The sequence below is a fragment of the Accipiter gentilis genome, chromosome 2 (genome assembly GCF_929443795.1).
Source record: "Accipiter gentilis chromosome 2, bAccGen1.1, whole genome shotgun sequence".
Lineage (NCBI taxonomy): Eukaryota > Metazoa > Chordata > Aves > Accipitriformes > Accipitridae > Astur > Astur gentilis.
The window spans coordinates 22,450,478-22,594,656 of NC_064881.1; the positions used below are offsets into that span (position 1 = coordinate 22,450,478).

A 144,179-nucleotide genomic window follows, 5' to 3' on the forward strand; every position below is an offset into this window, starting at 1 on the left:
CTTCACCTTGTCCCATTTAATGTTTTAAGTCCTGCAACGCTGAGTTATGGAGTGGAGTACTTTTCTTTAAGGGTTTCAGAAAGCCATTTGTAGTCATCTTTTACGTAGTCACATAGCAGATGGATGCAGCACAGCATAGCAAGCTATGAAGTCACATAGCAGATGGATGCCTATTAAGGCAACCACAGATCAGGACACAGCCTCTTCTTCTTTTTTAAGAAAAGCATTTTTCAAGGTTTTCAAGCATTTTGCTTGACTGTATTGCACTAAGAAAGAACACTTACAAAGCTTGTCCTGTAAGCCAGTGCTCTGCACCCAAAACAAACACGACTTACACTTCTGGGGACCTGAGTAGAAAGCAGAGGTAGCACTGCCGGTCAGGGAGAACGTCCTCGCTGGGCCGAGGCTCTCAGACACCAGAGCACTCCACAGTCACTGTGGCGGCACAGGCTTTACTGTTATCACTTTTGTAAAGTCTCATTCGGAAGAGGCTACTGCAGAGAGAAATCTGTTCTCCTCACACTTCCTGACCAAGTGACAGGCTAACAAATTTGGAAGGACTAACTAATGAAAAAGCTATAATAAATTATTACAGTTATGGTAATTGTACTTGGTGACACGCTTTTCAGCACCCTTTAGTGAGATTTTGACAGAGAATGATAAACCTTACTAAGTGATTAAGTCTTACTGGTTAATTAAGCAATGTAGAAACAGGAGAAGACTATGTAGCAATCCCTTCATGCATTACTGAAAAACTCTGGGAGTGAATGCCTTTGCTCTTTAACATAATACTATAACAGCTTGCATAAGAAGGAAAAGGAGTACTTTATCAGGGCCTGCCTAGAATTTTAGGAGGGTTGTTAGGTAAACAGCATTACTATTTTCGAAATGGCATTTGACAACATCACTGTGTTTCACTCTCTACTCCTACTTACAAGTTTCCTAACTGAGCTGAACCTTCACAACTTTAGGAATTCATCTTTGAATAAAGTATAGGGAAATTTTTGCACAACTCCTTCAGGCAAAATCCTCTTTGAAATGAAGGAGAGGTTTGCACAGTAACTATAAGAAGAAAGAATAATGCAAGAAACTGTAAGAATGTGAGGTCAGATCTCAGGCTGATGTTTTGGAAGCACATACTGAACACATGAAAGGATGAAAGAGAACTTTAGCATCTACTAATAACAAAGGGTCACATTTTTTCTACACCACTTATGTGGGTGTAACCTCCTTTAGTCAGAAAGCAAAGCACTGAGGTCAACACCTTTTAAAAACCAATACCACTCTTTCAGTTATTATTAAGTGAGGAAAAAAACCCCCACATCTTGCAAAATGAAAGGCAGAGCAAAATAAAAGATCAATATTGTCATTCAGCTCTTTAGAAAGTGAAATTAAAAAACCCCTCTAACAAATATATTTACCAAACCCCACAGCATTTCTGTATTAGTCACAATATGTATATAAACATATTTGGTTCTTTTGTACAGAGCTAACATAATGCCATTAAAAAAAAAGAGATGACAATTAAAAAACAGGTTTCTCAGTCTGCTTTTCTGCCCTATAGCATGTAAATGAATAGCCATAAACAGAATGATAAAAACATGTAAAACTGATATTTCTCACCTACTCTCCAAGCATGGAGAAAAATCTACACCCTCTCATTATTAATATTTCTGGAATTATGGAGTTGCTGTGAGAAAAAGGCAGAATAAGCTTGTTTGATTTTTCTGATACCCAATGACAGTGCATGCCCATATTGAGTCACCTAGTGTTGCTTCATGGTTGGACAGTACTTTTCATTCTGTAGCATCCAACTGGACGAGGAAGCGCTTCCATTCACAAAAATGCTTTCTAATGGTCATTTAAAAGAACTGTAGCTAAAAATGAGTACTGGAAAAGGAAGAATCTGTCTTTCTGAAAATGAAGCCAAAATAGTTTCCTTGCCAAGTCCTACAATCGGATCCTCTTGCATGGTTTCCTACACCTGTAGAAAGCCTTGTTTCCGTCAATATCAGTCCCCAAAGAATTACTGATAGCAGGATACATCAGTCATCTGTACCACAGCAGCATATAAATTCAGCCTCTCTGCTGTTTTCACGGTGTTTTAATGATCCATAGGAGTAATGGGGATGTTTCATAACTAAACAATGTTTTCTATTAAAATGGTGTTTCCTCAAACTGGGAACAGCCTGAGTTTTAGAGCTGCAAACACAAACCTCGCGATGGGACCTGGAAAGAAATCTGTTCTCTTAAGCAAACAAAAAAGGGGAGAACTTGCCTCGCAGGGTGTGCATATGTTATTTTGATAGCAAGTATAGGTGTCCGAATTCACAGTGCAAATAAGAACAATGCAGAGCTCCTGTAAATTACTGTATCAAGTAGAACACTGCATGCTGATCCATGTCTCCATAGATATGAAACAAGGACCTCAGCTGTTCTACTAGAACTGAGAAATCTGTTACATACAAAAATAACTACACAGTCATTGTACATCATTGGCAAGAAAAAACCAATTACCTCAAAGAATGTCAGTGGCAGCATTTACTTCTAATTTTTATTTCTGCTTATGGCAAAAATAATAATAATTTTGTTAGCAATTACCAGATGTTTATGCATCAAGCATATTAACTGAACTGGCATATACACAACTACAGGATAAAATACACAAAAGATGACTGATGAAGATAATGGATGATTAAACACATCAGCTGATGGAAAAGACATTTGAGATTTCTATGGAGGGCTTACAGGGAAGATCAGAACTGGGAAGAGCTAAAATGGTAGTTCAAATCTAAGGCCCAAGGTCCAAAAAGTTTGGGTCTGACTGTAGGGAAACTGAAAGACCTAAGAGAAACCTATTCATCCATAATCATTGTAGTTCTAACATGGAAATACTCGTGTGAGGCAACAATCAGACTCTGCCAGAAGCTGTGCTGAATTCGTACGTTTGGAACGAATTACAGAATCACAGAATGGTTGAGGTAGGAAGGGACCTCTGGGGGTCATCTGGTCCAACCCCCTGCTCAAGCAGGGACACCCAGAGCAGGCTGCCCAGGACCATGTCCAGATGGCTTTTGAGTATTTCCAACGACGGAGACTCCACAACGTCCCTGGGCAACCTGTGCCGGTGCTCGGTCACCCTCACAGTGAAAAGCGTTTCCTGATGTTCAGAGGGAACCTCCCGTGTTTCAGTGTGTGCCCATTGCCTCTGGTCCTGGCGCTGGGCACCACTGACAAGAGCCTGGCTCTGTCCTCTTTGCACTCTCCCTTCAGGTATTTATGGGCATTGATAAGACCCCCCTGAGTCGTCTCTTCTCCAGGCTGAACAGTCCCAGCTCTCTCAAGCCTTTCCTCATAGGAGAGGTGCTCCAGTCCCTTCATGCCCCAGTATGTCTTTCTTGTACTGGGCAGTCCAGAGCTGGACCCAGGACTCCAGGTGTAGCCTCCCTAGTGCTCAATAGAGCGACAGGATCCCCTCCCTTGACCTGCTGGCAATGCTTTGCCTAATGCAGCCCAGGACACCACTCGCCTTCTTTGCCACAAGGACAAACGCACCAATGTTGTAGGTCTGGTCAGTAGGGAGGGTACGTCTATGTTTAAATATGGGCTAAAGGGTAAATTTGGCAGGTAGGCAGAGTGCTGACTTGTAAGACACAAATGAGGCTTGCTTTACAGTGACTCAGCCACAATGCCCTAAGCAAAACTTTGCATTTGTCTGCATATGCTGCATTTAGTGACATATTTATCTGAAGTGCAAATAGCCCCAGCTCTCAAAGCCTGGCTGAACAGACTCCATCTATCCCAATTGCATGAGGTGATTTTATGTCTCACACTGGACAGATGCAAGAACTTAGGGTACTCTGAGGTGCCCAAGAATCTCCTTTTACAAGGTCAAATCACATTTATATGCAGCTTTAGCTTAAGTTAGTTTGCAGGAAAAAGTAGGTACAAGTAGTCAAGTCTCTACTGACTCTGGTCTCCCAAATTTTGTTTATGGTGTATAAATTGTGTACAAGGGCTAATACAGACATAGTCATCCAAGCCAGGTAAGAGATGCAAATGAGGAGCTGGCCTCATTTGGTTCTGCTTACAATACAGAAATCAGTGAGGGGAATAATAACCAGAGGGAAGCCATAACCCAGAACAGAAACTGAGGTGGCAGGAGGAATTCTTGTAAGCAAAGCTTTGGAGACAAAAGCTTGAAAATGTGGACAGAGGACACAGGAAAATGTGCACAATCTGAAAGATTCAGAGAAAGCCAATCCAGCACAAGAGACTGATTTTAAGGTATTCAAAGGAGTAATAGAATTCAGCGGGGTTTCTACCTGAACCGCCAGTTGCAAGACATTGCTAAGCAACGTCTTTCTGTTCTATTGCTAATGAACACAGGTTCACAAAAAGGAAGAATTACATTCTGGTGGAAAATGGATGAAGTGGTCCCTAGAATCAGAGGGAGGCAGCTGGCGCTGCAGGAAAGAGAATATTGTATTGTGAATATTGTGAACTTCTCAGGAGATGTAACAAGTCAGTATCCTAGAGCTGTACAAGATTTGTGCTACCTTAGTGACAGTTAGATGCACATAAAAATCATATTCAAAAATGCAAATTTGGCCTTGAAGCTCAGTTTGACTTCCTTGTTTCTCCTCCTCAGTTTTAACCAGACCTTTCAAAGAATCAGTTGTCCAAAAGTATTTACAGAAAAATCATAGGAAGAAATCAATAAGGAAGGGGAAAACCAGCAGTGTCTGCCAGCAAAACACCCATTTTTTTCTCTCATTAGTGCCTATCGTTGACCTCTGAGTAGCTCCTTTGCATTTTAATTGACAATACTTGGCACCATCTGATACATTTACTATCTAAATGGCCTTCCCAAATGGACATAAAAATCTACTGAACAGAGCTCTTAAAACATGTTCATGGGTTAAAGACTTAAGTGGAGGCACATAAGAGATGTGGATGTACACACATACAAAATAAAAAATACTTATTTGAGGAATTTTGCCCTGTCCATTTTATCTTAACCTTAGTTTATATACTATTTGTTGAGAAAATAAAATTGAATCCCATTTAAAATCAACAAATTCCTCAAGAATAACATGAAAGTGGTATAAGGAAAACAAAAAAAAAACCACCATACTGCAATCATAAAGATTGTTGTAATTGGTGTGGAATACTGTCTTCTCAAAATCTCCTTTGGTACCCACTATTAAATGAAAGCCAAACTCACATATTTAGTCTTTTATTTTGCAAGTATTTAGCTTTCTTCATGCAAAAGGATTGTAAGAGTCAGGGGACACAATTTCAACTCCTCATTCTGCAAGTGATTTTTTGTGCACTTCCCCTTTCCATGTCTTACGTTGCCAGTGTCAGAAAGTTCAAGATCAAAGGACCTCCTTAGTTGCTGGCCATTATTTTCAAACATAATAGCTTCTATATCCAAATAGGATTTTTTTAGACTAAATATCTTAGACCAAAGATCAGCTTAATTGAGGCTCTGAGTTCAAAGTCTGTCTCATACTATTGGATAAAAACAGAAACCTTCACTCAATTTCAGTTTTGAGACCAATGTATGTAAATCTTTCAGATCAATACGAAATTTCACAGTTAACCAAAGAAGAGATTGAAACATTAAGCTATGTCTAATCAAATACTCTCCAGTGAATAAAATAATCAAAGATTTTTGCACTTCTGAATGCTACAGTTTGATCAAATAACACAAGGTATTTACGAACATATTGTAAGAATTATTCTCAGCTAGCATGTGTCCCCTCTACTTCTGATTTCTATGATTAAAAATGCAAGTGTGTCACAGCCCAGTTGTTGACTTAGTTCAGTATGATGCCATCAGTAGGATGGGCCCACTGCTCAAAGTGAAAGCATTGGCTAATATTTCTGTGTTTCTTATTGGAGCCCATGTATACTTGGTGACTTTTTATAAAGATGTGGAAAAGAAAACTTCACGCCAGATGGTAAATTCAAATTAAAAAATAAAATCCAACATTTTATTAGTTCTTTATATTAGAACTTGCAGCAATTATAAAAGTCACTCATGAGCAACTATTCGTCACCATGAATAATGTTTTACAATCTAGTCTGTGCCAAATGTGTCAAGGCTCTTCCGCACTTATTCACACGAATCTGGAAGTATCAGTGGAGGTGTATCATATGGTGAAATTAATTTTTTATCCAAACATCTACCTACATAGCAAAGCCAACTTGTACAGAAAATGCCCTCTGAGAGTAGCTCAGACTGAGAGCCACCACACTTACCACAACAACTTTCAGTTTGTTGATAACTTTTAGTATACTGATCTATACCTAAAAGGCCGTTTGTTGCAATACCCTCTTGAGGCAGGTGTTAGAGAGGCTGAAGAGCCAATCTTCACCCCGCACCGTAAGTAGATGTAATCATTGATATTTCTTAATACTGGAAAACAAGATGGGACTTGCAGATATCTGGCATTTAGGGAAAAAAAATCACAAATCATTATGAGTCAGAGGGAATTCTCACCATGGCTGTGCACCAAATGTTACCGGTAAGAGGAGGTAGAGGGAGAAAGGGCAAAGACAAATATGGGGTAAGTTGTGGCTTCGGAAGTCAAAATACTAAGAGACAATCCCTGGGAGATCAGCTACAACTACAACAGGCCTGAAGGATTCGTTAATTGGGCTCTTTTTGTTTCACTTAGGGAAAGCACATGCAATTTCATGACACTTGGATTAGAAGAAACTAAATGTTCATCTAAAACTAGATGAAACTTCAATGTTTTCCTTCTTTGCCAAATTACTATGTAAAAATGCTTTGGTTTAAGGATTTTTGCCACCATATCCATGGCTACATATTCCCAAGGAGAAGAACTGCAAATGTGCAAATTTAGTCACATCTCACAAGGTGATAAGGGATGATATGCACTGCATAATCTGTCTAGGTTTTTGTCTAAGAATAGAAGGATCACAAGATCACATTCTGGGACAGAAAATGGCAAGAAGCTGAGTATGTTAAGTGGTAAATAAAAAAGGAAACCAATATATCAGAATATTTTATTCTGAAACAAAATCTAAGTTCAGTCAGTAAATTCTACTCTTACTATGATTTAATATGACCTTTTCCTCTGCACAGTGAAGAAAAACACTATAAAATTACAATATATATTAAATTGTAATGCCATTTTCATTTCTCATTAAAAAAAAAATCTCCTAAAAGGGTGAAACCACCTCATCCCATCCACAGGACCATGGTACATATGTATAATTTTAATTCTAACTGCCATACAAGGCATTTGAAGAATTCCAGAAGAGCAGAATATTTCACCAGCTGTGTGGTCAATTTTTTTATACAATATATAGATACAACCAATTTTTACAAGCCTACCCAGCAAAGTCCATCTTCTAAGCAAGCACTTAGAGAAGAGAAACACATACAGTGCTTTGTGGAACTCTCTCATATAAAATGGCTTTGCAAAATCAGCTTTGTAGCATTGCTTTGTTTCTCAGTAATCTCTCAGCTCTGGCTTGTGCTGCGTCTTAGAAAACAAGATCGTGCCATAAAACAACAAGCTGAAGAATGGAAGTGTGTTGGAAAAGAAACACAAACACTGCAGGAGATTTACTAGAAGTCAATCTGTTTGGTTTACATATTCTGTACTCTGATTTTCTCACTCATTTTTTAAGAACTAACCTGCTAGTAGAACTGTGAAAACTAACACCCAACATTTGAAGACTGTTACATAGGTTGCAAATGCCAATATATGGAAATAAGAAAACAGCAGAGGTACTACATGCAGTGAAACTTTAACTATGTCTCTAACCAGTACTTGGAAGTAGATTATATAGAAAAACTGTGTCTTGTGTAATTTGAAAGTTCAGCATAAAAATGCAGTCATAAAAGACCAGAATTTTATTCTTAATGCATAAATTTGAAATTACTGAATTTTTGAGTCCTGGATCATGCAAAGTAAATAAATCTCCTTCAGATAGAAAAGTAAAACTAGGGCAGCGAGGTAGTGCTACAAAAGCAATCCTGTTTTAAAAGAGAAAGTCTAAGCAAATATGTAAAATGTGAGGAATATGTAAGCAAAGAACTTCATAATCCTCCTGTTTCTTCAATCCTGAAACTTCAGCTTCTCAGTACCACAGCTCTACAGATACCACAAGCATTACCTTAGTTTGCAGAAGAAAGCTGTTACCCTAATTAGAGGAGACTGACACCATACCCTGAACAACAAGGATGTGGTCTCACTCTCTTCCAGAGCTCTGGTTTCTCCCCCCATGCTCTGGGCAGTATGGGGTACTTAGAGGAGTGGAAGAAGGCTGATGGGAGAACATGTCTGGCAGAAGCACAAACATTTTGGGAAACCTACTTCTCCAGAAGTTCCTACTGTTCTCGCAGTTTCGCATTTTCTACAGCTGCTGTTTTGGTGCAGCCTCTAAATATTCATCTGTCTGGGGGAGCAAAATGTCAGGATTTCACGAGAACAGAAGGAAGAAAGGGTAACATCCAACAGTTCATATTTCAGCCACATTTGAGAAGCAACAAACAGGAATGCCTGCTTTCCTCATTTTGTCCCTTATGTTTGTAAAATGGCTGCTACAAAACCATGAAAGGATTTGAACTTATTTAAATAATTTTAAAAAATTAGCTCCTGTGAGTCTTGTATAATGGACCCATTAGGATTTCAGATAACACCTTAGAGACAGCACAACCTAACCCTACACACAGGGTTGTATTCTAAGTGCTGGGGGTTTTGTGCTTCTGGATCAGAAAAAGCCTTAGCATTTTAATGGGCAAGGGGTTTTAATTTGAAAAACAGAATCAGAGATCAGGAAGGATATTTAACATCAGAGGTGGGAGATTAGAAACCTGCAGTCTTTTTGCAAATCCCCAGGCTTATTGTTGGAGAAAAATCTCCACATTTTGTCATCGTGTCCAACAGGCTGAGCTGAAGTGACTCCCGATTGTTCTGCTCTTTAAACCAACATTATCTACCAATGGAAGTGTCAGTTCTGTCTTGTCCAAAGACTTTTGCTACCCATTCTGGTTTTGATGCAGACACCCTTCCCTGTGCTGGCACAGTGGTTCACGTAGCCAGCAAGATGCGTAGATTAGATAGGAGGATGTTGGAGCTGGGTAAGTCCCCAAACCACCAGAGCACATGAACATCTGGGCCAGCACAAGGAGAAGGAGGTCAGAGTGAAGAGCTGAGAAACCACGGTCATTGGAGAAGGACAACCAGTTTCGGTGGCAGCAATGGCTTACTGATCATGAAGATATGTCATTACTCCAGCAGCAAGCGTCCAATGGAAAAAACAGTTTTTCTTTTGTTGTGTGCTATCCAACTGAAGAATTACAGCCTCGGATAAAGTCACAGTCCCCAGCCTCTTCCTATTACTGGCTACTTGGCTTAAGAAAATACATCTAACAGCATGGCATTCTAGAATTTAAACTATTCTTTTATTTGTGTTTCGGGCATTGCCGTATCTCATTTCCTCTAACACTTCCAGTTTACACTCAGCTTTATGAATTGAGCAATTCAGGTTTGGAGGGAGTGAAAACTGTTCACTCCAGCACTGCTCACCAATTTTCATTGTGGCCTCTGGTATTGTTCTAATTTGGGAGTCCCACAGCAAACAAAACTATAGAAGTGTACTGAAAAAAACCTGGGTTGCTAAGAAGATTTATAGCAAAACCACAGTACTCCAATCCTGAATATTAATTGGGACTATAACCCACAAAAGAACAAAAGGCACTCTTGTAGTAAGTCAATCGAGGACTTATTTTAGTAGGAGAGTAATCATTCTTGTCTGTAGTCCTCAATTAGTGTTAATTGTAAGAAAAAGCTTATTAGGAATATTTAAATTTTAAAGTCCCTCTGTGCAAGCATATCTGAATTCCTAGAAGGTAGTTACGGTGCAAAGTGTATTAATTAAAATGCCACTTTGGGAAATCCTTCTTTATCCAATGCTCATTATTAACATGAAAGATAGTGAACATGTTTTGATTTTCTATAAAAATTTTAGTCATCGTGACAGGGATACAAATGGTGAAGAAGAGCATGGGAAATGTTAATGAAATTCTGATCATTTTACAGGACTTAGTCCTTTTATGACACTTCTGCCCCAAAGGAAGGATTTGCACAGCTTTGCAAAGATCCAGGGCAATGTATTGTCAAACTCTAGATCCTGGAGTCAATTTCTAAAGTGACTAATGATTTGGAGTGCTTCAGTTTAGGTGTTTTTCTATATTGATATATACAGTAAGCCATATTTATTCCACAGCTCCCACTGGCCTGTCTAAACTGTTTTTAAGACTCGTAGCCCATTTTCCGCAGCAGACAACCTTACCTGGGGTGACTGTTGGCCATATGAGTGTTTCTAAATGCCAGAATCCTCTCCCCATTGCATTTTACTAAATATATCCTATAATCATTATCTGCCTTTCAAATGATAAAAATCCATGTTTCTCTATCACGAGGAGCTGCATGACAAACAGGGCTCACACGTAGGAGATGCTCGAGTTTGTTGTGTGACCAGTCATGCTCTGCCAGTCACAAGCATCACACCCAGGCAAAGAGACAACCTTACGTATCAGTAATACACTTGGGACCTTTGAGCACAGTCCTCCAGTTCTTCTGCAAGAAGCCTTGACAGATACTGGCAGTAAGATCTGCTATCACTGCTTCTCCACGTTTTGAAATTCAGGACCCTTTCAAACCTTAGACCAAGATTCCATGTCTCTAGGCACTTTTGAATATGTTGTCTTATGCAACCATAGATCCAGACTAAGCTGAAACTTTTATCTATGCCCACAAACAGTAGGGAAAATGGGTCTTTGTAATTTATCACAAACTCGTAACTTATCACTCACAATTTATCCCTGTGGGAAGACTTCTCTTTTTTGCCAACTAAAACTGAAAAACTGTCTCTTTACTGGCCAGCAGAAAGAGACCTGAGTCTTTTTGGAAACTATGTCTGAATCTTAAGTGGCATCTCTATACTCCTGCTTAATGTCTGAGCTTACTGCAGATTACCTTTTACCTCTCTTCTCTGGAATTCCTTCTGGAATTTGGTCACGGGTAGTCACGTCTATGTTAGTTTTGTATTTCAATTCTTTAAAACAAGTATGAGCAAGGAAGATGTGACTTCTGTGTTTAGGGCTATATTTACTTGGTCCTTCTCAGAGACACTGAAGGTTCTGAACAGAAAGTGTTCAGACTATATTACTCTTTAGAGGCAAAAATTCCTATCATCATTGCTGCCCCTGCAAAACAACTGATATGGAAAAGGAGCTAAATATATACACAGTGCCTACAAGCTTACCATAACATAGCAAATGTAACCTAAGATGCATTAGTAGAAATATCCCCCAAGGAGGCAGAGAAATCTAAGCAATGCAGTAAGATCACGTCTGAGGGACAGTTTAAGATGCTGATCATCTATGAAATATGAACTAACGTGGAATAGGTGTAAATAAAGGGTACCACGATGACTATGGAAATGGAAAGCAGAGTTTCTGAGGCCAGTTGAGAAAAGCTCTCTTTTGTTTAGGCTAACAAGCCAAATACTGAAATAGAATGTATGCTAATTGCCTGTAAATACGTCAAAGAGGTAAACAATAAGGAAAATATTTAAGCCAGTAATTAATGTTGGCACAAGCATACACGGTGCAAACTAGCAATTAATACATTTAGCATAGAATTTGGAAAAAAAATATCCTAAATGTTATAAGAATGTCATTGCAGAGACCTGCATTTGGTTAGTAGGTCTACAGCAGAATAACATAGGCTCGGGGTTTTTTTTCAGTATGGAGGAAAAATTACGAAGGCATTCATGTAGCACAGTGGCTATGATAATAGAGGACTAGTCCGCTGTTCTCCACACGGACACCACAATTAAAAGACAGCTACTTTTCAGCATCAGGAGTCTTTTAAGGTATGCTGTCCATATGCATAGTTACACAACTAATGTTCATACACCAGCCACAAGAGCCAGGAGAACCTTTTAGCTTTGCAGCAGAATGCCCACTTGCCTTTTGTTTTACAAGCCAGCTCTTATTTCTTTCATTTCTTAGATGTGTAATGGGATGACAAATTCAATCAATGGGACCCTTGCAGAGCAAAACTAAGCATTAAGTCTGTTTTCAGTAAAGGATTCAGCCTGAAGAAATCTAGAGTAGGATTTGACTACTCTAATGCGGGTGTGGACTGTTTAGTTGTCTCTTATCTTGAAACAGGTGTTACATTTGGCCAGGTGGATTGCACCCTCAATCACAGAATCATAAAATGGTTTGGGTTAGAAGGGACCTTAAAGATTATCTAGTTCCAACCCCCCTGCCATGGGCAGGGATGCCTTCCACTAGACCAGGTTGCTCAAAGCCCCATCCAACCTGGCCTGGAACACTTCCAGGGATGGGCCAGCCACAACCTCTCTGGGCAACCTGTTCCAGTGCCTCACCACCCTCACAGTGAAGAACTTCTTCCTTACATCTAATTCAAATCTACCCTCTTCAGTTTAAAGCCATTAGCCCTTGTCCTATCACTACATGCCCTTGTAAAAAGTCCTTCTCTGGCTTTCTTGTAGGCCCTCTTTAGGTACTGGAAGGCTGCTATAAGGTCTCCTTGGAGCCTTCTCTTCTCCAGGCTGAACAACCCCAACTCTCTCAGCCTGTCTTCATAGGGGAGGTGCTCCAGGGCTCTGATCATTCTGTAGACTATATAACTACAGAGACAAATCTCTATGGACTATATTGAGGAACTTGACAAGGTAGCTCAGATGTGAGCACCACATTGTAGACACTTAAAGACAGGTGAGCTGAAGTTATATCTTGCCCCAGTTTTTAACAAAAATAACCACAAATTAAAAGAGAAACAATCAACCAAACAAAACGCTCCTCTAATATGAAACCCTTCACTAAACTGAGAACACAAGATAAAAATTATGTTTATGGTTTTGTTATAAAGGATTTGCCTGCTGAGAGATAAAATTATCCTAGGCCTCTGTTTCTGAGTTTGCAGTCCAAGTCCAGAAATACCATACAAGGAAATGCACTTTTGATACGCTACCCTAATGGTTAGTTAAACAGCAAATGCTTGCTAGCTACAGGCTCGTTTAGGTTTTATGTCAAAGATTTAATGGATAATTTGCAAAGTTTAAGACTCTGCAACATGGTGGCAAACTAGTTTCCTCTGGCATGGCCTGCAATTTTATAAGCATAAGCTCTATAGACCAAAGGCAAATCTGAAATGTATTTTTAGTATGGTTCTAAACTACCTAGAAAAATTGCAGCTAGAATAACCATATATATTCAAGCTTTCGGTCTCAAAGAATGATTTTAATCATACATTAATCATGGTTTACATGCTGGCTGTTTGGCATGCAGCATCTGGATCTATTTGTCCTGTGCTAAGGGGATGCAGAGAAGACAACATGATCATAATCTGTGATTTAATTTAGGTTTTATGTATTTGCTTTGCTTTCTTTGAGTTGCATTCCCAGATGTACCACGATTAGGACAGTAACTGTGATTCTATGGACAAGCAAATCTGCATCAACCAACCTGTCTAGACTACGAAGAGAAATGATTTGCACGTGCCTGTAAAGACAGTAGTAATTCCTTTAAGATTTATTCTAGTTTTTCTAGAAGAACTTTATTAGCTGCTCATGGCATATTGCCACAAGAAAGACAAAAGATCTTAAGGATTAATTCTAAAATAATGGCTTGAAGAAAAAAAAATCTTTAAATGCTTTTGTTGCTAGAAGTGTGGGGAGCTCCTGTACAAGGAACCGAAGCATTTCAGTAAGTATCGAGACTAATTCATATTTATTAGTCAACAGCAACTTAGCAGTACTGTTTACCAAAAACATCCGTTACTCAAGAAGCGTTATCCTGTAGCAGGAGATACCCTCGGATATTAATTTTATACCAGCATCTCTTCCCATTAAGAAAGTAACAGGAGGAAAAAAGGGGGAGGAGGCCATTACCTGCGACTATTTCCAGGACGCGACCCTGAAAACCACTTTTTGAGCTGCTCCTGCCCGTGGCTGTCCCGCAAGCGAGGGAGCACCCGTTACACTGCGCTGCACCCCGGCCCCCTCCCGCGCGGCCCGCAGCCGCTGCGGGCGGCGGGGCCCTGCCGCCATCTCGGCTCCCGCCCGCCGGCGGACGGCTCCGCCGCTTTTTCAACAACAGCACGGGTATTTCTCCTTCCTTTACTTCGGTCTTGGCGTACAAGCGCGGCTCTTGGAAGAGACGGACCCTGACCGCAGCAGAACCTCAGCGTACGGGCTATACCACTCGTCGGACTGCGCCAGCCTTGGGCTAACGCCGGGGCTTGCGGGAAGGTGCTCAGACCGGCTGCCCCGCTCCCGTGGGGTGACCGACCCGCCGGGCCGCAGCCGAAGGGCGGGCGGCACCCCCTGGCCCGGGCGGGGCGGAGGGAGGGGGGCTTGGGACTCCCCGAGCCCCGGCTGGGCGGCGGCCGGGGGGCAGCGGGTTTGCGGGGCGGGGCGGGCTGGGGGCCGGAGCGCAGAGGCGGGGGGCGGGCAGGGAGGAAAGCTGCCAGAGAAGCGGGGCGGGGGCGGCGGCGGCGGCGGCAGCGGCAGGTCCGCCCGCCCCGGGGCTGCGGCCGTGAGGGGCCGCCCGGGCCCGCCCGCCCGCGCCGCCCGGCCAATGGGAGCGGCGGTTGTTAGCGGGCCGGGAGGTGGCGGCGTTGCCACAGCAGCGGCGGGGCTGGGGCTGCAGCCGGTGGTCGGGGTGCGCCATGGAGGGGCTGGAAGGTGAGAGGCAGCGGCGGGCCGTCCCCTCCCTCCGCCGGCGGTAGCCGGCGGGCGCCTCGGGCGGGCTGGGCCGGGCCGCGCCTTTGTGCTGTGGCGGGGCGTGCTTGGGCGGTGGCGGCGGTGGGAGCCGGGGCCCGGGCCCGGGCGCCGCCTTCCCCGCTCTCGGAGCCCCCTGAGGCGGCGCGGCGGCCTCGCCTCGCTCCGCGGCCGGGAGCGCTGGGGGCTGACGGAGCTGAGGCGGGGGAGCGCCAGTGCCGCAGAAGCGGGGGTGGAGTGCTTTTGGGGCGGCGAACAAAGGCGGGAAGCAGCGGGCCCCAGCACGGAGCCCGGCGGGTCGGGGGCCGCCGCCGGGCGCGGCGCGGAGCGGGAGGGGAGGCGCGGCGGGCAGGGCCGGCCTCGCTGCGCTTTGTCTGCGGAGCTGCGCGGCTCTCCAGCCGAGCTGCGGGGTGGTGGCCGTTCTCCGCCGGCCCCTTCCTGCCGCGGCCGGCCTCGGAACGCGGTGAGCCTGCTCGGTGATTCGCCGCTGGGGGCGAGTGCCCTGCCGGGGGGCGGGGGGCAGGGAGGGAGACGATGGGACGGCATCGGGTCGTGTGGGCATCCTTTTTTTGCAAACAGATGGCTAAGGATACGCTTATAGTGCTGTGGAAGCGTTCGGTGCGCTGAAGACTAGGTATGTATTTGCAGATAGAGTATTTGCAACTTTATCCTGTGCCAGTTGCGCTAATGAAGATATGGTGACTCTCCAGAGTGTGCATCGTAGCATAGATCCCAGCTTGGCATTTATGAAGTTACAGCTTGCTATCTGAGCATTTCGGTAGGCCTGCCATTACTGTGTTTTGCAAGCTGCTTTAACCATATTACTTAGGAAAAAATACAGACGTGTTCTGAGTAACTATCACACAACATTCGTGAAGTCTTCCATGCTCTGCTTCGCTAGAGGTAACTGAGTGCTTAAATAGGAGTAAGCACAAACTAGCCTTTGTTCTTTATCCCTTCTAGGACAGCTGGAGAACAGGAGTAATTCTCACCAAAAACCTGTCTTTTTTACAGTCATCAGACACTGGTCTTATGCCTAGTGACTTCATCAAGACTATAAATTTGGACATGATTTGGCATAAAATCCCAAGAGGTTCTCTTTCATTTGATTTACTCGTTATGCTTTGCTGACTTTTAATGCCTTTTAAATTTGAAAGGTGGTGCCCTGTGTTTGTCAAATAATGCTTTATCAGGTACTCTGATTGTCATGATAGTCCTGTGACAATCATATGTTGCCTGTCCAGAAGGGGAAAACTTGCTTTAATTTTGACTGAGCTATGTGTTTGACTGCAGTTGGGACTGCATGTCATCTGCAGCCCATCCATCAATTGATTTGATTGGCTATGAGCTAACTTACTGAGGCCAGCTATGCCAGCTGTGTTGTATAAGCTCCAGCACCTTCATTCACAACAGAGTGTGAGAAGAAAGTGGATGTACAGATAACAGCAGAAGCCTGAAAAAACATGTCATTTTTTGCAGTAGAATTTGTCCAGCTTCTGACTTTGGTGGAAATGGTTTACATTTTGTTTGTGTTTCAGTAGGTACTGGGGAGTGGTGGGAGAAAGAGCTGCTAAATCACAGGTGAAATCTCATGTTTACTCGGTGAACCTTTTCTTGAAAGTACTTTAAAAACCTAGAGCTTTTCGAAGCATTTTTCCGTGATGAGAAATGTTCCTTCTGAACACTCGAGGTTAATTTGAGACTAGCACAGGTAATTAGACGTTTCTAAAACTTGACATGTCCTTCCATTGCAAACACTCATATCTCACGCTGTTATCCAGCATCCTTGAATGCTAAAGTTCTTGAAACTGAAGAATGTAGTGTTTTGCATTTTTCTGGGTCACTTTGTGCTGGTTTTTTTATTCCTCCAAACAAATTGCCATGACATAAAATACTTCCCTTTTTGCTTCAAAACATTTGAAGCAAGTAGTTTTTCTTTTATTTACAGTTTTTCAGTTTAAGCTGTCTCTCTTGATGCACGTTAGGTTAGGCTCAGATGAAGTTTCTGTAAAAAGGTGGCTCTAAGACAGGAAAAATGTATGCAAAACCAATAATAAATTATTTCATTGGGTATTATGCTTTTTTCCAGTCACTACTCCACTGGCAACTCAGAAGAACGTTGCTGGTTGCCATTTTAGATTAAATTTGTGTTTAGAAGCACAGTTGCACAGTCATATCCATCCAACATGGAAGTATGGACTGCTTCTGAAATCTGTCTCGGCCTGCTCCTTCTCTATATTAGTGCATAGGAAAATCATTGCCCAGAGCTGATTTGTACAGCTGGTCCTGGCAGTTGTGTGTGTGAGGGACATGATTATGGTGGAGGGCAGGACTTTGCCTTTTGGCAGCAGTCTGCTGGTGTGTTTTTATGACTGTGGAAGACCCCCTCAGGCTCAGGATGTTTGGCCTGGACTTTCCGCCCTCAGAAGCTGGTGCTTTGCTTTTGTGAACCTCAGCATTATAGATGCAAGATCTGTTTTCTTTCTGTTTATTTAAGCATGTTATTAATAAGAAAGAACTCTACCCAGTTTAGAATGATTCTTTCCATAATGCAGAGAGTTGAATGTGTATTAGTTGGCTTGTGGAGCTGCATTAGTGATATTTAAAGAGCTAAATAATATTTCCAGTGTTGCAGTTGCATTTTCTCTCTCTGTGCAAGTTTAAATGTTCAGTGAAATGGGAAAGCAGGTTTCTGTGTGACGTAGTTTCTTCTAAAATTTTTTTTAAAGTCTGTTCCTTTATTATTTCATTTGTGGTGTTATATTACTAGATTGATACTGAGAGTCAAATTTATAACTTTTAAAGTTTTGTAAAAGGAATCAGTGCACACTTGTCATTACAAGTGACAAATTTGATGTTAAATCTAAAGTTATTAGCGTTTGTTACTTTGCAGCCTGTGTGCTGTTTTTCAATTTTCATTGAATTTACTGGTGAAAACACTTAAAGCAATAGACTGTCTGTGTCTGAAAATGTAGTGCTTTCTAAGCTGAGTAAGGTGAGTTCAAAAATCCATTCCTGAGTAGTCCACCATATGCTGAATCTCAGGACCATTTTTGATGGGTTGACGTGTGCTTGTTTCTTTCACTACTGCATGGTAAGAAAAAAGCTATCACATTGGCATGTTTGTTGCTCTCCGTTTTGCTTGAAGGAGATGGAGGAGGGGATCCAAGCACTGAATTCCTGACTTCATATAAGCCGGAGCAGTCCAATGGTGGCATTTGATTGGCTTCTCTCCAGTCTGTTGTTTTTTTCTGGGAGGATGCCGGCAACAGCTGCTTGAGCCTACTAAAGCGACTTCCCACACTTGTTTTCATAGCCCATCCCAGTGGGTCAGGACTGCTGCTGCCTAAGGAGTAAAGGGCAGAGAGGCAGCTGTGCCTGAGGGCAAATGTCCAGCTCTTTGTGGTAGGTAATGGCAGTGCTTACCCAGACCCAGTCTTCTCCTTCAGCCTGTGCTCTAGCAGCCGGGCAAGGCTGGTTGTGGTTGGAAGGGGATGAGTGGCTGCTTGGTCAGGAAATAGCCTGCAGTCTCAAACCCAGAGCTTTCCCTTGCAGATGCCAAGTACGGTCTACTGTGATTAAGCATTTAGACTCTGATAGTCTGGGTGTGCCCTCGAGGTTTCACAAGAATAAGGCTCACCATATAGGATCTTCTGCTGAGAGCTGAGATCTGTGCTGTAATAGCATTTGTCCCTGGACCCTTCACTGGCACTGATAATGTCTGAGACACCCCACTCCACCCCAAACAGTGCAAGTGTTCTAGTTTGGCATTTTATATAGTAACATGACTGTTGAAAGCAAGTCCTTATGCTTGCTTTGACAGAATTTCTGAGTAAGCTAATGCCCAGTCTTATTTTTTTTTTCCTAATGGTGTAGAAAATTATTTCAGTTTTGAAAACAAAAAATAACATTAATGTGAATCTTCCTTTCCCTTTAGTGTTCATCTTTGTCTTGCCTCACTGGATGTGTGCAGCAGCTTCCTTACTTTGGCAGACATTTTCTTAAGCTCCATTTGAGAGAGGCTTCTGCGTTTTTGGAACACTTCAGCTTTTTTGGGGGGTATCTTATCTGTCTAACAGAAGGAAGAATTAATTTTACAGGACTGTTCTTAAATCAGCAAGTTGGAAACTATTAAAGATTGAAATGCAAAACTAATATTAATGTATATTCTTTTAAGAAGTTGTTTGTCTCTGGTAGCCATTAAAACACAGTGATAAATATGACTTTGCATTGAACTGCTGTGTTTCACTAGGCATAGTTTTACCTCTGTTAAGCGATCTAATTTTAACATTTTAATACAGTGTGTAATTGTGGCCAAGGTATTTACTTTTTCAAAGGCAATTATGGTTTTTGGTTTTGATTAATGTTTATGTTTGGGGGAAGAAATTGAAATTAAATGTTTTACTTAAGGAAAAATTCTGAAACCTAAGTTTACGCTGATGTGATAGGCGAAGTGCACTATCAAAATCTACTTCCTTTAAAGGTGAAATACGTGTAGACAGGAGTTTGAGTGTTTCAGACTAGTTTCTTCAGCATCTTAGAAAAGGGTGTAAAATCTGTTAGTTCTATAGTTTTTGTAGAATTCTTCCATTTTTAACTTAAATTGCAGAAACTAGGTTGATCTAGTAAGTGAATTGGTTGAAATTGTGGGAAGATGAATGTATTTTGCCTGCACATGCATAGCTGATTTGGTTATTATCAAAAGAAGTTGTTGCGTTTCAGTAAAATCTAGTTCCAGGAATATGTTAAACAGTTGAGGGAGTGAGAAGTGGGCTTACTTTTAAAAGAAATTCTAGGGGCAGGGGGCAGAGTAGGAATCAATATATTATAAATGAAGTTTATTATCAAAATCGTTTTTATCACATTATTGTTAGCCAAGTAATATTCTGATAAGCAGATTTAGATTGGGATTGCTGTGTCCACTTACATTTGGGTAGTAGAGTATGTAAGTCTAGAATTGGTTTGGGGGTCACTGGTGCAAAGCAGTCTTGGTTTAAGGCTAGTGTGAGAAGGCTAGTCTTTGCTTGACTGCCTACTTACGGTCATCACGGTGCTTGTAGCCTGATGCAGGAGAATAGTGAGTTTATGACACCAGAGCAGAATTGTGTAACGTGTATACAGATTTTGCAGGTCACATGCTTTCTGGTGGCTTTAATTGATCTTAAAGCTCATTAACCAAAGACCAGATAATGTATCTGGAAGTCAGATCGATCAAATAGTGCTGCTTATTCGCCTTCAGTTTTGTTGTTTCCATCTGCATTACAGGGGAAGCTCTCATAGATTTTTCTGGATAATCATCACAACCGAGTGCCTCTTTAAAGTGCCTGTACATTAACGCTCACAGTATGGGAACAAATGGGAGGAATTGAGTGCCGCATGTAGTTGCAGGGCTAGGATCTTGTTGGGATCATGCGTAGGTGGTACGACAGCTCACAGGACAGCGGTGTTGTGGTGGATGAATACAGGCTCTACAGGAAGAACCAGCTGTACAGCAAGGGGGGAAGTTGCCCTTTATGTGGGAAAACAGCAAGAATGCAAAGCATAGAGCTTTGCTGTGGAGCCCCCTGGGAGCTTATGGATCAGGGTTAGCAGGCAGACCAGTGTGGGAAATACTGTTGTGGTTGTCTGCTATGAGCCACCTGATCAGGAAGAAGATGAGGCCTCCTTCAAATAATTGGAAGGAGCCTTGTATTCGCAGGCCCTGGTCCTCATGAGATACTTTAACTACCTGATGACCTGCTGGAGGGACAAATCAGCAAGGCACAAGCAATCTAGGAGGCTTCTGTTATGCACTGATGACAAATTCCTGACCCAGGTGATCAAGGAGCTGACAAGGGGGGGTGCTCCTGCTGGAATTCATACCTACAAACATGTGAGAGGTGAAGGTCAGAAGCAGCCTTAACTGCAGTGACCATGGAATGGTTGAATTCAGGATCCTGAGTGGAGGGAGCTGGGCAAATAAGCAGGATCTCAACCCTGGACTTAAGGAGAGCAGCCTTTGACTTGTTTAGGGATCTGCTTGGAAGAATCTTATGAGCTAATGCCCTAGGGGGAGTCCAGGAGAACTGGTTATTTTTAAGGACCTGTAGTGTGACGTTGGCATGTTTTAACATTAAAACTTACACTTCATATGAGGAAGGGAGGAAGGAAGGACAGTTCTAGAAAAGGGGAGTACACCATGATGTGAGTTGTATGTGTGCTGCTATTACAGCCATTCTTGACTGCACGCAATTAATTTCTCAGTCAGAAAAAAAAACTTCTTCACAGAATCCTCCTCCAGGTTCTCACTTTGAGGCAATGGGACTCTCCTTGTTGTGTTATTTTCAAGGAAGTAGTACCACACTTACCATCATCAGACTCGTGTTCAATGCAATAACAGTAATTTTGACAAATATAATGCGTTTGCATTGCCAGGCTGAAGAGCTGACTTAAAAACATGCAGAGGTACTATGAAAGTCATACTCAAGCTTTTCAGCTTGAAGGAATGGAAGTTATGCTGCTTTTTGTTATCTTTTTGGAAGCAGAAGTGACAGGTTTATGCAAGATTAGACTGCATTGTCAATACAGAAGTAGAAGAGAATTCATGAGGCTTTCCTCTAAAATTAGGGATAGATAGATAAAAGTAGATTGGTTTGCTATTTGTTTTACAATTGCGAATAACCTAATTGCATAAAAATTTCAAAGTATGTGAATGGTTGAATACTAAGAGACAGGGCTTACTATGATTTCCTCTTCCTTTTTCGAACCCTTTGGCAAACTGCTGAATAGCATAGGTGAGAAGGGATTTGCTTGGTGGGGTAAATCACACATGTCGTCAGTTATCAAGCAGACTTTACAAAGTATGGCAAGTACTCCCTGTTGGTAAGCAGTATGTTGTATTTGTCTGACTTTTGTTTGCCTTTCAGAATTCCTTTTGGCAAAATAATGAAAACTTGCAAAACTTACACCTTTACTGGTATACTTTTTTCTACTTTTGTACATTCAGCTTTTCACTGTTTTATTTAATGCTTTTTAAAATTGCTCTTTAAAAATTAACGCTTGAAATTGTATTTGACTGTTCAAATAAGTGTTCCCTACCTATGTCACTGCATCAGTATCATTTTTAGGTGACTCTTGTTTATAGTATTTGTCATTAGTCTTTTCAGACTATTATTAGTTAATGTGTTGATTAAAAAATATAACTCAGTCCTGATAGTGGACGTAACGTTGGAAACTGACAGTCCCCAAAGAACTAGATGCTGTGGGTTGATGATACAGATTCCAATTAATGTGGGGATGCTCTGCATTATTTTTTTTTTTTGTGCCTGAAGTATATGGAACTCTTAAGTGGAAAATACCTTGCTTTTGGAGAGAAGAGGGTAGTTACGTTAAAAGCAATAAATACAATTTTGCAGAGGAATTGGGCAAGCACTCTTCAAGTAATAACTTTAAACAGTTGTAGATTACTTGCTGATTTCAAATAGTTACCTAGTCTCAAGGCTGGAAATAGTACCAGTGTTTCTGCAAGTTTGAATTCAATGAGGTTTGATGGTTCTAATAATCACAGTTGTCTGGCCCAGATAAATAAAAGGTTTTGAAAGGCAGTCAGACATGACAAAATACTATTACTGAGGCAAAGAGCAGTCTTGTTTCTTTGAAGCATTCTGCACTTTACGTCTAGGTGCAGACATGTATTTGGGTATACAAAGCTCTCCAAAAGAGATAACAATAATAAAACTTCAGTTAATAGCTGTTCAGCAATACTGAAGACTTCTGCTCCCTCTAGGTGTGGAGTCTTATTTACACAACTGCTTAATTATTCCTTCAGTATTCACAGAACCATTTTGAACATATTTCTCTTTTCCCTAAGTGTGTTTAGATTAGATAAACAGAAATAATTATGTTTATACTTTTCCAAGTTAACTGTATTCATTCATGTTTAATACAAGTGTGTAAACCGCTGGTGAGTAGTGGTATTAAAGATGGTAAAAGGAAAATGAAGTGTAGCTGCTGGATCTTGGGTCTTCTGTGATATATAACCAAAATTATGGTAATGCCTGCATTGTTGCTAGACTTAAAAAAGACTGAAGAAAATTGCCATGACACCATCTTACTACCAGTTTCTATTCTCAGATTCATTTGCCAAGCAAATCCTTCCGTTTCTTTATTTGAGTGTTTCCTTTTTTTTTTTTTTTTAACCTCCTCCCCCCAAATACATCCTCGTTTAACAACCATTTGTGTTAAATTTTGTTCAGGAAAAAAATTCTGTCAGTCAATGACTGACTGCACTAGATATCATGCATGAATGCCTTTTTAAAAAAACAAAACAAAACCAAAACCAAACAAAAAAACCCAACAAACAAAACCCAACCAAAACCAACTCTTTTCCAACTTTCACAGTTTTATTCCCATGTTTTATTTTTAAATTACAAGATTCCATGTTGATGACATTGCTAACCCATCTGTAAGGGAAGGCTCATGAGCTCCTAGAAAGAAATGTTAAGGTTTTGTTTTGTTACGGTGGGTTTTTTTTTTTACGTTAAGGGTGAAAAAAATCATAGAGGACTGAAGAGATAAGTGTGCAAATCTAAAGGACTGTAGGCTTCCCATTTTCAACAAAACTTAAGGAACTTTAATTTTTTAAAGTAACTTCCTTTTGTGTTTTGGGTCAGTGATTTGTATTATGAGGGAGGAGCTGTTGGCAGGAGAAGGAGCTCTTGGCAAATGTGATTGAGTACCTTCCAGCAGCAGAGGAGGGTAGGAATGCTGTAACTGTAGCTGCAGTGAGTGCTAACTGGCATTCATTATGCATTGGTATGTTGTGTCTAAATACTTCTTGATAGTTGAGCATCTATCAAGTCTACTTGTTTTAATGGTGAATTTAAACACAAGCTTGAACTTCAGAGATCAGTAAATGGAAAATGGTGGAAAATGTAGCATTTCTTCTTTTACTAAGGCAGATATTTGAAAGAATTCTTCTTTTGGTCAAATCATTAATCTTATACTATACACCTGATTTCAAGATAACTAATTCTGATTTATTTCAGCTAATGTCTTAAAGACACAGTGTCACTTTGTGTTTCCATGAAATGCCTCTCTCACTTGTCTGCAAAGCTGAGGGTTGTATTAGATAAAAAAAAGATGAACTGTTTAGCAGAAGTGAGTTTGCAGTGATGTCTGTTAGCATTATTAAGAGTGCTGAGAACACTGAAGAATGAAGTAATGAAACAAACAAAATAAATCTGTGCATACCTTGTATTTTTGAGTGGGAGAATTGAGCAAAGCATACAACCATTGCTGCTTACCCCTGAGGAAAATAATGTGGGCAGGTTCCAGCCATCTAAGCTATGTATGACCAGTGTGCATGTTATTACTTTTGATTAATGTTTGTTGTGGTTTAACCCCAGCTGGCAACTAAACCCTGCACAGCTGCTCGCTCACTCCCCCACAGTGGGATGGGGAAGAGAATCAGAAGGGTAAAAGTGAGAAAACTCGTGGGTTGAGATAAAGGCAGTTTAATAGATAAGGCAAAAGCCATGCACAGAAGCAAAGCAAAACAAGGAATTGATTCACCACTTCCCATGGGCAGGCAGGTGTTCATCCATCTCCAGGAAAGCAGGGGTCCGTCACCCAGAACGGTGACTTGGGAAGACAAACGCCATCACTCTGAACATCCCCCCTTTCCTTTTTCTTCCCCCAGCTTTATATGCTGAGCATGACGCCCTATGGTCTGGCATATCCCTGTGGTCAGTTGGGGTCAGCTGTCCCAGCTGTGTCCCCCCCCCAACTCCTTGTGCCCCCCCAGCCTCCTCGCTGGTGGGGTGGGGTGAGGAGCAGAAAAGGCCTTGGCTCTGTGTAAGGGCTGCTCAGCAGTAATGAAAACACCCCTGTGTTATCAACACTGTTTTCAGCACAAATCCAAAACACAGCCCGATACCAGCTACTGTGAAGAAAATTAACTCTATCCCAGCCAAAACCAGCACAATGTTATGTTCAGGCTTGTGGATTTAAGAAAACAGACCTATGGAAAAGTTTTAAGACATGATTGTTTAAAATAGAGATTGAAAAAATACAGTTAACAATAAAAAATAAGTTCCTGGTAAATGTTGATAACATGCAAGTATAATTGACATGCAGGAATAGAAGAAAAACAAGATTTATCTGCATGTTTTCTATCTTTGCTACTTCTCCCTACTTGTATACATCTAAACACACATACATTTAGATGACACAAAAGGAAGCTTGATTATGACTTCAGTTGTGAGTCTTGGTTATTGTCAGTACACTCCTGCTATGCTGTGACAAGGCCCTATTCATGTTTATGTGGAAGAGGTATATAAATTAATTAAAGATATGAATATAAATATTTTAAAGTGCAGAACCCTTCATGTGATTTGTGTTTCTTAAAATGGATTGTGCTCTCTAGTATATTTATACAATTAATATATTATACGTAGTTACATACTGATGATGAAGTAATTCATTCAAGTAATTGAAAAAGGCAGAAATAGACCTAATAGTTACATATTGGAACTAGAAACCTCACTAAATTTTAATCTTTACATTTGAAAAAAAAGGTTTTCAGTGGGAACCATGGCTGCCTGAATAGACATTTGTTTGCCGTGAAGCATTTTGTTAAATTATCCATTTTCTTTAGGACTGGTCCTAAAGCTAATTGACAGGTATGTATGTTTAGATACTGGGGAAAAAAGCCTAATCAAATCATTGAACGTTGCTATCTTCATAGCTTCGTTAGTTTAAGGCACTAGTTTGCCTAAAATACAAGTCAAGTCAAAGTGTTTTTGTTTTAACTTTTGTCCTGATTTTGGCTGGGATAGAGTTAATTTTCTTTCTAGTAGCTGGTATAGTGTTATGCCTTGGATTTAGTATAAGAAGAATGTTGATAACACACTGATATTTTCAGTGGTTGCTAAGCAGTGTTTAGACTAAGTCAAGGATTTTTCAGCTTCTGATGCCCAGCCAGCAGGAAGGCTGGAGGGGCACAAGAAGTTGGGAGACAACACAGCCAGGGCAGCTGACGCAAACTGGCCAAAAGGGTATTCCATACCATGTGATGTCATGCCCAGTATATAAACTGGGGCAAGTTGGCTGTGGGGTGTGGATCACCGCTCGGGCACTAACTGGGCATCGGTAGGCATTGTGCATCACTTGTTTTGTATATTCTAATCCTTTTATTATTCTTGTCATTTTATTATTGTTATTAGTATTATTATTAGTTTCTTCCTTTCTGTTCTGTTAAACTGTTCTTATCTCAACCCAAGAGTTTTACCTTTTTCCTTCCGATTCTTTCCCCCACCCCACTGGGTGGGGGGAGTGAGTGAGCGGCTGCATGGTGCTTAGTTGCTGGCTGGGGTTAAACCATGACAACTTTGTATAAATAGAGGGAGCTTTATTGTCTGCAATAGTCAGACTGAGTATAGAGAAAGCAACTAGTAAGTCTCAAACTTAATCCAGACTTACTGCCTCTTTATTGATGTATATGTGATATGAAAAGATCCCTGTATCACTCTGTTACAGTACTAAATATAATAGATGCTTGTTATTGGAAAACCCTGTGGAGTTTCTCGTCTATGCCATGACTCCATTACATAATACATACTATATGAATATATTTGTTTCCATAGGCCTGGATACTTTAATACCATTTGCATTTTTGTTAACCAGTGCTTGAATAGCAACATCAGAAATGCTTTTGTAAACTGTCAGTAATAATCTGAACAAAATATATAGTAAAAATAGCATTAAAGATTTTTTCTTCTTTACAAGAGAAAGTGGAATAGTTTAACTTGGTAGAGAAAAATAAGTGGTGGACTGTGACTTAGATTTGATACTGTAACAGGTGATTCTTTTCCAAAGACACAGAAATACCCACTAAATATCATTATTCTTGGTGTGTGCTTGGGTTGTCATTGTGATTTGCAGGGAATCTGCCATTTGCATGTTGATATACAGGTGTCCTATTAAAGGTGCAGAGTTTCATATTGTAAGCTATCAGAATTTATGGTGATGTTACTGAGCCTGACTGCTTCCAAAATTATGTAAGGACTTGTGTATCATCTTTTCTTTTTTGATCTGCATAGTCTCATCACAGTTCAAAGAATGTATACTTCTACAGTAACAACCATTATTATTGCTAAGTATATGAGGTTAGCAATCCAGAATGAAATTTTTATCATTAATTCAAACAAATTTTCTTATAGAAGTTTTGTGGTTTTTTTTTAAGGTGAGGTTACAGTGCAAACTGGAGATCTGTTGCCATGTAGGATTTGTGGAAGGACTTTCTTTCCAGCAGCACTGGTAAGTGGTATGAGCGCTATTGGCTTTTAGATCTGAGGAGTTGATATGAGAGTTAAGCAATGGTCACTATAGCTAAATAAAGTAAATCTAGATGCTTGGGTTTTGTGGAAGTTTTGTGGGGTTTTTCCCCCAAATAATTATTGATTCCAGTTGTCTCGGTTTTGAAGCTCCTTAGAAGGAGGTTAGTTTTATTTCAGCATCCCATCACTTTCTGAAAATACATGCTTCTAAACGCATCTTCTCTAGGGTCACAGAATCATTCCTTGCCTCTGCAGATGTAAGGCCTAGCATTATGCAGTTTCAGCTAGTAAATGAAGTGTTTTGTTATCCATCTTCAAAATACTGTGTTCTGCAGTCTTAATAGCAATTGGTCTGTCCTTAAATATGAATATAGATTTCGGACACCTCTGACTTGTATTGCCACTCAATGCACATGCTGCCTGCCTACCATCATTTTTTTTATTTGCAAGGAGCAAATACAGATGTCTCCTATTTTTTTTTCTTCATTGCCCAAGTTTTTGTGACCGTGTATACGCATTCGTGAATTCCTGTATTTCCATTTTAAAAGTAATATTTGGCATAAAAGTTTGAATGAAAGCAGTCTGATCTTATTCATAAAAAGGGAAATAACATCTTAATAACTTGCATTTTCAAAACTAAGTTTTATATTCTCCTTTTGTTTTTCTTCTGCTTGTAGAAAAAGCATGGGCCCATTTGCCAAAAAACTTCTGCCAAGAAGAGGAAGACATTCGATTCCAGCCGACAGAGAGCAGAAGGAACTGACATTCCCACAGTAAAACCTCTTAAGCCACGGGTATGTTGTAATTTACTCCACATATGAACATTTTAGGCAAACTATGTATGCATTATAATAAGGCTTATTTCTGCTGGCAATTAGTGATAATTAGATCAACTAGGATCTGGAAGAAATCTAACTGTAATGTTGTATACTAAAATAAAGCACGTACTTAGCTTGAAGGAAGAGCTTCAAACATATAAAGCTCTTTCTTTTTTGGCTTCTTAGCCAGAACCACCCAAAAAACCTTCCAACTGGAGACGAAAGCACGAGGAATTTATAGCAACTATACGAGCAGCCAAAGGACTTAATCTTAAAGATGGTGGAAAACTCCCTCCGCCACCTCCGCCATCATATGACCCTGGTATGTAAAACAGTTGAGTTCTTTAAAGATTTTTTTTTTAACTTAATTTGTAAAAATTTGAGTTGGAAAGGAATTTGTTGGAATACAGTATTCACAATTTCTGGAAGGTGCCTATCTGATTATCCCTATGCAGACGCTGGTTTGTGAGCCTGGGCTTGTTCTTAATGTGTTGAAAGGTAGTTGTGACCAATTTGCAGCTTGCTGGTGTCTTACAAACCATAGGCTGGACGTATTGTTTCAACACCTTGTTTCTGTCCACAGCACTGGAACTGCTCAGAGCAGACTACCTTTTTAACTAGCTGCCAATGATGGACACCCACAACCTATTTACATTGTAGGAATGCATGTCAACTACATTCTCCAAATGTAGTCTCTCCCATTTCTTGCTGAATTCACATTTAGTTTTATATATGCAGCGTATGCTCTAGTGTGCACGTGATCCTTCCTTGTGTGGTGGGGGTATTTGCGTTTTGGATACGTGAGATATGTGGGATTTGTATTAATAAGGGAGTGACAGTCCTTGGGTGCTTTCAGAACTGAGGCTGGGTAAAGTGTTGAAGCAGTCTGATGTGAGAGAGAAGGAAATACACTTTCCAGTTAACTTCTGTGATGTGTTAGTAGGGTGGAGGATATATTTCTTCCTTTTGTCCTGAGAGTTAAACCATTTGATCAGCTCAATGGCTGTTTTCAGAAAGATTAGGAAACATGGAAAAAAGCATCTGTTTGCTTCTGCCTGCCTGTGGTCAAGTGAGGATGTGAGTGTTCCCTACCTTGTTTCTCTACAGGAAACGTGCTAGTCCAGTATTAGGATTATAATTGTGTGTTCATAGTAAGAAGTGAAGTTATATTATTCGGTGTTCAGTACACACTATCTTGAAATGCCATATGCATTTTAAAGTAAAGTAAAACCAATAGCTAATGCTGTGGATAAGAAACATAAGGCTCGATCATGGAAAGGATTGTTAATAATCTAGTTGTGTAGGTTCTGAATTAGAAGCAGAAGAGCCCAGAACTAAATCTAGCTTGGAAAAGCTACTAAAATGGTGCTCCCTTGGTTCCAGAGACCGCAATGAGTTTGAAGCGAAGGAAGTAACTCTATTCAGCCCACTTGAAAGCAGATAGGATGTAAAGGGAAGAGAAAGATACTGTGCCTCAGTTTTTCTTCATTCCGTTTTTTACTTTTTCCAAGCTGAGTCTTACTGTTTTTAGTCTCCTGGCTTCATCCTACTGCCAGACTGGTAAGACTTAGGAGGAAGGAACCAGGAATGAAGAGAAGATGAACCAATTGATCAGTGGATTCTCTTCTCACAAATAGAACAGAACAAAAATAGAGCAGGGGCAGCTACTGTTGCTTGTTTTCCACTTTATATGTAGGAGAGAGGGAGAATTATGCATGGTATCACGGAGTGTATCCATCCTCTCCTACTCAGCTCTGTCTTCAGCGTGCGTATTTCTAACTAGCTGCTAGTCTTTCTTCTTTAAAAGAAGAGAGTTCTGTATTAATATTTCCTACCTAATTGCATGCTTTGAGTTTGCAAACAAACAGTATTGCTCGTTCTTCGATCTCCTGTTCCACCTTTTCCTTAGAAGAAGTGCTGAATAGCCTCGTGGTATTAAGAAGGACCTTAAGTCACCTCACTTGCATTGAACTTGATTGTATATGTGTACTGCCCTCTTATTTTGATTAGTTTATATTTTATAAAGCTTATATTGAATCCTAATAGTTTTTCTGGACAGTACAGACTGTACTTCCAGATAGCCAGGTGGCTGAGTGGTGCTAAGCAATTTACAAAAGGATGAAGATACGATCCCTGAATCTTAAAAGAGTATATATTAATCCTCTACAGTCTGATCCATTTACTTTAGTGGGCTTTGAAAGTCTTCTGTGGGAACTGAGCTGTATGCCAGATAGAAATGTATTGTCTTATTTGCTAGGGACTTCCATGGCTGCTGATTATTCATCTATTTTGCTTTTTTTTATACTTTTCTTAACTTTGAGCCTGTCTTGATTTGACTACGTAGATACTATAGTTCTTCTGCTTTCAAGTTTCTTATCTCTCAATGTACAGTTTATGTTCAATGGAGTTTATGTAAAATAATTTAAAAATCGTTGTTATCACATGAGATTCCCATGCTGTCACTTCTCTGAAGGATTCCTGTGTTCTTCCTGTGTCCTTTGCTCACGCTTCTGGGGTCACAGTTCATGGTTTGGTGGCCACTACATCATTTGACTTACTCAAAGTTGTTAATTTAAAGGTATAGCTACTTAAGCCAGATCTGCTGCATTTGGAGTAGTAACATGTAATCCAAATCTTATTTTGGATTGTATAATACCTAACTAATCTTGGAGGGAGTGACTGTTGAATCTCTCCTCATTTTCTTTGATACATTTCTAAAGTAACCTAGGAACATACTAATTAAACCTGCTTTGTCAGTGTCCAGCTCTTCTGAAGCTGATGTTTGCATGGTTTTGAATACTGTAATCTGGGGAATTCAACATCCATGTCTCTAGACACTAAAATGTCTATTTGAAACTGCAGTAGAAATATCTTACTTTCCAAGAACAGTGTATTTTAAGGGGTATATTTCCAGCATATAAATGAGAGATCTTTTAGTATTTTAAACATTTACATAGACTTTCTGTTTTTTCCCCAATGTTAGTAATAATATTTTCTGCAAGTAATACTGTTTGTAATGTGACTAAATTAAGCTTGAAAAACAATAGAGCCACCAATTACCCTGTTTTGCATGTCTCTATAGATATCTCCTAATTTTGGCTGAATTTCCTCTGATTCTTTTTTTGTTTGTTTTGTTAAATTTCCAATTTTTTTAAATGATAATTTCCAGTATTACAGTTAGTATCTCTCAGTCCTTTCAAAACTGCCAGAGGAAACAGATTTTCTCATCCTTTGCTATTTGTATGGGTAAGGTTTTAATGCATTTTCATACCTTGAACAAACTGAACTGTGTTTGTAATTTTTTTGTTTAGGCTCTTCTCTTCTCCACTTCCTTCCAGCTGATATCCCTGCCATGTCCGTATATCTCTTTGGCCAGCTTCTCTGCTGAATAGCATCTCTCAAAGTGTTTCTGATTTTTCTTAGGTTATTTCTGATCCTCAACTGCTCTTCTCGTTCTTATCAATCAAACAAGAAACATCTTTTGTGTTACATGTGGACAATTCTTTTCCCCAGCAACCTGCATTTCATTTTGAGATTCAAGAGGCCTTAATCTTCTCTGGGGGTGGGGCTGGTCTTTAAAAAACTTTAAAACACTTTATTTTGTAAAACATGTTATTAATATTAGGTTTTTATGTTTTTAAGATTACATTCAGTGTCCTTATTGTCAGAGGAGATTTAATGAAAATGCAGCTGACAGACACATCAATTTCTGTAAGGAACAAGCAGCACGTATTACTAATAAGGGAAAATTGGCAGCTGATACCAAAGGGAAGCTTCCTACTCGAACACAGGTGAACTACAACATTTTTATTAACTCGTAGCTTGCATTTGACATCAAATCAAGCTGTAATTTTATTATTTGCGCTAGACTGAAATTAGACACTAAGTATGGAATTAGACACTAAGCATGGAAGAGGTTTTTGCTTTCTTAGAAGAGTTGCAGAGATCCATAAATCAGATGGCAGCAGTTGCAAAGCCAAAAACAGTCATAAATGTAATTCAGAGATTCATGAAAATGACAGGTAGGGGTAGCAGCAGAAAGTAGAGATGCAGTATTTGTAAAGAAAGTTGAGTTTCTATTGTAAAAGTTTTCTGAATCCAATTCAAGACTGTTCCTTAAGTGGACAAAGGTACATGACTACAGGATGACTGACAGCAGTATTTTGGCTAATTAGTGGCTTAGAGGAATTCAGTCATATTAAGGTAAGAGCTGCAGTAGTTAACTTATGATGGGCACAAACGAAGGATTAAAGTGTATGTGTGTGTTCATTTTTTGGAAGCTATGAAGAGTTAAAGAGACACAAGTAGTTATGTAGTGATTCTTGCACTGTATTCTGAATCAGTGCTGGGACTGGTCTAGAGCACATAGGGGAAAGTAAGATTTGAAGGACAAAAATGATCCTGCCCTTGAGTACTCTTCTTAAAATTAACTGGTAATGAGGTGATAATATTAATCTTGTGAGACAGCTATGGAAAAAGATGAGAGAGGCTGTAGAAGCGTGGAAAATAGAGACATATACAGTTAAATGAAAAAAAATGAAACCACTGAGTTAGATAATCTTTCCTACTAGTATCATCTGTATGTATAAGAAAGCAGACTAGCGGAAACCATTTGCATGATCCCATACCAGAAACAGTTGACCTAGTAGGTAATAGTTGACTGTTTTCCCGCAGTACCTGAGATAAGTACCTATTTTGTTATATAGACAGTTGGATTTAATTGCTTAAATTTCTAGGTCGTATTTTGTTACAGTACAAACCTGCTGCAGTTAAGAAGATGCCTTCTGTAGGATCAACACCGTCATCATCACGCTTACCACAGCCAAGTGGTGTTAGCAAAACTGTTGTAGGTATGAAATGCATGATATGAATTTTCTATTTACTTTCTAAATATTAGTTCTCAAACTACACAGTAATAGTAGTGTAATTTTAGTAGCTGGAAGGATTTCTGCAGCGTTGCCCAGTGATTTAAACCGTCAAAGTAAAAAAAATTCATAGTTCAATGTTATGTGAGTGGATGAGATGGTGTCTGTTTTTCATAATACAAATTTTTTTATCAATGTTTTTGTGATCTGATTTTTTTTTTTTACTTACATATATGATGGCTATATATATTATTGTTGAAATTGATATAGTGGATTGTAAAATTCCATTTAAAGTAAAGTTGGAAGGGGCACTGATTGGCATCTATCCAACAAGACTCTTGAGTCCATAGGATTCTCTTGTGTTTTATATATTGGGTCAAATTAATTTTTTTCTGAATTGAACCTGCAAAATCATTCTGTGTAGTAATGCATAATTGTATCAAATACTGATCTCGCACCAGAGATTCTTCTGTTGCTCAATTCTGTAACTAATTTGTATGCTGAGTATGATCATGAATTGGTGAAAATGTGTAGTCAAGCCATGTATATTATAATTATGCAAACACTGGTCTTAATCTGATTTCAGATATCATCAGATATTAAACGTATCCTGTTTGTACGTACTTGGACATTCTAGACTTCTTTCTTTTTTTTTCTTCCTGAAGAAAGTAATTGACATCCAGTGTTTTTTATTAGAATAGAACATTATGTCTAAATTGCATATTTTCTATAAATTTATGGAGACATACTTGCTTTTTCTAGTATCTTGACTTGTTCATATCTTAATATTTCTAAAACTCTTGTTTTGAATTTTACAATTAAAAAAATGAATTATATCATTCCAGCAGCAAAATTTTACATTTTATTGTATCTCCATGCTTGCTTTCAACTGTAAGGTGCCTCTTCAAGTAAAGCACTATCTTCATCTGGATCCGGTGGGAGCAAAATTCAAACATTATCACCAGCTCATAAAAATTCATTGGGAATGGTGAACCCACAAGCAGGGTAAGTTTCCATTTAATGTTATTTACGCTTTATTTCATATTTATGTTGTGCTAGTTCTAGAAGTCTCTGTGGTCTGTTTCATTTACGTTATTTTTTTTTCCCTGTGAGCTTCAGAAGTGTAGTGTTCTGAATTTATCCTTTATTTATAAACACAATTAATGTTTAAGGAACACTGAGGTAGGCAAAGATGCATTTTCTAATGTTTAGAATAACAGCAAAGGAGGTCCAGTGGTAAAAATAGATAGAAAGGAGATTAAAAAGTAACAGAATATGCAAACTGGTTGGAACTATAATTTTGTTTCTTTGTAAAAGTGAAGAGACTTAAAAAAGGAGAAAACATCAGGCATAATTTCATGCAAATAAAAGAAAGAGGCCTCTGCCACAGACCACAAGCCAATTGTGACAGGATCTTCCCTCTTAGCACAAAAGGGTGGATACTTTCCCTCTTCCCTTGCGTGTCTTAAAATACTCAAGAGACAACAAATGAATGGGCACAAATAAGGCAATGAAAACCAGCGCACTACAACAGCAACGAGAAGTGGTAGACAGATTATTAGAGTTCAGTGAAAGTGCTAGTGTGATCAAGGCAGTTACTGGTATTTTTCTGGGGGCGTGGTCAGTGCACACTATCTCAAAGAAAAAATGTATGGAACGGATTGAGGAAAAATAGTGCATAGAAGTTTGAGGAGCACCAAGGAGCACTGATAGAAAACATAAAAAATACAACAAAGTGACTGCAGTTGTAACATTGGTGATTGACTCCTACAAAAATGAGTATCAGATTGGTGAAGGCTGTATATGGTAGAGAAAAACAACAGTTTAAGTTTGTGAGGAAGAAAAAGGATTTTATGAAAGAGCTCATGGGTTGGATATCTTTAATTACACAAAACTAGTGATTTTTAGTTTATCACTCTTAAGTCTTACAAGTTACGCACAAGTATGAATTACAGCTCTGTCATACCTCCCTCCTAACACCATGTAGCGTGAGGATGCAGTTCTGTCCCTCCTTGCTCTGCCCATTCATACCAAGTCTTTCAGACACAGACTGGAGGCAGAGTCCATGAGGCTGTCAGAAATTCCAACCCCCCTCCCCCCCTGTGTCCTAGTAGTCTTCGGTCTACAGGTCAGCTTCACTGTTGTTTGTAGGCATCTATGCTTTGACTGTTAGAAAATCCTACCCTCTGTTATTCACTGACTGATTTTTTTTTTTTATATCGAATTTCTCTGTTTTCAGCAGCTGAATTAACACCTACTGATGAGTGGCAAACAAGTAGATCTGCAAACCACAGTAAAAACTCAGCTGAGATAATTTGAAGGCATGTTTCTGACCCCAGTGGTGAATCCCAGCTGTCTGGGAAAGGCTTTTTCCTGTTGACAGAATTTCTAATTGCAGTCTATTGGTTTGTGAGTGGCCACAAGTTTTGATCTTCACTTCTTAACAAGGAAATTCTATTTAATTTTACTAGTCAGTTGCTCACTGGACTTACTGCTTTGTATTCTGTAGTCTTCCGTTTCCTCTTCTGAAGCTTGGCGGAAGAATTGTGATGTGGCCAAGCCAAATAGCAGTTAATATATGGAGAGATGTTTGCACAGGTTCTCTCTGTTCACACATGCTGTTAACTGCAAATAGATGACTTCTGGTTGGCATAGCTCTTAAATAATGATCTCTGCTGAGAGGCAGTGAATGTTAGCTTGGTTTATAAACTCATTTAATTGCCTACACAATTTCCAGTTTTTAAGAGTGTGGATGTGGTGAGTGTGTTTCTGCTTGCGGTCCTTCTCATTTCTCTGCTCTAAAAAAATTGTGTTTTATTCTTGTCTTTGCCAGCCAGTCCTTGTAATTTCTTGCTGGTCGTACTAACCAGATCTTCTCACAGATGGCTGTTAAATGTGTCTCTTTCCTAAGTGTTATACCTGAGACCTAGCAATTCTTTCTTTTTCTTTTAGCTACTTCGCATTCGCTTCTGAGAACAAGTTTGTCAGAATTTATGTCGAAGTAAACAGGTGTAGGAGCAGTTACAATATGGAGGAGTTAGGTGCCTCAGATCAGTCACTAGTGACAATTTTGGCCTTAATCATCTCAGCGTTAGTACTGGGGTGTGAGGGGAAGATATGTAGGGTTCTGTTCAAATACCTACAAAATTTTATCAGAGTAGGGACTGAGACACTAACAGTCAACATCCTAAGTCAGAGAGTGAGAACAGTTAATACTGCAGTGACACAGATTTTAAACATTAAAAGCATCTTAAAATTTAGGCTATAGCTAATTGCAGCTATAATTATTTTATAAAATAAAAGTGCTTTTAAGATTTCGTAAAAATGACCTTTATTAGGGTGAAACAAGATGTATTTCTTTTGCTCTGTTTATGATTTAACCAGTAAAGTGACAAGCCGTAGCATGAGATCTGGGATTCTGTTGTACCCAAGTCAGGCAGAGCTCATGCTGCAAGATGTCATGCTCTTCCTTCTGAGTTGTTAGTTAACTGATTTACTGAGCAGTGTTGCACATGTATTGTTTTAAGGGCAATCTCTCAAATGGAATGTTAAGCAATCGTGTGATTTCCCCCCCCCCCCCTTGGCAAATATTTTAAGTCTACACACTATTTTGACCAGGTTAAATTCCAGGTTTTGCTGTGAGAAACCCAAAGGCAAACTGTAATTTTTTTTTGTTGTTTTTTACATATTAAGTGAAACCTTCCATTTTTGCCTAGATTGTTGTAATTCTGGATTTGGCAGAGGTAATAAGGCTTAATAGTAGAATTACAACTATATTGTGCAATATCAAGGATGAATTATACATATGTTGGTGGGGGCAATTTCATCAGGCACTGCCTCTTTCTGTAGAATCATGGTACCTGTTCTTTGTGATGGATGTGCAAAGGGGCAAGAAATGACTATCTGCTGACTAATGTGACAGCCAGCAGTCATTAAAATATACAGGCGTGCAGTTTTCCTCTTGCTCTTTAGGTGGCACTCTTGAACTGCTGCCTGAAGCTGTGACTGGCACATGAAGCTGTTCGTGCATTTCTGTGAAAGGTGAAGGCTAAAACGAACTGGGTCCCTAAGGTGTTTAGTTCTGTAAAGGAAAGATTCTTGAATTTCATTTCATGTAAAGTTCAACTTCAATATCACAGTAAAAAAATTTATTTTGTATGAGCAGAAATGCAACCAAATTTTATGAACTCCCTTATTTTAAGTAATTTTTGCTATACTATTTTTTAATTTGAATTCTCCTCTTCTGCTTCCCAAGTAAAGGACTACTGAGAGAGCGCACCACAGAATCATCAACATAAGCTAGATTAGCGTTAGTGAGTCTTCCTTTGTACACATAGATAAGGATGTGTCAGCTGAGCTCTGCTCTAAGAGTTTTCTTTTTCTGCCTGGACGGAGTAAGAGCACAGCCAGTTTTAAGTATTAATGGAAGTGTAGCATGAGGGCATAATTTCTGAGTCCTAGAGAAGCAAGTGAGAGTGCAAGAGTAGCATGTGAGACTCTACTGTAGTCAGTAGGAAAACTTTCATTCACTTGTGTGAAAATAGGATTTCATCTTTTTGATGTTGAAGAACTGGGAAAAGGAAAATTAATTCTGCATAAATTGTAGTTAGGCTTATATTTTGATAGTGAATCATGTTAAGATCCTAAGTTTGATATATGAGTTTTAAGAGTACAGAGTTTAGCACTGTCTTACATTTCTCGAGGGGTAGGGCAATTCTAGTAAGCTGTCAGGAATAATCGCATCTTCAGGAGAAAAAATTGGGTAGGTGGTTCTTCCTATCCTAAGGCTAAGCAAACAGGCAAACTCCACCCCCACGTGCAAACTGTTTTGCCTAGAAGAACTTGACGCCACAGTTTGTGGCCAGCCAGGGATCTTTTGCATGTACAGATTAATTGTCTATGCATGTTTCATTTATGAACAGTAATTTTTTATTTATCTTTTTTTACTGGGACTTGGAAAATTACATTGTTTTTCAATATGGCAGATGAATCCTTAGAAATTACTTTGTAATTTTGGTTTTATTTTGGTGATAAAACATGCTATTTAATGTTAAGCTGATCAAAGTTATGCCTTCTGGGAATCACGTCTGTTAGTGACACATCCAGTCCAGTCTTACAGCTGATATGCAATGTGAATGGCACACCTAACCAGTAGCAGTAAATTTTAAATTCCACTTATATACTTGCTATACAGCATGTGTAGCCTTTAAAAACATTATATTTTTAAAATAGCTTGTTGCTTTCATTAAGACTGCAACTTACACAGCTTTTTTCAATGAAATAAGGGTAAATAAGAAGTTGTCTTCGTGGTCTTTGCATTTCAGAAGATTCTTATGATTGTGCTTTTTTTCATTAGTACATGAAAGGGCTGTCCACTTTGGGTTTTTTGGTTTTTTTTTTTAAGTGTGGAAGAATACTGTAGTTCTTTATTTTGGCAATATCATGAGTGCTTCTAGGTTATTGTCTTTGGTATTCTATGCTGTAGGTGCCTGGAGTTCACAGATTATGTTGATAAATTGTTAAAGGTTCAGAAAAGAGCTAAGGAAATCTCGATAGATTGCAGTGTCAAAGACCTCAGTCTTAATTCTTAGTCCTTGGGAAATATGTAAAGAGTGTGTATTTGGTCAAACAGGAATTGATTAAGCATTTCCTGAGTTAATTAGTTTGAACTAGAACATCTGTTTGGGATAAGGAGTGGGAAGAGGAACTCAATGGGAACTTATCTTACAGCCTGCATTATTTGGGGCTAAATTGACAAGGCTAAAATCTCAGTGTTCCCTGCTGACTTTATAATGAATGAACATCATTTAGCATTGCTGAATTTTTGTTCCTTATGGGGAGATTTCTTTTGATGCGTTAGAGATGTAATGTGGATTGCAAGGCTCACACCAGAAGCTTCCCCAAAACCAAATTATGTTTCAAAGTTTATAGGTTCTGTGCCTTTTAATATGATGTTACTACAGATGGAGTATGAAAAGTAGCGTGATATGGGTGTTGGAGATACACAAGAGCCTTTGCTTTATATATATATATAGCTATATTGAAAATAATATGCTTCCTTGACAACAGTTAGCTGTTTAGTAATTTTCCTGGCCTTGTGGTTTATTAAGTTTGTATGACAAGAATCAGAAAACTGCACAGTAGTTTTAAGAAATTATTTCTCTCCGTGTGAATGTGTGTTCTGTTGCTCTTGGTTGGTTTTTTCTTTATGACTTCCATTTAGGGGTGGGAAGCTTAAGAAGAGTTAAGCTTCAGCTACCCAGACATTTCCATTGATCTTGATTGGTTTGTTTCTTTATAGTTCTTTAATTTCAGAAGGATCAATAAAAATACTCTTAAGTGTCATCACTTTCCAGTTAAGGCTTAAGTTACTAGGCTTTTTGTAAGAAGAAGAAACTTTGGTTACATTATTGAGGTAGAGGAGCAGGTTTTACTCTATGGTTTAAGATGATAAAAATGCAGAACTTCACGTGAAGACCTAGTTTTTCTAATATAATTTGTGATTTCTCAAAAGCTACAGTTCTCCTTATGATGATGTGTGGGAGGGATGGTGGTGTGTTTTATTTCAGGGTTTCTTATTATTTATTTAATGTTTTTAAAATTTGATTTTTGGTTTATTCTTTCTGGTTTGGTAATTTTATGCATAATAGTAAAAAAAAGTATTAAAGTATTGCCTTTGTGTACACTACCATCTATTGTGAGTGAATTTTTTGATATTAAAACAAAGTTGCTTTTCTTTCAGGCTTTCCTATGTTCTTTTCTCTTCTCCATAAAGGAAAAGAGAATGGAAGGCATATTATTCTCTCTGGGCACAATGTTCAGCCTTCACGAAAAAAAAAAGTGAAAAAGGAAGAATTTTCCTTCCTGCCAATTCTAAAGTTAAGGAGGCTTGTACTTGCATCTGTTATTTTCTAACATCTTAATACAGTTACTATGACTTGTAATGATGAGCCCCCTTTTCTAGATGTGATAAGTTTGACATTGAGACCTATTCTTAAGAGAAAAAAGGCCAAATGTGAGTGCATTGTGCAGATTGTGAGGATAACTGTCAGTAATTTTTTGTTTGGTTTAAAAAAGAATATAAAAAAAATATTCATTGGAAGCCTAATCCAAATATAAGTCTCTGAAATCCTGTCTTCAAAGGACAAAGAACCCTTTTGTTTGGTGGATTATTAAAGTTGGATTTGTACACTTTTTTAGTCAATGGGGATTCTTTGGGAATATAAATATTTAACTGTGAGTAATTTTTTTTTGCGATAACTTGAATAGCAATCTAGCAATCTCCTTATGAGTACCCCTTTATATATTTTAGTAGTAAGATGGACAAGTTAGGCCCACCACTGCGAACTGGAAGAGATGTGCAAAGGTATTATGACACTGATACAAAAACAGACAGTACCATCAAAAGACCAAATGAGTTGTTGCCTGTAAAGAAGTAAGTATTACAAATCAGTGTGGTTTATCTGTTTTGCAGAAATGTTCCTCCAAAGCATTGGAATAGTAAGTGTGACCTTGACTGACATCTTCTGCCCAGTATGTCTTCAATACAAATGCTGTGGGAGAAAAATATATAATGTAATTAGTATAAGTATCTGTTTCATGCTAGATAAACAGCCTCATAGTAGGACAGGAAGGATGAAGACTTTTCTCAGATTTTATTTCCTCTGTCACTGACTGATTATGGATTGAGTAATGAACTTCTACCTTTGTAAACCTGAGATAAAACTGAATTTGCATCATGTAAAGCTGAAGTAAGCATTTAAGCCTGATAGCTGTACAGGTATCTGCCTTACAGGCAAATGTTTTATGACAAAGTAGTTTTATTCTCTTAAAGTCAAATATTTATCTCTTTCCTACTGTAAGATAGCTCTTATGGTCCAAGAATGTAAGCCAGGCAGACTTTGTAATGAGAGGTAAAGTCTTTTATTTAAGTCCAACTTACATCATATAAAGACTTCTGAATATTCAGAAAATTTAAGATCTAAGTTTGGAAGAAAGGGTATTCCAATCTTTTAAAAAGGAAATAAATACTGTGTTGTAGATAACCCTTTGATATAATTTGGAAGATGCCAAATTCAAATAGGCTGATTCTTCATAAGCAATACCTTACAGTATATTGCAATAGAGAAATTAGTAATGAACTATGTGGCACATACATGGAATGTAATGCTTTAAATAGTAGAAATGTGTCTAAATCTCTTAGTGCTGTTTTAGTGTCATAACCAAAGCTGAAGTATCTTTGAGACAGGCCCAGAATATTTGAACTTGGGTTTCTACTTTAAGAAGCAAAAGGAATGAAAAGAGATGGAGCTCTTTTTAGACAAACAGAATTTTGTTGTTGTTGTTGTTCCTTTGCATGTTTGGTTAGAGCTATAAATCCTGTGAACCATCAAAAATTAGGTCAGTTTTTCATTTTATAATATATTACTAAGATGTTGAAAATTTGGCTGAGTGAATTACTAAATGTGCTTACAATAGCCCCTATGCATAGAGCAGTGATTTGATTTTTCTTGCTAAAAGAACTTCTTTAAGAGTATAGGTACTTATTCTGCTCTTCATAACATCACTGTTGTTCTTACTCAAATGTCCATTGAGTTTGTGAATTAAAAGTACCTTCTTTGCAGGAGGTTATTCGATATGTTGTGGGCCAACATCATTTGACAAATGAATAGCTACTAGCCATTGTTAAATTCAGTATAACAATGTGGATGGTTACAGTTCACAGCAAAGGTTTCTGGACTTTGGCTGTTAGTCATAAGGAACTTATGATTCTGCACAGAACTATGAGCTGTTGTGACAGTGATAGCTCTCAAGAATATCTGAAAACACCCTGTCTAGGAAGCAGGCTTGATATTTCAGCATTTTATGACAAAATCCAACCAAATTGTGAATTCATAAATAGGAAAAGACAAGATTCTTTTAGAAATTTTTTTCAGTTTTTCATTTTGCACGCAGTGGTAATTCAACTAGATGTACAACATGAGCTGCTTAAGGAAGCAGAGTCACCTTCAGTGTTACTTCTTTTGAAATTGAGAATGGATAATAAACATCTTTAAAGGTATGCCTGGATTTTAAGAGTTCAAGGTGGCATTGGTACACAACTTCATCTGCTGTCGGGCTCCATTAATATTTCACATGATACAACTTAGAACAAGGATTTATATAGCTTTGCAAAAACAAAGAAAGAAATCCAATCAAACAGAAAAAAACAACAGAACTGGACAAGTAGATAGAAGTGGCAGAGGTTGGACAGATTGGAGGAGACCAAGCTTTGGTGGCAAAAGTTCGGATAATCAAGAATGTCTGACTTTGTTGGAAGACATCTGTCTCTAGAGATCAGATTGCAACTTAAGGATGCAATTTCAAGATTTATCATCAAATCTACATGAAACCTGATGCTAATTATTTCTCTAGATCTGGGATGAATAAAGTTGTAGACAGTGGCAGCCTGCAACTTCTGTTGATTTACTCAAAAAATGGCAGAAATCATTGCAGTTAACTATAAGACTCATTAAAGTTTCTAGTCTGAAAATAGATTTGGTTTTTATCTGTGTTTTTAGAAAACTAATTGGGGAAAAAAAATCTTCAGAAATTTTGTAAAAGCTATTTTTAAACACTTCAGAATTAAGACATCCTGTTAAACCTTTAAGGAATGATGTTTTGTCTGTTCATGGGACTCTGCTTCCCTCAATAGACGGGTGGACAGTGTACTTTCAATGTGGCTTTTCAATATTCTGCACCCCCCCCCCCCCCAGGTTCAGTCAGTGGTCTGTGTGCTGTACTAGACGCCATACAAATCATGTTTTTAAGACATTGATTTCTGGGAAATTTCTCTAGTATACACCTAGTATTAAAGCATAAGGTGAATTTTCAAAGTATGAGGGTATATTATACATATTTTAGAGAATTGAACAGTTGAAATACAGGAAAGAATAGCGGACAATTTTTCATGTTGATTTCTTTCAAATATCTAGGACTCCTAGCATTGTGTTCAAAAACAATTGATTCAAAGTGCACCCTGAAAAAATTGCAGTTTAAGAAATTAATGCTGTTAGTTTTGAAAAAGTAGTGTGTTGGTCCAAAGTTGAAAATCCAGAGAAAACTGAGTCAGTAATACTTTTGAAAAAATTGTTTTAAATTACTTGGAGTTGTCTAAACAGAAATTGAGACACAATTCTGTTGTTTGCCTTATTGTCTGATCATCCCTGATCCATGATGATGCATACCTTTTCTGTGTCTACAGCTGAATTTTTCTTTATATGCTTTTCTAGTTTCCATAACAAGTAAACTAACAGTCCAATATGTTCTTTCCACTATTGAGCTCTAATGAATTTTACTCAATTATAAGCAAAGGTCTGTTTGTCCAGTTTAAAACGAGATGGGGGAAATAACACAAGAGAGAGTATTTAGCATTTGTACTGTTGTGCACACTTGTAACAGTGTAATTTAGGTTACATTTAGAACTTCTATCCTGAAATTCTGTAACTCCTGAAAGACTGACATAACTTTTGATAGGTTTTAATTCTGATACAACTTAGGTAGTGCTTTTCAGTCTGCACAGTATTTGTTTTATTTAAAACCATCTTTAGAATCTCCTTGCTAAATGGGAGGGCAGACGGGAAAACTAATGGAGAAGTTTGAACATTGGTGTTCTGCCCAGTGAGCTGGAATTTTTGATGGTTCCACTCTGCCTGTTGCATGTAGAAGCCATTCTTGATAAACTTGAATACTTTTAGTTAGATATAATTTCACTTGATTTAATCTTGAATTCAGTTCCGAATTTCCACTTTTGTGTTTAATCATTTGATCACTTTTCTACTGAAGTGTTACAGTGATGGAAGGATCTGAAAAGCCATCTTTAGCCTATGCTCATAACATGAAAGAAGTAGTATTTTATGCAACATGTCTAAAATTCAGGAGTTATTATGTTCCTCAGTTTTGTCAATGTTGCATTTGAAGTTACTGGACTTGAATGCTTTTCCTTATATATACTTTGAAAACCAAACCAAGACCAAGTTTATAATGCTGAAAGGAGCAGTTAGGTTCATCTGAAGGGAAGAAAAAAAGAAAAAAATAACTTTTGGGTTTTTGTTGCTGAATGGGCTCTTGGTGACTAATTTTTTAAATGAAGTCTTGTTTTAATTTTTTTTTTAATGTCCCATGACCCAGTCCCAACTTAAATTTCATTTATGCATCAGTGTTGAGGAATGAGGACACAAAAACTTGGTGCGTCATGCACAAGATGTCATAGTCACTGAAGTCTTGCCAAAGAAGAAGAAATCCCAGTGAATGGTAATTCTTTTGAGCAATGACAAAAAATTCTGTCCTTGGTCTCTGATGATAAAAGGATGTCCCTTCCTATCTCTTTTTCTTAGTGCTACTCGATTTTTTTTTTTTTTTTTTTTTTTCAGGGGGTTCTGATGTTTCTCATCAAAGCAAGCAGTGAGATGTTCTGTATGTTTAGGATGTGCTATTCGTTGCATACTGGCTTCTCATAAAACCCATGAGTCTTGAGGGAAGCAGCTTTCACAGCTATGTGGTTGTACTATTGAAGCCAACTTTAAGAACACTGACAGGCTAGAAAAAAAATTAGACCCTAATGCCCAGCTGGGTAGACTTTCTTTTCTCTCCTGCTTCTATATATATTTATAAATATAATACTTATGCTTTGAAGAAAGAGGATCTACAGCATTACCTGAGAAGTATGCATCCCAAATAAAGTCTGTGGCTATGAAGAAAAAGTCTTGTGACTCACTTCATACTGGTCACAAAGTATTGAGAATATGGTATCCTTTCTACATTTTTTTTAAACTTTTAAGACCTGCAGTCAGCTGCTCTCAATTTCTCTGAAAGCCCTGCTGCTCCTAAAAAGTGACTTGTAGTCTGTCAAGGTAGGCATTAGAACATACTAAGCAACAAGTAGTGCAGGATATACCTGTATTTTGGTGCGATAGGAAGTGAAACACATGCACAGGAAGGGATTTGCTGTTCTGTTAGCTTGACATTGTGAGATTCAAGTCATATTCAGCCCAAACCATGCAAATTCATGCCAAAGCTCTTCTGTCTTCTCTTGGTAGGAAATAAGTTACATTCTTCATACAATTAATTGATGTGTAGATTGTTGAACTCATTTTTTTATATCATTTTAAATGCATATTCTTGTATATATTTCTGTCTGTATATAAATCATCAGATATTTATTCTGTTTTAGAGGCGCAACAAAAACACGGACATCAACCCCTCCTAGTGTGGCAAGAACCATGAGTACGGGTGCTCTAACAAACAAAAGAAAATCTAGCAATTCAGACAGTTACTCAAGGTAGCTTTTAACTTTGTGGATTTTGTCAGCAATAGAACCTTCATTAAAGGGGAGTACTTACTACAAAAGAAGTTGGGGAAAATACTGTTCTCTGCAGTTAACAGACAACTCATTGTCCATATTATTTAGCCATATAGCCATATGTTTAATAGTCGATATATTTTGCATATTTATTGTCTAACAGAACACCTTTGTCATCAGCTCTCTCAGATATGCACAGAAGACAGTGTTAGAAATGTCAAAAAAACTCTTAAGAGCTGTTGAAAAAATAAGTGAATGGTCTTTCAAATGGGAAGTGAGTGGTGCAGTTGAAATTGAATGGAATTTGCATGCTATGCACACAAATTGTCTGCCCTCTGCCCTTTTAAAGGGTAGGATAAAAATTTCATTGTTGTTTTAGCCTTTCTTGTTTTGATGAACTAAGTTTTAAGTTTTCAAACACTCCAGTTATTCTAATCAGTGAATCAGATATTTGATCCTGCTCCTAAAATTTTGGCATTTTTTGTTTTCTTGCAGGTAAGGTGGATATCTGGAGATAAGTAGGGGTGTCTGGGTAGAGTTGTAAGTTATACCACTATAAATAAATGGGAAGTGTAAGCATGAAAGTTACAGTAACAATAGCAGTAATTCACTGCAAGGGTTAGAATAATTTTGCATCAAGTTGTACTGAACTGAGTTACAGAGAATATTCTTTATCTGCGGATTTTCAGGTCCGAAGGTAAAATTGGGTATGACAGTGGAGACTACACATCCTCAGTCAATGGAGGAAGTTCAAAAAACAGCGAAGGAAATTCACCTGTACAGTTATCAAAGTTCTGCCATGAATGTGGAACAAGGTATCCAGTGGAATGGGCAAAGTTTTGCTGTGAGTGTGGAATTCGAAGAATGGTTGTGTGAACACATTCTTAAAAGCAAAAAAGAAAATGAGAAATCGGAAGCATCGCTATGTACTGCTGCATGGAAAGCTAGAGCACTCCTTCCAGTTAGACTTCATGCTGCAAACATGTTGAAACATCATATTGTAATTTTCTGAGTGCAATCTTCTGGTTACATGGTTATTTATAAACAAATATATATACTGTATATTATAAAAATAGTAGGTACCTAAAACTGTGCCATTCAAGGAAATGCTCTTTAATCTCTGTTGGAAATATTTAAAATTAAGGTAAAAATGTGTTAAGTAACTTAGGTAGCAGAAGTGGTTCAATGTTATTCTTCTCATAAATCCTACTAGATAAAAGATTATTTACATCACTTATGTAGGATAATACCCATAGGGAACCAGCCATGAGGAACCTGGGCTTCAAAAGTTTCTCCATGGAGGCATTTCTTTCATATGTGACAGTAACTTAAATGCTATGTTCTAAGTCAAAACAACAGGAGCAACTCCTTGTAAATTCCTACTTCAAAGTGCAGAAAGTCTGGATCCCTTTAAACTCTTTAACATTAGTATTCTAATTGGACTTTCCAGTTACTTCCTAGAATTTTTTTAAAGAATCAAAGTGGAAAAACTACCTGAGAATTGTGTTCACATGTAAGAAGAAAAGCAAGATTTTTGTTTGTGGCTTTCCATGTTCTGTTTTCTAATAAGAACATGTTAATATTTTTATGTATTTATAAGGAAAAAATATGGTATCATCATTTTATTAAGTTCCTTTTGTTCAGAAATACTTGTCTTCCTCCTCCTGTGCTCCACCATGACTAGCACATTTTGTGCTTTTTGTCTTTAAAGGTTTCTGACGGTCCCGCTCCTTTTTTCTCTTCCCTCATTTCATGAAGGAGAGACAAAGTCTATGCTTATCCTACCTAAATGTTGAACTCTTATTTTGAAAACAGCCTTCCTGATGTATCCAATAAAAAAAAAAATCCATAAAAATGTATGCAATTAGAGCAGTAGGACTTGATTGTAGTGACTATTTTTTATTCTTGTTCCTGTGCAAATAGCACAGCTTACATATGACTGCATAATGGAGTAACTGTGCTCCATAGGTTTATGTGTTTAATATCTTACATGTTTCTTTGCAATTTTGTGTGTTCCTGGGCTCTGAACAGCAGGCTCTTGAAGTTAGTAACAGATTTCACATTAATTCGTTGGGAAGAAGGGTCAGGCCCTGGAAGTTGTTGTTGTCTTTTTTATAAATCACACAAGATATTAAAACTATTCACAAGCCGAATCACCTAACTTGTATCTGAGTGTAGTAATTTGTTTTGTGAACTTTTGCTTTGAAGTACTGGCACCATCTTAGTTATGCGTGAAAGAACAATCTGAAATAACTTAATTGTGCCTTTCCCACAATAAATACACTCTTTTTGTCAGAAATTGTTATTTCAGCTCACAAACACCGTTAGTATCAATTAATATAATTTCTTTGTAGCTTATGCAAAATATAATTTAGTGTTCCATGATAGTATTATGATCATTGTTTGCATTCTCAAAACTTGTGTTTACTATCAATGGGGCCAATTTTGAAGAAAGCATGATTGAGGAAAAGCATCTCCAAAAGCAGGTACCAGTCTTGGAGGATGAGAGATTTAAAGAGACTTGATGTAGTCATGTTGCAGACCACAAACTATTGATGTTTTAGAATTAGTTCAATGGTGTGGAATTGTCTTACACTTTTTATACAAAATTATTTTTAGACATTATCCTTCATTCATTGTAGTCTTGTTTTATTATAATTTGCATAAGCTGGCTACTGAGGATGGATGACTGGTAATGATAGTTAGAACTGACAAATCTTAGTCAAATTATGTTCTAGGTAGTTTAGGTTCTAGGATCAATATTTTTGGCACATTCATATCTGTACTTGGAAAAATTGGAATACTGCATCCTTTGCATACATAAGGCTGCTTTAGAAAATTTGCCATGGACTTGGGCCATGGAGCTCTGCAGACTGAATTATTGCAAGCTGAGTGTCCATCAGGAGACAGAAGTCCAGAATTGGTTTGATCAGTTAGTGAATCTACTGAGGAATGAATTCCTTTGACATGATGAATTTCCATTTTTTATTTCTGCTGGAAAAATGCATTTTACCATTTATTGAAAATGCGTTCTACAAAGGGAAAGTTTAGTAAGGAAATAAATACCTTCTAGGTTTTCCAGGATTGCTTTAACTGTAGAAAAAAACGTTGTTTCTCCTTTGAAATGTAGGTGGCAGGTTTTCTAGTTTCAGATCAATCCACATACAATTACTGTAATTTCTGCTTTTTGAGCTGTTTGTGTAACTCTTTGCTTCCAGTGCAGCATTTAGTAAATCACTGAAGTGATGCATCATTTACTTCATTTACACTTCTATGATTTATAGCAAAGACTAGACAGGGGATTAACCTGAACTGAAAGAATTTTTAAAAGATTTCCTGAACTTTGATTTGGCCTTACAAGATCTAGTGAAACATAAATGACTGTTGATAGTAACATTGGATAATGTGTATGTGTTTTGAATCTACAATAAATATAAACAGACAATGAAAATATAATTGACTATGCAGTTTACTACAGCATAGTGAGACTATCAGAGGCCTAGTATATTTCCACTTTATCAACTGGTTTTGTTACTGAATGACATGGGTTTCCAAAGTCTCTGATGTTATGGACCATAGACTGTATTACACAAATTATCCGCACAGATTGCTGTAATTCCATCTCAATGGAATGTTTGTTAGGAAATAAATTTGTTTTCATAATGGCCCTGCAGAACTGAATATTGGAAACAAATTTGTTATATTTAATGAAAAAAAAAAAAAAACCTGTTAAGGGAGATGGACTCTGGATTTTGAATCTTTAGGTATATTAGATGTGTCAGGAAGTTCCCAAATTTAATTTATTAATCACCTACATCTAAACCCACTTGCCCTAACCCCCCGCCCTGCCTTTATGCCTTGGTTTTCATGGGAGGAAAAAACATGGGTACGTATACTGAAAAGAGTGTTCCGAAATGTCTTAAGAATCAAAATATTGATAATTGTGAAGATAAACCCCCTAGATGAACTATGCACTGCTGATGTACTTCACTGATGAGTCTAAACTTAGCTAGTGTCATCCTCTGGATGCCTTGTTGACAGATATTTAACTTGAACTCTAAGGAATTTAGGCTTTTATATGTAAAATGAGGATGATATGGTTACTCTATTATGCATCTGTCTTTCCAGTTCTCTGTGTGTGTAAATATATATATGTATAGGGTTGTGCGTGTGAGCACACGTGTATTTTGTGAGAACTTGTAAGTTATACAAATGTAAAAAATGGTTTTGCAAAAGCAGAGTTGATACAAAACAGGACTGAATGCTACTGGAGGATTGTGAATCCTGAGACAGTAGACTATTGCAGTTTCTGTCCATCTAAAGTGAAATTTATCGATGTGATTGTTTTAATGATTTCTATACCAATGTCTGACAGTTTCATTTACTGTCTGCCACTAGATCTTCCTAATGTGATTACTGAGGTTCTTCCATTCAATTAGAAAAGGCAGCAAAAAAGTCAAAGGTAAAATTCCATATAAAGAAACAAGGAGAAGGCTGTTTTTGAGGTCTGTCCTGAGGGTGTTAGCATTCCCATTCTGCTTTTGTGAAAATCTGTTACACAAGGGATAACCTCTGCACCAGAAAGGAGTGTAAGATCATTGGAACTATACTGATAAAAGTGCAGTGGAGTTACGAAAAATACCAGCTTCAGTAGTAAAACCAACATAGCATAAGGCTTAATCTTTATATGATGTATCTTACACAAGTTTATATTTATGCATGATAGTCACACCCTAGGTAGGTTCAGAACCGGAATCTCTAAATATACAGCAAGTTAAGCATATGGTTGTGTGGATAATTATACCCTCAGTCTTACACACCACTCCAGAGAAGTGGGCATGGGGAGGTACTTCGCCACCATTTCAGCTTGTACCTATGAAGTGAACGTTTAGGCAGAAATTTTCAAATTTGCCAAAGACGCTCAAAGAGCCATTAAATTCCCCTGAGTGGATTTGAAAGGCTCAACCTTGGCTGGGAACCAGGCTGTGGCATGTGGGGAGCTCTCCATGGTGCTCTGGGCGCAGAATCTGTTCTTGCAGTGCTGCAGGCAGTGGCTGCTCAAGCTCTTCCACGACTGCTGCAGGTAGCGAGCTTCACAGGCTAGTAACTCCAAAATGTATTTTAAGACCTGACCCAGTCTTCAAGTGTCATGGAAGTTCTCTGTCATCTGAGAGCGACTAGCTCCTAATTCACCATTGCAACTGAGAGTTAGTGCCTGAAATGTAGTGTGCAAAGAGAACCGTTTTGTGATGCACCCTTATCAAATCAGTGGAAGGAGGTATGACTGCAGTAGTTTAAATGCTAATAAACAAGGCACGTAGCAGTGCACGCTGATGTAGGCTATGTAATTAGTCTGAGTATAAAAGGAATGGTATTGTCTACATATTGCAAAGTTGTGAAGAAGTGCTAGTTTCCATCACAAAGGCTTTGTATACATGTAAAGAACAAACTTGTTACAAGCTTTTTTTTTAATGTTGGCACTTTTTCAACTTTAATTCTTTTCAGTTTGACTAAGCTATGAATAATTATATGGGTTGTATGGCAGGGTAGAATTTTCATCTTTGGTGAAATTGGTTTTGGTGACTCTGAAAATAGTTTTATTGTCTTTCAAGTACAGTTCATTCCAACTTGTGATGGTTTTGTTGCTGGTTAGTTTGGTTTGGTTGGTTGGGTTTTTTTCAACCCACTGAGCAAGGTTTGAGTTAACCTAATTGTGGTAGTGGAAGAAATGTTAGGTAAAAGATTCTCTAGCCGTATTCAGCAGTTAACTTGGTTGATATTTTCTTTCCAGTATTCACAGTAGAAGAGATTGCTCTTGTGTACTAGTTTAGTGGGGGTTTGTTTTTGTTACATCATTCCAGAATACACATTTCTGAAGGATCCTCCATTCCATTTCATGTTGCGAGAAAAAAGCTTTTTCAGATTTTTTTCTTAATTAGTGTTTCTTCTCTACAAAAATAATCAATAGCGAAAACATATTTCTCCAATGTGAACATTAGCTTTTGAGTCAGCAAATCAAATATTCAGTTTAATATTGCTGAGTATTGAACTTAAGTTCTAAATAGTCGTGCATGGTTTACCATAGTTCTGTATTTGTATTCGGATTTCTGGCAGAAGCGTGAATGGATTTGGGTCCTATCTGTAAAGTGCTGAGTATTCTAGACTGTTACAATACCTACTTTATGCGATTGCTCCAACTCTTGGTGTTCATCCTTCATATGATACTTAGTATGTATCTTCATAAGTTTATTTATTAATTTTCCATGTTTTTAAATGAAGTGTTCATTCATGTGTTTGAGGTGATTAATTTTGTCAGCATTGCATTTATTATGTTTGCCTTGGCCCTCAGTACATTGAATATTTGTGTTTGTGACCATCCAGTGTTTTTTTTTCAGAATTCCTGGGTTTGTTTGCATCTTATTTGGTATATTATGTTTATTTTAAAGTGTCAGTTCTGTTTTAATTAATAAATGTAAATTGCCACCTAATGCTAATTTGCCACTTGTTAACAATAAAGCAAATATGCCAATAAAACTTCTTGTGATGCACACATTTTTGTAGCCAAATGTAAAATTGTCTTAAAATAGCATAGGGACAGGTAACATCATTTCAACCTTACAATATTGTGATGTCTTTGGTCTCAAGTACACCAGACATGATGTGAGGACCATCCACTGTCTTCTAGTGGTTGGGAGAGAACCACTTAGTTATTCTTTCCAAGGGATAGGGTTTTTTAATTGACTTCCAAGATGAGATTTGGTTTCCTCAGTCACCTTGAAAAACATGCTATACCGGGTATTTAAATCAGTGTAATCTGCTTATATAAAGTTAACTCTGTATCTCTCCTTTTTCGCAACTATATGGAGAGTTTAGTTTATGTAGAGCTTATCACTCTGATACTTGTAGTAAATCATTCTGATTTTTTTAAATAAGGCTATAAGGTATAATACTTAACCTGAGCTTGATCTGGGTTTGTTCTCCTTCATGAGATTAGAGCACTGTTTTGTTGATGAAATGATTAAGCAGGAAAAAAAGCAGAAGTTATATTTTTCCTGTAAAGTTCACTGGTGTGAGCAGAAATTGTAATAAGGGCTTGGGTTCCTGATTTTTTTTTTTTTGTTAAATACAGATGAGTAGTGACCAATTCCTCTTTTCTTTCCTCTTTTTAGGGGAAAGTTCCTCCTACTGGGCTCTTTTGTTTACTTCACCACACCCTCTTCAGAGGAAGGCAGATATTTTTCCCTTCATTCCGGATGAAATTAATGTGCCAAGAGTCTGCAAAATCTCTTGTCACCACTGAGATTCCATGATACTCCTCATGCTGGCTTCCTCTTTTTTTCTAGTTTACTGTGAACCATTCCAATCAGATAGCGGGAGGGAAAAAAAAAAAAAACCAAAAAAACCCACCACAACAAAATAAACCCCAGTGAAAACCTAAGTAGCTGCTGAATGAAACCTGTCATAAAGCCAACATCTCTTTTGCTCAGCACAAAGCTGGAGAGATAGAACTGGAAGGAAACATATAACCAGCCAGGAGAGGCTCACTGCTGCATCTTTAGCTAAAGAACTACAGCTGTACACACCTGTTTGATGGTGTCAAGTGAGATTTGAACATTGTCTTCCAGTGGCCTTCCTTGATCTGGCTTCCTAAACACCAGAAGTTCTTCCTTCTCATTATAAACCACAGAGCACCCAACTTATTCTTGCTGTTAGAAATGTGCAACGTTATCTTGCTCACAGGGGTTAGTCACCCCTTTCTGCTTTCTCATACTCCCTTGCAACAACAGTGCTAAAATTCTTTTTATGAATTTAAATACCCAAGTTGTTCTCCCTTGACACCTTCCCATAAATTCCATGTGTTTCTAAATCATGGTTTTGATCTACTCGTGTTCCTTGTTTGCTGTGGCCAAATAACTATATAAACAGAAGTGGCAAGGACTAGGCATGGTGGTGATACCCTGCAAGATTTTCATCCCTCTGCCCATTCCTGCAGAGCAGTTTATTGTTGTCACATTTGTGATTTCAGGAGAGACCAGAGAAGGTTCTCAAATGGAAGGAACAAATCAAAGAGCACAAGTCACTGAGTTTAGCAGTTAGTGCTTGCATGTAAGTGGTGACTCAAGAAATTTGGCAACAAGAATGAGGCAGGCAGGATATTAAGAGAAGCAATCAGAAACCCCCTGCAATTTCATAACAACTCAATTTGAATTTCTGCTCTGAATCTAACCTTGGCCTTTTCCTCAGGATAGGCCTGAAACCGCTTGATTTGTCCCAAGATTTAAGTTGTGGGCTGCTGCTTAAGTCATTTAAGTTGACTGAACTTCCAGTTTTGTAGTAGCTAATATTGCATCTGTGTGTTTTTCTTTTAATTCCCACTGACCTTTCTTTGCCAAGTGGTTATTAGGAAGTAAATCCTGGCTTTCAACTGTTCCTGAATTAAAAAAAAAAAAAAAAGAAAAAAAAGGCAACTGTTCTTCAGTCTCAGAAACAAAATTAATCCTTAGACTCCTGGGACTTCTTTCAGTAGAAGGGATTTCCAGGGAAGTCTTTACAATAGTGGTTACAGTCTCTTATCTGCAGTATGATATTGGGAAATCTGTTTCCCTTTCCTATTATGTAAGAGTTACGGGTTGGGTTTCGGTTTGGTTTTTTTCAGTGTTTGGAGTTCAGTTGCAATCTCTTGCATCAAGACCTAAAGAGAATATGTGCAAGTCTCAATCACAGTTTGACAAAGATACTACTCCTACCTCAAAAAGTCTCTTCACCACAGATGGTGGGGGGCTGGAGGGGTTGTATTCCAGGAAAGCATAACAGTATGTTTGCTTTGCTCTTAACCTCCTCCCTTACCATTAGCAGTAGGGTACACTGGGTTTCATGGATTCAGTACAGCGATCTTATTTCACTCAAAGGAGACCTATACAGTTCTTTGAAGCACATCCCACCAATTTTTCAGGTCTCTGTTCTGAATACCAAACATTTTTCATACTAGTTCCATGGAAAATTTCTTTTAGCACAAATAAAAGAATATCTTACCTTATTCTAAACCAAGAAACAACAGGCTGACTTAACTAAAGATTTCCCACAGTATTTAGTCCAAGACAGATACCTGGTATGGAAATGTTTACCTAAATTGGCCAGGTTACAAGCAACTAAGAAATAGGTAATTTATAATGTGAAGTCCCAAGCAGCTGGAGGTTACATTACCTGCTGTACTTTTAATGACTAGCTGTGAAAAAAAAGCTAAAAAAGCAGTAATGATACCCAAAAAGTCAACAGCCCAATTCCATAGACAAACATTTTATTACCAAAGGAGTTACAATATCAAAGTAAGAAACTGCAAAAGAGTTATAAACAACTATAAAAATACTTCTATTTATCCAAAATTAAATATGAACACTTTATTAGTTAAATGCCAATATATTATTCTCTGAAAATATTCACACATTTTAAGTCACGTTTGTCTAATGTGTTAAACACGTTATATAAAATCATTGCATATAAGAAATCACAATCTGAAGGTAAGAAATTCTAGCTCCTCCTGCAGCTAACTTTAGGATAACCAAATATATAAGGCTAGTGCTGTTTCCAGTCAGCTGAAAAAACTTACATTCAGGCATCTCCTTTTTCACCTTCCATAGTTCTCGCTGTCTCGCCTCTACTTCAGCTAGTAGAAGTGTGCTACATCTCTCAAAAATCAGTACCCTTCCTAAGTTTTTCGGAGTTAACCTTTTCCCTATTTTTCCAAACTCAAATCGGTTTGCAGACGTATTAGATACCCACACTGAAAACATTAATGCATCAGCAGAACAGCCACAAGATCAGCTGCTTGTTTGGTACATTGGTCCTGTCCGTCCTTGATGCATTTTGCATAGATACAAAGAAACCAGCTACTTTTCCATATTGCTTTCTTCACTTGCAGCTTCTAAGACGGTTTTATAAATTGCTGTAGACATTTAAGTAGATTGCTTTCATATGACGGTATTAAAAAGTGACTTGAAAGATCAGAAAATCCAGAGCACGAAGGTGGGACACAGCCTTCTGCAGAGTTCTTTGTTTCAAACGCTGGTCTTTTGTTTCCACTTCTTGGACTTCAGCAGCTTGGTTTAGCCGTTTCTGTTTATTCGATCTCCAGGAACAAGGTACAGTAGCTTTCCGTCATAATTCTGGCATAAAGTGTTCATATAAGCGAGGACAGTTACTTGAAGAATGCATACAAAATGCAAAGATACCAAGTAATGCCACTTTGAAAGAAGAGAGCGGGATTCACCTAGAATCACCTGGAAATTATTTTTTCAAATTTATTCCAGCAGGATCGAAGGCTAGATATATTTTCTTTCAGTTCACAAAATTCTTGGTTACATTTCTTTTTGGACTGTTCACTTGTTTCTGTGTCTTCTGTATTATGTGTATTTACCTGTGTGCAAACCTGAAAAAGAATAGTTTGCTATTGTTAGTTGAGAAGGGCTTATTCTTTTCCTATAGACATCTTTTAAAACACACTGATTCCCCTGACATCTCAATAAAAAATGGAGGTGCCTTACATGGTAATTAAGGCACGGAACATGCCGTGGCAGTACACAGTCTGCATCACTCTGACGTTCTCTCTCTGAGCACAGCCCTGCTGCCACCCCTGCCCCCTGGACTGAGAGAATGCAGCTTCAACACACAGCAGATACGAAACCAGCGTGTGCACCTGGGAACACGTACATCCTCTGTCACTGGTTTAAAATTTATTCTCCCATTATTTGAAGGACTGGAAAAATAAAGGCGATTAAATTGTGAGCCAAATTTCAAAAGATGTGGCTGCTTCTGTGGTACCTTGAGATGGGTGGAACAAGACGGACCTGTTCCCAGGGGTTGGTGCTGTGGCCTAGTATTCGGGATCTCACCCAGTGACAACATGACCATGGTTCTTGTCCGTATTCAATGACTGTTCATGATTTTTACCAACTGACTTTAATCGGTCTTTAAATAAAACCAGACATCCATGAGGTTAGGAGGGAGTTTCAAGAGTGACACTCTTTGACTTCTATGACTTAACTGGGATATCCTTTATGGTAAGACAAATGTTGGATTCACTACAGGTGGCTAAGCAAAATATAGACGCTAACATTACTCTGAAGAGCTGGTCCTAGATTATAAGAGTGTATCCATTTCAAGGAGAAAAAGAATGAGTTAAATGCAGCCTTCAATCCAACTATTTAAGCCAGTCATAAAGAATTATATCATTTGGTGCCTATGGGGAGGCTTTTTGATGTTGGTCAGTATTTTTGTGTTCAACAGTTAACTGTGAGCCACACTTAGAAGAACGCTCTTCCTTTGCTATGGTAGTCTGTAGATCATTGCGCTAGATTCGAGTGATGCATCAAAGAGCAGATTCTGCCAATGACTAAAAATTCAAATATTTTCATATCTAGCTGTTCTTGTTGAATTTGAGATATTGTGCTTAAAGATCAAAGGCATTACGGAAAGGAGAGAACTCCCACTAATCGCTTGTTGAAACAAACCAAATTAACCATTAATCTTAGAGTAGAACGCCAATGAGAAGTAACAACTATGATTTTATACACTAGAGAAGTTAAAGGCCTTCTTTGCACAAGTGTGGTCTTTGTCTTTTACTGAAGAATTAACTCAGGTATTTCAGTACTGAACCAGAATATGTATCATCACTATAGACTTCCAGTTCATTTGTCATAGTCTGTGCACTGGGCTTAATGTCTACTACAAGACATATGCTATACAGAGCAAAATTCGTCATGCATATAACATGTGCATGATAGTTGTACCTTTAAGAGGTAGATATGATAGTCTGTGTTGAAGAGCTCTACGGAATAAGTCACAATACTTCCAATAAACTGTAGACCATCACTACCACTCACCTTTTCTTTTTTATGTCTTTCACATTTGCACTGTAGAACCTGTAATGTCCCACATGAGACTAATGCTGCTTTCCATCTGAAGTCTTTGCTGATTTTTTGCTTATGAAAGAATCTGAGCATGTTGCATGCCATACTCTGTAGTGATTCTATCTCCTGTAAAGAGAGCAAGACAAATACGTCCTGAAAAGTCTGTGCGCCATTAGTTCTTTATAATGTTGGTTTGTCTTTAAAAAAAAAGCTCCATTAGTTACCATTAGTTTCTTTTGCTTTCATAATGCCAATCCTTTCCAATAAAACACATGGCTAATCTGACCTACCTGCCTCAAAATATTTAAAGTTATCAATTTGTAGTAGTAATAGTAACAGTGTAAGGATGTTAGGGAGAAATATTAGCCATAACGAAATCAGCTGATGCAGTTAGGAAAACAGTGAATGATTTTTTGGAGTCGGTTCTTCTATCAAGTCATGACAAAATTTGCAGCAACAGCTGACAATTGTGCCTTCTGTCATTTGAGATCTGCCCAAATTATTCAAGCTTTCCGATCTGAAGTGAAAAGCTTGGCTAATATGATTTTCTGTGGAGAAATGAAAACAGATGTTGGAAAATTTTTATGTTTACTTCCATTGGCAAAATAAAATAAGTTTTCTGTACTATTTTGGATTAAAAATATAAAAGAATCTTTATAGCAGAAAAAACAAAAGCATTTCTTGGATATGGAATTGCTTAATATTTTAATTTTTAAAATATCAATTTACTTGACAAATTGTGTGATTACAAATTCAAAAAAGGAACAACCCTGAATATCATGATTTGAGTATTAAAAGGTAGTATTACGTTCTATCACAATATGTTATTCAGGACTGGACTGCACAAAGAAGCCATTTGAGTTTGTATTCTCTAAAGTAAATTCTGAGAAGTTAAATTTTACCTGAGTATCATTGCAGAAAAACACTTTGCTATTTTCATGTTTTTTATTCTTGCAGCACCTGTCACGATACTCTGCAGACATATTTACCTGTAAAATATCATATATGTTTAAACATGGAAGCACTTTTAATCAAGTGAGCCAAGCTTCTCACTAACAGCTGGCGATGTCAACACTAAATTGTTCTGTAGCATCTCCTTACGTGTAGCAGGGTCAGCGTACAATTCCGAGCTTTTCTTTGGCAAGCAGGCAAAGAATACCCCAATCCAGCTACATTTTCTAAAGGTATTCACAGAATCACGTACTATCACAGGATGGTTGAGGTAGGAAGGGACCTCTGGAGGTCATCTGGTCCAACCCCCTGCTCAAGCAGGGACACCCAGAGCTGGTTGCCCAGGACCATGTCCAGACGGCTTTTGGATATCTCCAAGGACGGAGACTCCACAACCTCCCTGGGCAACCTGTGCCAGTGCTCGGTCACCCTCACAGTGAAAAAAGTGTTTCCTGATGTTCAGAGGGAACCTCCTGTCACTGGTCCTACCATGCGCACCGCTGACAAGAGCCTGGCTCTGTCTTCTTTGCACTCTCCCTTCAGGTACTTATAGGCATTGATAAGATCCCCCTGAGCCTTCTCCTCTCCAGGCTGAACAGTCCCAGCTCTCTCAGCCTTTCTTTATTGGACAGATGCTCCAGTCCCTTAAATCACCTTTGTGGCCCTTTGTTGGACTCTCTCCAGTAGCTCTGTATTTCTCTCATACTGGGGAGCACAGACCTGTACACAAAGCTATTCATTTTAAATGTCCATATTCTATTGAACTACTTGGTTCTTTGGCATTTTAAAACATACAAGAATATTTAAATCGTACACAGCCACCAAATACAATGTTTGTCAATGTTTGTTTCAATACATACACACCCCAGGCATCTAAACAGATTGTAGCACTCACTTTGCATATGCACTAACAGAAGTTGTCCTAAGCAATATCATTTGCTCCCTTTGCGTGATCGTAAGTTTTTATCAATGTGGGGGGGGTGTTCTTCTACTTTGACACTTGTCATTGACAACTGAACCCAACTCAACAAAATTCCTTCGCTTTCTTCTTCAGCCTGTATCCAGATAACCTAATACAACCAGAAGGGCTTTAAAAAAGGCAGCTCATGACAATATTGTGTTAGATCTCCTCACTTAGGCATGCATATGAACACACTAGACAACTTAATTCTTGAAGGTTTTCTGCAGATTTTTGTGTATCATTGCCTGTATTTCAGAAGTTCACCCGAGATGAATAGAACTTCATCCAGGAAGTGTTTTCAAAACCAAGAGTTTAGGGAGTCAAATATTCACTGACAAAACCCCCCCCCCCCCGACGTTTGGAAGATAATGCACATCTCTGCTTGTACCACAGCAGAATGAAGTTTTGCTGCAGTCCAGCAGCACCAAGATTTATAAATAAACAAATAAATAAATAATCACCCTAAACCCTATATATCTGTGGCTTCCTTCGCTAACTGCTAAGGGATTTATCTGTTCTCACTGACTTCCTCAGATCATCTTTAGTGTAACGTATAACATTTCTGAAGGCAGTTAATTGGCTGTGACTAAAGCAACCTAAGGGAAACCCTGGCCTCAAAAAAGGCATTCGTAAAGATCATATTAACTTACAGAGGTCTAGTACATAACCCACTGGTCATCTCCATAACTGCCTCCAAATGTCAGGCTGAGGGACTGAAAGTTACTGCCTTTGGCTCTGCAATCGAAGGGAAGTGCCTGGTGGGCAGCTGCTATTACCCAAATAGCACTGTCCATAATATCTGCTGTTAAGTTACAGTGATAAGACTATACACTGATTTTACATAGAAGACAAATGAATCTCTCTTAAACTGGGAAAAATAAAGACAGGAAAATGAAGAAACACACAGTAGTTTCTTGCGCATGTCTATTCTAGGAAGTGAAAGCTTCAGAGTTCAGTACATTCCCATTACATTTCATAAACATAATTTCATTAAGGTTTTATTTATTTATTTATTTATTTATTTGGATAACAGGTTTAGTTCTCCTACAGTCTCCTAAAAAAATCTATCTCCTAAAAAACTCTATAATATTTATTACAATTAAAAAGACAAAGACTTTCAAAATGTGTCTGGAAGAATGGCATTGCTCCATTCAAATCCTTGATGGCACCCTGGGGCACCAAGTCTATGAAATTGGGCATTGCCACCTCCAACCCGGGAGACCCCCCAGCTTCCCTGACCCTGCAGCTCCAGCAGAGCTGGGATGCACCTCATGGCTCTCCACCACAGGAAGACAGCAGGATCTGCTTCACGGAGGCTTTTAGTCCTGTCATCTTGTTTTCTCTTATAGGTCAGCTATCTTATAACTACTCAGCAAGATGGTTTATTTTTGTTCTCTAGGAAACACTTGTCTCTGTCAGAAATAAGGTGACAAACTAGAGGGGCTACTTATCCGTTCTAATATGGCTGTGATTATATTCTCCAGCTTTGGTGCCTTATTCAGGATAAGGTCATTTATCTACAGACAAGTACCCTTCTCTCTTCATAATCTCAACAAACGCAACACGATCAGAATGTTTTTGAAGATCAAATGATTGTTCCCTGACCCTAAAGGTATTTTGTTTCCAGATGAGGGCTGATGTGTCTTGGTAGAGAAAGGTTGGAAACCACTGGCATAATGCTCTGAAGGATGGTGATGGATTGTAAGTGTGAAGAAATACAATGGCTCCCGATTTCACCTTTGGAAAAGCACTGTATATCATTTGTATTTCATTCAAATAGATCTTGATTTAAGACTGCAACAGCACGGTGAGTTCTTGTTTAGTGACAAACTCAGAGAAATCCCATTTTCATAGAAATGCCTCTGCTAATCCAACTACGAAAAGTGCTTTCTCCCATGCAATTGTTCTTGACAGATTAATTTAATTGTTAATAATTCATGATGAAGAGTTGGAAGGTAGGTGTTGGGCATGGAATGGTAAACTGTTACGATACCGTTTTGCAAAGTTGTAATAAATCTGGCTGATAAAGCCATAACGGAGACAACTGAGAAAGTTAAGTTTTTCTCTGCTGCCATCTAGAAAAGTTGATTGTTGGCTAAACATTAATAGGTGAAATACAAATAAACTGTTATTTTTCTATGGATTTTGTGCCTCTGTGCATTTGTATTCAATGGACAACAAAACTCCAGTCAAGAAGTCTACAATTAGTAGAACAAAATACAGATTGTATAATGCTTTCTTCTCTTGATAAGAAGATATAAATAGAAGTAGTCATGAAATTACTTCAGAAAAGAGTACTTTTTAATGTACTATAGTATTTAGGGCCAAGTGGTACATGTGTCTAACTACATGGTGCACAGGCACAAATACCTGTATCACCGTATTTGTACATGCAAATAGGCAGCATCCACATATTTCACAGATCTTAAAGATACTGAATTGTCATACTGCCTCAGATAAAGCCACCACTCCAGGATAATGGTGATTTAAAATTGGTCTTTTATTGTATATTAACATTAGAGCTTTTTTAACTGTTATTTTGCTATCATCTAAAAATAATCCTTTTTTGAAAGCCCAAGAGGTATTACCTACCAGCTCATCAACGTCGTGGCTTAGTATATTCTCATACTTCACACGGATTTCAGTTTTATTTCCCATTGCACAACTAGATGAATTCACTGGAGACAGAACAAGGAGCAGTGGCAGAACCCGAAAGATAGATCTAAAAAGAGCTGGATTACAACAAGAGCAGTTAAGTACATATTAAATGCCATAGACTGTATGCTGCATTAACAAATACATTCTGTAACCTGTTAAAATAGTTTAAAAGGGATCTTTGTACAACCAAATGACTTGTACCTTGAGGGAAGGATTCAGCTCCAGATTAAGGTGCTATTTGGGTGTCTAAACTCCCTCAAACTCAAGGATGATTTAGCCAGAGTGGTTAAGGGCCTACAGCTACTGAGCTGGCCACCCACTTGGTGTCTACTTGGGCTGGATTCATCTGCAGGCTTCACTGCAAGCGTTGACGAGGTCTCTCCATTGACCGTAACTGGACTGTAACCACCTAGTACATATGTAGACAAGTTAAGTGTCTTAGTCGAATTGGTGTAGACATTCAAGTGTCTTATCTGCAGCTGAATCTCATCATAATTGTCCATTTTTCATGTGATAAATTCTTCAAATGCCCATGAACACATCTTTACGTCAAAAGTGTGTTTAGACACATTTTTGGGCTGACCAAATGTACAAATGCATACTAGAGGCCATAACATGAGACAAGGCAGCAACACAACACAACTTCTCTGCAAGACGTTTTGCCATTTTTGGAGCAAATCTCACTGCCCCTCACTTCGTTTCTCCCTTCAGTGGGCCATCACGCTTTGCTCAGAACCCTGGTCTTCTGTCCTTGCATGACATCCAGGAAAACATGAGTTCTGTGAGGATGGGCAGAGAGAAAAGACCAAAATATCAAAAGAGCCTGAAGGGACTGACAGGGTAACCAGAGGCTGCAGGTGACTGGCCTGATGCTGGGAATGAGGGAGACTGGGTACAGGACGACATCGGGATTAGGAAGGTCATAATTGGACTCTGGCTTACAGCTAGACTGGCTAGGATGATGCTTAAATGGAAGGTTTGGGAAAAAAAAACCCCACGGCTACAAATTTAGGTTGGAGGATTAGCAAAGATCACAGCAGGTTCCTGGACCAGTATGAGGCATTTCTACCCATCTCCGCTACTCAGTAACAACAGCATACGGAGTAATTGTGGGCTTGCAGCCAGGAAAGGCAGAAGGGGTGCCCTGACCCTAGCTGCTACTTTCCTTCCTCTCCGTCGAGGATGAGAGCACTGGGTACAGTCAGTCCAGCGCTCAGAGATGGGCGTCTCTGGATTTGGGTGTCACTAGTAAATCCCAGCCGCAGAAAGAAATCTTGAGTAACTAAGAAGAAAGCAATGAAATTTGACCACAATCTTTAGCGAGCCACCTAACCTCCATGATGCAAGAACCACAGCCACACCATGCGCTCATCTGCCATTCAGAGGAACACAGTCCCTCACAGCCCATCCCAGCTGACTCCCGCTACACACTGCTGCTTCAAAGCTGAACGCATTACCCCTTTTCCTGACTACCAAAGCCTTCTCTTCCGATAGATTACTTGAGAACATGCTGTGGTGTACACCTCTGTCCTAGAAACAGGACTGGAAATTTTTTACCTGTGCAAGCTGAATTCCAAAATTCCTCCTGTGCAAGCTGCCTGCCAAAATTTAATGGGAAATTTGCTGGCCTGCAAACCAAATTTTCCAACCTTCAACTGAGGTCTATTAATATCTCAGAAAATCTAGCCTGAAGAGCTAAATGGATCCTAAACGGATCCTACATGTAGTAAATATAAAAACTAGGTAAGGCGGATCTATTATGATCTTCGAGCTCCAAGTGGACACCCGACTTCCACAGGGCTTTACCTTTGTAAATCTCTGTGCTAACTGTACCTGTGCCAAGCGAATTATCAGTTTGTAGAACTGAGATTTAATATTTTAAAAGCAGTTGACAAAAAAATGCAAGAACTCAATTAGAGGACAACATTTTCCCAGTATAGCATTGCACCTCTTGATTCCAGTGCGAAAAAGAACTGCATTGTTTGTTTCCAAATAACAGTGACAGAAGCAACTCGGATATGCTGCTTCAAAAACATGCTTCAAAAGACACAAATAACAATCTTCTAAATTAAAATCAATCTAAGAGACTCCGCCACTTAAAACTCGGTTTGTCCAGCAACAGGTGGAGATAACAGGGGAAAACTGTAAAGTCACTTCTTTTATCCTTACTTTCTCCGTATTGTACGGATTGCGAATCTTTTTAAAATGAGGAAGTCGCAGAAAGCAAGCAGATAATTCTGAAAGAGATGTTGCACGCTCACGAGGTCCCTTGACCCATCGCAGGATCGCGATGAAACCTGCCTCAGACGTTCCTGAATGAGTCTTCTGGAACCCATTAGAGGAACGTCATAAAAAATTCCGCGAGCTTTGGACTGGGGAGCGAAAGGATTTTTCTTGAAGCTCGGTAGCTTCAGAAGAAGCGGCACCGAGAGCGCTCCACGCGAGCAGCGCTTCAGCAGAAAGGGAGCGTGTCTTGCTGGTAACAGCCCATCCTTTCAGCAAACTCCCCCCAACTCGTAAGTCGCCCCTGGAAAGCCCCAAGACATTCTCCCAGGAAAGCCGGGAAGAGTCGCTATTCCAGTATTTCCAAACACGAAAAAGCCCCTCTTGTTTCTCCCGCCGAAAACCCCCTCCCGCGCAGGCAGCCTGGAAGCGCGTTCCCGCCCGGCCCCGGCGGGCTCCCTGCGGCAGCCCGCCCCCCCCGCCCGCCGCCCCCCGCGGCCCCGGCCGCCCAGCCCGGCTCCGCAGCCCGCAGTCCCCGCGGGGAGCGGTTAACGAGCCCGCGCTTCCTCCCTCCGCCCCGCCGAACCCGGGCGGCGGCGCGGGCGGGAGCGCCGCGGGTCGCCGCTGCCGCCCGCCGGGCGAGGGGTCGGGGCCCCGCCGGCCCGAGGGCGAGGCGTCCCGGGCGCTGCGCGGCACCTGCCCCGGGCGCGGCCCGCGGGGCGGCAGGTGCCCGCGGAGCGGCGCGGAGCGACGCTGCCCCGCCGCCGCCCGCCGCCCCCCGCCCCGCGGCGTCCCGTCCCGCTGCCTCCGCCGCTCCCGCGCCCCGCTTCCCGGCAGCGGGCGGGATGGGGAGCGGGCGCTTTTACTTTCATTCTGAGGGGAAAAGGGGAAAAAAGAAAGCAGCAAACCTGGGAATTTCCCCGGCCGTCACCGCGGGTTTAAAAGGGCACCGGGCGGCACCGCGCCGCCACAGCAGGCGAGGCGGCGGCGGCGCCGGCGGGAGCGCGGAGGCAGCGGAGCCGGTGAGGAGCCAGCGCGGCCGCGGAGGGGCGCGGAGCGCCGCGGCGGAGCGCAGCGCGGCCCGGCCCGGGCGCAGGTGGAGCGGGGCGCCCCGCGCGGCTCTGCCCGCCCGCGGCGCGGAGCGGCTGCGGCGCGGCGCGGCTCGGCGGGGTGCGCGCTCCTTACCATGGAACATGGTCCGCGGGGGGGGGTGTCAGGGAGCTGCGCCGGCGGCTCCGCGGTCATGGTGGCGGCGCCGTCTCGCCCATGGTGCCCGCAGCCCGCGGAGCGCCGCGCAGGGTGGGGGGCGAGAGCAGCCGCGGCGGCCGGCCGGGGCTCAGCGGCCCCCCGCCGCCCGCCTGCCGGGGGGGGACGCGGCTGCGGGCCGGCCGGGCTTTGCTTTTCCCATGGGGCTTCCGCCGGCGGCAGGTACTTTCACTTTCTGCTCCGCCGGCGGCCGCGGTGCTCCCCGCCGCCGCCCCGGGCTCCGCGGCCTCAGCGCGGCGAGGCGGGCGCGGGCGGCTGGCCGGCCTCCAGGGGAGGAGGCATCCCCGCTCCGCCACCGGGGAGGTCGGCGAGGGTCCCGGGCCGGGCGGAGAGGACCGGCGGCGGGCGGGGACACGCCAGCGGGGCCGGGGCCGGGGGCGCGCCCGGAGGAGCGCGACAGCGGCGGGCGCCGTCGGGATCCCCGCGGAGCGGAGCGGCGCGGAGCGGGGCGGCGCGGCTGTGGCGGGGCCGTGCCGTGCCGGCGGGGGTTACATAGAGCCCCGGCTACACGCCCAGTGCCGTGTGCGCGGGCAGGGAGGGAAGGATGGACCTTGGCAGTGCGCGTGGAAAGAGCCGCTCATCCGCGGGGAGGAAACCCTTAAAAAAAAAAAAAAAAAAAAAAATTTTGGAAAAAAAAAAAAGCAAGCCCCAGCCGCGTTCTGGAGTCGCTCTTTGGGAGGAGAGGGACTTGGTTTCTGAGCTGCTCCGCAGTGCCCTGTCGTGGGTCGTGGGAGGCGGGACTGCCAAGAAGGCTCCGTCTCGGGTCCGGGGTTGCCTGAGGCTGCTGGCATCAGGTCAGAAGCGCAAGGTGGATGGTTTTCCAAAGACTTTGCCCCCCCCCCCCCCAGCTCATCTTGAGAAATCCGAGAGGATTAAGAAAGGACGGTGAATGGCTCAGGAAGGTGGTTTAGGGTAGAAGAAGCTCAAGTTCTAAAAGACAGAGCTGTAGCTAGATGTGGGTTTCTAGGTAAATTCAGAACGCGAACATTGATGCTTTGGTGCAGGTGAAAAGGCTTGGAATAAAATGGGGTATGAAATGTCTTCGTAGCATCCCCTTCACAGCTCCCACCCAACGTTCTGAGTTGTGAATTCCACACCTTTTGCTGCTCTGCATGAGAACAGAGACCTGATTCCATAACCACTCTCCCTTCTCATAAGGGTGCTTATCTAAGGGGGGATGGACACTGGGCTGTGAATATCAAGGAGCAAATATATGGAGCTGGCTAAGGTGTAGACTGCTCAGGGTGGTTTCCTCCTGTTCTCTCGTACTGGAATCGTGCCGCTTCATTCATGTACAAGGAGGTGCTTAGCCCTCTGTACTTGTCTGTGGACTACACTCCGCTTTGGATTGGGTATACGTTTCTCATGAGTTTTTCTTTGGAAAAAAAAAATTAATCAATCCTTCTTCAGGAGATTCCTGGCAGGATTCAAGAGTGAGGGGGTTTTCCACCCCTTTGGCTTTGAACGGGTTGACTTTAGTAATAATTCCGCATCACTACCGTACTGTTTGGGCAAGGGACGGAGATCAGTATCGACACAGCTCCACACAAAGAGCAAGCACCTCTCCTTGCTTGTTCCCTTAATGTGTGCCAGGCTGGATGTGATAGATGGCTCAGATCTTGAATTTGGACAAGGATTTTGCCTCACTAATAGCTACACAATCTAGTTCTTAGATGTGTCCTAAGTTGGCACTCTTTTTCTCATTTTTTTGTGTTCTTTTCCCTCTTCTGCCAAATACTGTCTGAAAACATCCCTCCATGCACATTTGAATTTGCTGGTGTGTGCAGGTGAGAGAATGCCACAGGACTCCTCTTTTTAGCGGGGAATAGTACCTGGTGTAATGCAAGCAAATCTGTGACTAGCTGTTTCTAGGGCCTGGTACATAGAGACTGGCACTTTCAAAACTCACAGGTTTTGAAAGAGCTGCACTATAAAGGTCCAGACATGCAAAACTGTATCCACAAGCTCTACTTTCCTTCTAGGCAAGTAGGTCTTCCAATTTGTTATGATAGTGCATGCATGCTCACAAAAATGAGGTATTTTATGCAGATGCTAGTAAATTGTCAGGGTGTAAAGTATAAAGGAAAATTTCTTCAACTGCCTTGGTTATGCTAGTTTTCTGGCTGAAACAACAGGAAGACTGATAATTGCTTCAATTTACATTTTTTAAAAAATAGCGTGATTGATGGAAAAGTCGGCATAGTAGCTTTATGCGTTAACAGGAACATGACTGAAAGGTGATGCTGGAGTGTTAATAGTAGTTTTGCTCTTTTCTTCCGTGGTGGCAGGGTCTTGACTGCTGGTTTTTAAGAAGATGAAGAGTCTGCCTTTTTTATGTATGTGGAACTTTTTCTTTAGTCAAAGTGACAAACAAAGTGTGATTTGTACTTTGGCCCTAATTATGTATTTAGATCCCGATCACTCCCTGTTATGTGACCTAACCCTGGACTGTGACATATACTTATGATATAGATGTTATTTGATGGATTTGTGTGTGGAGGGTGCTTAAATATTCAAGCTTTGACCGTAACTTTTATGTGCCTTTTAAAATATTTTTAATCATTATATGCACTTTGTTTTCCAAGTACTTCTTTTAGTGATTTAGCAATGATTTTTTTTTTCTGAAAAGACTGCCTGCAGAAAGATCAAATGTAACTCTTCAGAAGACCATCTTCAGCAGATGTTAATTGCCTGGTTTTTTAAGGAAAAAACCAGACACCAACCAGTTGAAATACTAAAAGAAAGAATTGAAGAGTGATTATATGAGTACCACCTTAACAGCCCATTTTAATCAAGAACTCATGAAAGGAGTCTTGAAGGTATAAAAGTTTATCCCATCTGAGACTTGCCTACCCTAAATGACTGATACCAGTTTGCCCATTTTACGACATGCAGTTGGTGCTGAGCTGTAAATAGAGAGCTCTCCCTCTGGAGTTGAATTAAGCTGCAGCTTGACTGTGGCTGTGGGTGAAACCTTCAGGGAGAGAATAAAACTGAAATATTTCTGTAGAATTTCCCAGGCGTTGAGCGTCACGCTTCTCCTTAATACCGTGACAATTTATAGGGCGGTCTGTTTTAGTAAGAGATATATTAGACATATTAGCTTTTCTATGTAAATAATTTGACTAAGTAAACTTACAAATAAGTGACTTCTGGAAAGATGTAGTCTAATGCAGGGCATTAGTGCAAAGGTGTGCCATTTTCTCTTTCACACTGCTTTCAAAAATAACTTTTCAAACTGTAAAAGAAGGTACTGCAAATTGCATAGCTAACAACTGAAAGGCACCAGTAATTTTATCTGTTCATGGATGAACATATTCTATGATTCTGTTCAGTACATTTTCCGGGGTTAGTTTCTCTAAAAAGTTTAAATTTAAAGATGCAATTGTCTCTTGACCTGGTCAGATTTATTCTTACAAAACCAGCTATTTTGGAATTACACATTAACCTCCACCAGAATACCAATATTCCTGGGTAGCTACGTGATTATAAAGCACATGATTTCTTGTTAAGAGTCAATCCTCAAAAGTCTAATTACTTCTGGGAATGTTGCTGTCTTTGTGCAGCTGTTGCTTGTCAGCTTGAAAAGATCTTTTGCTCGTGACTTTAGATTTGACTTTAGGCTGCTTGCAAACTTATAGTTAGTGAATGATTGTATTTTTGGATAAAAGTAGTTGAAAAGTTATATTTTTTTAAATTTTATTTTGGAGTAAAACGGATGTGCTGCAGTCATCACAAACTGGTGGAACTCAGGAAAGCATGGCCACTGTTACTGATGTTCTTATTTTTAAGAATAAATGTGTCTGGTACTTAAATTATTCTCATCTAACTCTGGGGGGCGGGGGAGAGGAAGAGACATATTCCTTCCTACCCCACGCTCCAAAAAAACCCAAAACCACAAGAGGATCTCTACTTAACTGGGATTCGGAGTTAAGTTTCTTGTGCACCCAGAACTCCCGTTGGTACTCGGGTCTGAGAAGTTCTAATCTTCTGTCACATTTAAGCAAGACCAAAGGACCTAATTTTGTCATTAAACCCAAACACCCGTTTTGTTGAATTATTGTTGCTACTTTTTCTGCACAAATGATTTGCCCTGTCTTTGGGGTGTGTGCTGAAAAAGACGTGAACTGACTGTTACACTGTTTTTTAATGCAGAATTATATCTTACATTCACTCAAATGTAATGCATATATCTCTTCTTTTAGGTGAGAATTCAAGGTAATTTTCCCAATGGAGGTTAGGAAATAAAAACAAATTTTCTGGAAAACTATTAAGATAAGAATTGTGGAAGTGTGGGAAGCTCACAGGAAGTTTTTGTTATCAAGCTCTGGAGAAGCTTATTTCTTCAACAGAATGAGGTAATTATTTCACCTTCCTGTCTCTTAGTACAGGAAGGTGCCAATAAAGATTTTTATCAAGACCAACATGCCACATAAAGGGATTTTGATAAACCACCACTGGGAAGGGGGAGGTTCCTAAGAGCAGCACTACCACCGGTGAGGAGATGGTGTGGCGTAAGGCAGCAGTAGTGGGAATCAAGCTCCTCGCTTCTGGCTGCCCGGGGCACTGCCCCTGTCCCCAGCCGTGAATCCATCCCCGAGCCCTGTATGTATGTCAGGCTTTGCCCGTGCTGGTCCGGCAGCATGAGGAGGCTTGTAGCCCTCCGGGCTTCCAGCCTGCGGGTCAGCACGCTCAACCCGAGGAGCAAGAAAGAGCCCTTGCCACCACCTTCTGGGGTCTCACTGCTCCTCCTTGGGGTTAGAGCTCTCCTACTTCTGTTGAATTATTGTAACTGAGGTTTGATTGCAGGTAGGAAGAGGGGTGCTAGGTCAGTTCACCGAGGAGAAGGCTCGGCTTTGGAAATGCACTCCCAAGCAGCTATCTTTAAATGAAGCAGAGCAGCCTCGACACTTTCTCCAAGAGCTCCGATCCCCGCTCACCCAGTGGTCGGACAGGCTGCACGCAAGGGCGGCAATCGCTGGGCACTGAGCGCAGACGCAGCCCTCCTCTTCCTCCTCCTCCTCCTCCTCCCGGCCGTGCTGCCCTGCCGGCAAGGCGTTCGGCAGGCACCTGGGCAGCATCCCTCGGGCACGAAAGCCGTTCCTGGTCTCCAAGCGTTGGTGCCCGGGGCGTGCCCGCAATCCAGCCCTTACTGTGCCCGTGGGTCACATCGGCCACTTACGTCAGCTCGGTGGCAGTGAGAGGCTTTAGTGGGGTTGTCCTCTTCACCGAGTAGAAGTTTGCGAGCCAGTTGTTGTCTGTTTTGGTGCCTCGGATGAGGCTCTCGAATGTGGGAGAAATTCATATTTCAGCCAGGACAAATTATGAAAATCCTGCTTCTGCTTTAGTGAGCCACAGAAGAAAGAAGGGGGTGTGTGTGGGGGTGTCCTGTCAATGCATTTTCTCTTGCTTTTCCTACTTCAAAAAGTGCAGTTTCAGGGAGGGGGGGGCAGGTTTGGTAGCAGCAGTGGTCTTTGCAGATATTCACCGGTATTGAAATGATGAAAATTTCATTGCATTTCAGGGTCTTTGAGGTTCATTTGGTTTTAGTGTTGTGCTTTTAAGAGTGTTTTTCCAAAATTAGTATCAATTATATATTATGATTTGTGTGAACTTACATGTCTTTCAGTGGTGGCCCTTTTTTACGATATTACATAGACAAGTACAAAAAAGCATTTATTGAACTTTTCTTTTTAATTTTCTCCTCTCCTCTCCTCTCCTTCATTGCCCGTTATTTATCTTGAGAAAATGTGGTTGGTGAGTAATACCCATGGCAAACTGTCCCTGCAATGTTACTCCATTTCTTTCTTTCTTCCTTTTTTCTTTTTTCTTTGTTTTTTCTTTTTCTTTTTTTTTTTTCTTTTTTCTTTTTCTATTTTTTTTTTCTACATAAGCTGGGAGTCTTCCCCCTGGTTTTAAAAGCAGGCATAGCGTCACCCTGGATAGTGACAGCAACTTCAGTGGAGCCACTGTGCCAAGGAGTAAAATTAAATATCTGCAATTTTGTAAAACCAGAGTCTACCCAAGGAATAAGTTTCAGGTCTTAAATCTTGGAAGTATATTGCAAGGTGCTAACAGTTATTTTCTCTTTGCTTTGGATGTATATTAATAAATGTGTGTGTCCCACTACAACCATTCTGACGAAGGGTTTAGGTGTGTTACTAAATTCATTGAAAGACTTTTTTTTTCATCTGAAAGATTTTTCTTTTTTTTTTTTTTTGTAAAATCCCTTCTCTGAATAAATGTTTATTTTAAGAGAGGATTTTCTGCATCTTTCGTACATAACAAAAAGCTGATTCATTTCTCCAAGTGTGAAAACAAACTTCAATGTGATGACTTCTGTGAACTTCAGGGCTTTTTTCTTTTGCTAACCATGCCTTCTCGGTCTTTACAACTTTTACTTGACTTGTTTGGTCCAGCAACATGTCTAAATCCTTGCACATAAAAAAATCTTATGAAATGCACTCTTTACCACCAAGGACCTGCATTTATTGCATGGTAGTAAACTATCTTGAAGAGGAAGTCTGTTCTTAAAATTGATTTTTTTAAAAAAAATCAATCGATACAAATTGTTTAAAACGGAGATCACTTACTCTAAATGTGGGCCTACTCCTGCAAGCATGTGCCTGCTTAGCCCTGATTTCAGCATGCCTAACTTACATGACTATTTTTAAGCAAAAGATTAGTTTGCAGTTTGAAGCTCAGCTGAAAATAGAGCATCTCCACTTTGAAGCTCTGACTTATTTCTGACACTTACTTTGCTGCTGTCTGGAGTTACTCTAAAATAATTCCAAACACATTTCTATCTTTGAAGACCCTCATTACAAATGTGCTTTTCTCCCTTGTTTGCAGTGTGTGTGAGATATGCACGTGGTTAGAGCCGCAGGGAGCAGTTAAGAAGGAAGAAAAATTACAATTAAAATATGGTGTGCTACTGCAACTTACCTGATAAACACCACTTGGGAAATCAAAACAGTTGGTGCGTGCTGAGACTTGAATTTCTTTTTTTTTCAGAGAAAGTACAATTAAGTATTACATGAAGACTTATCAAATGTATTTCATAAGAACAGTGTGCAGGTACTGTGGGTTTTGTTTTATTGTAAGCATTTTAAAGGGCTGACTTTGAAGCAGCGAATGGACATGTGTGTTCTTGTTCTGTGGTGTTTGAGCCTTTTGGTATCTTTGATTTATGTTCTGTCCTTTAGCAGAGGTAATAGCATTGGCTTCTCAAAGATGGCAAGTGACCTGAAATGAAAATGTGTAAAGAGCTATAAATTGTTCTAACCTACAAAAAAATGATCAAATAATGATGCAAACTCTGAAACTAAAAGGAATAAATGAGTGAAGGGTCAATGGTGGCTTTTTTATTGTTTTAAAAGACATTCAGAAATTGTTCTCAAAATATTCAAGTAACATTTTTCAAAATGATGGTGAAAGACCAAAGCTAAACATGGTTGCCCAGGCTCTCTTTGCCTCGCACCACAATTACTACTGTCTAATTAATCAGTCTTTGATAAGCTGTTGTGATTTCAGAAACATATGCTAGAATGGCCCGCTTTGCATTGAAGATTTGAGTCTCTTTCAAGGTAGCTTCCTATTAAAAAGGCACTTAATTTTGAAGGAACCACAGCAATAGCAGATGCAGCTAATGAAGGTTAGTAAATCAATAGTAAAGGTTTTCTGACTTCAGCAGTTTTTAGCCCCTTCCTCTCTAGAAGTATTGAAGAAATATACTGTACGCTCTTACTTCTTATCCCTGGCTTATTTGTTTGATTTCTGGGCCATACAGTTTTGGAATGAAAAATAACTTGCTAGTAAAATTCACAGGCCATTTCACAGGCAGAGTTCTGTTTTGGCACCTGTTCTATTTGATGTGTTTTTATATGGGTACTGAGAAGCTGTGGCATTTTCAGCGTGTGTCACACCCAATGTTGTCTGTTATCTTGTCTGACCCAGATGATACAGTGAAGTGCCTTTTTTCTGTGTATGGTTAAGATTAGGGCACAGCTGCGAGCAAGGCAGCTGAAGATGTGTCTAGGTAAGACTGTGTGACTGGGGCATTTAAGGAGATGAATTGGGGTAGCATTAGGGGGACATGGGCCTCTTTGGGATTGCTAGTCCATTACTGGCAACCTGGGGCCCTAAATAAGGAGTGGTTTTATAAGGTGGTAGAACAGCCACGTCTTCTTCCATGGAGGCAGAGTCTTGCAGACATCATGACATCATATACGGTGTCTTCCTTTGCTTCTGAGGAACACCCTAGAAAGAGATCCCCGTGCCATAGTGTTCTCACACTTCTGTTATGATGCCTTAAGGCATTTCTGGTACTGCTGGTACACCCCTACTTGGGGTACTCCTGGGCAAAATACCAGTCTCAAATCTGTGTGGCATCCTTCTTGCACTTATCCTGCCCCAACTCAGGATTCCTTGTCCCCTGCTCTGCTTATAAGGGTCTTATTTGAATGCAAACATTACCCAGTGGTGCATATAACACAGCTTGTGAACCTGGGTGAAAAGTCTTCCCCAGGTGCTTATTGGTGTATATACTGGCGGGTCAAAACTTCAAGCATTTGCTTCTGTGGGTTTGGAGTGAGGCATTCAGGAGCTGTATGGACAGCTTCCTCTAGCTGCAGATCCTGGTGCACAAACTAAAACTGCTGTGCCCTCCATTTCCCTGCCATGTAAACCTCTCTTCTTTAGTGGGAACAGCCTCTAGTCTATAATCAGAGCGCACTGTTACTCTTAGTTTGGTAAGCAGAAGACATGGGAACTGCCTGGGTTTGTGTGTTTCTAGGAAAAGAGGTTCTAGGGAAGTGAGTCTCTAGGAGACAAGACACAAAGGAAGTACCAAATGTTCTAATTCTGGTAAAAGAAAAAAAAAAAAAAATCTTTTCTGCGACACCTTGGCTCTTAGCACTCGGAGATGGTAAACAGTGAATGTACACATAGAAAGTAGGACTCGAGGTCTCAGTGTGGCATGGAGAACTCCACTGGCCCCACAGCAGCCAGTGACCATGAACCCCTTGGCAGCAGTGGCCTCTCCTGCTGCCTCACCATGGCTGAGTAAAATAGCAGAAACAAACCTGCACTATGTGAGCAGGTTGCAAAATTGTTAAAAAGCCAGTCTGTCTCACCAGCAGTATTTTAGCTGATACAGCAGTGCTTGTGTGACTGCAAAGCTAACGTTACAAAAAGAGTTTGGACTGAAATATCAGAAGTATTCTCCATTGAAACTGGATTATATAAAGAACAATATGAACTGTCATCACCACCAGTTAGACTCCGTCTCCCAAGGACTGATCTCTCATGGGCTAGGTTCTCAGGGTGCTTTGGCATGTGGATATTAGTGTGCATGTAGGTTGCTAACAGTTGTCTAGTGTATGGGAAGAGCTAGAAATTACCAGCTTTTCCACTTTTGCTCCTTGAAAGGTTATCAGCCTCTTCCTATTCTGTCCTTCCTGTTCACAATGGTTGGAGTCCATGTGTGGCACAAGGCTGTGTTCCCCATTGTAACAAGTGTCTTCTGTTCATCTAGACTGAGGAAGAATTCTGGAATAACCTTTGGGCTGCTGGAATCAGGCTTAAGCTGCTGGAAACCTGCCTCTCACTGACTCTCTCAAAAGATAACTTCTTAGCCATTGCCCTGCAAAGAAGCTGTCCATAGTTGGTAACTTTTGGTAGGCAAGTTACCTAGGAGCCCGCCAAGGAAACTTACTTCCTATAGTGACCTTTCAGGCTTGTCTAAAGCCGAGATGGACGTCTACCCAGGCAGTCGAGAAATTGCTGTGGTCAGACCAAGACAGGGCAGCCCCAACAGGGAGGGGGATCAGGAGGACATCCTTCTGCTCCCTGCCCAGGAGGTGTTTCCAACATGAGCTTCAGAAAGCGATCAAGGCGTTTTCCCCGAGGCACATCTGTGGAGAATCAAATGGGATGCTCAAATGGGATGCCTGCTTCCATCCCTTGGCTCTCTGAATTCAGTGGGATACCTACCTCCCAGGTCCTTCTGGTGCCAATTAAATCTATTCTTCCCCCTTTTCTACAAGGATTTCAGAAAGCTTCCAGGTCCGGAAAGTAGAAAGTGCTCAGGATTGTCTAAGGTTGCAGTCACTGCTACTAAGCCCTGGAGCACAGCTTGGATGAGTGCCTCACGAAGAAGCAGGGGGAGTATGCAAAGGCAGGACAGGGCCAGACCAGCTGGTAAACAAACTTACTCATTTTTCAGGGATTCCTTCCCTCCCTTTTCAGCCTCGCACCCAGGGTGTGCACCGGGAATGCAGCCTGAGAGTGCTGAGAAGGAACCGGCTCCATATGAATAGGGCGGCTGGTGTTCACAGGGAGCTGGGGTGTGACAACCTTCCCTTCCCAGGTTGTCTGCATGATCTATGGGCACAGGGGCGTAGAAGGCTACAGCATTTTTCTTTTCCCTCCAGAAACACTTTGTGAGAATACTTAACTTGCCCCACCACGGGCAGGAACTGAAGAGCATAAATATGTCAGATTGATATTTCTTTTAAAATAGCATTTAAAAAAAAATAGCAAGACGGTGAAGTGGGCATGACTTTGCCCGTGCAGCACTAATTCTGAAAGTGTTGGAGATCCTTTTTGAATAAACTCAAGGGCTAGCCTTTTTCTTTTTCCTTAGTCAGCTCTCCTAGCTGTCTCTAGGAAGCCTGCCAGAGCGAAATCAGCCTGGTGATAAACTGCTTCTGCAGAGGTAACCTGAGACACAGGTGGGAGCCTGGCTATCATGGCAGGAGATGGGCTGACAGCTGGGTGGGACAGAGGTGGGGTCAGTTCATGACTTGCCTGTGCTGACAACCCCGGGGGTAACAACAGCTGGCATGAAACTCTGCTCGCATCCTGGGCTACGCGTGTCTGTCAGGGACTGAGCCACCGCTCGGCACCTTGACCTCTTACAGAGTGTTGGCATCGCTGCACTCAGAGCAAACAAGGGAAGTATTTGTCTAAGAATAAAATGACAAAACCGTGCATATGTGTGCAGTGCTAGCTGGCACCACGGGTGTCAGCCACAGCCAGCTCCCACGTAGGTTTTTGCTTGTTAAATTACATCACCACATTTGACTGGTCCTGTTTCGACAGGGGCACCAGACAAATGGGAGGAGGAGGAGGGGAAAAAGCGGGTAGGCTGGAAATCACCCTCATCTTCCACCCCAGCCGGCAGCTCCGTGCATGTTGCTCTGGAGGTGAGACAGCCTTTGGTTGTGCTACGTGTGAAAATGACTGCCACATGCTGCATGTCAATCCAGCAGAGTCAGCAGCTAAACAAAATGGTAAGTCAGTCAGGTGTGAGATGTACCTGAAAAGGGGGCAGGCTGGAAAGGCACTGCTAGCATGTACGACATGAGAAGGTGCAGCTTGTACTGCACTATCTTACGGACCACGTGGAGATTTCCAGCACAAGGCTATAAGCTAGACAGTCTGGAAAAGCTAGAGGTGCAACCAGGAATGCAGGATACTTTGGCCCCAAGAGAATGAAATTGCTTATATGATGCCTTGCTCGCTAGCGGAGATCTGGCTTCTGGTGCTCCGCACAGTGTTCATGCTTTTTAAAATTAAATTGTCCATTTCTTACAACGTGGAAGTACTCCTGGAAGTGAGAACTGGGATTCACATACAGCTTTTACTTTTGAATATCTCTGTAATAAGTGCTGAAGACTTAGGAGATTAAACAAATTTAAACAATACAGGTATGGGAAAAGTGAATAAAGTAAGAAAGACACCTCTAGCTTCATATTATTGTCAGGATAAACCATTCTTTACTAAAAATATTTTCACCAAAAAAAAGCTTGAAGGTCTTTGTTTCCTTTCCTAGGCTATTTGGAGGGGAGGAAGTGGGCTGGAGTAGAGTTTTTAAGGTGGAAAAAAACCCCAGGACAACTGTAATGCTTAGTTTTAATTATACGTAAAATTGATGATCCAACAGCTTCTTGGCTGCTGCTTTGTTCTTGTATCGCTTTACTTTTAAACTGAAAAAAGGCGTATCTGTTCCTAGCCTGACGATATTATTGACAGATTATTCTGGGAAAAGTTAAGTAAAAACAGGCTGGTTGACTTCTGAAAGGAGGACAAATGCTGAAGAAAAATACTTGTTAAGACACATGTAACTTGTTCATGCTAGCTACGCTCAAGCAGGAGAAAATTTGGCATGGTTCTCACAAAGCATTTTTAATATTCCAGTTAAAACTCGATAAGTTTGTCAGCTGTAGCAATGTTTGTGCTGGCTTTTGCAAATATCTGTCTGTGTTTGCTGGCTCTACCTGTGTGTGCAAATGTTAGAGGGTGCCCTTCCCTCGCTGTCTGAGGGTGCTTGCGGTAGGATGGTGTCGTGGCTTCAGCCCAGCCGGCAACAAAGCATCACGCAGCCGCTCGCTCACCCCCCCCACCCTGGCCATGGTGGGATGAGGAGAAAATAGAAAGAAAGGCTCGTGGGTCGAGAGAAGGTCTGGGGGGGATCACTCCCCACTTACGGTCACGGGCAAAAGGCAGGCTCAACTTGGGGAAGAAGCAAAATCAATCTAATTTACTACCAATCAAAACAAAACAAGGGTATTAGGAAGTAAAAACCAAACCTGACGACACCTTCCCCCCACCCCTCCCTCCTTCCCGGCTCAACCCCACTCCTGGTTGTCTCTCCCTCCTCCCCCCGGCGGTGCAGGGGGACGGGGAATGGGGGTTGGGGTCAGTTCATCACCCCTTGTCTCTGCCGCTCCTTCCTCCTCAGGGGCAGGAGGACTCCTCACCCGTCCCCTGCTCCGCCGTGGGGTCCCTCCCACGGGAGACAGTCCTTCACGAACTTCTCCAGCGTGAGTCCTTCCCATGGGCTGCAGCTCCTCACAAACTTCCCTGGCGTGGGTCCTTTCTGCGCGCTTCAGTTCTTCCCAAACTTCCCTGGCGTGGGTCCTTTCCGCGGGCCGATCTTCAGTCACACACTGCTCCAGTGCAGGCTTTCCCATAGACTCACGGCCATCTTTGGGGGCCTCCGCTCCCCCGCTCCCCTCCGTGGGCTGGGGGAGACATCCTGCCGTCTCACCAGGGCTGCAGGGGCATCCCCTCCTGCGGCGCACCTCCTCCCCTCCGTCTGAACCGACCTCGGGGGCTGCACAGGCGTTCTTTTCTCTCACAGTCCACTCCCCTCTCCGCTGCAGGTTCCCCTTCTTAAATCTGTTCTCCCAGAGGCGCTACCACCGTCACTCATAGGGTCGGCCTGGGTCAGAAGTGTGTCCGACTTGGAGCTGAGGAAGCTTCTAGAAGCTTCTCACAGAAGCCGTCCCTGCGGCCCCTCACCCGCTACCAAAGAAGCCACGCCACACAAACCCGTAACAGATGGGAAAGAAGGACCTCTGCTTTGGAGCAGCGTGGAAAGCGTGTGGCAAAGGCTCGTGGAAAGCACTTCATTGCTCCGCGATAGGTAGGGCCAACATCAATGGTGTTGCATATGATGGAAACATTTGCATGACGTTTCTCATGTAATTTATTATTTGTTTTGTCCTTTATCAAAAAGCAATCTGATTCCCTTCCTCCTTTTCAATAACCAATGAAGATTTTGTTTGTTTTCCCCTTTCTGTTCCATCTGTGAGACAATCAATGTTTTGCCTTTGTAGGGGCATGAATATAGGTTGCTTTCAGAGATACATACTTCTGAATAAGATATGCAAAAAAAGTAGTATCTGTAGAAGGGCCAATGCTGAAAGATAGTTTATTTGATTTATAGAGTGATAAACTGATAAGTGTAATGCTAACTGAATCCAATGGCGTGCACCACAGAGATTGTTGTGCAGTTAACTGCTTCAGCTAAGTGCCACTGTCACTAACCATTAATGTGGTGGCTACCCGCTCAGAACTACCACTGCTAAGTGTCCTCCTGGTCATTCCTTTGACATGGAAAAAGCAGCATGCAGGTATAATTATTTTTTATCTAATAGGTCATTTGCCTCTTGCCCTGAAGAAAATGACCCATTAGTTAGAAGTAATGTTCTACAGTTGCACAAAGTAGAAGATAATTATGGGATATGAAGACCTGTTAGAAACCAGAAGAATTATTTGTGATACACACATATTATCTCTGGTTTAGCTTCAAGTTAAACAGGTCAGTAAGCCAAAAACTTCTGAACTCCACCACCTAGGTACTGAGTAATGCTGATGGTCATAAAGCACCTCGTATTTTTTAACTGAAGTGAATAATTGTTCATCTCAATATGCCATGTTATTTCAGATGCTTTTGTAGAACAAAAACTTCTGCGGTCAGAATAAAAAAGACTTATTCAACAAATATGCTTTTTGCTTTGACAACCCCCTTTCTATGGTAGAGATGAATGCAGTTTTGATCTTGCCTGAAATCACATTTGAGAATTCTGAGTAAGTCTTTCACAAAGTAAGTTGCCTAAATTCAGGGACCTGCAAAAATTAGGATATACCTTCGGTCTCATCTCCAAAGCCACAAATGCCTGACAGTCGATCTGAGACCTTGTCTTCTGTCTCCTAATTTAGTTGAGTAGAGCCCAGCTCAGAGGTTGGGAGAAACATGTTATGCAATGCTTGTTTATTGTGACAGATTTTGGCCAACACACACCAGCTGAAACTTGGCAGTCTAGGTAGGCTGCAAAGTTAAATTCTATGTAGACATGTTTACCTTTTTGTTAGCTACAAAACTTATTTGGGGGATTACATCAAATACTGTGGTCTGATAACAGAAGCTGTAGTCTAACCAATTTGGAAATTTAAGTGGCTGATCTTTTAGACATCGAATTTGTACTCTGCAGTGGGTATGAAACTTTCCGCGTAGCTCATCACTGGCTTAGGCCATATCATTAATGAATGCCAGTTTAATAAGGTCAGACATGCTATGTACTTCCGGAAGTTTTAATAAGTATTCCTATAGCTGCTGGTTTATTTGAGATTATTACACTCTGACTTCCTGTTGTATGCAGCTATCTGAAATTGTATGTGCTTCATAAATGGAGTAGGTGAATTTTCATAGTAGTTTAAATTCTATTAATTCCTTCTTAAATGAACCAAACTTTCCTAATGTGCCGTATTTTACAGGTGTCTCCTCTGGATCTAGATTCTGCATTCTTGGAAAGAATGCAATTAGAAAAAATAAACAAAATAACCTGTGCAGAAGTGGGTCAGTTTCTGGAATACCTATTTTCTTCCTAATTAATCTTAAAAGTTTTGGTCTACAAATCTATTCAGGCTGCTACTCTGAGAAATGGTGCCCTAATGACTTTTTTTTAAAATGTTTTCATATATGAGGGTGTGAAGTGCTGGCAGTGAAGGATGTAAAATCTTCTTTTATAAACTTCAGTGATTCAAACGTTTATTAAATACTTGACTTCTGTGTAGCACTAGGTCATGCTATAATGCAGCAGTTATTGGACATAGGTTTGGGAAGCGTCTTTCAGAGTTAGACCATAAACAATACCTACTGTCTGAATATCACAAAGGTGTCCTACACTCTCCTTTAAAAAGCACAGGTTTTACTTTCTTATTTCATAGAATCCTGTTATGGATTTTATATATGTAATGTATTTTTATGTTATTCTACAGTTGGTTTTAAACCAATTATCAATATGCAACCAAAACTGCCAGAGTACTAGTAATATTTCATGTGTAGTCTCAGACTGTAAAACATCTATAATATTTACTTTTTCCCTTAAAGCTTCTTCCTTTTTAGTAAGAGGGTTATATAATAATTAGACAACCCCCCATTATCAACCCTTTTCTCTGCCAGCAATAAATGAGATATTAGTTCTTGTGGTCAGAAGAAAAAAATTTCAAAGGCTCAATAGAATAAGTAAGATTGTTAGAACCAAGATTTCCAAACCGTAGACTATAATCACCTTGAACCAATGTGGGGAATATTTATTTGTTGTCAGTACTTTAGTAAAAGAGAGCTTATTTAGAGCCAGTTAGTACTTGGCTTGTGAGCACATACGTTTAGTGCAAGGAGTCCTTCCCTACTCACTACATCATCACTGCAGCCTCCTCTTCGTAGCCTAACACTACCTCTTCAGCAGTGCTTTAACTGGATTTGTAACTTCTTATCCCAAAATGCTGGTTTAATTGGTTGGTGTGAGGAGCAAGTCAACGATCACAAAGATACGCAGGTCCTCCAAGTTCTGAGAAAATTAGCAGCTGGGTGGAAGAAACCCAATGCCTTGACTGAAGGAGTGGCTTTAATACAAGCTTGCACTTCGTTGTACATCAGGAAATCAACATGAGACAGAGAATTACGAAACCTTGCAGTTTGCAGCCAACTTGATAGGCAAAGCTGGAGAAAACCAAGCATGGTTTGGTGCCTGTGCCTTTGCGGGTGGGGTTTTTCTGTACGTGCTGCTGTACTACCACCACTCTCTGCAGGAGCAGGGCTTAGGGGTATGTCTGAAGTGTCCTAACAGAGCTGTGTGATTCTTCGTGATGGTTTTTCCTAATGGAGCAGAACCAGAAGTCGTTTGCCCTTTTCTAAACAGGAAAGGTCAAAAGGGAATGACACTATAGTGTGCTCACAGTTTTGTCCCCAGGTTTGTGTTGCCCTGACAAATTATGATAGCTTACATTTATGAGCATGTATGAGTTTGTATGAGCGTGCATGTATGAGTTTTGCAGAGCTTAAAAGGAGTATTGCTGTTGAAATGGTGTTTTCTGGAGCCCTTTTGCTGCCTTTATGTCTCTCTGAATGTTATTCTGTGGGTTTGAAAAATGTAATAAGAAAGCATTTTTGCAGACATGAATGCTCTAAATGTTTGTTCATTGAAGGGTTTTGGAATTGCTGGTCTGCAGAACACTTGTTGGTGGCCTTAAGACAGCTGGCAGATCATGTTGAGCAGGCGCTGCTCCAGACACTAAGTGCTTACAGGATGGTATCTCATGCAGTTCTGCAGGGTAGATACAGATCTTCTGTGACTGCAAATGGAAGTAGTGAGCTCTGTATATCCGTTGAGATACAGCCGCATGATAAAAGCATTTGAGAACTTCCATTCTAATATTAAATAAGGGTAACACCCCCTGCAATAAAATTACAGCCACCCAAGGCTCCCTTCTCAATAAAAAAAAGCAACTAAACAAACTTGAACAAACCATTAATTTTTATATGATTTTATTTGCTCTTTCACATATTGGCTCTACTCTCAGGATATTTTTTTTTTTTTGTTAGACTTCATCATCTTCAGAGGTATGACATGGCATCGTGGTGGTCTAACACATGAGATATATTTTAAATAGATTTTTTCCCCAGCCTCATTAGTGAGGATTATTTTATATGAGTAAAACTCCAAGGTGCTGAGTCTTTGCCTCTATTGTCATGATTTGGGGTATAGCCATGTCTGAATGATGTGGAATTTTTTAACAACTTTTCAGGCTTAACAACTGGTGACAATAGAATCCCAGAGTTTCTGTAGGCTAGCCCTTTGTTTCTGAACCCGTCACTGGAGAAAGAAAGAGGAAGGAGGAACAGTAAAACTACTCCAGGGGACTTTCTCCTGAGAGGAGGTTAAACACTGCTGTTACAAGCAACTAGAAGAAGTAGTGTAACCCCCTTCGAGTTCTGTGTATTGCGCCAGCTTTGCAAAACAAGGTTCCAGGCAGGGATGCTTGGGCTGTGGGAGGATGGGTCCTTGTCCTTCTGACCCTAGGCCCTAATCCTCCAAATTCATCTCAAACAGGAAAGGATTCCTCTGACAAGCTTCCTTTAAATAAAGGATTAAAAAATAGAGAATTGCACTGAGAAGAAAGATGCATAAATAAAAATGGATTTCGGTACTTCAGTGCAACCTCATGTACCAGAGTTGTTTATAGATTTTAGCTTGTTAAGCAAAAACCAAAAGCAGATTCTTTCAATCTTGGATATACCGCAAGATCGGCGTCTCTCAGTGTGAATTCTTGGGAGAAAGATGACAAGATGTCAGCACTGGATAAAAGTTATGTTCTTTTTCAAAAGACATACGAGTGAAGGGTGTGACACTGAGTAGTTAAGACTTGCAGGAAAGAGAGTCAAGAAATGAATCAGCAAGCATGGAGAAAGAATATTTTAAATGTCAAAGACTAGACATCTGTTATGAGATACGAATTTCTTTCTTGTCTTTGATTTCAGCGAAGACTCTCTGAGGCTACGTTGTGGTCTACTTTTGGGAATGTAGTGGTTAGAAGTATCTGCCTAATCAAGTACTTTCATTCAGAAATGAGGAGAGAAAACAAAAATGTGCCATGAAATAAATTATATAGTATCCATGTCTTTTTTTATGACCTTCATTACTGTAAACATAATATTGTACTGTATTAATCTTTTTCACTTCCTGTTCACAGTCTTCTTTCTTTCCATTTTTTTAAACTAGGGTATCTGATACACACTTACATAAAAGATAAACAGATTTTTTACTGATTATTTTAACATATTCCTGTAATTTTTTACTATATGTGAAGTGCAAACTTCTGGACTTTATACCAACAGTCTTTAATTTCAGCAGTGAGTTGATTGTTTGCCTCTGATTCTGCCTCTGATTCTGAGCTATTTGGAAATAACCTTTGCAGGGAGGCATGTCTGTAATTTATACTATTAAGACCTATTGTCCTTCTCCAGTAATCCAATTCACAGCAGCAATGAAGAGGCAAGATGTTGCGTCAGCCAACAGTTTAGGCACTCCCAAATTAAAATTGTTTGAAGTTCTTTGAAAATCAGAGCTGCTTGCACTCTCTGCAAACTTGGAAGACAGGGAAAGTACTGAGAAAACAGATGTGGTACTTACTTGTAGTAGGGAAGAGGGGGAAGGGAAGGAGGAAAAGAAGGGGTGGGTGTAGACCAGTCAACTAACTCCAATTTCCAGATAAATTCTGCAATAAAATTCCAATTACATGTAAGTACTTGAAAGATCAAGATGAGATGAATTATAATCAACAAGTAGTGTTGAGCCAATATTATTCCTTTCTTTGATAGGATAGGACAGAGAGGAAGCAGTGAATTTAATCTAGGCATTATTAGGGCTTTTGATACTGTTATTATGACATGCTTGTACAGTAAATAAGCTAGAGAAATATGGCAAAAGAAATGTATAACTAGCTGGGCGCAAGACTTAGAATTCAGGTTTCAAACAAGCTTGCCACTGAGAATACTGTCCAAGAAGTAGAATACATATTGGGTGGGGTCTTGCAAGGGTCTGGTTTGTGTTGCATACTAACCCATGTTTTGCCTAGGTGATGGAGAGTGTGTTACTGAGTTCTCAGATGCCATGGAACTGGAAGGGATATAATGCATGCTGGAGGACAGGATAAATATTGAAAATAACCTTGATGAGCTATGGTGGTTCTGGGGGCAGGAGAAGAGAAATAAGCATTTCAATAGGAAGATGTGAAAGATATGCAGCTGGTAGGAGTAAGCCAATACAAAAGCAAAATACAGACTTGGGAATGTGACTCTAAACCAGGCAATGAATAAACATTGCCTTTTTCTGTACCATCTCTTTCTGTGCTTTTCCCCTTACAATATGTGTGGATATGCGTGGACAGAGTGTTTTCTTCTGTCCTTTATGACCTTTGCCTGTTGCATCTGCCTTTGTGCCTTGGATGGCCTCATTCTGTCCTTGATGCTTCAAAATTTTTTCTTCTCCTCATTCATTTCCTATTGTATACTTTCTTCTTGAGTTCAGATAATTGAGGACACACCACTTTGTCAAGCTGATTTCTTTTTAAGTTTCCTCATTCTTTTTTTCAGATGGTGCAATTGCTTAATTTTTCTCTGGAGTGTACTACTTTTCTGCCAGTGAAATATAATTAGTTCCTTGACACTGGTGTCTTCTGTCTTGGTGTCCACTGTTCTTCTTCCTCTTCTTTTCCTAGAAGTGCTAAACTAGCATGTCATGATTCTGCTACTTGGCCTGTCTATGTATGCACGGCTGATTCTCCTAGAGGCACTGCTGACGATTGGAAGTCTCCTTCTCTCACTCCTTTCTTCACCTTCTCTGTCAAACTGCTCCTTGCATGCCCTGCCCCCCTCCCCCCCCGCCTCAATCATTAATAGAATTTTGCTTTTTTTTCCCAACATTAGGAGACAGATTTTTGGACAACTGTACGGGTCACTCTTTCACTACCCCTGTGCCAAGGGGGAGCTCCCCTGGCACAAGGCAACAGCACGTCTCTTCCCCCACACCAGCTGTCTTCCTGACCAGCCTTACTCTGCTGCACATCCAGCCTGCACGAATTACGCCATCCATTCTTAGTTATGCTAAATGGCATAGGTCATCACGCTTAATATTGAACATGTTCAGGGTCTTCAATTCAGTTTCCTACATTTCTTTCACTGGTACAGATGTCTGAAGGGTTCTATAGAAGGACTGTTTGTTTTTGTTTCCTTGCCATCTTGTATGGCTTATTTTAAGGAAGAATCATGCCAGATGTCTTTCTCACGTCTAGGCAAATATAGTTGGCAGGTCATCAGGAAAGACATTTCCTGTGAAGAGAGGAAATATTAGTGGTAAGGTGCTGTTCAAATATAGATCTGGAAGAAGGGGAGGGAAGCATATTCAAGAAAAATAACAACTGACAAGAACTGATGCAGACACTTGATAATTAGGGGCCAGAGATACTCCAGTGCAAAAGGACGTTAACAGGCTGATCTCTTTTGCCTACCAAAGACAGAGAATGGGGTTGTTACTCATAGGTAAATCTGGAGACTGAGCACAATGGGAAAGAGCTAGATAAACTAATGGGTGACTGATGCCAGAACAGATGCATGTAAATAGGTGTATTGGCTTTGTGTGGCAAGGTTTTGGTAGCTGGGGGTGGGGGGTGGCGTGGGCTACAGGGGTGGCTTCTATGAGAAGCTGCTGGAAGCTTCCCCTGTGTTCAAGAGACAGCCCATACCAGCCGGCTCTAAGACGGACCCACTGCTGGCCAAGGCCAAGCCCATCAGCGATAGTGGTAGCGCCTCTGGGAGAACAGAGTTAAGAAGGAGAAAAAAGTTGCTGGGACAGACAGAAATGGCAGCTGGAGAGAGGAGTGAGAACAAGTGAGAGAAACAACCCTTGGTGCAGACCCCGAGGTCAGTGAAGAAGGAGGGGGAGGAGATACTCCAGGCGCCGGAGCAGAGATTCCCCTGCAGCCCGTGGGGAAGACCCTGGTGAGGCAGGCTGTCCCCCTGCAGCCCAGGGAGGTCCACGGTGGAGCAGATATCCTCCTGCAGCCCGTGGAGGACCCCACGCCGGAGCAGATGGGTGCCCGAAGGAGGCTGTGACCCTGTGGGAAGCCCACGCTGGAGCAGGCTCCTGGCAGGACTTGTGGATCTGTGGAGAGAGGAGCCCACGCTGGAGCAGGTTTTCTGGCAGGACTTGTGACCCCGCAGGGGACCCACGCTGGAGCAGTCTGTGCCTGAAGGACTGCAGCCCCTGGAAGGGACCCACGCTGGAGCAGTTTGTGAAGAACTGCAGCCTGTTGGAATGACCCACATTGGAACAGTTTGTGGAGGACTGTCTCCCGTGGGAGAGACCCCATGCTGGAGCAGGGGAAGAGTGCGATGAGTCCTGCCCCTGAGGAGAATGAAGTGGCAGAAAATAACGTGTGATGAACTGACCTTAAACCTGATTCCCTGTCCCCCTGTGCTGCTGATGGGGGTAGGTAGAGAATCAGGGAGAGAAGTTGTGCCTGGGAAGAAGGGAGGGGTGGAGGGAAGGTGTTCTGAGATTTCGTTTTATTTCTCATTACCTTGCTCTGGTTGACTGGTAATTGGTTGACTGGTAATAAATTGAGTGACTGTAATTGGTGAGTGATCTCTCCCTGTCCTTATCTCGACCCACGAGCCCTTTTTTATATTTTCTCTCCCCTGTCCAGCTGAGGGGGGGGAGAGTGATAGAACGGCTTTGGTGGGCACCTGGCGTCCAGCCAGGGTCGACCTACCACAATAGGTTACAATTAACTTCAGGTTGGACACTGGAAGATGACTGCTAACCAAGGGAGAAAACACATTTCTTGAGCAGTTTCCACCAGAAGAAGCATTTAGGTTATGTTGTGGCAGAGATAAGAAGAGACCAAAAAAAAAAAAAAAAAAAAAAGTAGTAACAATATGCAAAATACTCTTGTTAGAAGGTTGTAGGAGACACGGTAAAATGGCCCAATAGCACCTTTCAGTTCTGAGCTTTAGAAAAGATTTACAATGCACTAAAGTGTGTCCTTCATACTCACTTTCTTTTTTTTTTTTTTTTTTGATACAAACATTTTTATATCCCCTACATAATTAAAACTAGAGATTGATTTAGCAGAACTGCATAAATATACTTGCTGTGATTCTTTGGAGCTGTGACTTAAAGAGTCATTTTCTGGGGAGAGAAAAGAGTGATTCCTTGGTTGTAATGATTATTTAAACAGCTAAGTGGTAACTCCTGGTTATATTTAGCTTATTCTTTGTCCCCAAGAATTTATCACTCATCTTAAAATCAATGGTTGCCTAGAGACAAGTTGTTAAGATATAATTTGATTACTTGTGTACAAATAAATTATTATCTTGGCCTGTAATGATGGTAACAAGCCTAAAGTTATGATTTTATCAGAATTTTGGAGGTTTTAACACGACACGTAGATAGGTTTTGGCATTCCTCTAAGCCTCTTGCAAATTTCAGTTAATGTGTGGAACAATTTGCATTATGTACTTTGTGTTTATGTTCAAGGGTAGAATAAAGAGGCACACTTGGGTTTTTGGTTTGGTTTGGTATTTTTCAACCCGTAATATCTTTTAAAAAATACTTTTGCTTGAGAAAAAAAAAAATTCTGTGCAAGTCATCTTTGCTGGGAGCTCTGGCTGGCTGGGCACCACCAACATTGGCAGAATCAGTGTTTGCCACTTATTTCTTCCAGTTCATCTGAGTAGGAGGGTAAATTCCTGGTGGATGTGAATTCGCTGATTGCGAGTTGCCTCAAAATACTGAAATAAGGCATTTCAAAGACCAGTCACAAGAACTGTAATGAAAGTATGTGTTCTTATTTACTAAGCTTCATTTGTACTTCTGCAGATTGATGGTATTGCAAATTATATTCTTTACAAGGAGTCATTATTTTTCTGAAAATTGAGGTGAAAATAAGACACATGAGAAATGTAAGGGAAGATATATTACCGCCATATCATGTTCAGATTATGAGGAGCATGAATTTTCAAAAGATGTTTATTCTTTCTGTCAGATTTCACCAGTACAGAAGTTTCAAATCAAAATTATTAAATTCTCTCAAGATTGTACTCAGCATTATTATTTACTTTATTGCTGGCATGAGTGTTCACGCAGTTAGCAAAGATTAGGCTATCCAGACAGTTGAACCTGGGATAGTCAAGTACCCTTCTGTGAATTGGATTGGGACTCCATAGACATACTCAGTCGTAGAGTACAGGTGGGAGGCATAGGAGGCGTCCACTGTTTTTTTCAGGAGCATCCATATTATTTATTTTGGTTGCACTTTCCTAGGAAGCAGCTGTTGTATTTGTTCTCTTTGCAGCCATGGAGGTGAAATACAACATTTCACTGCACTGGAACAATTTCAGTGCTTCAGTGGAGGCCAGTGGAGTCTTGGAAAAATGCAAGTAACCCTTTTCTAAGGGATGCTTCTGTGTAAAACCATCCACCTCTCTTATGACGGTCTTGTGAGTGTTCGTTTTTTTTATATATCAGTTGCATCTATTACCACTATATAGACAAAAATAAAACACATCATATAAAAATTACTTCGTTTAGTTTATCAATGAACAGCAGGAGTAGCGAATGGCATTTTAAGTGCTACAGAACACTACTGTTATGCAATCACTTTTTGTATCTAAAAGGCTGTACAACTTCCTTTTTTAAAAAAAGTTTTCATACAAAAAACTGACTTCCTGCGTGTGGTCTGTACTTTAAGTGCAGTGATGAACATGACATGTGGTGGAATTCTGACCTTAACAAAATATTGCTTATTTTGATATGCCATATCAATTAATACCCTGTATAAATAGCACATAGAAAATGTCACGTAAAAATGAAACAGCAAGGTACTTTCTCACCAGTCATACACAATGTGAGAGCATCTTGTAAGGATTTAAGTCTAGGTGATGCTTCCCCCCCCCCCCCCCCCGATTCTTGTTTCACTTTGCTTTTTCTTCTGTTTAATGAAGGAAAGAAAGGACTTCAGATCATGAAGGACCATCAAATAAACATGAGCACTTAGTAAGATGATGTCATCTTCGTATTTTATGCATCCATGGAGAGCTGAATGGAAATATGAAGGAAGAACAGGGAAATGGGTATTACTTCTGTATGTCGCATCAGCTGTTCTCTTACCGGATTGCAGTTTCACATTTTATATCTCTGCTATGAAAGAGATACTGTAAAAAAAATTTGAAACAGCTCAGAAAACAACCACAGGAGTGAAACCACAGAAACAACCACAGTCTTCAAAATAGCTCAGTTGGTTCAGTTTATGCTAGAGGTAGTCGTCATTTGGCATGATGCTGAGTGCCGAGGGAGAGCTGTGGCAAGAAGAGCATCTTCCATCTTCAGGTACGGTGCAAGCAGGAGCTAGAGGTCGGGTGGCAAGGTGAATATCACACAGACAGAGCCGGGGAAGCGCTGGGGAGAGAAAGGAGCCGTGTATATCTGCTGAAGTCTGATGAAGTGGAGTATTGTGCTGATGAATGGGGTGGTTTAGTGTAGGAAGATAGTGCAGATAAAGGAACTATTTTTTTAGAAATTAGAGTGTGAGATCCTTTTAATCTCTTTAAGAAAAGAGTTTATCTTATTAGTATATAAACTCTAGGGCCAGGAATATATAAATGTGGGCCCAGTATGTGTGGTTCATAGGGAACACGCTGCCTGTGGCAAATCGTCCACGAGAGGGAGCTAGAACTGTCTTTAAAATGTTAGCAATAAAGCTTGTCAAATTATACAGCCTAAACTCGACCTGAAGTGCTTACATTATCTTCTGACAAAGCAAGTGTTTTAGCTCAAATGCCGTATGAAACGAGCTGCTCCTGTAGGGGCTTTGCCCACCCTCACGGCAGAGCAGCAGCGCTACCCCAGCCAGGGAACAGCTCTGATCCCCTCAAACTGCAATCGCCACCACCTCCTTCTTTTTTTCTTCTATATACTCCATGTGTACCGTGCCAAGGAATTATAAGCAGTGGAAAGAAATTGTGCTATGGCAGTGCAGAGATGCAAGTGTCTCACTGCTATTAGCCCTGTTTGGATAATTAGCAAAAAATGCAGTTCCTTTTCTGCAAGTGTAGTTTATTGTGCTGCATATCCGAGGCAATAAGCTGGGGGGTCAAACTGGAAATAAAATATGCAGCACCTCACTGTGCAATAAAAAGGAAGAATAGTTTTTGGATCATTGAGCTGGATGTGTAAAGCTGTACTTCCTACTGACTTAAAGACAAACAAAACAACAAAGCCACTAACTGGAACTTCTTCTCGGAGTACGTGTACAACATGGAAAAAACCCAGACTTATAAAATCAGTTAGTGGATGATAATGGATTTCGGAATGACTCGGAGTTTTGAAATCGACTGCAATAAAAAATAACTGGTCTGAAGGAAGAGTCGGGGGTACTAAAAACCACTACAGCTAGATAAGGTCCTCTGGCAAGTAAGTGTCCTTTAAGAAGGTCAGCTGGAACAGCTGGTTGAACACATGAAGCTTAAGCTGAATCCTATGCTGGAAACGTGGAGCTAACTGAGCAAGGGTGTGTGCGGTGGGAGGCCTGTGAAGAAGCTTTTTCCAGGGAGATTCCTGGGTCGGAGAAGCATCCACCATCAAAGGCAGAGGTCTGCGAGTATGAAAACCTGTAGGTACATAAAGAAAATGAGAAATAATGGAAGACTTTTAAATGGGTGAAGTATAGAAGTACCTTTGTTTTAAAGTCAGCAATATTAAGCAAGAACAGTCTTATTTTTGCGATGAAAACTATTGTTTATTGCATCACTGGATGTTACAAACCAAAACCCATTCTTCTTCAGGCATGAAGTGGAAGGATTTCAAGATTTGGCATGTATGTGTGTGTGGAAGAGAGGAAGTACTCACAGTTCACTCAGGAGGCTAAATGTCTTGATTACTGTGCACAATAACTGGTCGGTACTTAGACTGGCGTGGAGAGAAAGCTGCCTCGCCACGAGGATCCGTGTTGGGTTTGTCTGTGTGTGCAGTCAGTTTTGCTGGCCTGAGCCTGGTGTCTGATGGACCCAATAGCTGGTTAAAAGAATGAATGAAAAGAATTGACTGAAGGCAGGTGATATGTTCTGGACTGAAAAGTAGTATTTTTATTTATTTGCGGGGGGGTGCGTATGTGTGTGGATGTACAAAGATTGGCCGTATCGCGCCCTAGGGTGGAATTGTGAGCGTGTCTTCCTCTTACTTGGGCTGAGAGTAACAGGGGCTGTGGGGGGAGGGTGAAGTGCTAGGCAGGATCTCATTTGTTTGACTCCTGAAAACTTCACTTGACATACCTAAAACTGACCTACTCATAGCCAGAGACTAAATCTGGTAACTTTGGTTTTGCCAAGGCCAAAAAGCTTTTTTTTGTTCAAAGGCTTCTCATAATATACATTACTGCTGGTTTCTCCACCACTTTGCTCTTTGGTCTGGCAGAAGCAGCCAAATACTGAAACATGATACTCTCGAGGATTATGCAAACAAAGGCAATATTTGCATATAGAGAATAATATTGACATTTGCATGTGGTTTACAGTCCCCCTTCAAATTACACTGAGCAAGGTTATAATTCAGGCTTCTCTGTTAGCTTTGCATGGTGTATAAATTATGACTGATTCTTCAAAAGACAAAGTGCATCACTAGAGAGCTCAGACACAAAGTAATGTGTGGCTGAAACTTATAATCAAGGCTAATATTAACAGCTATTGCAAACAACTGGAACATCGTATAGCACCAAAATGCATTTAAAATATCTAGTGCCCAACAATTGAAGTGGCACTCAGATTTTTCTTCAGCCAGCTTGTTTTATCAAAAACATCCCTTAAGAGTCAGCGCAGTACCATTATTCTCTTTTTGATGTTAGCAGTCATATTACAAAATAGTTAGGAATAGTGTAGGAAGAAATATCTTTGAAGGAGCACCTCAGCAAGTGCCTTAATTGTTAAGTAAAAATAACTTTCTGTCTTGCAAGGGAAGAAATACTTGGCCAAATACCAATATGGGGTGTTTTTGAAGATTGCTTTTATACAAATATTACAAAATCATAAAGCAAACATTTTCAATGAGAAATCTCTCTCTCTCTCTCTCTCTCTCTCTTAAAGGCAATATATTCAGCAAATTTCTTTAAGAAAGAAGGGCAAACAAAACCCTAGGAACTCAAGGGTTAGAGAATATACCAGTATACTTACTGACTTCTTTTTTTGTTTTAAGTGACAAAGGCAAAGCAGAGGCTGTGCTGACCTTTATGAAAGAACAGATCCATGGGTAAAGATTTTTTTGTGCCAGACAGGAAGCTATCCTACTCAACAGTTAAGGGTAGTGAAGGAGGATGTTTAAGTCATCTGTTATCCCACTGAGTGAAATGCAGCCTCAGGGCTGTTGTTTCTCTAAGGCTAAAGGCATACTTACACAGAACATCTCATTTACAGAAACTACAAAATAACTCTACTGCAATTAGTTTAATCCAATAAGCTGGCTATCTGTTAGTGTTTCAAAGTAATCTTTTAGTTTAAAATATTTGCTGTTTTTCTTTCAATATCTATTTTTCCCACTGTGCACATAATCCCAAATTTCACATTCTCATTATTATACCACAGAAATCTCCATGTCTGCTCTATATTGCAAAGCTCTCTCTTAATCAATGTACTACATTTTAAAAATCTTAAGTAAGTTTTTTGTCTGCTTCTGCAAAAAACTTTTCTGGTTCCCATCACATATGTGGGTGTCAAAAATACTTACAGATAATCAATATTTTCTAAACTGAAGAGTGAAAATTAGGAATCTCTGATGGATATAGGTGTAATCATAGTACAGACGACAGTACTATAGCAGCTCACTAAATGATTGTACTGTAGGATAGGTGATTAACCTATGAAATTTAGGAACCCCAAACTCTGTGGTAAATATTTTTATACAGAAAAAGAAAATACATATCATATAAAAAAGGCATCCTAAGTTTATACAATGAGAGAGAAAACTTCCAGAGTAGTAGATACCTGTTAGCAGCTTGTCTCTTTTCCTTGGTTTTCCTTACAAGATTACAAGTTTACAAGATTACAAACTGACTACAGATGTTCTCTTTTGTTTGTTAAAACTTCTCTTATAAAGCCAGTCAAAACACTATGGTTGCAAAAAGTCATCATTTTAAAAAGTATTAATGAGTCTGTGGCTTCATTTGTGTTATGCAGTGCTCTCATTCAAAGGAATTCAAATGAAAGTCATGTAAAACTGAAGGGGGGGGGGGGGGAGAAGAACATTGCTACATAGAAGATGCAAACTCCCAAGAAAATAGCTGAATCAATATAAAAATGAAATTGCAATGCCTAAATACCCAGCACAGTGGATAGTGAGCAGAATACAAAGAGGGAAGGTAGCCTAGCTCTCCCACGCCGACTTTGAAATCTAACTGAACAGTGCATTCTTCTGTGAAACCAAAGTGTAGAGTTAAAAGTAACTCCAGTTAAGCAGTTTAAGTTAAAAGCGTTTTGCTACAGATCATTCTGATGTCTGCAGAGCATCCCATGTGTCACGGGTCCCGTAACTGGGATCTCACTCTAGTTCACGGGTTGTGACTTCTCCGTTGCCATCAGGTTGGGGATGGGGTAGGTGGGACGCGCGGTCCCTTCCCCTGAAGCGAGCCCCTGCAGTGCGTGGATCTCCTCACTGACCCCACGCTGCTCCTGGTCACCAGCAACTGGGGAGCTGCTGCTGCTGGGGAGCCTGGGCACCGCCGGCCACTGTCACAGCCAGCCAGAGAAAACAAATGAAGCAGAGGAGTCAGAGGCTGAGAATGCGGCAGCTGTGAAGTGCTAACGTCCTGGTGGTGAGACGGTATCAACGTAACCTCCCCAAGCAATGGCAACCGGCAGGCAAATACTTCGGAGCCTTTGCCATGCCCTGTGCTCTTTAAAGTCTTCAGACGTAGCCAATGTAAAGGTTTCATCATAGCTTTCAGAGGCTGGTCTGTAACAAAAGCGTAGTTCCCAACCTGTTTATTGCCAGCCACGTAGCAGAGTTAAAATCCAGTTTGTAGAATAGGGCAGCGCCGTGGTTTTGTAAGACAAACGGGAGGCTTCAAGTTGCTAAGGGGTATTGTAAGTCTTTCTTTCATGTGTGTAGGCTCCTCAGGAAAGGTTATGAGTTGTACTTAAATTAGGAGTTTCCAATACAATGAAATATTGTGGAACCAAAGCCTGTAATCACTGCCACGATGTATTTCATGCTAAGTATGAAGCGTCTTAGGTTCCCTCAATGGTGCTGCATGTGGATAGTGTTGGACAAACATCAGTTCACTGGTTATCTGTATGATGGATAGAGTTCATCATGATTTGCAAGGCACACCGGTGATCCCATGAGAGCAAATGGTACCTAAAATTTGGGCTAAATGGAAACATTGCCTGTGCCAGTTCTGCACAGGCTCGCCAAGCAGGTTGATGGTTGTTCGGAAGGCTCCAGAGCACCGTCTGGTTAGGTGTCTGCTGAATTTACAGACCCAGACTTACTTAATTTAGAGAATCTTTAAATTACATTTGGTCAGAATGGACTCCAGTTAAGACTGTGGCAAGGACTGGCAGCTAATGCAAATCTGATGGAGTGTTAACTGTAGAAGTTTTAATCCGGTTCAGGCCAAGAGCATATATGAAAAAGTGTATGTTATTCTCATTATTCTTGAATTGGTATGACTTGACTGCCATTATAATATCTTCTGTAACACATTGGCATCTAGTGGAAGGCCAGTGTAACTGCAATGTAAATTTTGAGCAAACTCTTCCTGGTAGGGCCGTGTGGAGCCTTACATCATAGCCATCAGTGTATCCCACTGCTAGAATAAAATGTGTTTCTGTACGTAATTCTGTGGTGATATGGATTTGCAAAGAGCATACGTAGCTCAAGATTTATATTTCCTAAAGAAAGTAAATATATACTGTTGCAAATAGATTTTATGGTGGTGCCTGGGGATGGTGTAAATTCAGTGCCTTTTAGTAATTAGAATTTAGGAACTGACTGTTCAGAGCCCGTATGGTTAGCTACCACGAGCAAAATCTTTGACATCATTACTGTATAAAAATAGATGAATTATTGCAAAATATTTATCTCAGTTTACCTTCCAGGGAAACAGACCTACTAACAAACAGTTGTGTTGCAGTATAGAGATGTATGGTTATATGAAATAAGAGAAATTCAGGATTTGAAGTAAAATAATCTATCTTCTTTATATGACAGTAATAACCAAATACAAAGGAATGTCTGTATATATTATTTATGAACACGTATATACATACCTACATAAAATCAGATGCTAACACACAGAACCACAGAAAGTAAGGCTGAAAGGGAGCTGAAGAGAATATCTTGTCTGTACACTGAAACTGGTGAACTCTTCAAAAACTACTATTGATCTACAGCAGAAAGGCCCCTCTCTTTTCTCTGTGTATAGGAACAAAAGAATCTGGGCTTCCTCCAGGAATTTTCACAGGAATAGTACAAGCTAATAATGGTCATTGTGATAACAAACGGGACTTCAATAGCTGTCAGTGGTGTCAATACAATCTGAAACTGTTTGACTGCATGGCGTAAAAGTATCTGAAAGGTGAATACAGGTAATAACGCTGAATACAAATCATCTGAAAATTTGAAATTAAGAATTAAGGTAAACTTAAAATAAAAAAAAAATCTCCACTGAATATGAAAAGGGTAAGGAAAACAAGCTTTTATTCAAAAGGAGATAAGGGAAAACAAGCTGTTCTGGAATGTATCAATAATGACTCAATAGATTGCTTTAATATATTCAGGAATAAAAGAGGACTAATAGGCAAAAGCTTAAAAAGGTAACGAAAACTGCAGCAGAATATTCTTTGTTAGTCTTGAATTCATTGATGTACATATTAATAAATGTTATTGAAAAGCATGGCTTTAAATAAATTTCCCAAGAAATATTCCCTAGAAAACTCTAAGGTACATATTTAGTGAATAACAGCTTAGGTAGGATGACATTTGTAATGATTAGTGAAAACAATCTTAAGCTAGAAAGCCATCTTTACTGATGCATATAACAAAAGGAGATAGCTGGTAGGGATGTATAAAATTACTTCATTTGTTTGTTTGGAAATATGTCTCTTTGTTTTGGATCCTTACTGCAAATTAAGAAAAATATTCTAATGAAGTGAAAATAAATGACGGGTCAACTGAATCCCTGGTATTAAGTTCTCCTGTGAGTTCTTGATTGTCGGGCTGATGTTTGCAGGCTGAAATTACTTTTGCAGAGTATCGAAGGTTAGTTGAATTCCTGCTTCTCATGCAAAATTCAGCTCAGTTTTAATTATAGAGCTATGACTAATGCAACCATAATGTCTATACACACATTTGTACATACATTTTTTTATAATATGGCATATACTTTGTTTCAAGTGAACATTTACTTCACTGTAGTAATAGTATATGTAGTAACATGTAAGCGTGCACACATTGATTTATCTGGCTGCATGAAATTAATTTTATATTACACTATTTTATATTTGTTGAATCAGAGAAAGTTATAATAGTCTGTGGGATTTTAATCTGAAATGGGTATTTTCCTGTTTGTGTTTTTAAATATTAATGTCACATTTTAATTAAATATTGTGCAAGAGATTTTTTTCTACACTTTTTAAGAGTAGCTGAAAGGTGAAAGTTGAAACATGAAAGATAGCTTCATGTTATTTGAGAGTATTCATGACTCCTGATGTACTTTTTTAAAAAAGGAAATGATAAAAGTCAATTTATATGAAAAAGATTGAAATAGAAATGCAGAATAGCATACACACAGCATTTGCAGTAATAATTTCTTCAAAACCTTCTGTGATTGCCTGAGAAAGGATTTGCCTAATTACTGAAAAATAACCTATTACATCTGTGATTTTAACCTTATAATTTTAGGTAATGAAAAGTAATAGACCATTTAAAGTTTCTCTGTAGCAAAGAGTGTGGTTTAGCAGAGTTTGCACAGCTACTTTTTGCATTTTGGTCACATCAAGTGGATCAGGCATAAGGGCTTCTTTCACTTCTCAGAGGAGCATGTCCACAACTGTATGCTGTTGATTTGGCATAACTCATAGCGCTTCTAAAACTTGCTAGAAAGCTACTGACTTGAAAAAGTCAAAGTATGCAATTACATCCCTCAGACCAAAATTACGCTTCAGAGCCTTCTCCTTTCTGGTGCTTTCGCCCTAAAAGGCAACAGAAACAGCAATTACTGGGAACGCTAGATACTGACTGCTCCCTATAGCATGGAGGATATATACGCGTATACCTATGCACACACATCTAGTCTTTTACCTTGGATCACAATTTCTGGCAGCAGCTGGGAAATTAAATGTAATCTCTTTCAGTTTCTTGTTTGTCTTATCCACTGTGCATTGGAGAAGACCTTGGGTCACTGTCCCAACGGACTGTCACAATCCTTATCACGCAGGGAGACAGGAAGCAATTGCACAGCGTAAGCCAGGCTGTTTACTCAGCAGCACAGAGGACTTTACCTGAAATTATGCCTTATTCACGTGGAATAGCTGTTGCCCCTTGCTCACCTCCTGGAGGTGATACCCTGCTAGCTGCCCCCAGCAAAGCATTTGAGAGTCCTCCAGCGGTGGTGGGGGCTGGTGTGGAGGCAGAGTGGGACCCCTCAGAGGGGTGCCAGCTGAGAGAGGCATCCCTGGGGAGGAGATGAGGGCTTTCCCATGCGAAGGCAGCCCACCTGCCTCCCGAGCTGTGTTACCATCTGCCCCCCATGACTGTCACGCCTGCTGCGGAGTGGAGGGGAAGGCAAGGGCCGACTGCGTTAGCATCCCTTGCAAGGCTGGAAGGGTCACCATTGGTACAGAAACCCAGGCACCAGGAATCAGCCCTTTGGGGTAGGGAAGAGGTTGTTTCCACTTTTCTCTAGATTTTTGCACAACTGAACATTCCATCGCCTTTGGGTTCTGTGGTTTCTTTTTCTTTTGGGGTTCTCTAATTTTTCCATTTTCCCACCTGCTCCACTTTTTGAGCCCATGATGTTTGTGAAGTCAAAATAACAAGTGTGAAATAAACTAGGTTTGCTTGTTCTAGAATATATTCAAAGTGATGAAAGGCTTGGGGTTATTTTTTCTAGATATTCATTATAGAAATTGGCTCTTGCATTAGAGAGCCATGTACTTTCAGTGGTTTCAGTCTCCAGAGCTAGAGAAAAACAGCTTTTTTTTCATCTCTTCAAGGGCACTGGAACTCAGTCACATCCTCCAAAATTGCAGATGGCAGAAGATGATAGTTGTCAATAAAGTACTCATTTAAAAGACATGCCCTAAAAATCTGTCAGCCCTCAGGAAAATTCATGTGTCAAATGAGGAGAACTTTTCAACTTTTAGGACGTTCTTCTTGAGTATTTGACAAAGATAACTAGAATGGTATGTCTTGTTTTATCAGAGCGTCACAAAATGTAAATATGCGTTGTTTAAAAAGTGGCCTCTCCGTACTCCAAAAAGCTGGAAAGTGAAAAAAATAAGGCCTTTTACTGTGACTATGGGAGGTATTCTTAGGTCCTGAATGGGAGAGAAGGCATATATGTCTCCCCTCTGGAACTTTCAAGCCATATTAAAATTCCCAGCTTTGTCTAGACTTTTGCTTTGTAAACCCTGAGATTCCTAGGTTTTAAAGTAGGTCTGCTTGCCAGGAGCATGCCTCATTTAGCATGCTTTTCTCTCCATACAGTAAAAAATGAGTCTGTGGTCAGAAGAATGTTGGCAGCAGAGTTCAGTTGGGCAAAACCTGAGGTGTCTTGTCCACAGGTTGCTCCCAGAATTTAGTTTTGGTTCTATAGAACAGGGTCCCACTGGCAGCACTATTTAGCTACACAACCGTATTTTGAAGCAGTAGAAGATACTGTCCCATGCTCTACAACAGTTGTTTTACTCATCTGACCTTCCAGTACATATTCAGGCTTACAAGGTCAAAGATGTATACTTACAGTGCTGCACACTGCAAGACAAGAACATAAATTTTTGCATATTCATTTCTACAATGTTGTTTGCATATGCCTTTAATTCATATCAGACAGCCTTTGCCTTAACATTCTCACACTAGTTCTGGCTCTTATGAAAGAAAGGGCACTTTAAACACTGAATATACAGAGGTTATAGATTACTGCTGGCAGCACAGCCATTTCAGGGATTGTAACCATAGTTGGGAATATGTTGCCTTTTATACTTTCTAGCAGCAAATGTACTGATTGTTCCTGGAGCCCTCCTGGGAAACAAACTGCCAAATGTCTTGTGATTTAGCTCAAGTCTGCAGAAAAGCAACTTTTTACTTCTTTTCTTTTGTGTCATAAAAGTAAACTCTAACCAGAGACATTTCAGAAGCGTTGTCCTGTCTGGCATTCCTCCAACCTTGCCGCAGGTGCCGCTCTTCCTTGAGTGCCTGCTAGAAACAAGGAATGATGATTTCCAGCACGTGCCCTACTAAAACCTGTAGCTCTCTTGAGGTGTGGGCAGCAGCATCGTGGTACTTGACCACGTAATTGCACCTCTGATCAGCTCAGCTTCGCCTGTGTCAGGGGGTTGCTAGTGCCCTGGCTGGGCAAGGAGGGTTTTTTCCCCAGAGGGGAAAATCCTGGTGGGGTTGCTGCCCCTGGGGTCTGGCTGGGTTGCAGCTCCCCCAGTATTGCAGTGAAGCCATGACCAGTACTGCTGGTGTCAGTGAGCACCTCCTCTCCACTTAGATACCCACCGCTCTTGTTTTGGGCTGGGCACGGTTCAGGTTGGACAGCTTCGCGCTTCTGAAGCTGGAGTCCTACCTCTGTCAGACCACAGAGGGACAGGGAGCTGCTGCGGGGAGGGGGCTGGCAAACTAATATCCGAATTGGAGACGGGTTTGCTATCATGTGATAAATCTTTTTCTAATAACTGCTGCCAAACAGTCCGTGATTTGGAGAAAGTACTCATTTCTATCAATCCCTTAAAGCCTACTGAAAAAAACAAACAGGATGGGAAGCATATCCTGGCAAGGTTTCTGGCATATCTGGGTCCATGATTCAGCACTTCATAAATGGATAATTATTTAAGTCTGTTTATTCCTTTGTAAGGAATAGTGGTGTTTTTACTAGCAAAGTGTTAACTTGTCTTTTTTCCATTGACATCCAGTTGGGGCCAAGCAATTTGCATAAGTATTACTATCACTGGCACCCCTAGAGACTTTTCTGATATTGTCAAGACCAAAGGACTGTGTAAAAACACACAGCCAAAGACCACTGAAGATCTGTGCACACGATGCGTGATAAATTTGTTAGCAATTAATTTCTTAATAAAAGTCACAATAAATAGAGGAATCCCCTTAAGATATGCTATTGGAAATCCCATAGGCATTTGAATTTCTTGAGCACTCTGTTCTGTGAACAGGATTTTCATTAAAATGCATGTGTCTTTGTGCCAGTAATTCAGTCTGAAAAGCAACCTGTTGGGTTTTTTCCTCCATTCACACATGCCCTTGAAGTATTTTTGGCAGCAATACCAGGAAGACAGTCAATCCACCAGTATCTGATTCTTTGCACTGCATGTGGGGGGAGTTACAGTGGCTTAATGACAGTGTTGGAGCCAGATGCTCTTGCGTCTCCCGGCTTAGGGAGCAAGTAATTCCTGCTACTCACATGGTCCCTCTGATTAAGTGCCTCTTGCTCCTTTTAGGAAACCATTTGCTGCCCTGCAGTGTTCTCTGATTTGCACACACTTGTGTGCATCTCCATGTAATTTGTCTCTCCCCTACTCAGCCTGCTATGTACTATAACATGGAAGAGCAGACTTAACCCCACAGTGATCTATTATGGCCCAGTATTTCATGGACAGAGGCCAGGACTGCTGCTGCCTCTAGTAACTTTAGTAACATAATACTAATGAAACTTTACCTAATTTTTCAGCTTCAGATTGATCTCAGTTAGAAAAAAATCCATGCTGTGACTAGAGTAGTCCTCAGCCTCTTTTAGCACAAACAGGGTTAAATATTGAAGTGGAGGGACATACTTTTCATTTTCTATCATGGAAGTACAACTGGTAACTGTGATGACTGTATCTCAGGAGGTGAAAAATGACCAACCAGTGATGAGCAAACACTGGCAGAAAACGTAAAAGCAGACACATAATTCACAGGCCAGACAGCAAGAGATAAGACACTGCATACGAATAAGAGTATGTGGGTGTGAGAGCAAGCGAGTGCTGAAGGAGAGGATTTAACTGCTTCACTGAAAGTGCAATTACACAAACAGCTCTTCTGACTGCATTTCATCAGTAGATACTACCCAGTGGCATAAAACTGTTAAAAAAACCCCAACAAACTGTATGAAAATGACAGGCTTGCTTCCAGGCAAAATAAATAACGATCAGTTAAAAATACCAATATATAACATCTACCTTTTAAATAATCAGCTTGGTTTCTGTTTCTTCCTCAGAATGTGTACTTTGGGCTCAGATTTAGAGGTTTTGTTCTGCTTTCAGCAGACCATTTGAACAAGGCCACGCATTCTGGATAAATATCACCTAGATATGTTAGCTGGCTGAATGTACATTAAATTAGGTAAAAATAGTGCTTCTGCCATTAATTAATATTTTTCTTCCATTAATATCCTTAAAAAAGGATCACTGAAAAATAGAATACTGATATTTCTTGATTTCCGTGAATACCCTGTACTGTAATAGAATATAAATCTCTTCTTAGCCATTTGGTAAAAGACCTTCATGGGATGTCACTGCAGATATGACCTGAAATAAGAACAGTATTCCAGGTTCTGAGGACTTTTTGGTGGCTGCAGAGAAAAAAAGCAAGACATTCCTTCCAGAGTTGGATGAGAAAGAGAATGGGGCCCAAAATGAAGTGGAGAGGAGTTTGTTCCACCAAGAAGCAGCTTCAAAATTTTAAGTTGATGTAAACATATTTCTATTTTTTTTTTTGTAAACTTTTCATTTTTTCACCAAGCTCTAACTTCAGCTTTTCAAGCTGATCTCTGTGGCTGATTCCCAGGATCAGCCTGTAAAGGCTGTTGTGTAACTCAGCTCTCCTAAGAAACCTTTGCATGCAGGAACAACATTTGAAGCCGTAGAGAGTTCCTGAGTTTCTGAGGACCCAGGGAGGACCTCATTCCTCTACTATGGATATTCTGGCTGTTCCCAGCTGTGGCAGGTTCAAGCTGTGGACCACTCTCTTGTAGGGCATGCATGACTGGATTTTCAGAAGTGACAAGCTCAGGTTTTGCATGATCCCCTTACAAGAATTTTAGATCCAGACAAGTGAGAGTTCAGTTTTCACCTTACCTCAGTACTTTTGCCATTGTTTTTAGTATTGCATGTCCATACCACCCTATTTGTTTCAGTAATGGCCCTTATTTCCTTGTTAATGTATTTAGCCTTTTAAAGAGCAGACTCAAAAATATATATTTATTATCGAGTAAGAATACTTGTTCTTCCAAAGTCACAAACCTACAAGCAACACATTTTATTCCCATGTCCCAGCATTCTGTGAAGCACAATTTATGAGTAAGATGCATAAACATTTTTCATAGTTCAGATTGCTAAGCTCTGGGCCACTTATACTATCTTTGTGGAAGTAGCTGATTGCACTTTAGATTTGTAAAGCCAGTCTGGATTTCCTGCTTATCTGTTTAATTTAGTTGCCTTTAATGATCCAGCACATATGGCCAGATGCAGTAATACTGGATTACAAGCCATCTAGTTTTTATGCTGGAGAAAGATTCAATTACTGTGACTGTTTCACCCAGCCATTTTAAAACTTGGCTGGAGTTTTCAACACTGTCTTTCAAAAGAAATTGAACTCCTTCAGTGAAGGCTTCTCCATGCTCTTGCAATTTTCAGGATGACCCTATATGGATATTTAATTCCACAGGTTTCATTTGAGTATTTCAGTAGCAATATAGGCCAGTGCATACTCAAATATACTTCTCTGGAGTTCTTTTTTTAAAATTTATTTTTATTATAGTAATACCTTCCAGCTGGTAATAGTTACATTGTCTGGGTCTGATTTAGCCAAATGACAAACAAACACATTCTTAAGTGACTAACTCTCCTTTCAGAAGTCTCATAGCTTAGTTTTCCAAATTCTGTATCTGAACTATTCAATTTTGAGGAGACTGACTAACATAAGATTTTACAAATTATTTGTAAACCAGACAAAAGTGGCTGAATAAAATATAGTATATAAACATAGGAGTCTCAGTCAGGATCTGCTGTTCTAGCATGAAACTGCAATGCAAATAGGGACTTTAATTTGCAGAGTGTTTGTATCAGAGAAAAATATACAGGCAAAAGGTTGATTGAGCGCCACTCTGTTATGTTGTGCCCCTGTGCTTCCCAGGTGGGAGGGAAAGCATGATCAGGACACTAAATTGCAAGGCAGTGTGTTCATTCCGGTGTATTAAATTGTTTCAACACATTTTTACAATGTCCATATATAGTATGTTTTGTATCTTCAGGTCACACCACTTCTTTTCTTTGTACTGTTGAGGCACTCGTCTTCCGGAGGTACCCAAAATAGTGTAGTCCCTCCATAGCTCTGTATCTACTCTTGGCCATGAATTCTCCTTGTACAAGAGTTCATTACTCTTTCAAGTGTCAAAAGGAGCTGGGAAGCCATTCTGTAAATGGCTAGCATCTTGCCTAGAAGTGTGAAAGCAGAGCATCCCTTTTGCTCACTAACTCCCAGCCTAACTGCAGGCCCGCTTACATGGTTTTAGGCTTTCAGATTTCATTGATGTTCACTGCTCCACTTAAGTGCATTTCAGACCCTGCGTTTTAAACCAACTCTAACTACAATCTAGGGACCTATACAAGTGCACTTAAATTTAAATGCCATTAAGTGACTGAATAATTTATCAGTGTATACAGCAAAGGTTAATTAATGGTAATGTTAATCCTGTGGATGCTAGAAGTATTTTAGCATTTTCTGATGTTCTGATTAGCTTTTGAAATGCGTTAAAGTTTCTCCTCCAAGTCGGCCTTAAGATCAATAGAAACATCTCCATTTAATTTTGTATTTCTCAGTTTTAGGAAGACAGCTCTACCTTTCATTTACGAATTACATATTTTTCCTCATGTGCTGACAGGACCAGAAGAAACCACGTCTTCAGATGCTTGTATTTATTCTGCTTCAGTAGCCAGTAACAACATACCAGCCTAAACTGGAAAGATACGTAAACAATCCCTGCAACCACCAAGAACGCTGATGTAATTTAAGCCTTCATAGCAAAACCAGACCAGAACTCCAATGCACCAAGGCTAGTGTAGAAGTGAAAAACATCTTTAACATGATGCTTTTGACTAAGAAATTACACAAAAAGGCTAAGTCCACATATTTGCATGAAACTTTAAGGAAATTATGCCATTTGAGCTTAACAAAGTGTTCTCTTGCAAGCTCAGAGCGTGGAAGTGGCTTAGCATGTGTCTTCCCCAAGAATACCAGGTTGCACCTCTGTAGCATTTCTCTCCCCAGGAAAGCCAGTTTGCCCACATCTGGCATGATGAATGTGAGCATTTGCTCACATGCCTTACAGCATGTTATAGGCATGATTAGCTCTGTTTTGCAGAGGAAGGACTCAAAGCAGAGAAAAATGAAGTAACTTGACCAATGTTGTATGGGAAGTCAGTAACAAAAGTAAGACTGAAAGGCTTTGGAATCTTTCTCCAGCAGCTACTGCTACAGCTTCAGATGGGTAGTTATAAACACCCAGTTGTTTTAAATTACTTATACAAGTCCATTCTGTGATGCCCTATCTCAATACAGTTACAATGCCCAGCTCTTATTGAGACTTTGAACAAGCATATAGGATAACATTTATAAAATATAATGCTTTCAGCAATTTTGCTTTGATGGCTGCTATTAGCCACTTTGTGCACTCACAGCAAAACAAGGAACAGCTGCTAAGATGTCAGTAATGGTTACCTTTTGTTCTCTTTGTAATGTTTCTTTCCTGTAAAATTGTTTGCTAATAGTTTTGGATGATAGCTTCGAAAGTTGTATTTAATACCTTGTGCTAAGTTTCCAGGTAGTTGCATACAATGAGTAGTAGCAACTACATGAGTAGGTTTTCCCTGCTTCTCAATATCTCAAACGCTGTGTATAAACCCATTAACTAGTCCTTATGGTTAGTTTGTGCTACAGAAAACACTAACATTTTGCTCAGGAGTCGAATGAACCCACGCAGGGCAAAGCAAAACATTGTAAAACTTCCAGGATATGCAAAAAGACCAAGACAGTTTTCATCAAAACCCCCAACTCAAGAAAGCAATATTTAACCTGTAGCTCAACAGGCCCGAGCTGAGAGGCCCAAAAGGGCAGATTTAAGCAATTAAAGTCATCCCTTAAAAACTCAGTTCTATATCTGATCATATAGAAGTAGTTAGCTTTGATTTTCCTTCCCATTCCAATTACTTGTCAGCCTCTTTGATGATGAACATTTTTTTAATGATAACTTCAGGGGCATCTGCACAGATCCTGCCTCCTCTTATTGTCCCAACTATGCAGTCACTTCAGTCTCTGTGATTCATTACACCTTGCAAATGCTGTTGGGGGTAATCTGATGTATAAGACAAAAACTATAAGAATTGTCTAGCAAACATTCATATTCTACCTACATGAATGTCAGTGTGCCCACTGAATGTCTTACATGAAACTGTAGATGCTGGAGATAGATAAAACCTTTAAAATCTAATATCAATGTTTAAGTGTTTATGCTATATTGGCTAGATTCTTTTCCAGCTTCCCTAGTACCATTTCAGAGATTTTGAATGTTTAGATGCAATACATGATCTAACGCAAGGTGCCTTTCAGAGTAGGTAACAGTACCAATAGTTGTTGTGAAGGCTTTTTAACAGTAGTTGCTAATCTAAGCACTGTCTGTTAAATGAAGTGGTGATACAGTATTGAGTCCTTACAGACACTTTAGTTAACACTAAGCCTTGTTTAAATGAAAACAATAGGCTAGGTTGTACTGGAAGAGAAATAGTAGGGGAAACAAGATGATTTCCACATTGGTTATATATCCCTATAGCAAAATGGTTTTGAAGAATATTTTAAGAGTAGAACAGAACCACATTCATCTGAGCAGTCTATAATATGTGACAGTGGGAGATGCTGAGGTCAAAATAAATTCAGACTGTTTACATTCAGAAACCTCAGCAATTGGAAGAGCTGACTTATATTAGATATTATCAACCAAGATCTTGTAGTATTAAGTTAAAGAGAATTAAAGTTCTCCTCATTTTACCTAAATTCAGTTACCTGAAACTTAGGCATCTAACTTAGGCCAGTTGTCTAAAATTCACCACCATCAGAGGCTGATTCATCTCAGCCCAAAAGAACTGTATGAAACAGCCAGTGATAAATCATTCCTTTGGAGGTGTTTGGCTTCTGCACTGACTCCAAATGACTGACGTTAACTGCAGGGCTAAGTGGCAGTAGTGGTAGTTAAATGGTAGTTAGAAGCAGTTAGTATTAGGAGAGATAAATCCGCCCATTCTTTTCCCATTGTAAATATGAGAAGGTACCTATCCATAAACACATAAAATAAAACTTTCAAAATCATGATTTCAAAGGTATACGGGTTTGTAATGACTGAGTGTGGCACAAAGTAGGATGTCAAAAAGCTGGATGGTTTGCATCTTTTGACTTCAAAGTTGGTGGAATTTGTGCTCCTGGACCATTAAGAGAACAGTGTTTAAGTGAGATCATGAGAACTCATTGAATTTGCATAGGAGATGCTTAAGACACAAAAGTAAAATATGCAGAAGGTAGGAGTTGTACTTCATATTGAGGTGGAAAAAAAATTGTGGGAAAATAGATGGTAAGTGCATATCATGTGTCCAAACTACTGAGGTAAGGGACATTTTTAGCTGCATTTTCCTATGCTTGCACAAGCAACACAAGAAGGTAAGTAATTTTCTAAGTAGATTTAGACCGATGTGATTAGGGCTAAGTAACTGCAGATGTATGTAGGTAGTGTACATGTGTGGAACTGGTTATACATTTAAATTTCTCTTTCTGCATGTGGAACATCCAGGCTGTATGTGATCAGGCATGTTTTGTATCTGTAGGACTGTTTGAGAAGCCAGGTCAGAATAAGCAACTGAAGTCCATTTTGACGCCAAAATATCAGGTAAGTAAGTGATACTGTATTCTCTGTCGTCAGTTTTTCTTCCAGAACACTTGGTTCAATCCACTCCAAATAATTAAACACTTCCTTGGAAAGGATTAGCAACACTGTAATCGTAATTCTATCATGAAATTATAGTCTTCAGATTAGGAAATGTAAACATTCTTTAAAATTAAGAGGAAACTTGATATGATGGAATAAACAAAAGCTATTAAACTAATTACAAACTGGAATATATTTTGAGACAGTATGAAAATAACAAGTGAAATACAATTAATGATTGGAATAATAACAATCAAATTTTACCCACTATGCCAAGTTTAATTTCCTATCTTGTGAATCACAGACAAGCCAACTGCTAGATTGATGTGATTAATCAGTTTTTATAAATATGCTGGTGCTGGGTGACCAATTTCAAACAATGAACATAGAAAATCTGGAGAATCAGAAATGAAAAGGCTCCATCTTATTCAATAGGAACGAAGAGTGATTTTTTTTCCCCCCAAGTAGGATAAAATAGCCTTGTGGAGGTCACTGTGGAGAAGCTGCATTGCAGTCAGCTCCTGCAATACTCCCGTGGCCAATGTCATGATCTCTGATACTCCATCTGCAAAGGCTCTGATGCTGCTTCTTCAGCTGTGCACCATTTTAGCAGGGAGCTCCAACCTGTCTCTGCACCCCATCAGCAGGGCTGGTGTACCACAGTGCACGGAGTGATCCTCCTGTGATCCACAGTTGTCCTGCTGCTCTGACCTCATGAGCAAAAATTGTTCCATGTGGAATGACTCCAAAGAGAAAAATATTTGAGTTTGTTTTGGGTTTTTTTTAACCAAATAATCCTAACTGTGGACTCCGGTCAGAGTGAAATTCCAGAAAGGAGCATTTAGATTGATTGCCTTTGCAAAGCCGTTATGGCAATGGAATCATAGAATCATTTAGGTTGGAAAAGACCTTTAAGATCATCAAGTCCAACTGTTCACCTAACGCTGCCAAGACCACCAAACCATGTCCCTAAGTACCATGTCTGCATGTCTTTTAAATACCTCCAGGGGTAATAATATCATTGCATGGCCAACTGAAATGTCAGCTGAAAAATTATCTCATGAAGTTTTAACCCTATATATATTTATGAAAAGTGAGATAGCAACAATTAATTAGTCTCATATAAAAGTATAAATCACCAATATGGAATCAGTACTGGTGAACCTGTGATAAATGTTTTGTGGATGTGAAACTTATTTTCACACAGTGAGACATGGTACTTAAAAAGCATTGCCAAAATAAGTGAAACATTGTACTTAAAAAGCATTGCCAAAATAATGGAAGTAATCTGTACTTTTTCTTCGGAGCAAACAAGGCCAAAGTTTTTGACTGGCTAATCATTAATGTGTAGTATAAAGAATATGGGTTTTTATGATTATGTTTAAATTGATTTTTACACTTAAGTCTTCTGCAGCATTTCTGAAAAGTCATATTTATTTCTAAGTATGTCTTTGATGAAGTGGTGGAGTTTTTTTCTCCACTGTTGGACTATTGCTGTGTTTTAAGAGGAAATGCATCACCCAGACTTAACCATACTAGAGCCTTGAAGGACAAAGTATTGTGGGACACAGACAATTATGGTCTTAGAAGAACAGATACAAGTGATGCTGTTTTCCACAGACTCCTAAAAGGCTTTTCAACAAAACATATTGTCATTGAACTCGCAAGCGGCCCTAGCTTTTCTGACAGCTCTCCTTCCAGAAAGCCATTATAAACTTAGGATATTGTAGTGCAAGTATTTAACCTAAAAGCAACAAAGTGTTGCAAGAAAAAAGCTGCAAGCCCACCAAACAAAAAAGCTCCATAAGGACTGATGTTTTTCAGTATCAGGGAAAGCTGAATTTAATGTGAGTCCTTAATTAATAATTCCAGTCACCTTGGAGCATTTTTAATCATGCTATTTCACCAGTTCTGTTCCCAAACCCTGATCCCGATCAGTCACCATATATGAATTGCCGTCCAAGCCATTTTCACCAAAATGCCATTTAATCATTTTAATCTATTACATATCACTTCAGTAAAGTGACATGCTCCCTATCACAGACTTTCAGACAAAGCCCAAATAAATTGAGGGGGTGGAGGACAAAGGCAGCTAGCAAGGGAGCAGACTTGATGTGCTTTCTGGTGCCTGAGGGTCTGACTGGACTCTTGTATAACTGATTTTACAGACTACCGGGCCAAATGTAGGACCTGCCTACATCAAATGAACCTTAGGCTGTAATCAAAAAGACAAATCTGGTATGTTTGAAAATACAAAGATTTTTTCTTCTTTGAAGACCTTTGGGGACTCCTTTGGAGTCTTCATCTCCATTTTGATAAAATCACTGCATACAACAGTGTTTCTTATGCAGTGTCTGCCACTGAAATTGTGTTCTAATCCAACATCAAAGCCACAAGAGTTTGAGTAATCACCCTATGTTTATTCTTTACTTTGATCAGCTTCCATACAACGGCATCACTGAGGAAAAAGACAACAATATTCCAAAGACGCTAACATAGGTCAGCTGTCCTGGCTGTGTCCCCTCCCAGCTTCTCGTGCACTCCCAGCCTCTGCTGGCAGGGCAGCATGAGAACCTGAAAGTCCTTGACTTGGTATAAACACTGCTTAGCAACAACTAAAACATCAGTGTGTTATCAACATTATGCTCGTCCTAAATCCAAAACACAGCACTATACCAGCTACTAAGAAGAAAATTAACTTTATTCCAGCTGAAACCAGGACAAATGTACTTCAGTGTTCTGATCTTTCTTCATAATATTTAGTTTCTCTGAAATAATTTCAGCATATCCTTCTGAAAAAGAGGGAGAAGCCAGTCACATTAAACCATATTTCTTTTATTGTAAACTACCCTTCTGGTTGTACTCTACACTGTACTCTTTGTTGATTTTTGCAGCTCTGGCTCTGGAACAGTGATCGCTTCACTATACTAACATTGTAGAGACCTATTTATAGACCTATTTTACAAAATTAATTTCTGCAAGGAAAAATACACCATATTTGTATTGGAAAAGACCTATTACATTCTTTCCTGTTCAACCTCCTACGAATGCAGGTTCATTTCTACAGTATACTAACTGCTTGCTTCATAAATTGTTGCATAAAAATCTAGGGCTTTACATCTCTGAGAAGACTCTGCGGCAGAGCAACACTTTTCCTCCCACTCCTAAGATGTTTTCCTGACTGTTCTATCTTCCATCTCTGTTCTTCACAAGGAGCAACAGTCTTTTTACAAAACTTTTCTCTTTAGTAACTATTTTTAGCTCCTACCTGTGTGCTTCCCAAAGACAGTGAAAATCTGGACTCCATTTTTTACCTACTTCTTTCTTTTTTAAGACCAGCACAGCTATACTTTTTTATTCACAAAAATATCTGGAATATAACATACAACTATCATGACCTCAACTTTTGAAACAACTCACACATAAATCTTCCATTTCTTCGTAAGCAGAAATGCTTGTTTATGCCAAACTCTGCTTTCTTTACATAATGAGACGCTGCTGCTTTACTGGAGTAATTAATCCAGCTTTCTCTGATCATTCTGATGTGTTCATATATATATACTTGTCCCAAATGCTGTTCTTGAGGTACCTCATGTCAGGGTTCACATGTTTTGGCAACAAACAAGAATTTTATTGCTTCTGGAGATTTAGATCAAGGTTTGCAGTAATTTGCTGTGATTTTCCCTTTATAGTCATATGGAAGAACAGTGAACATGGCTCTGCAAATATTTTTAATCAAATGGGTTGTTGGTTCATCAATTTGCAATTGCAGATAGTTGTAAGTATTCAGCTACTCATACCAATATAACAACAACAACGAAAACTGTGACAAAGATGATATCTTTTGAATATCTCAGCACAGTAATTTTTGTTAAACGTAACCTCATATACAAATTAAAAAATAGTCTTAAAATTTTCATTCTAAGAGATTAAAAAGTCCCAAAGTTTATGCCTTTATTGGTCTCAGCTGTAGTGTCCCTGTCATATGCTTTTAAATACTGACCTGCAGCATCTGGGTGTAACTATTTCAGAGAAAGAGCACTCACTGAACCTGATTTCCCAGAATGGCCGTAGGCAAAAGTCTTTCTTATTTGCACAAATAGATTTCATGACTGTGCGCACAAACTGTATCCTAATGTGGCCATAATGGCACGGTTTGTAGTGGCAATCAGTACAGCACTACAGAAGCATTTAGAGAGCCAATGAGTGTGTGCTGAGGATCTGACATTCATACCATATGTATTTTAGGGGAAGCTTACTTTTTTTTGCACCTTTACAGGCTGTGGACTAAATATTTTAGGGTTTGGAGGACCATGCTGTGGGAGCACATCTTCTGGTTTAGTTTCATCTGAAAGGAATTGAGGCTGAGCCCTCAGAGCTCACTCCCTGTGCAAATCTAACTGGTAAATGGGGATGATCAGAAGATTTGTCTCAGAACTACACTCCCAAACTGAAATAAGACATTAATTCAGGACACCCAGAGCTAGTCAAGCATCCAGTTGCTCTCTTCAGCATACTTGTCGTATCCAGTTCAGGAACATAATTACTCACAAAAGCGAAATATTCCAGTGTTTATTTGCTTTTCTTTGCCATATGTAGGCATTGGGGTTTGGGGGGTTTTGGTGGGGTTTTTTTGTTTTGTTTTTAATTAAATATTTGCTGGTGTCTTGTCTTTTCTGGAACAAAAGGGAAGTGTCCTAAGGGATCTGGAGTACCATTGTGATCCAGCCTCTCTCAGCCAAGTTTCTGGATGAGTGCTTTGAAAAATAACTCTTTCTTTCCTAAAACAGTGGATATACTCCTGAGCAAAATTGCGATCCATCAATTCTGCATGGGTTTACGGATTGAAAGGAAGGTTAGAGAGAGGGAACAAACAGAAAAAGAGTCCTCTAAATAGGTAATAAATGCTATTAAATCCCTTTAGTTCTCATAGTTTGAAATTTGCAAAGTGTAAGATGTGTCATTTAGTCACATACGCACTATCATCAGAGTGCTCTCAGGGAGCGTTAGTATGGCATTGAAATTTACCTTAGTGATTCTTCTCTGAGATAAGAAAAAAAGGCTGAACCAGATGGGGAACTAAGGCATTGCCAAATCATCACCAACCCAAAAGGATTTTTTGTGGTAGTTTCTAAAGAACTCCTGACTGAAACATCGTATTTGGAAGCAAAAGGGAGAGGAAAGCAACAGAGAACAAGATACTCGTAGATGTTTTTCTTTGTATGTTTTAGAATAATTATGTAGTCTAAAGCTTATATTTTCATGTATGGTTTATATGAACTAGGAAAATCCTAGCTTCTATGTGGTTTTTCCTCCATTCAGCTAAAGGAAAAGAAAATAATTTTCATAGCACAATTCTTGAATTAAAAAAAAACCCTAGGCTACACTTTTCCTCAAATTGAATGAAGTGCCACTCTGCAAAGCATTCAAGCTTTGTCCTAGTGGGTATGTACTTCAGTCTTATCCTGAATAAAGGCCAATAAATTGCAGTGTTCAGAACTTCTGCATATGATTGCATGTGCTTTTTTTATGATAATAATAGACCTCTCCAACAACACAGTATCTTTTCTATTGTAGCACTGAATATTATGTAGGAAGTTCATAATACTGTAATTTGATGTTAATATTAACAGCACAAAAACATTTTAAATTCCCTAGTATTTTTTCAAACCCAGACACTTATCTGTTGCATATGGAGTTTTTTTTTTTTTTTACCTTCAAAACTTCTTAGGAGTACAAGAAAATCCAGCCAAAAAAGCCCTAAAAAAAAAAAAAAAAAAAAAAAGTCTTGCTGAAGACATAAAGAATTTGGGCTCATTCGTGAACTATCTTTTTGAGTGCTCACCTTTGCAAAGAGCAGACAGTGTCCAAGGGAATCATTGTTGAGTTTCTTATCTTTTCTGTGGTTGTTCCCCATAGCAGAAATAGAAATTTCTGAAAATGTCCTGATTTTTTTTCCCTATGAATACCAGAGTATAAAATAAACAGTTCGTTTTATGGAGATATGTATCTGAGCCTGTATATTCTGAATGTTTGGCAGATTATACTTGAACTTCAAAGTCTACAGTGATTTGGCAACTAGAAAAGAAAGGAATCTGTCTTTACTAAAGGAAATGTAATAAAATCTGTAAAGCCTCACTGCCTTTGTAATTGTCTTCTGTGATACAACCTCTTAATCAGGAATCACTAGGTTAAGAAATAAATCATAGAATCATTTAGGTTGGAAAAGACCTTCAAGATCACCGAGTCCAGCCATTAACCATGCCCACTAAACCATGTCCTGAAGTACCCTGTCCACTCGCTTTTTGAATATATCCAGGGATGGTGACTCAACCACTTCCCTGGGCAGCCTGTTCCAATGTTTGACAACCCTCTCAGTAAAAAATTTTTTCCTAATATCTAACCTAAATCTCCCTTGCCTCAACTTGAGGCCATGTCCTCTCGTCCTATCTCCAGCCACCTGACAGAAGAGACCAGCACCCACTTCACTACAACCCCCCTTCAGGTAGTTGTAGAGAGCGATGAGGTCTCCCCTCGGCCTCCTTTTCTCCAGACTGAACAGCCCCAGTTCCCTCAGCCGCTCCTCATAAGACTTGTGCTCCAGACCTTTCACCAGCTTGGTTGCCCTTCTCTGGACACACTCCAGCACCTCAATGTCTTTCCTGCAGTGAGGGGCCCAAAACTGAACACAGAACTCGAGGTGCAGCCTCACCAGTGCCGAGTACAGGGAAACGATCACCTCCCTGCTCCTGCTGGCCACACTATTTCTGATGCAGGCCAGGATGCTGTTGGCCTTCTTGGCCACCTGGGCACACTGCTGGCTCATATTCAGCCAGCTGTCAACCAGCATGACCAGGTCTTTCTCTGCCGGGCAGCTTTCCAGCCACTCTTCCCCAAGCCTGTAGCGGCTGCGTGGGGTTGCCGTGACTGAAGTGCAGGACCCAGCACTTGGCCTTGTTGAACAAAGAGTATGTTCTGCTTTTCCTGTGGCCTGTCTCCTCTGAAGAACTACTTTTCTGTCAGTTCTGTGTCATTTGTATTTTGTATCTGTTTTGCTAGCATTTAGTTCAATTATAACACCTCTACTGAGTCCTCCAAACACCAAGAAGTGATGTCTTATGCCCAGAAAAAAATGCAGACTATGGAAGATTGATAGAATTGTTCCTGGGGCTAGATTTACAAAGGATGTGAGGCAATGAAATTTCACCTAAAGTCCCCTTTAGGGCCATGCAACCTTTGATGACCTTCTACAATACAGTTTGACTTTAAGGTACTGTTAGGTCTTGATACAGCTCTGTCATGCCTTGAATATAGACTCACTGTGTCTCTCTCAAACTTTCAACAGTAGATTGTACAGCAAACAAACATACCTAAAACCAAACCAACTCTACTGTCTCATCTCTCCAGAATGACAGAGGATTTAAGTTGCATTGTTCATGATATTTTGCATGAAAGAAATTGTACCTGGAAACCTATTATCTGGAACTCTACTGATCTTTGTCATTCATCATTCACATTAAGAATGTAATACAGAATTCTGATTTCTTTGTGTATATTCTGGGGTTCTTGAGATGCTAATTTTAGTTCTACAACTGTCCTACCGTTTTCATTAACACTTCTACAAATTATCTTACATAAACTTTAGAAATTATGATCCTGATATTTTATGTCATTGCAATGCCTGAACCTGCATGTTCAGTAAGATCAGAATCAGGACCCTTTTTTTTCCAGAAGCAGGTAAAATCTTGTTGCAAATAACACAAAGACATAAAAATAAAAGATATATAAATTTATATAGTGCCCTAGTGCATATATATACTGCCTTAGTGTCTTTCTTTTGCCATTCGTGTCTAAATCATGAAGGCTTCTTGCTTTCAGGTTCAGCTATCATCAGGAATAAAGTCAGTTTCTGTGACAACTTTATCATGTTTGTAACAAATGTTAGGAGTGAAGACACATCTTACTCTACTATAGGTGATCATCTTTGCTAGGTTGTGACTTGTAAATACACTATAATTTTGAGTGCAACACAAGTCACTGAAAATGTTGTGCAGAGGAAGTGATGTGCGCATCCCTGCAGAGAAATGTGGTGTAAGTCAGAAACTGTTCAGCAAGGGTGATCTATGTTTTGGGCTATGCTCATGCTCAGGACAGGGGCTACCCCTCTATCAGCACAATTGGCATGGCCCCTGCTTGGCCTTATGCACTAGCCAGAATTGTTTATTCTCTTAAATTGTTAACATGCTCCAGGGAACAGTTTTAGCCCATATCCATGCCAAGAATCTCTCTGCTCAGGCATGGAAAGGAATAGCACAGGCTATGGGAAGGACAAAAGCATTCAGCCATTTGGATGTAAGCCATGGTGTTGCTTGCACTTCATTTGATTTACTGGTGTAGGTGTAGCCCCAGACTTTACATTCAGCCCTCTGAGTATTGTGTCCTACTGAGGAGGAGTCAGATGCAATGAGGTGTTGACAGATATGATTGCTTTTAATCATAGATTTGATTGGGAAGGAGTTAAGAGAAACATGGTATCAAGGTTCATAAATAGCAATTTGTAAAATCCATTAATTGCTGCTAGTTGTACTGAGGAAATATATAGCAAAGCCCTCCTGAGGAATGGAAATGCCTTCAATTTTGATCATGAGATCGGAAGACAAGTATATTGATCTTTTTTCATAATTGTACTATAATTTTAGGTAAGTGACTATGCTAGCTCCACCAGGATAGAGCTGGACTACCTTTTTCTTTAGACAAATTGATTTGCCCACATTTTCCAATAAGTTTGTGAATATGGAATTGCCTCTGTGGAAAAGACAAAAGGAGAGATCATTCACTTTATATTACAAGACTGTGGGTTAGCTGATCTTGTTAACATACACTGTAGTCACTAACATACAAATCACTAACAATACAGCCCTAACAATATGCTTTGCATCCTCCTAATTTTTGATAATTAGCAAGGTGTATGTACTTTGAAGATACATTACTTATTTTCCCTGGTTAAATTCTCTAACAGTAATAATACATATTGAACAAACACACTCAAAGAATATTCACGATGTGCATAGGTTTCATCAAAATATTTCTTAGCAGAACTGTCTTTGATTTGTGGTTTTTTGATCATGATAAAGAGCATGATGTTCCCTTTCAAACTGAAAAACCCTGAATAGAATTAAAATATTTTCATATGAGACCAAACAGGAGGTTCTTTTTTCTTCCAACTTCATTCTCAGAAATGGTTGAAATATTCAGACAGAAATGTTAGGGGGAAAAAAGGTACAATTCAGTTAATAGGTAGAATAGAAAACTTTCATTTAAGACTGTTAACATTTAGAAAAGTTCTAAGCAATTGGAAGTAAAGCCTTTTCACACAAAACAGACTTCTGTTTAAATTTGCCATGGACAGCTTTGCCTATAGTTAGTGACACGTAAGGCCTTTTTACTTTTGTCAAATATTTTGTACTGAATGCTTCCTAAATCGTTTGTATGAATAATTCCCACCTGCAGGTTGTTTAGAAAATGCCTAGTGATATTTGTTCTCTTGGGTTATGTGGCTAATTTTATCATGCATGATTTAAAATAAAAACAATTAAGATCCAAGCCAGGATCAGGATGCTGTAGGTATGGCCAAGTACATGCACACTTTGCCCATAGCAACTTGCATTCTAATAAAAAACAGATCCCAACAAGCCATGGGAAAAATAGTAGACAGTGGAGAACACACTGCGTGTGTCAATGAGCATATTGGCACTAGGAACATGCTTTCATGCCAGCCTGATTCTGTCCCTCTGCCAGCAGTTTATTTCAGTGACGCAAGTCCAGGATAAGTGCATGCAACTTGGAAATAGTAAATCACTAAAGACTGTTTTAGAGGCGAATAAATCCAATGTGTGTGTTCACCAACAGATACACATGCATACAAGCATCTCAGTCCCTTTCTCACTCTCCCATTTGGCATTGCAGTTTGGGTCTCGTTTTGCTTCCCTGGCCGTGGCAGTGCTGGCAAGGGGCAAGGCAGCAGCCCTAGCTCCTCAACAGCAAATACTCTGCTATTGGCAGTTCCTAGGGTTTAGACATAACTCAATAACAGAGACTTGTTTGAAGTTAAGATCATTTATACAGGCTGTCTGAAGTTGCTGAGGATTCACAAACTGTCCTGCAAATAGCTGTTGTCACAATGATTGCAAGTAAAAATCATCCCACAAGTAGTAGCCAGGCTCTCGTTCCTGAAAATGTTTGAATCTAGGTATTCAGCTACCCTAAAATAACTTGTCCAATGGCCAAGCTATTAACTTTTATATGGAGAAACTAATCAGCCATATGTGTTCCTTTAGCTATGTTGCAAACTACTTTTCCTGTAATTAAGATTCAGCAAAACAATAATAACTGTTAAGGGAAATCAGTTTGCTGAGGAGTAGAGGCAAGAACAGAATTGTTCTTTTGGCTTGTGGTTCTGATGTTACACATGAACTTCGTCCTCTTGGAAGGCTTACTCTCTTTCTGACAATACTCATGCTGCTTGATCAAAGACGGCATTTGAATCCAGTGAAGAACATCTGCTATGCTGGCACATGATTTGTCACATTGGGCATGGTCTTGCTGTGATAGGATCAGAATTCCTGAAAGGAATAGAAGCAATAGAGATTTGAAACAACATTCATCAAATCTTCCAAACTAAGCAAGCTTGGCGTGGACCAGCACACTGGCTAGAATATCTTCAAACTTACTTAAGCAGTTCCTGCAGTGGACAGCAGTAGTCATCCCTGCATGGTCTTTTTTGCTCTGACTCCTAGATAATTCTGATTGCAAACAACTGACAAGTAGTCCCATTGACTGCCATAAGTCATTTCAGTGTCAGAACTATAGTGTAGATCTGTAGGTCAGCACAATGCTAAAGGCAATGTTGCTCCTGGAGATTTTTTGCTAACTGAGAGGTAAAGCAAAGCCACTTCTGCTCATTGCCAGTATCGTAAACCAGAAAGCCCCAACCCACAGCTTCTGAAACCGTGGTATTTTGCTTTCTGCAGATGCATTTTCTTCCCTAGGTTACAAGGAAAACAAAGTAGTGCTTTACTTACTTGTTTTTGTTGCCTGAGGACCAGCAAGTTTGGGGAAAACCATCATAGGCACAGAGTACATTTTAGGGCCAGTTATCGCTATAGAGTAGGTTTTATCGGGGCAGGTATACTGATCACCAGTGATTGTCAAATACTAAATCGGGCAATAACATGATTTTGCCTTCATTCTATGTGATGCCTCAATTCAATACCACATTCTCTGTGTTCCACCCCAAAATATCAGGCATTGTTTTCATATGTCATTTACCCATATATATATATATATATATATACACACACACACCCATTTTTATATATATATACACACACACACATAAATACAATTCGCATATTAATTTGGGTTTGTGAAGCATGAAAGGTGCTACAAAGTATTAATTGTCATTGTAGCAGGTGGCCCTGGGTCTGCCAGTTGTCTGCCTGGGTCTGTCTGTTGAGACACCGTGCTTAGTGGAAGGTTCACTGAGCCACAGAAGGAGATCAGAGGGCAATAAGGAGAACTGACAAGCAAGTAATAGTAGAACAATACTTAACCAAAATGTGCAAGGAGGGCAGGAATGAGTGATAGAGGCAGAGAAAGGTGAAAGGCTCTGCTTGCTTACAGGCAAGAAAATCAAGTTCATAATCTAGAAACTGCAGTGAATGGGCTCTAGAAATTTTAATAGCACCTGTTCAGTGATTCTGTAAAACTTAAGAAATTCTTCATGACTGCAGGTGGCTATCCTTGAAAATCATTGGGCTAGACTTTCAGTCAGCTTAAACAGGAATATGAATGGCTTTAAAAGTCCCTGTTATCTTCCATAAGCTTGTCTAGGTTTGCAAACCATCTCCCCCACCCTGTCATTCCTCCATTCATTTTCTGGAGTTGACGGAGGAGACATGCATCCCTAATAAATATCCCTAAAAAGTTACTGGCGAGAGTTGCTGACCCAGAAGATGGGATAGTAAGTCACCACTGGTGATTTTTTCAGAAGGATTTTGCTCAAAGAAGTGAAATGGTTATTGTGGACAAACTGATTCAGGGGGCATCATCTCTGAGCTGCATCATAATCTGGGACTAAACTGTTGCAATTTTCATACAAAAACCCTATCTGCACTCTTGGACCTCTCTATAAATAAGCTGTAGGTAGGAGAAAGTAGACCTCAGGAAGTTGGTATGTTGCAAAACTCTGAGTTTCTGCATTTGTATTCTGCTTTTGAAAAGAAACAATATTGTCTCAAAAGGTGTTCAATATCTAACAAGGGTGCTTTTTTCTCCAGCAAGAGATATGATTTATAAAAGCATTTGATTTTTATTGATCCATGAATAAATCAGCCTCTGCTTTGGCCCTGGTTTGAAGATGTGATAGATTACTATGAAACTGAGCAAGAAAATAATCATTAAAAAAACCCCAACCTTTAATATTTTATATAACACTTTTAAAAAGAGTAAACTATGACTTCCCATTCAACCTCTGTGACTTTTTTTTTTTTTACAAAAAACCTGTGATAATTTGATGAACACATAATACACCAGCTTTTCTGCAGCCCTGTGTTAACAGAAGCACTTATCTTGTATCTGGACAATCCATCAATCTGGAACATGCTGTTGGCTGTGATGTCCCCAGGCACACAATGAATGAAGGTATCATTGCCCTGCTGCTCTGCAAGGAATGTGGTTCATGTGTTTTGGCAATGACCACTTTGCTTTCTCTGTCTGATTTAGCAAGGAACAGTCTCATGCCTTCTTCTTTCTTTTTTTTATGCCATGAGAGCATTTCTTTCCTCTCATATTTCTTTTCCTCCCCATCCCCCTTTGCTATACTAGCTGACTGGAGAGAGCAAGCAGACAAGCCTGGGTCTTGTCCATGAGAGTGTTTCTGTAACTATGCTGCAAGGTACCCTTCATCAGAATTTATATCCAGGGAAAGTATCCATAGCAGTGCTTGACTTTACTGAAAAAAGAAATAGAGGTTTGGGTGCCATGAGCAGTTCGCTCCACCTTCTCAGTATATACCAGTGCTCTTAGAAGAAAATAATACTCAGGATGTAAGTGTCTAGTTGCCTTAAAGAGGTCTGCACTGGGGCGAAAGACCCTCAGGAACAGGCAGATAGAGGCTGTCTGTAGTGGGAGACAGAATTAGTACCTTGCCAGAGCCGGCCATGTGTTTCATTCCCTTTCTCATGACCTTTTCTAGCTGTTGCTTTGTTATTCATCACAGTTCCCAGTTATGACTCAGACATCTTGTTGAGACACATCAGAGTATTGTATCACAGCCATGAGCCACACATCTCGTTCATGTGGTGTGTTTTAACCTATTCCACAACCTCTTATGAAGGGTTTGTTCCTTTGTCACAGAAATTGTTCATTTCCCTAGTTCTCAGGACAGTAAAAAAACCTAAAAACGGAGTTACCTATCTCCACCCCCCTGTTCTGGCTGGCTTGGATATGTCAGCTTTCTACTTGAGAAGGAGATGGCATTTTCTGAAGGGATTCCTTCTCAGCTCAATAAGGCTTGAAAATTAGACAACCTTGCATCTGTCATCTTCTTCTCACAGTGTGTGGTGGAAAAAGGCATTCACACCTTGTGCAGATGACTTGCTTCATTTGGCTGCCTAGTGTCGCTCATGACATATCTGTTAGCCAGACAAGACAAGCACAATTAGGTGTTGCAATTGTCTACGAAAGACTTTACAAATATTGAATAACCGAACTCACAGGACTGACGTAAGGAAGTAGTACTATTGGATCTAGATTAGAAAGTCTGGAGGATTTACATGCAAGTGCATGCTATTGTCACTTGGTCAAAATCACCAAAACAGGCAGTGATGAATGCACAGCCAAAACAAAGACAGGTCTCGACTTTATTTCATCCACAAGTCTCTAGGGTCCTTTGATTTTTCTCTTATTATTGAAGGCAAACAAAAATTCCAAGAAACAAATAAGGAATTAATTAATTTATTCTATGTTTTTCTAGTAAACTTTTGTTATGATTCAAAATGTGTCTTTGCAACTCTTAATGATCTCTGCATTGATCTGGTTTACATCTAATCACGAGTACTGAATATCAGTTATCTCAAAAATAGTTCCTTTTTCTCAGGTTAAAAAGAACTCTCCTGTAGATAATAGCCTAGATGAACAATAGAGGAATTATGGGTCTTTGTAGGGGAAAATATCATTATATTACAATGAGAAACTGAAAATAGATTGCCAGTATTATTCAGCCTGGAGCACAGAAGAATTAGAGAGCACTTGACTGAGACACTACAAGTGATGAAGGGCTAAGAATTTTTTTTTCTTTTTACTTTGGCATATTTTAGCGAAATTCAGTAACATGTTAAATTAAAGGGCACTAAATTGAAGATCAATAAGAGGAGTTTTATAAAACATGTGTGGGTGTGGTTGTGGTTGGGTTTTTGTCATGCAGAGAGAGAGAAATAAACCCTGCAATGTTTTCTACAATGCAAAGAAGTAAACAAACAGGTTTGTGAGTGAATTAAGGACCAAATATTTTATGAATGTGTAGTATTTTCTGATGTGTTTTCTCCTTTTCTCTGACATTTGGTTTCTAACAATCTTAGTGTATCAAATTACGTGGTATTACGGCAGCTCTTCTTTCCATGAAGTACAGAAATACAGGATATCTTCAGTGTCCCTTCTTAATAAACCCTAATGCCCATCATTAGTTTATAATGTAAGTCAGGTCAATTCAACACATCAGAGTGAATGGAGGGCAGAATGACAGACTTCACTTTAATCCACATTACTAATCTATCTCATGACAGTTATAAACCATGTAACTGCTAATTTGGCATCTAGCCAGACAGAAGGAAAAATTTTGACAGCCAAATAATTTTCTTTGTTTTTCTTTTATAAACAGAAGATGAAAAGAAACACTTGGACTGCTAAGAAAAACTTCTCCTGGTTGAGCTATTCATAACTTAAGAATTTGGGCTCAGATCTTCAAAGAATTTATGCATCATTTTGGTTTTTGTTGCAATATCTATCCTTTAAAAATGGTTTTAGTCATTGTATTTTAGCACTAAAGTGTTTCCTGCTTGTGAAAATTGTTTCAATATTGACACAAAGACACTTTGATCTAGAAAAGAAGATGTTTCAATCACTGTTAGGTAGCAGCTGTCTTAAAGGTTTGACTTTTTTTTTTAACAACAAAAGCATAGCTTATTTTAACCATTTTAACTGTCCTAAATAAAAAGCCTGCAATAGCATTGGGTGCTTAATATGCATGAGAGGCATGCTGTCAAATAATGGAAAAATGATACAAAAAGTCAGAATGAATGTTCAGAGCTCTATAATGAATCTCTTTTTCCCCAGTATTTTTTGGATGTTCATTTCAGAGGGAAAGCTGAAGATAATTTCTTTCATTTCACATAGTCACAAGACCATGTTTTGCAATGTTGGACTTTCCCCTGTGTGGAAAAAGGAAGTTTTAACTCATTCTACTCTAGGGTAAGAGTTCAGAGCAAGCAGTGATCTGTGAGGCAGCATGAACACCTCCCTCAGTTTGGCACTGCCGACCATAGAAAGGTAGTTTGGAAAGCATCAGCAATGCTCAGATGATGACAGTGGGTATCTTGGGAGTTTTGAAGCTCTTAGCTTTCCTAGGAATAGTTTGTAAGAAGTTCCTAATTAAGTTCTCTAATTAAGTTTGCTATTTTCGAGTTTTCATCCTACTGTTGTTTGCGCTGGTCTCGCTCTGAGCGTTTGGTATTCATTACCTATGAATGTACTGAGGACTGAAATGCTGGATGGAGTCAGTAAACTGGCAGACCAATTCAGTGATTCAGCTAAAAATCCTCTGTTGAAACCTGAGGCCAAGTAGCCTTGCTAACCTAATCAGTAATTTCTAAAGTTTTGTAAAAACTGCTATTCACAGAACAGTTACAGCCATGGATGTCTTGCAGTCAGAAATAATTTTCTTATAAATTTGCCTAGCTTGAGGGATTCATTTCATCTTGCCCTGTGTCAGCTGGGTGCAGCAAAGAACAGTTAGTAACTCACTGCTCTTTATCCTTCTAAGCACCGAGTATGGGACACTCCTCCTTTTGTTAGCAATGGTGGACAGTAAGCAGTGGTCATTTGGACCACATCTGCATGTCCATCTTTTTATACTGGATAATGGATTGGGCTAGTGTTTGCTAGATTGGGCTCTGTGTTTGCTAATGTAGCTCTTGCACTGCTCCTCACTCTGCCAGTTTTGTGGTGCCTGTAACTAAGCACTTAGGACCCTATATTATTCAAAGACAACTTTAGCTTGCACTGGCCATAAATCCTACTACTATGGCAGTTTGCAGAATTGGGCAATTCTGGAAAAGCTTAAATAACCAAATGCCTGTCCATCATCATCAACACAACAAGGGCAGATGTGATGGATAATGCCATTCTCCCCCGCCTCAGCTATATGTGCATGCGTGCATTGAGTAGCAAGAACCCACACTTTCTCCTTCATTATCTCCAATTATCAGCTAAAGATTCCATCATGGAGAAGAAAAGACACATTTGGCTTCAAGAATAGGCTGACGATTGTTTAAATCACAGCCTAGATGTACTTGCTTGAGAGCTTTAGCTTACCTCCTACCATTGCCCCTGTCCAGTATTGAGTAGCCATGCTACACAACTATCTACACCTACCTGCCGTATCTGGTGCAAGGATAGTCTCCTAATCCTGGCAGACAATATGTACTCCGCTGTCTTCATCTGTTATTCCATGGCCTGCAAACAGGTTGGAAATACAACTTAAATTTTAACGAGTGCAAAAGTTCATTAGCTGTGTTCCTGGTGTTTACTGCGGGATAATGTAATGTTAGCATAAGGCTGTTACAACTGACAATATATAGAAAAACATTAACTACCATTATCAGATGCATTTTACACACACTTAGAACTTTTTGTAAGTAATACAACCATAAATCATGTGAAGCTGTTCCTCGACTCAGTATGTATTATAGGAGATTACTGATGAGTTAATGAGTAGCTAGTCTGCATATTTTTTCATTAGAACCCATAGACATAAATCGTGAATAACAAATAACAAGATTTTGAAGACCATGGCAAAAATAGAAGTTTTTATTGCAATAATGCATTTTTAACCAGAAATTGGTTACAATTTGACCCACTTGAGACAAGGACAACAAGGAGGTGGTGTTACCCTCTATGTCAGTGACCAGCTGGAGTGCATGGACCTCTGCCTGGGGATGGATGAGGAGCCAACCAAGTGCTTATGGGTCAGGATTAAAGGGAGGGCACACACAGGTGACGTTAAAGTGGGGGTCTGTTACAGGCCACCTGACCAGGAAGACCGAGCGGATGAGGCCCTCTATAGACAGATAGGAGCAGCCTCATGTTCAAAAGCCCTGGTCCTCATGGGGGACTTCAACCACTTCAATATCTCTTGGAGGGACAACGCGGCAGGGCGTAAGCAATCCAGGAGGTTCCTGGAATGCATTTGATGACAACTTCCTTCTCCAAGTGATGGAGGAGCCAACAAGGAAACGTATCTGACTAATCCTGCCATTCACAATGTGTCTGTGGGCATTTCCATGTGGTAAGCTTGGGTGCCTCTGCACTGCTTCCAGTTCTGGAGTTAACTCAGGAGGAATCTGTGTGAACTTGGCTGTAGCTTGTTCTTAAAATGACTGTTGCTACCACCTCTTTTCTCTGAGGTCCACTCAGGCATCCTCTTGTGTATCTTGTGAGTCCCTGCTTTTACTGCCAGCAAATCATGCTGGGGATAGACTAATGCAACATTTCTGACTTTAATGACTAAAATTTAGCTCTGAATGTGCGTATTACAAATGATCCTTTTCAATATAGCATAAATAGAAGACTGAGTAATCTGATGAACAGACCAGGGAAGAGTTTCTGGAGACCCAAAAGCTAGAAGCTGTGTTTTGCCAGTGAAGTCCTATATGACTCTCAACAAATCATTTCCCTCCAATTTCCACTTACACGCTTTTTGTCTCAAGGTGGTATCTCAGTGGGAATGGGCTGCTTCTTGAAAGAGTGCATCCCCTGATTTTGTTTATTGTACTTAACCACTACTGGAATATGTATGTTAGGCAGTGACAACATGTAAATGCTTCAAAGGAAAATACACAGAAGTTCAAATGAAAATGCTATCAAGAAATGAATACACAGAGAGAATGTGCATTATGTGCCCTATAAGGTCTTGAAGAGCTCCTTTCCAACTTGTTAATGAAGATTTGAAATTGTACCTTAATAAGGGTGAAAGTAAAAACCCCAACAGGTCATATTTACAAAGAAATATCTTACAAAGGTACCCAAAGCCTAAGGTAAGACAGCTCATGGTGTATCTGAAGTGGCTGGAGTAAAGCAGGTATTTACCATTGATTTCCAAGGGAATTTCCATAGAAAGTCAAAACAAATCAGACACGTGACTTAACCTAGGCACTTTTCTAAACACTGTCAGGGATTTTATCTGTACCTTTAAACAATGTTTAGAAATCTGATCACACAGCTGAGATCTATAGAAGTCCTTTGTTTATGTAATAACCACTTTAGTTGTGTAAGGTAATTTTTCAGGCACTATTGGCATCCTTAAAACGCCATACAACTTTTGTTCAGCCCTTCACTTGCTTGAGGGCCCTTCATGTTCAAGCTAAATATGTCTAAAGTCCATGCCTGATAGAGACAAATGTGGTGGTGGGGAAAGTACTCAGGTCAGTATAGTTAGACTGTTCTCTGCAGTATTTCCTATTGTGTAAGTTGTTCAACGATACTCATATAAATCTCTTTGTAAATTGCATGGTGGGCACTTAACATGGGACTGATGTTTCTTTTAAGAGACAAGGCCCCTTTTAGCCTGTCAAAGTCACTAACAGACCTCTGGGTTTGGTGTCTGAGGATCACCCCACACAAACACAGAGCTGAAAAGCTGCAGCAATTTAAGCTGTTACAGAACCTTCCTTTCTTTCCTTTTTCTCTCTCCAGCTATGTGCCTGCATCCCAACTGTCACAGCTTGGGGTGTGAATAGCTGAGATGGGTTACATCCAGAGGATGGATCAGGTGAAACGGGCTGTGTGTATGCTGGCCCTTGTCCTATGAAGGTGGCTGCATCAGAAGAGGCAGGGGGTAGACAGCTGAGGGTGGTAAGATCTCACTTGAGTTGCCGTAACAAAGGCTCTTCAAGACTATTTGTCACAGTTCCAAGTCACTGAGGGCCCTTTAAGCATTCTGCCACAAATACCCCAATACTTACCAATTATTGTCAAATGCTGCATATTTCTAAATTTAATTTCTAAATTAATTTTTTTAAATGGCTTTAAAGCTACAGTCAAGTGCAGAGCTGGGTGCTGTTGCTGATAATGATGACATTTCATGGAGTCACCTTTGGGACTTACAGTGGAAGGAAGTAGGACAGTCAAAGACCCCCATCTCAGTTCTAACTCATGTAATTTAGTAGAGAAAAATGGACTTGAGAGAAGACTTGTCAAGAGCAAACAATGGTCCTGGCAGTTTTTAGGTGCTCTTTGCCCCCTTTTCCTACCTGAGTAGCACACATATTGAAAACTGAAATTGAGAGAACCTTGTCCTTTCAAAAATAAATTATTCTTAAATACTTTTCTGAACCTGAACTTGAACAGTCTTTCTGCTGAATATCAGAGGTACAGGTTTTCCTTTTATTTCACACCTTTAATTACTGTAAAGATGTTTTTGTGAGAGCTCTGTTTTTGCTGTGAAGTGTTGTGCAGTGCAGGATTATTCATTGCACTTGTACCGTCCTTCTGTCTTGGACTATCTGTAAAGTCCCCTGACAACTAAAAATCAGAAGGAAGTTATGAGTTTCAGATATTAGTAGCTGTCTTTTTTTGTGTGTGAATGCTAATACCTTTCTACCCTAGGGGGATGGATGAATCTGTCCACAAATTTCGCAAAGATTTTGAAACACCAAGCATAGAAACAAAACAGTCTTTTTTTTCCCCTCTTCACAAGGGTTATCATTCATGTGAATCATCTGTGCATTATTTTTTCCAAGACACAGGATATTTTGATCACTAAGTATCTTTTTTACATATCCAGTTTTTCCAGTGAAATTTTCTTTGCTTATTCATATTGTGTGAAGGGGTTGGTTCTCATTACTGTTGGATTAGTGTGCATTCCAGCTCGACGTGGAATAGCTGGGTGGAGACAACAGCTGTTGATACTTCCATAATAATTTAGAAAGCCAGTGGGTTGTAGCTACAAAACAAATGAGCCAGATTGTACACCTTAACCATGTTGAGTTTGAATTTACATGGAACCAGTTTTGTTCCATTACACAAAGAACGTTACTGCATGAATAGTCCCATTGATCAATGAAAGTAATTACAGAGCACTGTGCTGTCGATAGGAAGCTGGCAGAACCTGATTCTTTTCTCCAGAATTTCCACCTGCCTCTACTGAACTAGTTTTTCTCCCTTCAGGAAAGCTACTCTGAACTATTAGAGCTGTGCTCCAGTTCAGCTGATAACAGTAGGCATTTTTTTGCAAGTGATGTGTTGTATGACAGAGATTACCATTCTTGGTCTGTAGGCAGCTGTGTTAAGCCATAGCATTGGCCTCACTCAGTAAATCAGTCATGCAAGGCCAATTATTTAAGGAAAGATACATTAAATTTATGAGTTAATGTGCCCATCACTGGAACTGCTAATAGTTGCAGAAGTGTGTAGGTGGAATTCTTGCTATTACACTTCCTGACATTTTAAAAAGTTAATATTGTTGCTTGTCTGCCTGTGCCCTGTGCCTGATCAGTGCAGTCTGTACTATCTTCTTACTAAATTCCTTTCTAATGCTTTCCTGGACATTTCTGTTCTGCGTGCCTGTGTGTGTGTGAGGGTCTGAGTGCAGCAATGGGAACCAGACCATGAGTTGGAGGGCCCATGTGTTCATGGGGCAGCAACTGCAGCGAGTGTGGGTGTACAAGTGAGCGAGTGATCACCAACGAAGATGGAGACAGTGAGTGGGTGAAGTGGGCTTGGGAGCCAAGGGGGTGAGTGGGTCTGTAAGGGCCAGCTCGGGGAGTGAGAGCGTGTGTGTGAGTAGCTTCTCCCAGCTACTGGGCAGACTGAATGAGGCCAGTTGCTGCAGGGATCCACCTTTTGCATATGTCTACATATATATTCTCACTAGTAGAGCTCCATCCTGGTGAGCCAGAGAGGGGAGCAGGGCGAGGCTGTTGGTGCTGTCTGTGTTCGTGTGGGTGCTCTGAGTGCCTCTCTGTGATCTGCGGGGCCAACTGTGTATATATGTGGTATATACGTGTGCTCTTTGTACAGGCACCTACTGGGAATACCTCTTCAGCCTCACTGCTGGTTGGACCTGGGGACATGGAGCTGCAGTAGCCTCGCTTCTCTTGAGCTGTTGGATGTGGCATGATATATTTTCCTCTAAAAAAATTATCATTTATATCTGCTATTTTCTTCTGCCTGCTTAACCTACGGGTGAGTTTTTGTGGCAGATCTGTCCATATTCTTTTACCCCCACAAACTCCTTCATATCACATGCTGATTCATAACACTAGAGGTAATTTGCTTTGAGTACCACCACACTGCCATTTGTGGGAGGGGGGTAATAGTTTGTTTTCTGAATGCGTGTAGGAAATTAGTGGGAATGGCTGCTGCTCGTGGAGCCAGAGATGGCTTCTCCAGGGGAAAAGAGGATCCAGCCTCCGCTGAGTTCCCATGGGTGTTGCGGAGGAGTCTGGTGTGAGCCAGCACCCCGGGCAGGAGCAGGACTAGGGCACCGCTCAGTGCCGACTTGATGGTGACCTTCAACCGGATGAGAGCAATTGTGCCATGGTGCCCGCAGGGAACTCACTAGAGCCGCTACTCTGCCCAGGTAAGACCGTCTGAGAGAGCCTGTTGTGGTGCAAGGCAGTGGCTCCCAAGGCCCAGCTGAGTTTAGAGCCACATGCTACCTCCTTCTGCTTCCCCACTGCTGGTACTAGGTACAACAGAGAACTCCTGATGCCCTGAAGAGCACAATTAATGGGGCGCATGTGTCTTTTGTATACACGTTCACGTTTTTTCTCTGTTAAAGGTGACTGCATTTCTTCCTGAGCCCTAATGAAACATAACTTCTGCTTTGAAGAGCTAACCACAGGTCTTCCCCAAATAGTTACGTTTACAGATCCATGGAAGCACAGAAATCAAAAACAGAGGTGCAGCGTTATGGAATCCTATTCATCAGCAGGGATGAAGAATTGTTTTTTAACCTGAGCTTGCTTTTTTTTTCCCCCTTTCTTCTTTTTTTTTTTCCCCAGTATGGGAAAAAACCATCTTGTGGGGTTTTAATGAGTTCTTGAGCAGAGCATGCCACAGTGCAACACTCCTCGGTGTTCATGACAAGTGGCCTTCATTGCCTTGCAAAATTTTATGCCATTGGTCAACCTGCCTGCAGCGCACTTGATCTCTATTAAATTTTCCCTTCTTATGACTCTACACTTTCCCAAATTTCTGAAGAGTGTGAAAGGAAGAAATGAAAGCTTGTGAGGATCAGAATAAAATACCTTATATTACAAGGTATGTGGCTTTTTAGCCTCATAAATGGTTTATCTGTTTGTTATCAGGCTCTATCTGGACTAAAATGCACATGTAGTAATGTAAACTCGCATTCCAGAAATAACATGGAATCAAATAAACAAAATAAATAAAGTTTTGACAGCAACACAAGATTTCTGGGCTAGTGTTGCTAATCTAAATTGATCAATTTCTTTGAAATTATGTTTCAGTAAGAATCTTGTTTTTATGAAAACAGGTTTACTAGATGTCCTGGTTTTGGCTGGGATAGAGTTAATTTTCTTTCTAGTAGTTGGTATAGAGTTGTGGTTTGGATTTAGTATGAGAAGAATGTTGATAACACACTGATGTTTTCAGTTGTTGCTAAATAGCATTTATATTAAGTCAAGGATTTTTCAGCTTCTCATGCCCAGCCAGCAGGAAGGCTGGAGGGGCACAAGGAGTTGGGAGGGGACACAGCCAGGGCACCTGACCCAAATTGGCCAAAGGGGTATTCCATGCCATGTGATGTCATGCCCAGTATATAAACTGGGGGCAGTTGGCCTGGGAGGGTGGATTGTTGCTTGGGAACTAACTGGGCATCGGTGAGTGAGTGGTGAGCAATTGCATTGTGCATCACTTGTTTTGTATATTCCAATTATTTTATTATTATTATTATTCTTGTCATATTATTATTATTATCTTCTTTCTGTCTTATTAAACTGTCTTTATCTCAACCCATGAGTTTTACTTTTTTTTCCTGATTCTTTCCCCCATCCCACTGGGGGGGGGGGGGGGGGGGGGGAAGTGAGTGAGTGGCTGCGTGGTGTTTTTAGTTGCTGGCTGGGGTTAAACCATAACACTAGAATAGGGATTAACAGCGTTTAAGAACATTTCCTAAACTGGCAGCTACTGGAGTAGCAGAAATTCCCACAATGGCATGTATTTACAGGCCCCATTGCCTTAGAACAACAGGTTCCTCCTGATGAAATGTCATGACCTTTCCACATACCTACTCCATGTCATTTTGTCATTTCTAACTTTCTGATAAACTGAAACTAGCCCTTAAGAACAAGAGGTTACAGTGCCTCGTAATTTTATTGATTCAGTTAGTTTTTCTGCTGGTTGGCATAAAGATAGACTATTTCAATATATGACAACCATGTACCCATAGGAATTTACTTAATGCATTTTTCTTTTGATGAAAGCTTTCTAATATTTTCAGAAGCAATATCCTTTAATAAAAACCAAAAAGCTTCCTAACTAGCTTTACAGGGAAGTACAGTTCAGAGTAGCTCAATCTTTTATGAGTTGGTATATGGCCACTTTTTAAATGTAAGTTTCTGCAGGTTTTATCAAGTTTGATTCACAAATGTATTACTTCACAATAAGTGACCATCAGTGCATTTTACTTGTCTAGAAAGTACAGCCTCTTAAAAATCATTTATGTACCTGATGACAAAAGTAAGGATTTCTAGAACCCTGAAGCACTATCCCTTAATCCAGCTTTCTGTTGTCTTTGTTGAACCTGTTCCTTAATGGATATCTGAAGGTCTCTTCTCCTATGTTACTTGTCAGCTTGGTAGACCCATCTTTTTGCATGGCAGAGTGTTTCTTACAAATGTGTATACTTTGTTCTTTCTTTTGTCTCCTGTTTTCAGATAAATGCAAAAATAACTGTGGCAATACATTGCTTTGTTTTTCAGAAATTCATACTTACCTGTTATTCTGCATATTTCTAAACTGTGTTCTCTTTCTACTGTACACACATTCACCTGTTTTGCCTTCAGAAAAGTCAGAATGATACATATATATGCAATAGTGTACATGATTTCCTTGGATTCATTCTCCAACTTCCTTGATATTTCCTTGTTCCTTGATAGCAATTGAAAAGCTATGGATGCCAAAGGCTTCTGTCTGCACATTTGGGGTTTTTTTTAATACAAAAAAAGAAATCCCAATATGTATTCTCGAGCCAAGTGAAACCTAATCCTTTTCTAAAAGTACTAATTAGCTCAAAACTTACATAAAAATCTTCCATCAGTGCTGAATAATAATTAAAGACAGAAGTACTATGTAATGAATACCTGTACATAGGACTAGAAAGCTTGTGATGCAAGACCCTAGAATTTTGAGACTAAGCTACTGTGAAAGTGGCGTTTTTCTTGATCTCCCTAAATATTGTCTGCTCTATGTGAAAAATTAAGTTATATTTAAAAAACCTACTTGGTTGAGATTCTGCTTTCCTTTCACAACTTTGCTGTTTCCTTCTCCCTTTTTTATAGAGAGATTTAGGAAAGACAAAAAAAAAAAAAATCTTTCACAAAGTGTGAAGTGAACTTTGTAGAGCTTTTAGGGTTTGCTTCTAACCCTGATAAACTATATCCCTCAATTGTTTCCCTGTGAAGCTTTTCTCCTCCTAGTGATCAGAAGGAAGTATTCATGATTAAAATTATCCTACAGTGTACCTATTGAGAAAATGGATAGAAAGGGTGTAAAAACCTTCTCAAGTGGCTGAAAAATAAATTTTTGAATGTGGATCTTTCCTTCAGAACTTCACAGTAAAAGTTTGACAGGAAGTTTTGAGAGGAAGAGTTAGAACAAAACTTAAAAATAACTCATGTGGACTCTCACCTGTGATGCATGATATTTTAATTTCAGGGCAGCCAATAAAGAGCTGTCAATACTTAGAATTTTAGAAACTGGTTATTTGTGGATGCAGTGCCTTTATTTTTTTCTCCCTTCCTGTGTCTAAATCTGTGGAACCTTCAGTTGTAATTACATTATGTTAGGTGAAAACAGGTACAAGTGGCTTTAGTTCACCACTTAGTTGATAATCAGGTGGGGATAGTCATCAGGAAGTAACATTTCAACATTAACTGATCAGTAGGCTGCAGCCATTTGTTCAGATTGCTTCTGTTATTCATATCCCTCTCACCTTGAATTTAAATTGCTGCAGGATCCAAAAGATATATGGACTGAGGAGCTTAAATCTATTCAGAAGCTGAACTTGATCAAAACCTGGCAGATTGTTAATTGTCACTAAACAAGCTCTAAAAGTTGTTTAACCACAGTAGTTGTCATAACTGGGGATTAATTTTTCATCCCAGTGCACCATGTATTGGCAGCAGTGGTGGTAGGTTCATATCTTTGTATGGAGATATCTTTGTTTCTTTAGAAATCAGGGTATTGGAGATGAATGCAAAATAAAGCATTTGTTAATATAATATGTCATCAAGAGCAAAATTAAAAAAAAAGATGGACAGAGAGGCAAACTCTTCCAGTAGCAGGAGGATATTATCTAGACATGCTCTGGTGAGGATGTCATCTGTGACATGATATGGGAATGACCACGAGAAATTCTCTGCTAGAGACCACTGTCGTGGAGGCATGAGTTCAGCAGGGTTGTGGAAGGAGCTTTGCTCTGGGAGGATGTCAGGGAATCTTCTGCATAGCACTAAGTGCTTATGGGCAGAAATGGTGTTTGCTGATGTTAAATGAGGTTAGGGCTTGGAGGAAGATTATAAAAGATGCCAAAACCAAATGGCAACAAAGAAGTTACCTCCTCTGCAAAATCTTGCATGTTATTTGCGTGGACAAAACACCATTTGTTTCTTTGTTGTTCCCTCTCCCCCCCCCCCCCCCCCCCCCCCAAATATATCACTGGTAATTTTGTATGGCTACAAACACATAGACTTTTGCAATGGAAATGGTAACTAGAACACATTTAACAGGAAAAAAAACCCACAGAAAATGAACTCTACCAGAGGAAAAGAGTAGTATATACAAATTACAGTCGATATATCTAAAAAAAATCAAGAGTGCAGTAGAATGCTATTTACTTTGCATTCCATAATCAATGCCAATAATTCCTACTTCCACTGTCATTTATTATAGATATTTGCTGTTCTTTAGATTTCTGTTGCACTGGAAAGTGAAGTGAATTAAACCCAAAATCTGTTTCTTTTAGCTTCCTCAAATCTACTTTTTAAGCATAAGGATATTTTATATCATTTGACATAAGTCTTATGGCAGTGTTCTCTTTAATGCTGAGGTTATAAAGATCATTAAAACCAACAGGGTACCCTTAGTGAAAATGCAATGCTAAAGCCTGTGACTTTTTTTTTTTTTGCCTTCTTTGGGAGTGTTATTATATTCTGAGTGATAATCTTCCAACTGCATCTCATGTGTTGTTTACAATGTAAATGACACTGAAATTCAGGCAATTAATACAAACTCATTGCAGAGCCAGAAATGCAAACAGCAAGATGCAATTTTGGTCAAGGACCATAAAATCCATCAGTGCTGCCAGACGTAGTTTTGCTGCCTTTCTGAGCGAAGGTGATTCTCATTTTCAGTATAACACTGAAAGGTGCCGTCTGAATCTTCGTGTTCAATTCCCCACAGTCACAAGCACCTTGAGAACAGAAGGCATGTGAGAAGCCACCAGACGCTTCTCTGGATCTTCTAGGACATGTCTGATCTCCAGCATACAAGGCTTTAATATGGTGCACTGTGAGAAAAATCCTGAACAACAGATACAAATAAAATTCCTCTTAGTCCTCTTAGAACTCTGCTCTTTAAGACTGTTGCATCATTTTCCTTATGTTGGATGGCAACTCTGGGGACAAATAGTACTTTGGTTGGTTCTTCTTTTTTTTTAAAGATTGTAATAACAATGGTAAGCATTGTAGAAAGTAATGGGATCCTGTATTATAGAGCTATGGGAACCTATGTCCTTCAGTTTTTATGTTTTACAGCAGTATCATGTGTCAAAAATATTGAGCCAAAAATACGGAAGGCCAAGAATTTTGCAGCCTGATAGCTAGCCAGTTGTATGTATGACTCATGATCCATTCTTTGTCTCAGTGGAAATTTGCAGTAAATAGATGAGCTTTAACAAGAGCAGCTGAGGGTGGTCCAGAACAGGACACCCTGCTAGCCCAGAGCTTAATGCCCTCTTCTGACAAATAGGGGATTTCTCTGCTTGTGAATGAACATTTGATTTGCTGAACTGTTGGTATAAAGACCGGCATCTTTCTTTCTTTTGAGCTTTGGACAAAAAGGAGGAAGTTATTCGCTCAATAAGGAAGTCCATGCTTTCAAATCTCCAGCAGGAGAAGATGTCTCCTTCCTGTACAGAGCTTTGAATTCAAAACCTGGAGAAAAGCAAGGTTCTCCAAATCCCCCATCTCCTACAAGAAGCATCCATGTACAATGTGCTAACCTTTGTGGATCCCATGCTCAGGCTCCAGTTTAATGTTTACATTTTCCGAGTGGTTATTCCAGTTAAAAAAAAAAGTCATCTTTGCTTACTTCTAGCTAGTAATTTTTCTTCATTTTACTCATTCATTTTGCAGTCCTCTTCAGTTATGCTTATGTCATTCTCTCTATGAAAGAGTAAATTGTTAAAAGAATGGGAAACGCTTAGATGGGGTTTGCCTCTAACGAAATTACCACGAAGAACAGGACTCATAGGGACCTTCTTCCTCTGTCACAGAGAAAGCCATGAATGATGTGAGAAGGCAGGGCTGGCATCGTGAAGCTGAACCTACATCTGCATTATGATTCCTGCACAAAGAACAAGAATCATCAGTAACAATAACAATCACAATCCTAGGAGAGGGAATTTCTACTGCTGTATTCACGTTTGCAGCAGTGGCATGGTCTAGCTTAGTACATTTTGTAGGGAATATGTAAAAAGCCTGGAATATCTTCTGCTGTTGTACAAAAAGCAAAAAAGATTTAATATGAAGAGCTTGCTTCTGCATTCAGTTCCATGCAAACTGAAATCTCTACTGCATTCCATTAGCTTCAGGTGATGTGGATCATGTAAGTAGGAGTCTCATGTGACTTCTGGTCTGAGTACATAGGTTACCATTTAAAGTCTTGTACTATAGCATTACGTTAATTTACATAGGAGAAGAGAATGATGTTGTTCAAGCCAAATAAAAACATTTTCTTTTTAATCTGTGTAGAACTATTAATAACCTAAATGAAGTTGCATGTCTTATGTAGTTTCTTGTTGATGCAGGATCCATGTAACTTTAATGAATCTAACTAGAGCAAAAGGAAGCATGGTCTTTCACATCTTATGAGTCATGTTTTAAACAGTTATAAATTCTAACTTATTTTGGAACTTGACATCTAAACACTGGGATTTAGCAATCCCAATTCTGTCCTCCAGTCTCTTCAATTCTTACTGATTGGAGCAAGCAAAGAAAATTGTTTTATCTTGTTTTTAATTTTATTTTCTTTACAGGTTATGTGTTTTATAGACTGAACTATTAAAAGTTTCAATTATTTCACCATTTTACATTTCAAGTTCTAAATGCTGACATGTGTGAGAGAATTATACTAGAACTTGATTGTAGTGAAAAATATGCAGGGTGATACTCCCATATGATAAATAACTATTTTGGTTTAATCTTTTAACTCTTAGTAAAGAAAAGGTGCTGCATTAAATGCCTGATGCTCTGAATGCCGATCTGAAATGTTTCATGTACATGTCAAATTATGCTGCATGGATAAACTCTGAGGATTAGAGACACTAAAGGGTTTTTTTACAGACTCCATTTCGCAATCCCTAATCCAAACCATTTGATGTCCTCTCCTACTGTTTCTGTTCTTCTTTAAAACTATCAGAATATGTATTTGCATTGCCTTTTCAGGGGAAAATTACCTACAATATGTAAACAAGGCTTTTATCCTTTGTGAGAGGAATAATGCTTCCACATGTATTATATAGGGATTAGTAAATTTAACAATATTCTGTACTAGTAAGGACTTGAACTAAGCCTTCCAAAACTGGATGAAGTTCTATCCAAGCTCTGTGTTTACAGTTTCTGTCAGACTAACTCATAAGTCACCATTTCCTTCTGTAATGACATCTTTATCCTTTATTTATGCTGTGTTTCATATTTGTTTTCTCTGTATTTCCTCTCCAGTCATATTACTAGCAAAAAAAGGAGGGAGTGAGACAGACAACAGTTGTTTGCCCTTGTTATTAAAAATGTGGGAGCATGGTTACAGGAGAGTAATATATCATTGTGGGAATTGGTTAAACACTAAACTGGTTAAACAGTGAGGTGGAAAACAAAGTTTCCAGTTGAAAAACATTCAGGCTTTTTTTCTTGCTTTCTAAAATGAAGACAGAAAAATATTGCAAAAAAGACCTTCCATACCACTGTTGTCATGTCTGGTCTTGATGGTTTACTTTGCAAAAATACCAAAGACCAGGGTGGCTTGCCAGAAGGCTCTGCCAAGTGAAATTCATGGCAGACTTCTGGCATGGGGTCCAGGTCAAATCCATTTGTGCATAGCAGGAACATGTGATTCTGTAGCCTAAGCTGTAACCGCGCTTCACAGTATCTGGGCAGCAGACTGTTGTGAAGAGTACTGACCATGCATAGGGCAAAAAAGTAACCCTGTGTCCAGAAACTTTGCCTCTGTAAGATCTGCAATGGGCTGTGTCCTGACAATACCCACTTCCACTCCCAAAAAGGAGGGAGCCCTTCTAATAAGCAGTCAGTACCACCCAACTACTTATGCTTAGAGCAGATGTTTGTGTAGCCAGATAGAGAGCCATATGTTCAATGACCACTGTTCTGATAATTTTTTTTAATGGGACATTCAAAAATCTCCAGAAAGAAATACTGTTGTCATTCAGGAAGTGTAGAAGTAAAGAAAAAGTTGGACCAGGCTATAAAATTCTGGCTTGACTCTGAGAAACAGGCATTAAATGAGCATATAAAGAGAATACATTCTTGAAGATTTATTTACTTTTTAAAATTTTACTTAGGCAAACCATATACTGAAAATAAAGCCAAAGCAAGAGTGGAATGGCAGCTGACAGTTATTCAGTCAAATCTGTATTAAAACCCTAATTCTTTCCAGCCTTGCTATTTGACATTATTTTCTTCCCTGGAATTTTCTCTTCTGAAAAAAACCTCCAAAAATCTGATGAAATAGTAAGATGCAGTAGCAGCAGCCAACAAGGTCCAAACCGAGAATCTTTCCTTCACTCTCAGATTGATATTGAGAAAATTATTCTTCATTTATGATTATAATCTTTGACTTCCGTTGTTTGCAGTCACTCGTTATTCCTCATAATAGAAATAGGTAGCTGGTGTTTCTGCCCTTGATATTACTCCATTACCAATATTCATCACAACATTTATTAATATTTATGTGGCTTTTTTAATATAAGAAACAGCAAACGCTGAATATTATCCCTACATCTAGCTTGTCTGGAGGAAGTTTAGGCTACTTGCTCTGTGGGATAGGCTCTAACTGGAGTTCTGCCATATGGATTTGGATAGAAAAATTGCCATTGTGGGTCCAGGCTGAAATACAAATTGCATGGAATTGTCAAGTGCCTTTCCTGATTTTTATTCATAAACTTCTACAAAAGCAGTACCAGAAACGTTCAGATTTCCTGAATGAGCTCAACCTCTTCCCCTCAGCCTGAAACTTCTGCTGGCAGCGGACTAAGTGCAACAGAAACAAGTATCAGAATGTTCATCCAAGAGTCTGCACAGATGACAGGGGAATTAGAGTGCTTGTCAGAGGAAGAATAATGATAACACATGTTATTTGTGAAAATGAATAGAATTTCAGTCTGAGAAAAAGACATCAGATGTTATTTTTTAAAGCATATAAGTTGGGAATGGTTGTTTGGAAAAAACACCCACCTTTGACAAAGACTCATATTTCTAAGAAAAACACCCCAACTCTGAAAGCATCCAGAAGATAGGGCATGTATTGCCAGCTAAAGTCCATTTCAAACAACAACCAGAGCTATCGACCAAAGCAAATTGTTAATATGAAGGTCCTAGAATGTCTTTGAGAGCCAAGATGTAGCCAGAAGAGGTTCTGTATATATGTGCTATTATTAAAGGCAGCATTACAACAAAGGATAACTGTATAAACCAAGAGTATGTTGTTTTAAACAAGTCGGTGCAGGACTAGGTGACCTAACAGTATAGCAGATGTTGCGATGTCATATTTGTTTACAGAGAAAACACTGGATTTGTCAATAAACATTCTCCATTTGGAATCAGTAATAAAAGTAGTATTACTGAAAGTTATATTTGTTTAGCAAAGAACAAAATGTGCCTCCTGAAAGACTTAGGACCTGCTTTCACAAAGGCTTGACTTTCTCAGGAGCTGCATCATTCAGGCCCTTTGAAAATTGACCTCTGAGTTATCCATTTAAAGTGAAAGGGGAGAAATGTACTGCCAGGTGTTTTTAGGTTTGTGATAATACCCCGTTCTCACTCTTTAGAGACATGGCACATTCTGAAAGCAAAATCTCTATGTTAAAAATAATTCCTCTCTGATTGATACAATTTAGATCACAGCTGGAGATAAAGTGAGTGGGGTGCACTCCTAAAGAGCATGAAGAAGGAATCAAGAGGAAATCTTAAGGAAGGAATCTGTCACTATAGCAGCATGATTCACTTTGCTGTTGCTATTCTATCCCAATTTTTAGAGTTAATTTAAAACATGAGTGGCTGCTTGCATTCTAGGTGTATTAGAGCATAATCCGTGGGAGTGGAAACACCAAAATCCTTTTGCTGTTACTACCAACAAAACTTACAGTGCTTATGTAGCTGCTACAGTTAAAATCCTGAGAAATCAAGATATTTATAAGCTGTCTTCAATGTTAATATGAATAAAAATGGGGCATGATTATCATAAATATTTCTTGCTGAGATATATAGCAAAAAAGGAATAGGTGGTTAGTGTTGGCTACTTTGAACTATTATTTATATCAAATACATTTTTGGTTTATCTAGTCTGTTCCTATCCAGGAAACAGTTCCTGAGAAAAAATGCTTGATTTCTGCTTCTTATTTCTAAAGCTTAAAGAAAATGAACAAGCAGCAATCTTGGTTTCTAGCTTTAATTAGCAATTGAACATACGAGAAATGTAACCCTAGGTGACAGAATGTATTTAGGTATTCAAGGAACACATATATAGTCAAGTCTCAATTAGCTGAAATAACATGTGAAAAGAGTTGCGTCAATGAACACAGACTGTATTTAAAATAAGATATATATTCCATCAATGAGGCTGTCATAGAGAAAAGAAAAAAAAAGGGGAGCCAATGTTAACTTTAATAGCTGTGAGTACTGACCTGCAAAGATGGTTGTACTTCTTTCTGGTACAAGCTGACTCATCTGAAGTCAATGCAAATGCTTGTTTGTGGGCAGTGCAATGAAAACGTGGTTTGCCCCTGGGCAACTGCCTTGCCTTATGGGCCGGCTGCTTTGGAAGGATTTTAAAGCACTGAAGGACACTAATAAATATTCTGCGGGAGAACAAACATCATCTTTGGCCAAAGTCCAACTAAATTCTGTGAGGTTTCTGTCTGTGTCTAAAAGTAGCTTCTCCCCCGCAATGCACTTGATGCAAATGAAGCCAGAAGCTTCCCTCGTCAAAGTCGGTCGCTGCTGCCATCCAGCACCTTCACACTAGACAGGTCATAACCTCAAGGGCTGTGAGCTTTTGCTGTCAAGTAGCTGCTTTGAAAACAGCAGCAAAAGTGACTATTCCCCCTAGATAGGTATTTTCCAGTTGTGCAGGTATAATTTACATGCATGTTTAAACAAATATACCTGTGGGCAATAGTAAGTGTGTAACAGGAAGGCAAAGAAAGGGAATGTATACAGGGCAATCCTTGTTGCAAAAGATAAAAGTGATGCATGATCTAGCTGCTTGGTGAACTGTGGTACTGTTTGCTAGCCTGCTCTGGTTGCACTTAACTACTACTAAGTGATTATGAACTGTGCAATTCAAAAATAAAATAAAAATAATGTGGCAACATTGTCCTTAGATTTCTTAATAATTTTATTATTATTACAAAATTTTAATAGAAAGAGAAAGAATTTCCTAGACAGCTCAAAGGTTAAAATGGAATTAAGAGAGATGGTACCTTTCTACAGGTCAAAGTAAATGTCATTATCAGCATAAAAACATATAAAAGTGAGTGCATTGTTAGATAACTTCTGCACTGTAGGGATAGCACAAGAGAGATAAATTAAAACGTAGCTTCAAAAGCCTGGGATTTAAAGTTTAAAATACCTTAACCTTCTGGTCTTAATCATGTGGTTCTTCATAGTACAAGGATCTAGGCACTCCACTTACAGTTGTTGTGCAAGTTGTGATAAAAATGATTTTTTGGAGAAAGCTTATTCATTCAGCAGAGAATAATTCAGTGAAAACATCTTGTAGTGAGCAGAATTTTGCTGAAGCTATGGTATGCCCTGGGGGAACTTTCTGTGGTTTCCTTCTCCAGGGCAGAAGCCCTACTGCTCTTGGGGCTGGCAGCTCTGTAAAGGGGTGTCTCTGGATGATGTCCTCATGGCTGTGAACATGAAAACATCTGGATTTCCAGTTGACGGGGAAATGTGAATTGTTTGGCTTCAGTTATACAGATTCAACAGATTCCTATTTCTTCTCCCCTGTGCCAATGGGCAAAGAAGGAGAGTTGGTGGGTGGAGCACATTACAGTTGTCCTGGAAAGGAAAGAAATGCAAGCCAGAACAGGGTTACTATGGAGTAACTGGAAAGCTGTGGATTTCATTAAGAATTTATGAGTAAAAATGTGTATTTTTTGGCCCATGATTTTACTGAACTTGTAAAATCACATGCTTCCTCTTTCCAGGACTACCTGCAAAATAAAGCTGATTCAAAAAGTCGATTACAATTTCTTTTGTGAAGGAATATAGCTAAAAATTAAGCAAATTACCTGGATATTCATGTCAGGTAGAAACAGATATATTTGATCACGGCTGGAGATAATTTCCGTCATTGTATTTTGGTTTCTTATGACTCTGTGTTCAGAAGCCCACTGCATATTTATAAATCTTTGGATGCCATTTCCGTCTCTCCCAACTTTTTTCCCTTCTTAAAAATGTGATGCACAGAGGCGAGGGGTGGAATGTATTGGCTTTGTGCGGCAAGGTTTTGCTAGCGGGGGGGTTACAGGGGTGACTTCTGTGAGAAGCTGCTGGAAGCTTCCCCTGTGTTCGAGAGAGCCCACACCAGCCGGCTCTAAGATGGACCCGCCGCCAGCCAAGGCCGAGCCAACCAGCGGTAGTGGTAACGCCTCTGTGATAACATTTTTAAGAAGGGAAAAAAGTTGGGAGAGACAGAAATGGCAGCTGGAGAGACGAGTGAGAACATGTAAGAGAAACAGCCCTGCAGACCCCCAGGTCAGTGAAGAAGGAGGGGGAGGAGATGCTCCAGGCGCCGGAGCAGAGATTCCCCTGCAGCCCGTGGGGAAGACCCTGGTGAGGCAGGCTGTCCCCCTGCAGCCCAGGGAGGTCCACGGTGGAGCAGATCTCCACCTGCAGCCCAGGGAGGACCCCACGCCGGAGCAGGTGGGTGCCCGAAGGAGGCTGTGACCCTGTGGGAAGCCCACGCTGGAGCAGGCTCCTGGCAGGACCTGCGGATCTGTGGAGAGAGGAGCCCACGGAGCAGGTTTTCTGGCAGGACTTGTGACCCCACGGGGGACGCACGCTGGAGCAGTTCATGAAGAACTGCAGCCCATGGGAAGGACCCACCTTGGAGAAGTTTGTGGAGGACTGTCTCCCGTGGGAGGGACACCATGCTGGAGCAGGGGAAGAGTGTGAGGAGTCCTGCCCATGAGGAGGATGAAGAGGCAGAAAATAACGTGCGATGAACTGACCGTAAACCTCATTCCCCGTCCCCCTGTACTGCTGATGGGGGTTGGTAGAGAATCCGGGAGTGAAGTTGTGCCTGGGAAGAAGGGAGGGGTGGAGGGAAGGTGTTCTGAGATTTGGTTTTATTTCTCATTACCTTGCTCTGGTTGATTTGTAATAAATTGAGTTAATTTTCCCCAAGCTGAGTCTGTTTTGCCCATGACGGTAATCGGTGAGTGATCTCTGCTGTCCTTATCTCGACCCACGAGCCCTTTGTTATATTTTCTCTCCCCTCTCCAGCTGAGGAGGGGAGTGATAGAACAGCTTTGGTGGGCACCTGGTGTCCAGCCAGGGTCAACCCACCACAGAATTCTACCTCTGCTAAGTCAAAATCTATATAATTGACTCAATTGCTGAGCCAAGTGATTGGCTCCATGCTTGCTATCTTCTACATATACAAGGTGACAAAACCAGGAAGATTATTAGAGTATGATGGTTGCACATTTTTTTAGGAAGTTGTATACTGCGTAACTCTAATTTTTGTCCTTTAGGAAAGCATTCTTTCTTGTATTCCATCACACTTAACTGAAGAATATAAAACACTGACCAGACTTTCTCATGATCAAAGAATTCAATACAGTAAAAAGCAGGTAGGATTCAAATTGTGCTGTGGATTTGAGAGAGTAATTTAAAATTTAGCATACAGCATCAGCTTTTAAGGCTTGGGTAATCTTGTTTTAGCATTTATTTATATTACAGTTCTTAACTTTTACTTCTGCTGTTGGCTCTGGAAATGGAAGGCCAGTGATAACAGATCATTAAAATACTGTGACAGAAATTCAGGAAACTTAATCTCAAATGATGTGTGAGGACAGGGATTTGGAAGATATTTTTCATGATTTACTACTGTAAATCACATTGGTCCAAACTCTTAAAATAAAATATAAAAATGTGACTGCCCCAAAACGACATTAGTTAAAAGAACACTATTTCTAGAATAGGCTGAAATACAGTTATATTTTTGGCTTCAGAAACTTGGACTGTAACCTTTCTGTTGCTGTGCCACTAGAGCATGTAATAAAAAAGAAAGATAGCTTTACATAGCACGGCTCTTGCTCATCTTCTGAGACAATAAAAAAGGAGGTCATAGGTGATAGTTCTGTTAGTGTTTTCTTGTTTAGGCCACAAATCTATTTTTTCTATTGATTTCATGTAAAACCACTGATTAAAAACATCAAACCCAAGTGATTTAGCTTACATTAAAGTGATTGTAATAAAATCCACAGTCTTGTGCTTTCTCTGGGGTTGGTCAGCTCTAACCTGAACTGAGCAAAACATTTAAATACCTGCTTCTTATAAGTTCTGTGTATTTCAGGCAAACTCTAAAGTATGCACTTGCTCAATTTCTTTGCTCTTCATTGCACAGATGGAAATAAACTTAGATATATATGAAG

The 144,179-nt window shown here is 40.0% G+C and overlaps 2 protein-coding genes and 1 long non-coding RNA gene across 7 annotated transcripts; 2 read left to right on the forward strand and 1 right to left on the reverse strand.

Moving 5' to 3' along the window:
• The first annotated feature begins 14,695 nt into the window (after positions 1–14,695).
• ZC2HC1A (zinc finger C2HC-type containing 1A) lies at positions 14,696–51,670 on the forward strand. 2 transcript variants are annotated; one of them, XM_049823211.1, is made up of 10 exons: positions 14,696–14,772; positions 27,032–27,105; positions 27,803–27,919; positions 28,130–28,265; positions 31,586–31,734; positions 32,697–32,793; positions 33,705–33,813; positions 40,121–40,243; positions 45,020–45,127; positions 45,838–51,670. In XM_049823211.1, exons 1-10 carry the CDS (start codon positions 14,757–14,759, stop codon positions 46,022–46,024), a joined length of 1,116 nt encoding a protein of 371 aa, XP_049679168.1. In that variant the 5' UTR covers positions 14,696–14,756; the 3' UTR covers positions 46,025–51,670. The 2 variants fall into 2 exon arrangements, with proteins under 2 accessions (XP_049679168.1, XP_049679176.1); XM_049823219.1 differs by lacking the exon at positions 40,121–40,243.
• A 2,781-nt stretch (positions 51,671–54,451) lies between these two features.
• Positions 54,452–65,148, reverse strand: IL7 (interleukin 7). Of its 4 annotated transcripts, none has more exons than XM_049823570.1 (5): positions 65,033–65,148; positions 61,559–61,698; positions 57,957–58,043; positions 57,028–57,180; positions 54,452–55,574 (listed from the first exon to the last, which is right to left on the reverse strand). In XM_049823570.1, the coding sequence occupies exons 1-5, from the start codon at positions 65,040–65,042 to the stop codon at positions 55,422–55,424; spliced, it is 543 nt and encodes a 180-aa protein (XP_049679527.1). In that variant the 5' UTR covers positions 65,043–65,148; the 3' UTR covers positions 54,452–55,421. The 4 variants fall into 4 exon arrangements, with proteins under 4 accessions (XP_049679527.1, XP_049679546.1, XP_049679537.1 ...); XM_049823589.1 differs by lacking the exon at positions 65,033–65,148 and adding an exon at positions 64,756–64,831; XM_049823580.1 differs by lacking the exon at positions 65,033–65,148 and adding an exon at positions 61,826–64,220.
• A 1,989-nt stretch (positions 65,149–67,137) lies between these two features.
• Positions 67,138–72,121, forward strand: LOC126048553 (uncharacterized). The gene is made up of 3 exons (XR_007508902.1): positions 67,138–67,932; positions 69,319–69,471; positions 71,966–72,121. It is a non-coding gene; the product is annotated as an uncharacterized LOC126048553 (long non-coding RNA).
• Positions 72,122–144,179: the final 72,058 nt, after the last annotated feature.

Excerpts from the sequence above, each read along its gene's own strand:
- ZC2HC1A (XM_049823211.1), top strand. Across the intron at positions 27,920-28,129 it reads TAAAACCTCTTAAGCCACGG|CCAGAACCACCCAAAAAACC; the intron begins GTATGTTGTAAT and ends TTGGCTTCTTAG. Across the intron at positions 45,128-45,837 it reads AATTCAGACAGTTACTCAAG|GTCCGAAGGTAAAATTGGGT; the intron begins GTAGCTTTTAAC and ends GCGGATTTTCAG.
- IL7 (XM_049823570.1), bottom strand. Across the intron at positions 58,044-61,558 it reads GCCACGACGTTGATGAGCTG|GTAAATATGTCTGCAGAGTA; the intron begins GTAGGTAATACC and ends GATATTTTACAG. Across the intron at positions 57,181-57,956 it reads TTTTCTGCAATGATACTCAG|GAGATAGAATCACTACAGAG; the intron begins GTAAAATTTAAC and ends CTCTCTTTACAG.